The sequence below is a fragment of the Lytechinus pictus genome, chromosome 1 (assembly GCF_037042905.1).
Source record: "Lytechinus pictus isolate F3 Inbred chromosome 1, Lp3.0, whole genome shotgun sequence".
Taxonomy (NCBI): Eukaryota; Metazoa; Echinodermata; class Echinoidea; order Temnopleuroida; family Toxopneustidae; genus Lytechinus; species Lytechinus pictus.
Window position 1 is genome coordinate 21,661,980 of NC_087245.1, and position 121,835 is coordinate 21,783,814.

Sequence of the window (121,835 nt, forward strand, 5' to 3'; positions counted from 1 at the left end):
TGTTCTTAAATTAGACTCTAGATATTACTAAATTTAAAAAATGTATAAATAGTACTCGCCTGGTCTTTTCTTGGGGTATTGAAGCCTTTTTGTCCAGAACTTGCTCAACTTTTGCGGCAAATTAATACTGGTTGTCACGTGACACGGCAATGTCGTTAGGCTGTTTGGCCTGTATTCAAGGCCAAGGCGTTCTATCCGTTATGATTTTATATTGAATGAAGCTAATTCCATTATGGTATAGGCCCCTATCAAGTCAAAATCGATACAGGGATCGAGAGGGGGGGGGGGGGGGTGGAGCAAAAAATTTCCCAGTCACATGGTATGAAAATGATATTTTTTATGATTGTCCACGATCATTAGGGCAAACCCGTGTGTGGCAGTACGGTAGCGTGATGAGTAAAAAAAAAATAAAATAAAAGAAAGAAAGAGGGCCAATGTAGGCATACATGGCGCGTGGGAATAAAGTTGCTTTATATGTTCCAAGCGAGTGAAGCAAGCGAGAAAAAAACTTTTCGTGCAAATCTAAATTTGAGATAGATATCTTAACTTACACTTTTCCTTTTCTTTTCATTAATTCCCTTCATTTCTTTTTTATCTTGGTTGTAGAACTTTCGGGGGCCCCTAGGCCTAACCCTTCCATCGTGTACCCCCAGTGCAATATCAGCAGGTGGGTCTCGATAACTCTGGATATTTAGCAATTAGACCTATTTATAGAAAAACATAACATTAATGTTTTGACCCCTTCCCCCCCAAAAAAGGAAAAACAATTATAAACTAAGTTATATACATCCCCCTTTTCTCATTTCGCTTTTTATTTTCTCTATTCCCTCCTTATTTTTTTTTGGGGGGAGGGACCTTTTCGGGGGGCACCGCCCCTAGCTACGCGCCTACCAGATGAAGAGGCGAGCGAGCAAAACCTTTGTCACTTTTATTACAAATATCAATTTTGCAATAGATTTTGACATAACATTCGGAATTATTCTCGCATGCATTTTTCTTTCCTTTTGCTTTTTTATGGCCTTTTATTTCTCTTCCCTTTCTCTTTCTGTCTTTCTTTCTTTTCCTTCCTTCATTCCTTTTCTCTTATCCCGTTTTTTTTTTTGGTGAAATCCACTGGACCGGGGATCAAGGGCCAGCCTGCATGCCCCCGGCGGTTTACGCCTCTGCCGTGGATGTAAGCTATATATACGCATGATCTTAATCTTCATTATGATTCAAACTATATAGAGGCGCATCCAAGATTTTCCAAATTAAGTAGGGGGGGGGGGCGGGGTGAATTTTCTCAATTAAAATTTGACAACTCCCAAAAAAGCTTCTTACTAAAAAAAAAAAAAACGGTCATTATATTGTCTCGCGTAAAGTTTGACAAGTTTAAAAAAAATGGTCACTCAAAATGAAAGTCATTTTGTCCGCGTAATATTCGGCAAGCCCCCTCCCCACAAAAATAAGAAAAGGGAAAGTCATTTTGTCCACGTGATATTTGGCAACCCCCCCCCAAAAAAAAAAAAAAAAAAAAAAAAAGGTTTTAACTATAGCAATGATCGAAGGTCATTTTGTCTCGCGTAAAATTTGACAATTTTTTTATAAAGTTGTCACTAAAAAGAAGGTCATTTTTTCCACCATTGATTATATTTGGCAAGCCCCCAACCCCCACCCCCATAAAAAAAAGTTTGTCCCTAAAAGTGATGTATAGAAAGTCATATTGTTAATTTGTTCCCAGTAAAATTTTGAATTTGGCAATTAAAAAAAAAGGCAAAAAAGAGAAAAGAATATGAACGAAATATCCCCATTACAAATAATGCTGTACGTGATTCTCATGAGGGGGGGGGGGGCACATAACTAGTATTAATAACATATTTAATTCCAAAATGTTTACTATAAATCTCAAAAGGGGGAACGGGCAGAAATGCTCACCCCAACCCCCCCTCCCCCCCCCCCCCCCCCCGCCACTGATTCCAATCAATAATGACTTTTCTCTGCAATACTGATGCTTTGAAATCAAGATACTGAAGATTGATACGCTTAACATAAATTATGAACGTCTGACAAAAAGATAACCAACCGATCACCTGACCGATCAGCTGACCAGTACGCGTATCACTTCGGAGTTGATCACTCATCACAGCTGTGTGGAACGCTCACCGAAAATCAACAAAAAGGGCCTGAAATGTAAGTTTAACAATAATCGATTTTAATTTCAACTATTTTTACAACTAAATAAAGGTTTGCCGTCCGAATGAAAGGTATATCGGATAACTCTAACTTGTATTAAGGTGTACATTTACCAAAGTCTTGGGTTGGAAATCAGAACAGCATTGTCCAACCCATAATTTGGGTAATGTCGCCTATGAGGTCCATACATGTTAATGTTTGGACCTCATTGGTACTAGGAGTGGTCCTAACCCAGTCCCAGGCAGGGAACTCCCGCCCGCTGCGCGGGCGGGAGCCCAAGGCAAAGGCTTACTAATACTCTGACTAGCCAGGAGGCTTCTAGAGAGTAAAATCATTTACTAACGTAAGGTTACTCTCATACGAAGGCAAAGCCAGGTCTTCTATCTCATTGACCTAGCCTGGAGGCGTCTGGGGAGTAAAAATCATAGTACTATCAGACTATTCGTACGCTTACTCCCCAAACGCCTGGCCTGGCCTGGGTCGGCTATAATAATATATGCCTCACTGTAGAGTGTAGTAGACACTTCAGTCGGGCGGACGATCGCGCGGACACAGCGCTAGACGTAGATTTTTGCATTGCAGTGAATGGCGAGCGCATATCTAACACACACAGTTCGCTCCGCTCGGCACTTTGGCCGAGCGCTGGAGTTGCATTCGGCATTGCTCGAAAAGACAGAGTCAGTTTCTTCCTTTATTCCGCTAATTTTGATTGGTAAAAAATTCCCGCGGTTGCTTCGTATATCTTCGGTAAACATCGGAAATATACAAGACGGAGTATCCATTACCTTCATGCGAGGGAAGGACCTAATATTCAGGTAGGGCCTAGGCCCTATTTATTTTTCTTTGCTTGAAATCACCTTCTTGTAATCATCGGATCCCTTGTACCTGTTTATTTTTCTTTGCTTGAAATCACCTTCTTGTAATCATCGGATCCCTTGTACCTGTTGTATACTCGGTCAGTAATAAAATTGTATATTTGAGAACATTTTGTTAAATTCTAATCAAATTTGGTCCGTAGAGAGCCTGCGGATATGAGCTTCAGTTTTGAGTGTCATGAGGTGTTTGTGAATCTGACTCGGCCGATCGAGCAGGGTTGTTTTGAGCGTATACGAACAGCTGTGAGTGACGCCATCCCCACTGCGTTGGGCCTGAGATTAGTCTTGGTATTCAGACACAGTATGTTTCAGCCGTTGTATATTTTTTAAAATTACGATTTGAGCTCTGTTAATTATGAAAATCAAATTGTTATTTTGAAAATAATTTTGTAGAATTCGTGTGAAATAAGTATTAAGAGCAAAACTGCAAGTAAACTTCAAGAATTTTGTTTGATAAGTGATTTTTTTGTTGGAATGCGTCTGAATGTCTAGAATATGGTATTGTTAATGAAAGTCGTATTTTTGAATGGCACAGAAAGCTCCTTTCATGAATTTAATTTAGAAATAGGTTTACATACATGAGATGTGTTTCATGAATTTGATATCTGATTTATGGACCTTTGTTATGGTGTTAATTATTATTTTGAAGATATTATGAAAAAATAAGAGAAGACAATAATGAGGCAACAGTGATGATGAGACATTAATAATATGAGACAATAAATATTGAGACAATTATAATAATTATTATTACAATAATAATAATTAATATTATTATCTAGCATCATGAATCTGGCTGGATGGTCAAGAGAAAAAAACTTCCAGCAATATTACAATAAACCTCTTGCTGATAATGGAGAAACTGAATTTTCGCAAGCAATTCTACAACAGTAGTAAAGTTAAAATAAGGTACTGTATTACAAGTGGTTTGTACATGTTCCATACTGTACATTGTATATCCTTTTGTATCTGCACAAACATGTCTTTTTGCAGACAGTGCAACTCAAAATGTGTTCGCTGAGCTACAAAATCTCAATTAGTCTCCTCTCGAGACGAACGAAATAAAATTGAAAGCTCAAACGATAACTTACCAGTTTGAAGTTTGAGCTGAATTTTATGAGGGAGTTGAGTGAGGAGATTAATTGCCCTCCTCTCCCTCCCTCTGGAGAGAAATTAATTCTAATAGTCTGTGGTGACTTAAAGCTAATGTTCGTTCGTATCAGCTGGATTATGGAAGCTGATATTTTAAGCAGCGATCACATTTTGATGCTCCGAAGAATGAGTGCGCACGTGCGAGGCGGGATCTCAATTAATCTCCTCACTCAACTCCCTCATAAAATTCAGCTCAAACTTCAAACTGGTAAGTTATCGTTTGAGCTTTCAATTATAATGATAACAATTATAATTATAATGATAATAATTATAATTGTAATAATTATTGAGACAATGTTAATGAGACATCAATTCTAGTATTTATTGACAATAATTATTACAGTAATCATTATTATAATAAGATAATTGTAATGATAACAATTATAATGATGTAATTTGAATTGTAATAATTACTGAGACAATAATATTAATGAGATATCAATAATAATCATTATAATAATAATACTTATTTATAATTAAAATAAATATAATTGTATAAATAATTATAATTAAAGGCCTTATAATTATTGAGACAATAATAACTATTATTACAATAATAATAATTATCATAAAATAATTATAATGATAACAATTATAATGAAAGTAATTGTACTTGTAATAATTACTGAGACAGTAATATTGATAAGTCATCAATAATGATTATTATTATAAAAATTATTATAATTATAATTATAAAAATAATCATAATTATAATTAAAGGCCTTATAATTATTGAGACAATAATAATTATTATTATGAAATAATTATAACAATAATTACTATAATGATAGTAATTATAATTGTAATAATTATTTAGAAAATAATATTAATGAAACAAAAATAATTATCATGATAATAATAATTATAATAATAACTGGGACAATAATGAAACGATGATGAGACAATAATAATATCAACAATTTTATTGAGACCACAATAACAAGACAATAATGAGATAATAGACAATTGAAATCAATCTGTTTTTATTTTTTGATAGAAATCCTAAGATTATTATTTTAATTCTCTTTCTTTGATTACAAATAATATTCATTGAAAACTTATAATTTCTAATGTTCAAGCAAAGAAAATCAATATCAAGTCATGTTTACCCTGTGCACAAACCTACCACAGGGCAATTACCCCCGAAACAGGGTTAGGTTAGGTTAGGTGTAGATTTTTGGATAGGGGTACAGACTACAGTGTAGTTGTCCGGGGGGGGGGGGTAATTGTCCAGGGTGGGGGTGGGGGAGGGGAATTGTCTGGGGGTGGGGGTGGGGGGTTATCGTCCAGGGGTAGTTGCCCTTGAACCAAAGAAATCATATGCCAATATGTCAAATCAATCTGAGTACTTTAAGATTTAAATAAAAAGCTTGTACAATTCCCCATAAGCTATGTATTATAAATGTGCCATGCCCAAAACAAAGAGAATAATAAGATTACGCAATCTTCTTTTGTCCACAAAAAGCACTGTTTTTTCATCACAAAGATGACAATAACTTGACTTCTAGATATCGGAATTTGAAAATTCAAACAGTTTTGTGAATCGTAGATATTGAGCCTCATTGTGAGCCTATCAAATATGCTGGAACAGCCTTTCCTCATTTTCACCTGAAGTGCCTAACTGTAGTGTAGTAGAGGCGAGTAGGCCTATGGTGATTTAGGTCTAGTTTCACCAATTTTTATTAATTTTTGTAAAGCGCCCAAACTAAAGTACATGGGCAAGTTTTATGTTTACCCCCATTTTTTATCAAATTTCCTAATTTTACTTTAATTCATATCAGTCAAATTGAAGAAAATTAAGAGCAAGAGCATTCACTTACCCCGTCTGTTTACGTCGCCATTTTCCATTCTTTTGTATACAAATAATGCATGCAGCCGAGTGCGTTAGTGGAAATGCAGAGCATGCGAGGTTTCTTTAGATAGGTGCCGCACTGTGCACGAGCCGCTGGCGGCGAGTGCCCAGTGTGCACCATCTGAAGAAACCGAGCTTTCTCTGTATTTACTTTTACGCACGACAGAGCAAGTGCATTATTTGTTTTATAAAATAGCAACACAGAAACAAATTCTTAAAAAGTTACAGTACAGTTTTGTTGGACTTCTCCCGGGACTTCTACCGCATTGGTTTGCTTGAGCGTGCAATGTCAATTTTCGTTGCGCACCTTTTGCACTGCCGTGCCGTGCACCAAAAAAGTTGGATGTCATGTGACGCGTATTGGCCAATCGCGATGCTTGAAATAATACACCTATTTTATAATTATCGATACCTAGATACCACACGCGTGGAGAGCTGCAACTTAGATTTAAAAAATACTTGCATTTGCCGATTAATATCACGATTTGTAAAATATTTGTTTTGGTTGATAAATATAAAGTAATTTATATGATATTTATTGATTAAAACAAATATTTTACGATTCCTGATATCTATCGGCAGATGCAAGTAATTTTTTTATCCAAGTTGGCAGCTCTACAGTGTAGAGCTGCCAACTTGGATTAAAAAAATTTACAAATATAAAAATTGGTGAAACTAGACCTAAATCACCATGGGTAATCCTGGCCTCTACAGCGAGGCATATATAGCCGACCCAGGCATTTTGGGAGTAAGCGTACGATAGTACTATGATTTTTACTCCCCAGACGCCTCCAGGCTACATTGACCCACACGAAGGAAGCCAAAACATGAAACTTTCACCCCCGAGATTTTATACTTTCCTTCTAAAAGATCTAGCCCTAAATCATGTACATGGGATAAACTTCATTTCCGACATTTCTACGCTCTCGTTGTTATTTTTGAAGAAGAATTCATCAAAAAAATGAGAAAAATATTGTGAAAAGACAGAAGAGACTTGCCCGATGTTTACGCCGCCATCTTGCTTCCTATTGTTCTTCGCCAACGTTACCCGACGCACGCGTCTGTAAATTTTTATAATGTGACATTTTATGTACAAAAAATGATCCGAAAATCTGTTTTCCGTCGAATGTTAGATCTAACGTTACTGCTAATACATTGGCTATACCTACGGGCCAACAACTCTTCAGTCTATGTATTGGTGAGTAAAGCCAACGCAGTTCAGCGGAACAACCAAAATACAGATACTGAAGCTTTCGGTCTACTCGTTGACAATATACCAAGCGAGCTTTCAACTTCCCTAATTTTTTGTCTAATGAGCTAAAGAGGGCACTCAGTTTATCTTCATATCAAAGGCACTACAAGTACAAGGGAAAGACCAGGCACAAAAACTATTAGGTAGTTGACAAAAAATGAAAATCATCAAATATCAATAAAGTTGGTATCATTTGAAAGCTCATAAAGAGACCTTTTAAATGATACCAAGAACTCTAATTTTCATCAAGAAATTATAAAGTTATTCCAGTTTAAGTCGCACATATTCATCCAAATTTATGGTCATTGACATAAAAAGACCTTTTAAATGATACAAAGAACTCTAATTTTCATCAAGAAATTATGAGGTTATTCCAGTTTAAGTCGCACATATTCATCCAAATTAATGGTCATTGACTTAATGTAAAGTCAATGGAATACAAAACCGATTTTTGTGACCATTTTGAACCCAAGTCTTCAACAGGCTCTAACTTTGTTTTTGAGCACTTTCAACTAATTTAGGTATCAATGGAAAGGTGAGAGATAGCTCAGTTGATGTGTAATCATGTCACTTTGTAATTTTTCTTCTTAATATGTATAAAATAATTTCTTCTAATTAATTTAAATTAATTATGCAAATTACGCAAAATAACATTTACTCGCCTCTTTTTTACCAAATTAAGGTGATCATGAAATATAATTTATATAATTCAGTTGGCATCAAAACAGCACCATGTAGATAATTTCCTAAATGAATTTGTTCAAAGTAATTGTTTTTGTAATTTCTAATGTATTTCTTTGTTTTTCTGATATAAATTACGAGCTCTTATTCAACTTTAGTATTGTATACATGTATGTACAGGGGGTCTTTTTTTACATATGAACATTATCATTTCTTTTGTACTTTGTATGACTAAATGAAAATACGAGTGTGCTATTTTCTGATGTATTTGAATGTTTCACCAATTCTTTATGTATTCTACTGTCTTTTGTTATACATGTTGGGTCATTCCATCTGGATTCACCCCGACCCTCTCAGTTTTTTTTGTAAATTGGTACACATAAAATATGGCCCAAGCACAAAACAAAAAAATTAGTCCAATCGGTCCGTTAGTTCTAGTGCTACAGCCCGCCCTTTTCTCCTTGTTTTGACAAAAATGGGCATGACCTTCAACTTTCAATGGCCATTGCGTCGTAACGTGTTGACCAATTTTCACGAAACTGGTACCATTCAAAAGGAAATTCAGAGAGGAATCCAAAACATGCATTAAATAATGCATTGGAGCTATTTATAGGGTCATGAACTTTGACCTTGAGTTTGACCCCCCCCCCGGATAAATAATTTTTTAACTTGATTTTTGTCTCACCTGCGTAGCAGAGTGAGACTATACATGTAGGCGCCGCTTTTGCGGCGGCGTCAACACCAAATCTTAACCTGAGGTTAAGTTTTTGAAATGACAGCATAACTTAGAAAGTATGGACCTAGTTCATGAAACTTGGCCATAAGGTTAATCAAGTATTACTGAACATCCTGCCTGAGTTTCATTTCACATGACCAAGGTCAAAGGTCATTTAGGGTCAATGAACTTAGACCATGTTGGGGGAATCAACATCAAAATCTTAACCTAAGGTTAAGTTTTTGAAATGTCATCATAACTTAGAAAATATATGGACCTAGTTCATGAAACTTATACATAAGGTTAGTCAAGTATCACTGAACATCCTGCATGAGTTTCACGTCACATGACCAAGGTCAAAGGTCATTTAGTGTCAATGAACTTTGGCCGAATTGGGGGTATCTGTTGAATTACCATCATAACTTTGAATGTTTATGGATCTGATTCATGAAACTTGGACATAATAGTAATCAAGTATTACTGAACATCCTGTGTAAGTTTCAGGTCACATGATCAAGGTCAAAGGTCATTTAGGGTCAATGAACTTTGGCCAAATTGGGGTATTTGTTGAATTACCATCATAACTATGAAAGTATGTTTGTCTAGTTCATAAAACTTGGACATAAGAGTAATCAAGTATCACCGAACATCCTGTGCGCATTTTAGGTCTCATGACCAAAGTCAAAGGTCAATGAACTTTGGCCATAATGGGGGTATCTTACATGGATTATCATGATTGATATATATTTCTTTAATAGCATACACTGAAACTAAACAAAGCAAACACTTTACGACCTTCTAAATATTATGAAAGATGTCTTGCAAAAAATTCCATGTGTTAAACGAATGGGGAAAATGAAATTTCATCAAAATTTATAATTAACTGGATATAAACCAAAGTAAGTAAATTTTAATGGATTATTATGATTGATATATATTTCTATTATAGTATATGATTAAACAAAAACATAAAAAAAAACTTTATGACCTTATAATGATGAAAGATTTAATTAATAACTTAATTAACAATAATTAATGTTATTTATTACAAATCCTAACTTTATTATCAGCCTTTTACCAATATTCAACCACTGATATAATATTATTTATCCCAGTTTACAATATCTTTGCTCCTTATTGAAAAATAACCCTAATTAGAATTACATAGAAATCCTATGGTGTGTTCCGTACGTCACGCATTTGTCCCGTACGTCACAAAGCTTAATTAGCTGATATAATTAAACATGAAATTATTTCAGTAAATTCAATTTAATTGTATTTAATTGTATAGTAATATAAATTAGAACTCTCCAAAGTGTGAAGAAAATTGTTCAACTTTTTCTTAATTAGAATCTCAAAAAACATATGCTAAATTGTGACATACGGGACACTGCCTGTTGGACACCAGATAATTAACATAAACTTAGCACAACAAGTCCCAACAGAAATATTTTCAAATATATAATTTGTATTATCTGCAGATCAAAAAAGATGATGTCCCGTACGTCACTCTAATTAATGAGTTCTTGGAATCGTGACCTTGGCATTCATTAACTTTCCGTTTTCAGAAGAAAAAAAATATAGGGCTAAAAACTTCAGAGTATAAGCTTTAAAATGACATACAATATGTTAGATTTAGGAAAGATTTAATTTTGGCTTCAGAGGGGACAATAGCTTGGACCTGCCCTGAATTACCATCATAACTTTGAAAGTTTATGGATCTGATTCATGAAACTTGGACATAATAGTAATCAAGTATCACTGAACATCCTGTGCAAGTTTCAGGTCACCTGATCAAGGTCAAAGGTCATTTAGGGTCAATGAACTTTGGCCACGTTGGGGGTATTTGTTGAATTACCATCATACATGTATCTCTGTAAGTGTATTGGTCTAGTTCATTAAACGTGGAAATAAGAGTAACAAAGTATCACTGAACATCTTGTGCGAGTTATAGTAATTTTTAAAAATCAGCATTGTTGCTATATTGAATCGCGTTATGCAGGTGAGACCGCCAGAGGCATTCCACTTGTTGTGTACATGTTAATTATCAGTATGATATTGACAAAATATGTTAAAACCAATGATGATATTTTATTTCTTCACCTTTTAAAGCTCTTCCAAATATACCAGTTATCTGATCTGATATTTCTCTCTGTTTAATTTTAGGTCTACGCTCCAGATTTTGACTTGATCTCTACAATACCCCTAACTACCATGTCTACTGCAGCAACTCTGTTAGATCAGCTTAGCTCATCCCCCGCCAAACACAGACAATCAAGAATTTAAGCTCGTCTCAATAGTACAGATCAGAACAAGGTGAGCAAAAGAGATGGAAAAATAGTATTAAAGGGGAAGTTTACCCAGAAAAAGGGTTTATTCTATTAAGAATAACAGAAATTATAAAAACTATTGCTGAAGGTTTGAGGAAAATCCATAGAAGGATTAAAGCATTACTAGAATTTTAATTATTTGATTTGTGACGTCATTTGCGAGCAGATATCCTGCATATCATGTCATTTTCTCAGAAAATTGAAAATGGTTTATATATTTTGTCCCCTTCCACAGGGTTCTTTATTTTCAAAGAGCATGATTACACTGTATTGAACATTTACAATTTTTTCAGACAAACATTAAATAAACATGGTACATGTATATACATAATTCCTAATACATAGACACATATTCAAAGTGACTTATTTATACAATCAATAAATTGTTACAGTCAAAGCAAAATTGGCAAGAAAAATAAGAGATCTGATACATATATCTAAGAAATAAACATTGGTAATAATAAAGTTTGTTAATGTGACAGATTGCCAGCTTGTTCGGAAAAGTTTTTCAAACGATACCATTTCTTTCTGAACTTATTTGCTCTGAAATATTTTTTCCATTTCATAATAACGTTTTAAGGCTGACACAATGGGTGATTTCAAGTTCGGTGTTGGTGTTGGTGTTGAGAGCGTGAAAAGGCTGCTGAACCGAGCCCCAACACCGAGCTGAGTTCAGAGGAGCGATACCGATCACGTTATCGATATCCTATGACGTCACGCCTCTGCGCTGCGCTGCTGAACATCTCAACTTTACGCGAGAAATTCTCGACGACGAAAGTGAAATCGGGAAGAAATTGCAGTAAAATCTTAACGTACAGAATGCACAGGTTAAAATCACTGCAATAATCAGAAAGTATAAATATTATTTTTCATTAAAATGTGTAAAACTCTAATGATTTGCGCTCATCTTAACTGTAATAGATAATTTTACGGGGGTGTTTCATTGTGTTCGCCTCCTGTTCGTGAACTACTGTTCATCAACACCAACACCAAACTTGAAATCACGATATCCCCAGGGATGTTGGTGAATAGGGAAATTGCACGTAGATCGTCAACACCAGCTGTAATGCTCGGTTCAGCAGACAACATTCAACACCAGAGCTCAACACAAACTACCGGAAATACGTCATATTTTCCGAGGTCAATCCCAACACCAGCGTGATTTCAAGTACGGTGTTGTAGCTGGTGTTGGTGTTGTCCCAACACCAACACCAGATTCCAACACCGTACTTGAAATCACCCAATTGTGGTACATGTAAATGAAGGTAACCCTTTTCTCAATTTCGCTAAATATATCTCTTTTTGTCTCGCCCACCAGAGGTGAAGGCGAGACTTAGGGATCCAAATGTCGTCCGTCTGTCGTCCGTCCGTCACAAACCTAATGACACATAAATCCACATTCGTAAGTCGCTTTTCAACCAAACTTGGATGATAGATGGACTTGGGGGACCTGCATGTTATGCTGCAGTCGGAGGTCACATGGTAAGGTCAAAGGTCATTTTCAGGTCAACGTTAAAGTTTACATGCAAGTCTCTCTTATGACACCTAACTCCGCAACCGTAAGTCACTTTTCAACCAAACTTGGATGGTAGATGGACTTGAGGGACCTTCATGTTATGTTGCAGTCGGAGGTTGCATGGTAAGGTCAAAGGTCATTTTCAGGTCAACGTTAAAGTTTACATGCAAGACTCTTACGACACCTAACTCCGCAACCATTAGTCACTTTTCAACCAAACTTGGAGTGTAGGTGGACTTGAAGGACCTGCATGTTATGCTGCAGTCGGAGGTCACATGGTTAGGTCAAAGGTCATTTTCAGGTCAATGTTAAAGTTTACATGCAAGACTCTCTTATGACACCTAACTCCGCAACCGTAAGTCACTTTTCAACAAAACTTGGATGGTAGATTTACTTTGGCGACCTGCATGTTAGGCTGCAGTCGGAGGTCACATGGTATGGTCAAAGATCATTTCAGGTCAACATTAGAATTTACGTGCAAGGCTCTTATGACAAGTGTTATTTTATCCCGGTCATTTCACAAAGTTTCAATACAATTCTGTTGCGTGCCCTCGCAAATCACGATATTTCTGGTTATTTTCATAAGTGGGTGAGACACAAAATCGCTTTTGCCTTGTCTTAAGATCATCATGACACAGTTAAAAGCATTATTTGTACCACAAAATCCAAACAATTTGTTTTCATTGGTTAATATGATCACCTCTTGACTCTTGAGTATTTTGAAATATCCATGATTCTATTCTCGACCATACTACATTAGGATGAGTACAAAGGCAAAATATTTGCGTAATAGTTTCATCATTTTCAATATAAATAGTACATTTCATATTTGCTACTAGATACCAAATTTCAACAGAGAATCATTCATATACAATATTTTGTTTAAAATTTTAATTTGAAAGAGCCTTACATTCTTCAACTTTAAAGTTAAGAAAAGAGCGATATATATTCAAGCAACCTCCGTGTGTTTTCACAACAAGGTGGAAAGCTTCAGGAATGATTGGTTCAATAGATGTAGTAATTATATGTGAATCCGTGGGAAAACCAGACCTAATTGCATCACAAAGACCGTAATACTGTATAAAATTGGTTTTATACCATAAGCACATTGAAGTTCAAAGTATGGAAAGAAGGTACCAACTGTTCTAAGAAGGTCATTAACAAAGTGTATTCCTTGTAAATCCGAAGACCTGAAATAGATTGATTTGTTATTTATTTTTATTTGAGGGTTATTCCAGAGAGGCTGACAGGCTATGTCACCAATTAACAATTCAAGCAAGTAAAACTTCTTCTCAAAATGGATTGTAATTCGTGTGTCTGCACATGCTCTGTAATAATGTGAGCCCATGTACAAGTGAAGGTTGAGTGTTTGGATAAGAAAACATTGAACATATGAAAAGTAAAACTGTTTTGAGAATCATTTAAAAATCATCTTATCCATGAAATCTTCAGAGATTTAGCATGTATGAAAATATCTATCATTTTAACCCTGCCTTTATCTTACAGTTGACACATTTGCCTTCTACTTATTTTATCAGGTTTGTTTCCCCATATAAATGCATAAAATGAACAATTTATGTCTTTCATAGTTTCATTATTGCTTGACTTGGTTTATATTATACCTTCAGTATTATCAATATACAAATCATTTCACAAAATTCACACCCATTCCTAAGAAATAACAAATAAAAATAGTCGATCACAAACCATTAAAAAATTAAAATGTATGGATTTATAATACCATACCATATGGGACAGCTGCTCATACATATGTGATGTCACAAATCTACAATTTAAAATTCTAGTAACTTAATCTTTTATTGATTTTCCTTAACCCTATCTAGGCCGGGGGGGGGGCCTCCGAGGCCCCCCCTCAATGAGTCGAGCAATATTTTCGCCGCGCAAATTTTTTTGACCGCGCTGCTCGCTGACTTTTTACTTTCAAGTCTTGCACAACTTTTGAGACAAATTTTGCGTCACCCGGGTACGCGGTTCCAAATTTACTTCACGTTATGTAAGTGCATGTCAGACCAAAAATTGCTCAAAAACGTGATTTCGTGTACAAAGTCAATGTACATGTAAATTGTGTTTTCAACCAAAAATCATAAATGTATGATTATTTTTAGTTTTGCTGGTCTAAATGTATGTATTTTATGCTGTTTATGATCTTAGAAGAGTCACACTTATTCGGAATCAGCAGGAATCGAGCAGAACCAGCCGGAATGAAGAACTTTCAAAATTCGTGCCACATTCGGGAGGGAATTTGAAATTTTCACTACTTTTGCAAAAATGTCGTTCGAATACTTAGAACGTCCTTCGATCCCGCCTCGAATGATTCTTGCACATTCCGGGTGTGTTGACTGTCGAATGCAGCTCAAATACAGTCGGAACACAGGAAGAATATTAAGAATGCTGTTAGAATGCAGCAAGAATATTTAGAATACACTTCGAATACCGTACGAGTGCGGTTTGATTGCTTCCCGTATATGTACTGCCCGAAGTCTGGTTGGAAGGTACCTCGATTGAATTCAGAACGCTGCCGGAAAGGTCGCCGAGTTCGGTTCAAACTTTCACGAATTCAAATAGAATGCACCTCAAATACTTAAAATGTACTTCGAATGTACTTAGAATGCAACACGAATGTCCCAAACTTATCAAGAATGCCGCCGGAATGGTCCCAGATATGCTATAAAATGCTTCCGAATCTAGCATTTTCATCAGTCTAGCCCATAACCACCACAGAGTATGGACCTCCTGGACCCAATTACTTTGCTCCAGATTGCTGTCCTCCAGCAAGAACTGCTTGAGAGAGATGTGGAGGACGCCAGGAGAAGAAAAAGGAGGAGAAGACCCAGAAGATATGCTGACCGGGTGACTTCTACTGCCAAATGACGTTACAACAGCAGCTGGCCGCGTTTTATGCGATTCGGTTTTCTCTAGAATGCGATCAGAATGCCTCGAATGCTCTTAGAATGTCGTAAGAATATTTAGAATGCAGTCAGAATGCACTTCGAATGTCGTTCGATATTTCTCCACTTCGAATGCACTTCGAAAGTTTTGAACATGAGCAAAACATTCGGGCCGGTCACAAGAATGGACCCGAATGTCTGGAATGCACTCAGAATGCAGTCAGAATTTTTAGAATGCGCTTCGAATATCCAGGAATGTACCAAGAATTTTCATTCCGGCTCATTCCGCCTCTAGTGTGACGGGGGTTTTAAATAGGGGAGACAAATGCCTAATAAAGCGTCTCCACAAGATGTCCAAGCTCGGTCCAACAGCAAATAGCTTGTTGTTGCTGCACATTCACTGACCGATCTTGACCGACACTGACTCTGACTAACTCGTGGTCATCAGGGTCGGATATTTGGGGGGGATATTACGTGCGCACCATGCGTAATGTTCGCAAGTATGCGCAGAGGTGAGCAGGGGGCTATATTATACAAATATACCGGGTTTGAGAAAGTAGAGTAAAAATATTTTTGTCCGAAGTTGGTTCGGCAATTACTATTTTTCCCGAAGAACGCGAGCCCCGAGGGAAAATAGTAACATTGCTGGACCAACCGAGGATGAAATATTTCCACTACACTTTTGAAAGAAACTCCCGGTATATTTGTTTTATATCCCTTCCATAATTAAAGTTTGAACAAAAATATTGGTAATCTAGTCCTAATTGGCCCATCTCCATGATCTGGACAAAATCTAGATCAGCTTAGCTTTAATTTAAGAAAAATTGGCTTATCACTCTATGCTAGCCGGTTCCTGAATAAACTGCGCGCGGCTACCGTCGGCTCCCAAGCATCACTCAGGGTGGTTTGGTGTTGCGCGGCGGCTGTACTAGTGAGATCGACCGGTTGTGAAGGTTGTGAACTAACCCTGTTGAACTAAAATCAAGCAGCCTGAATCATTGGATGATCGAATGATGATACAGATTCATTATAAACAAGCAAGATGTGATTTCACATTGACAGTTTATTTATTGGAGAGTTTGTGATTCTGCGTCTGCGATTTCTGTGAGTCTGCGCTCAGCGGTCCGCTGATAAAGCGTCTGCGGCGTTGCATCACTAGACTTGCCCTGTGGAGGCAATCCATCGTGCACTGTGCCCGTGTGATTGTGCGGTTTTCAGTCGGATGCAAAAACTATTCTACTCTGACATCACAAACTTTTTTGATCTTCGATGAAATTCATTTTTCTGGTGAAATTATGATTAGTCACGTGAAGGGCTCTCGACCAATCAAATAGCAACAAATTTTCAGTAAGGGATATAATAGTACATACTAGTAGTCTGTATCGCCGGTTATATGAGCATTCAGGCGACATTGTTTAATTATTGTTTATGCTACAATAGCATATAACATGCTATCTATTCTCTAAAAATTATGTCCTGATTGGCAAAGAAATTGTCAGGCCACCATTAATATATTAACCTCAGAGGCAGGCTAGTAAAATTATATCATTGATACAAATTCATACTTTATCACATCTAAAATCTATTAAGCAGAATGGAAATGCAATAATTTAACAGTCCATTTGAGCCATTTTGTAATTAATTCATGTATTAATTTTGTTCAATTCAGCCTGATGATGCCCACTCATATGTGGAGCCCCTGCTACCAGGACCAATCTCACCGACACATGGCCCCGATGACTAGACTGCGGCAGCTCTGGACATCAGATCAGGGGCCTGTTTCATAAAGAGTTTCAAGTAACATCGCCATTATGGCAACTACCATGATGACAACACTCAACAGCCAGATATGTTAATGATTTCCATGGAAGTTACAATAATGGCAATGTTAAGATAGTTGTAAGTCTTTAAGAAACGGACCCCGGATCATCAGCTCAGCTCACCTGCAAAGCTCGGACGTGTAGCAACCAGACCGATCGGGACAAGTCAAGGTAAGCAAAAACTTTAAATGTAAAAATATCACATCTGTTGTCTATGCTACATTGGAGCTACATAATATTATACTTGGACACCAATCAATGTAGGAATTGAGTTGAACTCTTGTTTTAACCTATTTAATTAATTATACATGGCTTTGTCCCAGCTCTGTGGCTATGTCTTCTTGTCTTACATATCCAGCTATAAAGGAAAGGCTGCTTGCGATGGAATTATCAACTAATGTTATGTATAAAGGCATAAGGAGCATTACGTGCTTAGACCTAATACGGTTCCACCAAAGCATCTCAAGAAAGAATTCTACAGTGCGTATCAATAAAAAGTTTACACTTTGAAAAAGTCCTGGGCATTGAAAAATATTCATTCATGTACAACATGGAGATATTTTTTTCACATATTTTCTTGGGTTTGGGTCTCATATATCAGATGAACATACAGATTTTGACAGAATAGTACGCTTCAGTGAACACTGTCTATTTTTGTAAAGCTCGCCGAAAGCGGTTTGCGCAGAAAAGGTCATTTTGACGTTGTGCAAAAGGAAAAAAGGCGAAAACAATCGGACCGTGTGGTACATTTCTCATACATTTCCTTTGTATTTTTAGCGAATTGAAATAATGCAGATATTATCTAAATATTTTTAGAACTTTGCCACCCAAATTAACATTTTAATCCTAGACCACAACCTTTACTCCTTTTTTTGTGTGCCAGCTGGATCTCAGGCAACAACTGAATGTAAACAAAAGTTTATTTCAGACATCTCCAGCATTCTTTCACTAAGTTTTTAGACTAGGACCACATTTTGTTAGGGCTGTTATTGATAACATCTTTATCGCTAGTCCTATCGATATCGATTACCTTTCTCTCATTGTCGATAATACCCACTATTTTTATATAGACACACAGTGATTTTCTGCGATTTCACGAAAATGGCTATTTGAAAGTGGCTTTTCAAACGGAAAAAAATGTAAAACATTTTTCCTCAAACTGCACAGAACAGCAACAGAAATTACTCCAAAATCTCAACAAAATACGAATACAAAATACTAGCCACAAAACACGATCTCGCCCCCACTTTGCTATAATTATAGCGAAGTGGGGGTGAGATTGTGACAATCCAAACATCGTGACTGCACTTGACTCTATTCAATCGAATAGAGCGGAAGCTCAATTTGAGCAAAGTACCAACTAACCTAAAAGGCAGCTAGCACACAGCCGTGTGTTGGTGCCTTCTACGTTCGAAGATGTACAGCACGATATCAAAATGGCGGATAGGCAAAAGATGTTGACTGCTCAGAACGATGTCCAAAAAGCCCCAAAATGCCCCAAAATATTGATATAACTTCATCCAACCCTAAAATAAGGCTATAAATGTGAAAGGATGTTTTTATGCTAAATATGTTTGTTAAGTTGTCATTTACATCTGATGAATGCAGATTTAAAAGCGTTCTCAGTAAAGTGGCAGATATAAATTTTGACCAACGCGAGTATGTGACATCGCTATACATGTAATGCATACAAAAGTGCGTATTGATTATGGTCTTTTGTCGATAGTTATCGATATCAGTAAGATATTTTTAGCATGATATTGACAAAGAATTTTCTGAACGATAACAGCCCTACATTTTCAAATTTTCTGTTTCTCCACACTTTTCCCAAGCTTGACAATGATTAAAAACCTAAAATCAATCCTTAGCCATTTTATGTACATCTCCGTGTAAAGCAGATGTCATCACAACGGCCCTGGTGTGTGTGTGTGTGGGGGGGGGGGGGGTGTGCAATGATGCTCTATGAAGTGTTTTGGGCAAGGAAACAAACTTAAAAGGCAAAATATATTTTCAAATCTTCCTAGCTAAAGTTTGTGTTCTTCATGACTAATTTCTACTTTTATTGATATAAACTATTTCCAAGCCCTGCGCAAATCATTTATCACAAACTTTTCTAAAGTATAGTACTCATTCACGCAGAAAGATTTTTTGACAGTTATATCGTCATTTGCTTATAAAAGAGATCTGTACTAATAGTTAAATGTTGAAAAAGCTTCAGGATATTACACATGTTTACTTTTACAGCATTTTTTTAAGTGTAAACTTATACGCACTGTATAGGCTGTAACTGAGTATTGTGATGAACAACACACTTTTGATTATTAGCGTTATCAACTCAAAACCATTTTTGTCCACTCGAAATTAAAATATTCTCGTATTAAGATATAATACATTTTTAGGTGTACTCAAAGTCTAGCAATCATGATGCTAATATCATGGCACTCACTTCATTTAAAGCATAATTTTATCTTATTCACAAGGTGCAAACATTCATGATACATGTATATGCATGAACTGCCACCACTGACAAAAGGAAGCAACTCTGTGGAATGTGTTTCTTTGTAAATGAGAAAAATGTGTCATTAAAAGAGAGCTACACTTGCTCTTTAAATGTACAGATATATATTTCAGAAATTGGGCCATGTACGTGTATATGACTTCAGATCATTGACAATTTTGCAGAACATTCTTGAAATATTCTAATCAAGAAAAAGAAAATTTTGAAGAAAAAAAAAAGAGTTGCTTCCTTTTTGTCAGGAGACGGTATATGTAGTATACAGCTTCTATAATTTAATATGGATCTATGAATATTCATTTACATAATTTTGTGTCTTTTGTCTTCTTGATATTTTTGGCTAAATATTTCAATAATAGTATCTCAAATCTGGTTAGTCGGGGAAGATGGTATTGATTTCTGGATATACTATATTATATACTGTAGTTTTTTATTACCTGCCAATCGAATTTTGAAGGAATCGGCATATGGTCGGGCTGTCCATCACACATCTTGCGGGTCAAACTACTTCCTCAGTTTTTATCCAATTTCCATGAAATTTGTAACACAGTTCGGACTTGGTTAAAAGATGCACAAGACATATTTTTTGCATTTGTGGGAAATCTTGTTGCCATGGTGATTATGCCAAAAATTAGGTAAAAATCTTGCAGTGTGAACTACTTCATCAGTTTTCAACCAATTCTCATGATATTTGGTTCATAAGATGGGCAAGACATTTTTCTCCTCCATGTGTTGGAAACTGCATTTCCATGGTAACAGCATATTACAGCAATGTGTAAACATGTGGATTGAACTATGTCATCAATTTATGACCTATGCCCATGATATTTGGCACGCACATACATGTAGGTCTTGAGCTTAAGATGTGCAAGACACTTTTTTTGCATTTGTCAGAAAATGTGTTGCCATTTAACTATGTAAAAAAAAAATCAGAAATACTTATTGTGGATCACACTACTTCCCCAGTTTTTAGCCAGTGCTCATGAAAGTTGGCAAAAATATTCATCTTGGGGTAAAGACACGCAATTTTTAATTTTCTAAATTTGTTCTAAGTTTGATCTCCCATTGGTGCTACATGCTGGAATAGAAGACGTTTTTGGTTGAGGTAACTTCTAGTTTGCCTTGCTTGTGGGAATTTTTTTATACATGTAGTATGAATGTCATCTTTTGTGTGATTCTTTCTTCAATGTTATCAACTCGTTAACTTCTATATTTCATGCAAAGAATGATAATAATATTCTTGTTACTATCTGTCAGGGATCAGAAGTGGTGGTGTAACAGCGAGGATGTTGCAGAGAATGGCTTCAGGATGTTTGTGAAGAAATATGAGTATCGGACAATGGTAAGTAATTAATTCCACCTATCCTCCATTTGCGGACAGTGAATCATTTCAAGCCCCATTTCATCATCTCTTATTCTCTTACACTGTTTCTTCCAAGTTGCTGGGATGTTGCCAGAAAGAATTTCATTGAAACATTGGAGTAAAAGTAACTGTTAATGTTTATGTTTTTCCTATAAGAATTCACTTTACCCCCCCCCCCCCCCATGGCTTTGTCTTGAACCCTTATATCTACTGGATGTACCTATCATAATGGAATACTAAAAAAAAGTGGACAGAGTGAAAAGAAAATGCCAAAAATAATATTTCTAAACACTAACAAATCCCTGTTTTTATTGTATCTTAATGAAAGTTTGTTGTCCTTTTGACCTTTCCATTACTAATAGGTGATATTCCATGTCCAGTGTTGGCAAAGGTGTTGGTATTGGCGTTGGAATTTGGATTGCTTCCCCTAGCTCCAAAATCTATCTGAGTTTGTAAAAGTGATCCAGATCACATTATTGACATCTCAAAAACTAGTGAGTGACTTTTCAGGACCATCTTCATTTTATGTTTGGTGTTATACTCGTGTAAAAATTGACCTAACACCAACAGGTCAACACTTAACTTGAAATCACCCAATGTCATAACAGGAGGCCAAGGGTATATGATGCTGTACACTTTTTCACTATAACAAGACAAACAATGTGACGAATCACACAACCGGGGCCATTTTCAAAATTTGACCCCAATTGACTCAATTTTGCCTCCTCAAATGGTCAAGATGACCATTAGAATTTTCACACCAAGTTGAAAGTTGTTCCTTATGATGTCCCTGAACACATGATTTTAAGTGAAAAATCAAACTTGGCAAATTTGTCGAAGTAAATGACCAACGCTGCCTGACTATTATCATTTTGATAATTCTTGCTACCCAGCAAACACGAGATCCTACCTGCATTTTGAGTATGATTTCATAATCACTTTGAGATGATTCCATTTTTCAAATTCATCACCGAGTACACAATTTTTATCTTAAATTTATTTTCTATTTATGTTTCTATCTGCAGCAAGCAGGGACTGGGATTTCTTTCCATGAGAGCATAACCGTAACAGGTTCATATGGCAGAAGGGGTTCAACAGGGAGCACTGAATATGGAGCTAGATTAAAAATAAGTCTTTGTTAAGGTGGAGGATAAACTCAACAAACTCTGGTCAGATGTCAAGATAATTCCTAGAAATAAGACACCAGAACCAGTGGTAAGTTGTGCAGCATTAATAATAGTTGTTATTAGGGCATTTTAGCGGTGCATTAAAGGGATGCTCCGGGCTGAAAATATTCATATCTAAATAAATATAGTAAAATTCACAGAGCAAAATGCTGAAAATTTCATCAAAATCGGATAACAAAGTTATTGAATTTTAAAGTTTATCAATATTTTGTGAAAACGGTTATGCACATTGTCATGAATATTCATTAGGTGGGTTAATGATGTCACATCCCCACTTTCCTTTTTCTTATGTCATTACGTGAAATCAAAATTGTTTCTTTTTTCATGAATGTGTAAATGATGTGTCTCCATTATTATGAAATAAGTTGCAGCAAGAAATAACTAATGCACTTAATCAGTTGTCAATCCAATTGTTTTAGTTCTTGGTAGAGAAATTTTGAATAACCCTAATTTCATATAATAAAATACAAAAGAACAAGTGGGGATATGATATCATCAGCCCACCTAATGAATGTTCATGAAGACATGCCTAGAACTGTTTCACCTAGTTTCACCGGAATAATGCAAATCTTTAAAATTCAATAACTTTGTTAGTTGTTCTCTGATTTTGATGAAATTTTCAGCATTTTTCTCTGTGTAATTCACTCTTTTTATTTTGATATGAATATCTTCAGCCTGGAGCATCCCTTTAAAAATGCGCCGAGTGCTTTTGCATGTTCTTGCGAACGTATACTGAGATGCCTGCATTGTCACGAACATTACAAATTTATAAATGTGCATTATTTGTCTTATAAAATTGGCCGACAGTAAAAATTTGTTGTGGAAAGGTTTTTCAAGTTTCTCAAAATTTTTGAGGATTGAATGGATGAGGAGATCACATCTGCTTTCTATTATGACATCATAGGCTCATTGAGTATGCATGCCTAAGTAAGCGAATCACAATCCTTGCCATAGCCCTTTGAAAGAAGGGGTTCCCAGCCCATCAGGGAAAATTATTTTACGTTTTTCCATTCAGGGAAGAATCAGGGAAGTTGATCAAAAATACCTCAAATCAGGGAAAATGCCTCAAAATGAGGCTATTGGCTATACATGTACTGTACATCCTTGAACCCATTTTTGTAGTGTACCGTATTGAATCGCAAGATTTATACCTTATTGTATGGATCCCGGTATAGGATAATTTTGCTGCTCTGTGGAATACACTCTGAAAATGCAGAGGCGAGTCATGGAGACCAAGAAAATTTTGGAATAATGAAATGTACAATTTTCTAGATTACATCATTGGTGACACGCTGGTCGATTAGTAGTTGTGATCGGCAGCGATGTGCATCCAAGATCTTGGAGGGGACCTAAAGATCCCCCTATCTTTCCAGTGTAGAAAATACCTTGGTATCACTAGGATTACTGCAATATGATGTAATGGATAATGAGGGCTGAGGATCACTTGTCAACTGCCACAGTAATACTGCTGACAGTGCCCACCTTCCAGGGGCCAGTAACATAAAGCTTAGCAGTCATCGAAGAACACTTTTATACAATTGATTGCATTGTTGACTATAATGTACAATTAGTCATGAAAATCAAGCGTATGTTTAATTGCCAACCTTTGTGTTACGGGACCAAGAAGGCTGATCTACCCATCATCGGACTGCTGCCTCCTTCCTGTTGGGTTGCTGAAGAATCTCTCTCTTGTTTTTCACTACTAGTACTGTTTCAATGTACATGTAAATAATCATCATTGCACAGGTATTTATGTTTGGGTTTATGACAAGCTGCTAGAAGGATTATTTCTACAAGTTCAGTGCAAGGTCCGTGTACAAGGCTTGAATCGGCAATATTGTATTGGAATATTAAGAACTTTATATGATCATATCTCTTTGCAACATTAGTTCTCTAATTTGTACAATCATGTGTCAGTTACACAAGTTCAATTCTGATGGCAGGATGTCTAAGAAGCATTCTTGCTGTTATTTTTAGTGAATATATCTTGCGTAAGCATTTGATACAGGTGATCACTTGGCATATTGCCATTGATCATTTCACTTTTACTCTTGATGTTATGTCATTTTAGCTTTAGCCATCATAACAAGGGAGAGAATGCAGGCTAGAAGAGGGACGAAGGAATGCTGACCTCTTTGTCATTTTGCCAAACATAAAGGACCTATCAGCTTTTCAACAGAGACTAAGGAGAACATAAGGCTGTTTTACCATCCATTGAACGTAAGTCAAGAGCCTGCATCTTAGACCCTCATCTTAATAAACCAAGCCCTGCCCAAAAGGGGATGAAGTGGAGTACAAAACCACAGTTTGGACCCCTGTCTAAAAGACCTAACCTTGAATCCATACAGCTGTTCTGGGTCTGGGAATGGCAGTCAGTTGCAGCTATCATTCCTCCAATAAGAGTCCAAAATTACATGCACAAATGCAAGTAGTTTACAGGCATGATTGATTGGGTACCTCCATTCGACTAGCCTACAACTTTTATTTATGAGGGTACAAAAACAATTTTATTAGAGCATACTTTGACCAAGTATCAAAGCTTTTAGATCTTTAAAATGGAAATTGACGATTTAGTTTACTGTAAAAAAGAGAATGAAGTCCATAATGACCAGAACCATATTTAGTAAAGACATAACATGAAGACGCGCATATGAAATAAGACTAGTCATTGTGTAATGTAGAGCTCTTTTGACAGACTGCACCCCGATAGTGTCTGAACAGAACGTCTATCACAGCTATGACGGGGTGGAGTTGTGATCCTACCCTCCTTCGACACTTGTCGTAGCAGGCCAAAATTTGGCAAAATCCATACCGACTTCTTCCATTTCCTCACTAGGAGTGTCTAGTAGGAAAGGGTGATTTTTTTTGTCCTTTGTCAGGGTAGGTCAGTTAGAAAAGTGTCTGTTAAGATGGGGTTTTGTTTGATCTGGTGACAATTGGCGCTTTGTGCTATACTGCCATTAGACTTAATTACCATGCATGAATCACAACTCTTTGGGCAACAAATCTATAAAAAATGTGTATATATATTCACCATAAAATTAATTTTAGGTTTTTATTTTTATGTTATGATAAAGTCATGGTCCCATTTGTGGATTTTGGGAGGAAAATATGTCTTTCCTGAAAAGTAACCATTTCAAACTTATTTCCATTTTACTTGAAGCGTAATGTCTGTAACGATTCAGATATATAAATTTTTGTAGCACTTTGCGTTTTGGTCCAATTCTGCTGTTTGATTCAAATGCAATGCTAAAATATGATATCACACAAGATATCCAGTGATATTTTTTACATCTATTATTTATTGCCTTTAACTCAGAAATCATGACACATTTGTAGCACACAGACAAATATTTACAAATTTCTTTGTGTACAGTGAAGAAGGGGAAGGGTTAATTATATGTGGACATAACCAGATAGCATCACTGCTCCCCACTCCCACCATGCGATTACAGAAACCATATCTACTTCCAAACCGATGTGGAAGCAGAAAGAATGGCATGTCTGAACAAAGTTTTCTGACACACATCAAGGCTGCATGTTAAAAAGACTGTAAATATAACAATTACAAAAAAAAGAAAGGAAAAGCATATACTGGTAGTTCGTTTGTTCAAATGCACACTTTTCCATATTCCATGTATGTGGGTCACAGTGTGATTATATTTTTTTATGATATTTAAATTATACATGTATTTTGTTCTTTCAACTGCAGTCATGTCAAACATGGAATCACCAGCTATCTGGTGTCAACCATCTTCCAAGCGAAAATCAGAAAGAGAGAGGGTCTACCAGAGACATGGACATGCCACCAATCTTCAAGTCTTCATCTACCAGGGATGTCTGATGTAACTGGTCTTTGCCTGAAGTACGATCAACATAAGAGCGGATTTGGCACCAACCTCTTCCATATACAACCTCCATCTTTTGTTACTAATTTTCCTCATATTTCATGATGGAGAAAGTTAACAGGGATTGCTCTTGACACCAGTCATTATCTACACTCTATGTCTGGTGTTAGCCTTAGCCCTATTTTAACTGGGCCTGTTCAGATCAATTTTTTACTGGTATACAATGTAGATGATGTTATGTGTTCGGCTATGTGGAATATTACTCCAATGACTGTCTAGAATATGCTCAAGCCTTAATGGGGGGGGGGGGGGGTTACACCTGACTTTATTATGACTTTTGTGTAGCTCCACGGAGCAGGTCCAAGCTATTGTTTCTTTGCTGATAGTTGTAGTAGTTGAAATAATTAACAACTTTATCTTGGTGAAGTTTGTATTTGTGAAAATTGTGCTGACTTTTCTGCAAAAGTGGATCCAAAGGTTTTCCAGAGTTTTTCCCTTATGAGTTTTATCTCTGGTTTTTTACCCTGGATCTACTTGTCGTAGAACTAGTCAGGGGGGGGGGGGGTTAAGGGGATGGGGTGGGGTGTTTTAGGGTAAATAATTCAAAAATGCAAATGGACTTGCAACGACATCTCCCAACTATTAAGTCTTGCTCATCTTTTAAGAATGAATTTTGTATGCCTGGATATGTGGGTCCAAATTTTTTTTTTACATTTTGTATTAAGGCATGCAAGATGCAAAATTGGTCAAAAGCATGATTTTTGTATGTACAAATGTACAACTCCATTGCAAATCCTGTTTCTTGCCAAAATTTATCAATGTAAATCAATTTTATGCGGAAAAAAACCTCAAAACAAGTCGAAAAACAAAGGTCAAGGTCACAGAGATACACAAATGTACATATATACATATACATATATACCGTATACATATATCAAATATCTCATTCTCGAGATAATTGAAAAACTGTATTTGAGATGGACTGCGAATTCAGATGATAATTTACCTTTATTGGCAAGGCAGTTATCTTACTAGATTTTGGGGTCTGGAGGTCTAAGTTCATAGAGGTCACGTTATACCTTAAAGTATCTTTTTCTCGCGATAAACCTTTTTAAGGATTCAACTTTAAACTTTACTCGAGTACATGTATGGAAGTGACAATGATCTGAATAGATATTAGGGTCATGAGGTTCAAAGGTCACATGGTTCATTATAAACAGTAATATCTTGTTTTTGCAATAACTATAATTGTTGGGGTCTTGGGAACAAAGTACAGATATCATTTTATACATTGTTCTTGCTGTCCAGCGAACTGTTTGAGAGAAAGTTGCCAATCAAAGACTCATGTATGTATCTATGATAGGATGATCTTTATCAGATTTTAGGGTCATAAGGTCAGGGGTCAAAGGTTACAGATGTTCTTAATTCAAGATATTAAAAGTTATACATATTCTACATCTGGCAATAGCAGAGACATAAATTTTGACTGTCTGCAGTCGAGAATCCCTTCTGTTTCTGTCAAATTTTGCATAGTCCCACTAATATACATTAACAATGTATGGTTCCAGTCATGTGTTCCAGTTCAGGGTTTTTCCCCCTTATTTCAGATCATTTTAAATTAATGCAAACCAAGTCTGGGAAGTGGTTTACAAATATTTAAAACTGACTACAAGTCATGCTTACTCAAGTGATCATTAATACGCAAATGATAATTTGCACTGCAGTCTCATTAATACATGTATGTAATACAGCATATCCTCTGATTCTGATCCAATCAATATGATGATCTGTTATTTTCCACATACAAGTGAAAATTCAAGAGCAATTGTTGTTCACATTTAAATCTTTGTGATACACCTCTTTGATTTGTCTCTTACGTCACATGTTCTAGGGACAGTGATATTCTGTTTACCGGTTATTCAAAACCCTAAATCTGTTGTGGTTCTTTTTTTCATGGTAAATTTCATTGAATTAACTTTTGAAAAATGGAATTAATGTATTTGCTGTGTACATTTCTAAAACAAAATGGAATTTCCATTTTAGATCAAGTATTAAACAGAGTTACAGGTTTCCAGAAACAGAAAATGCAATTTTTCAAAAACCAAAAATCACTGTCCCTAATGTCATGTCAGATAGCTTGGACCTGCCCTCACATATGTAATGTACGATTGTTTATACTATATACTTGCTTTGTATTCGCAATCTCATTTTTCTCTCTTGAAAATAAAATGTAAGACCGGCAGCGAAGGAGATTCGTTCAAGTGGGAGGACCAGAGCAGTTGACCTCATTGATTGATGGTGGTAGGCCCTGAACCTCACAAACATGGTTTCCGGTCTGGTTTGAGCTGTGATCTTCCTGCCAAAATTACACAATATGTGACATCACTACCAAGAGTTAAGTTTTTCAGTGTACAGAGAGGGGCACTAGACACCATTGTGCATGGTATACAACCTCTGTAAGGTAAGTGCTTTATTTCTGATTTCTATGATATTTTGTGTAGCCTAGAGTATGTGGGACAATGCAATCGGTTTTCCAGCAATTAGTACTGAGGGCACTAATAGGTTTGGGAAAATTAGGCATCAATTTTACCCATTTGGGGCTTTTTATCCACTTTTTGCCACTATTGCATTTTTTAAATTCATAACATTTTGTTAAATCTTTGGAATGATATCCTTTTCATGAAAATCTATCAAAACTTTCACATTTCCAAAGGAAATTTTGAAAATTTGTAGGGATTTCAAAAAACTCTTCTACAATACAATACTTGCATTATCTGTTGATCCATTGATAGTCGTCTTTCTTTATATACCTTTCTGTACTATCTGCTATAGCTGCTGCTCTAAATTCATCTTTGTTTCACACTGTTGCAACATTTTATCTGCCATGACTGATATGATAATGTGCTATTAAGACAAAAAAAATAATTTAACAGGAAATTTGAATATATTTACAGACTTTGATCTCATTTAAAATAATTAATTGCAGAGCCATGATAGAGCAGTGAGAATATTTTGCAATAAATATATTCCCTATTTCTGTACATATTAGTTTTTTTGACAGACTAAAAAGTGTTTGGTCCTCTTCCCTTTTCACCATGAACCTAAATGTTTGGGAAAATGCCGAGTGTGTATCCATCATGTAAACACATAATGCGAGAGATTTAGCCAGACCTGTGTTGGATGACAATGATATTGTGATGAAGGTGGCTTCTCAATATCGGTTAGTCTGCCAAAAACGAAAGAAAAAACGCCTTTTATCCTCAACTCTGGATAAAAAGTTTAACCCATATTTATGAGGATTGTGTGCTTCAATGTTTTATTCCACAATGTGTAAAGACAAAAATATTCCTTCAAATGCTGCAATACAAGTTAGCATGGAATCTAGTTGTAGAAGTGCAATGTCAAAGTTGATTTCCATCTTTTCAGCTAGTGCTATTTGCTTGTCCACTGTGGTGTCTCTAGTTGACTCCTATTGATGTTTTGTATTGGACCTTTTGCATGTTTGTTAAATTGTTTGACGGAGCAGTTTAGCCTAGATGGTTTTGGGGCTTGGTGGCAGTGATCAAGGTCGATCAAGAACCGGTTTGCACTCCAAAGGAGAGAAGAGATGAACTGTTGATGTATGTTTGAAGAGAGTGCTGCTTACTTCTGGAGTAATGTTTCAATTGCATGTGACATTTTTGCATTTGTTGTTTGAAAATCTGGCAATGTTGTGATAATCCTCAAGTAATCTCTGACGAAGAGGGATGGTGTTCTTTTCAACCTAGATGTTGGTATCCAGTGGTCTTCACTACATCATGCAAGTTGTTAGACATTATAAATGGTGATATCTTATGATGGTGCCTTACAGGTGGTCGGATTGATAATAATCATAGTATCATTTGGTAGACATTACAGCACTCTGATCTGCATGTCTCTTGCTATCTAAGCTTATTACCATCTGGAATTCATCCACGTTTCAGTCTGTGGGTGGGGCAGTGATCCCCCAAGATTGTCAACCTTCTCAATTCTCCATTTTCCATTCTTTCCATGTTTATTCAGTCAATGCATTGCCTGGTAATTTTTCCTCTGTACATTTAAGGCTATTTCCTGTGTCAATGAGAATTGCATTTAGGGTTGCTGTATTTGGGAAGGCATTTGATGGGGCTTGGCCTATCTGATTTGGTTGATCAGGTTGTCTTTCAAATTCACATTTATCTCTCTCCTGTGTTTTGAAAACTTTATTTGGTCCAAAGCAGGGTTCCTATTTGGACATACCTGAAAAATTGGTTCAAGTCAGGCTTTACCTACTGTGGTCATAGAGGATTGTGGCATGGCCTACGGGAAGGAGCCAGGGTAGGATGACCTTTCGAGACACGAGAATTCTGACTATGGTGATCAATGCAAGATGCTCCTAATTCATTGAAGAGCCTCATCAGCATCCACACTCGGTGCCATCGCTCTCAAGGGGTCAGAGTTAATGATTCTTCAAGACTTTACCATGGTATGGTATTCAGTTAAAGAGTTTTGTTGTACCTTGAAGAGCCTCAGCAGGATTTTCACATGGATCTGTTATTGTGGCAGGGACGAAGGGGCACTTCTAGCCAATACGTATGTTTGAAGATAAGGGGTGTATAGATTAGAGGACTTCTTCTAGAGATTGTTTCAACGGTTTCCAACATCCAGTCTGGAATGACTTTAGGAGTTTCTATTTGTTGCCGTCTGTGAAATTTGACATTGCACTACACTTCTAGGGAACATGCATTGTATTGTGGTAATTGGTGGCGCATTGTGGGATATTAAGTGCACTGCACTTCCTCTGGACGAGCCTATCTTGAGGGTTCGACCTGTTAGATCTAGATTCGCATATATCTTGTCATTCTGAATGCAATAGCTTTTTCTCTCAAAATTGTGTGGAAAGAAGTGATGGATGCATACGCAAAACAAAAAATTTGGTTCCTTTATGATGGTGAATAAAATGAACCCCCCCTCAAAAAAAAAAAAAAAAAAAACATATTTCTTTGTATTAACCAAAAATGCAGTGTTCATTGAAGTTCGCTGAAACACAAATGTACATGTACAAAAAAGGGTGCATTTATTTGCAAATATTTCCCATCTGCTCAGGCAACTGCTCATTTAAAAAGAACCCCCCCCCCCACCCCCAAAAAAGGAAGAAAAACAACAACAAAAAAGGAGAAAGAAAAAATGATGTGAAAAATACAACGATAATTAAATGATCCATTATATTATTTATTAAAATGAAAAATATGTCAATTGTAATACTGTATTATTAGATTATTTAGGACATTTTAATATCAGTCATGCTTTTAAATGTTGAAATGGTGTGAAATGAATGAAGATTGGCAGATTTGGGGAGCATTTCATATGGGGATTTGTCGGTGATTATCACTGACTTATTTGCTATTGACCAATCAGATGCAGTGATTTAAAATAGCTCATAACATCTGTTGGTGAAAATCACTGACAAATCTTCATGAAATGCCCCCCCCCCCCCCCTCGAGATGGATAGTACAGGGAGGTACAAGGATCGAGACCACAATAGTGGATTAACTGGTAAATCTGTAGAAGGGAGAGGGGAAAGGGGAGATAAAAGGAAATAAGAGGGTTTTGTTGTAGGGTGAACAAAGAGAAAACAAAGGAGATAAATAGACTGGAGGGGAGGGGGCTGGAAAATCAATGCATTGTCTCGCATACACTTGGCTGCACAAAGCATCATTGAACTTGAAAATAAAGCACCTGCATTACAGAAGCAGTACGTCATGCATGGCAGTGCCAAGTGCCCCGCCCTGTATACTTGAAAAAAAGGACGATTGGTAGTGATGTCATGTATTGTGATTTTGTCTCGGAGACCTCAGCTCAGATCAGACTGGCGGCCATTTTGTGAGGGTTAGGGGTTTGCCACATCATATCAAGGTCATTTAATGCTCTGGTAACCTCTTTACTTGAATGAATCTTCTTGGCTGCCGGTCATTTTTTTTTAATCAATTTTTTTTTTATAACTATGTATTTTCAGACAAATAAATTCCTTATAAAATGAAAATGCTTTTCCAGTTATTCTTTATTTTTGCACCCATATATCGTGACCTGCCCTCCCCTTTTTTAAAATCCTTTATCTCTCCCCCCCCCCCCTTTATTTTACTGTAAGGTGACACTTCCTCCTGTGACATTTGCTCCTCCTGTACCAATTTGAATTTGTATGGTTCAGGTCGTGATGAATATTAATGTACTCAGTTTTTTTTTGGTAGGAGGAGCAACTATCACAGGAGCAAATCTGCCGTCCAATGACAAAAGGAAGTACGCAATTTTTGTATTCTCTATACTCAAGGTGACAATGAATTTGAGTCGCATAGCCCCCAATTTCTGAAATAGACCTTCCAATATATATTTTATATATATTTCTGTATAAAACATATTTTGCTTATTTTACTTAGAAACTTGCTCCATAGAGTTGCTTCCTTTTTTGCCATGGGACGGCAGAAATGTCACCTTTTTTATGCATGCCTGGGGCCCCCATTGCATGAAAGCTACTATCATGATAACTATGCCATCCAATGGTAGCTACCATGGTAACAATGCTTATCAGCCAATCAGAATCAAGGATTTTATGGAAGTTACCATTGGATGGCAAAGTTACTGTTATAGTAAACTTTTATGCAACGGGGCCCAAATGCAACATTGTTCCTGAAACCTCCAGGTTTAAAGGTTTCTTGTGGGTACTCAGCAATGTAATTGAATTAACCAACATTTAGAACGCCATCATCGTTTAATTTTTTCATTAAAAAAATTACATTTTTAAGTTTGAGAAGCAAGGCCAAGAAATTTTTTTTTATATTCAGATATCCTCTCGGAAGTGGCAAGTTTTCAGATGATCGAACTGCAAAAACTTTTATAGAGTACTTTCAAGAACAATGTCATACTTTGGCCTGCAGCAGGTCATGTTTAATTGCCTCCCCTTTGAGATTTGCACATTATCCACAAAAGTCACTTATAAATTTACACCAAGTTGGTGATATTTATTGTAGCCTTTGCAGATGATGTACAACCCTCACTTATCCATCCATCCATCCCCCTCCCCTCCCATTTTTTTCCCTTAAATGTTGCAAAATGCATTGATATTGGTGGTAAAAATTTCCTCCTTTCTGGAGAATGTTATTTTTAGCATCACTATTGCGTCATTGTTTTTTTTTAGATGAGCTTTTCCAATATCTAGCCAAAGGAATGTAAGCACGAATCTTATTTTTTTCCATAATCAAGAGAAATATCAAGAGTGTTGTTTAGTTATAGTGGATAAGTCAATAGCAATGCATTTTGCAACACAATGGCCCGTATTCTGAAGTCAGGTTCAACTTAGACCACCGGCTAACTCTACTAAAATTACGGGAAGCCAAGAAATAAAAAATTGAATTTATATGTTACATTTATTATGTGTAGTAGTTTGTTTCGTTTTGCTTTCATAATGAAGAAAATACTTATCATAATTCCCAGACAATTGTGAACAATTTGGATGTCATATGAGTTAATAAACTGAATGTTTACCATTAGGGATTTATGCTCCAATTGGCTCTCCATATTTAAACCACAACTTTAAACCAGGGTTTAATTTAAACCCAACTTCAGAATACGGGCCAATAGGTGCAATTTCATTTGAAAGAGGGGATGTTTTCTGTTGTTAAATATTTTCAAGAGTGAACTTCATAAAACGAAAATAATTTTGTTGAACATTTTTCGATTTTGGTTAGATATTAAAAATTTGAACAACATCTTCGAAAAATGTCATCTATACATTGTCTCACGTTTGACTCAGGTGCTTGAATGATAATTTACAATGCGTTAAGACGCAATACATTAAAGCGCATCATGGCATAGACAAAGCAAGAATAAAATTACTTCAAATTGGCAGTGATAAATGTTATGCATTTACAACAATTGGATAAAGTTAGGTTTTTAAATTGTTCGTAAATAAGCGATTTTGGAATTGAGAAAACCTATTACTGGTATTTTTTACCAATCTTTTGTCAAAGGTATTATACATGTAGGTTCAATAATGTAAACATGCACTTGATGAAGTTCACTCTATTTTCAAGGGTTGTGTGTACAGAGTGTCACAAAAAAAGGAAACCCATTTTAGTGATAGATAGATATATATGGAATTCATTACATATGTATTGACATCAATATATTTATTTTTACATCTATGTGTTACCTAGCAAAGGAGACTAGAAGTAGGATTTTATTCTACTTCGTAGCATTTTTAAGCAAATAATGATTCTGAATATGGTTATTCCTTTTGAAATTTTATTTTTCAAACTTTAATTATTTTTTGAATATTTTTCAAAATTAAAAAAAAATTAGGCATGAAATTTGATAAAAATAAAGAAAATTATTTTTTTCTCAATAGGGGTTGGCAGCTCTGGGCCTAGTGATATAAGATGTGAAAAAATTAATTTCATGATGTCACTGAAAGGTCATTGTTTACAAATGTTGAAAAAATTACCCCCAATAAACTGAGAATCTCGGTTTCCCCTTCTGTGGGACGCTCTGTACACAGGTATAATACAGGGGCTTTCAAAATTGGTTGTGCAACTGTTGCGAGCATTGCTATTTTGTGTAACATATATTGTAACGAATGATCGCACAACCAAATGTGAAAGTACCTTCGGAAAAGAGAAAAGAAGAGAAGTGGAGAGAAGAGGGGTGAGAGAGAGAGAGGGGGAGGGAGAGAGATAGAGAGGTTGGAAGGGGGGGGGGTTTGGGGGACAAGTTTCTTATGAAACAGAGTACAAGAATAAATACAAGTAGCCAAAATAAGGTGTATCAAAATGATTTACTGTCAAGGTGGGTGTTTCATAAAGCTCTTCATAAAGTTACGAATGACTTTATTCATGGTCAGAACATAATCTTCAGGTAGGCTAAGTCAGCACAATGGCACAAGAAAGGTTCACCAGTTGGACGTATAGTCAGTCGTGACTAATGAACAGCTTTATAAAACACCCACCAGGCAAAATACAGAATTATAGAATCTACCCTAATCTCATTAGCAGAGAAACTAATATATTTCAGATTTTCTTATTGCATTTCCGAAATAAGCCTACCACAATGGTGAAAATTTATCATAATCGGACGTAAAAATAAGTTATGGAAATTCTGGTCAGAATGCAAATGAGGCAACTGATGACGCCACCAACGCAAGATTTCTTTGTATGTTATCATATGGATTCTGAAAATATGAAATTCATATTTTGTTATGATGCGAAATAAGATTTGTTTTCTTCTTGTACGAGATTTCCATTGTTGCAATCTATTTTGATTCAACAAAGATGTTTTTTGTCAAATCTGCGAAAAAATGAAATAACTTTCACGTACATAAAATATTAAAAATATACATTATGATTATTTTGTGATAACAAGCGATAATTCACCATTTCATAGCTTCCTTATTTTACATCCGATTTTGAAAAAAAAAATTGATTTCGATTAATTTGAATGTGTCTCTATTTATTCAAACCCACTCTTTGTATAGTTGGACTTACCCTTCAAAATACTATATCAACTGTCAAACGAGAAATTAGGCAACTGGATTTTCAGTACTGTTTTGTTAATTCATTAATTAAAAAAAAGTTCAAAATGCATTGATTTTCACTTCATATCTAAAACATAACCCATTAAAAAGGTTCTGTTATATTGTTTGTTTTATAACAGATTTTTCCTTTTTATGATTTTTTCATCCAAGAGGGGGAAAGGGTATGAGCCACATGTTTCAATGTGCTATACATCAGCATTTAATTTGTGAACCACTATTGTCAAAATGCCTATGATGGTAAATGAAAACCTCCAAAAAGTAAAAACCGTAAAGACCAACCCAAACCTTACGATTGGTCTTCGACCCGATTTCGGAATAAAAGGTAGAAAAATTTGAAGCGAATATCAAGACATGGAACATCTTAATGTTTAAATGTTCTAAATTGTTCATTTCACTTTCATTCAAATCTGTAACTATGCTATCATCCTTAGAGTAAAAGCAAAATGAATATCTAGTCGTAATGACGAGATAACAATCACACGATTGGCTACCAATTGAAACCAAAACTTCAAATAATTATAAACGCTTGCAATCATCCAAGACTGATGTATTGGTATGTATTGAACCTCGAATAAAAAGATATTTTCCATTCCATTATCAGAATATAAGCAATGGATATGTTCCAAAATCGGAACGTGAACCAGTTGTAAGGTAGAGGCCTTAAAACGCTATAGTTCCCACTGTCAAGATTTACGCCACGATTCAAACCTAAGTTTGAGTAATCGTATAGTGATCGTATCATATCGTACCAGATCAGTCGTGGTAATCGTACTGATCTTAGAAAATCTTTGAATGGTTCAAAAAAATTGCGATCAGTTCGATAAGCCAATCGTGGCTTTTGTACATTATCACACGACAGTCTGAACGAGGTATTATACATCACTGGTAAAAAAAAGAACGGTTCATCTTGGCATGGACCCTTTCAAAAGACATAAAATATTACAATAACAAACAAAATTTATGAAGTGCTTAATAAGATGTTTCTAAGTGCTGCATACAGTACCAATTCACTACACCTGGGTGGAGAGTGCCCAAAAATATAAAAGGGGAAAGTGGGTTGTCATCCCCTCCCAAAAGAGAAAAAATGAGGAAGCTTACACTTTTTTTGCTTAAATTGTTATTAATATTCTCCAAACAATGCAAAATATCCTTTAATTTCACTATTGAAAATGCGTAATTAGTGTCACGATAAGATTGGACGCTCTGTTCCCCAATTGTTTATATAGCCTGTTTCTACTAAAATCCCCGACAAAAGGCCTTTAAATAAAATCTATAGCATATTTTGATTTGTTATATCAAAATATATAGACAATTTTTTGTTATCTCGTTTCAAAATGTGAAAAAAATAATGGAGAAGAGCATAATGGTGTCACATTTGTGGAAGAAAGATGAACTGATTTGGTTGATCAATTTTGTTCATTTGAATCCACTGATATCCACACTATAGTGGGGAGATCGGTAATAGGCCTACATAAAGTGTTTTTACAATCAAAATTATGTGTATGCACATTTGAGTTACAATTATGAATAAGTTTGCCAGGACCGGTCCATCTCAGACAGGACCCTAAACACGTACGTAGTGTTGATGCAAAAAGTACATACTGTATAAGGAATTTTAGTCTTTGTATATCATCGCAAATTGGTCCGTAAACCAGGCTGTAAATATGTTGCTTTCCTAGCGAAATATATACTTTTTTCATTATTTTAGCGTTTTTTACACCGTTACTGACCGTTATGAGTGTAATGTGCCTTATCTTGCACAAGAGATCCCTTTTACGTGTTTTTTTTTGGTCACGCATGGTATCCACTCGTCAATGGAAGTGCCCACCCCCCCCCCCCCTTTACGGGGGGGGGGACTTAAAACTACCGAATTTGGAGAGGAAATCATGGACAGAATACCTCATTTTGGGGTAAGTCACACAAATAATAAAAATGATATGGGCGCTCAGTTTTAAACAATCGCATCTCAATAATAAATATTGATTGGTAAAACAATACGCAATGCCCTAAATGATGGCGAAGAACAAAGATGCGATATGGGTGGGCTCTTAAAATGGGGGGGGGGGTGAAATGACAGAGTGATTATGTTTACCCTAAAATGCCAGATGGTCAATTTTGTGAAGTAAACATCTATTCGAGTATTCTCTTGCAGGTGCCTATAACTTGCCATCGTAGATTTAAGATTACACATATTTCTTTTTATGATGCAGCCAGAGAACCCTGATTTTAAAAGCTTTCAACATTCTTTGGAACATTCTTGTCACGTAGCGTAAATATTATCAGACTGGCAGGCCGGCATAAAGCCATTAAAGGAAACCAAAACCCAAATAGAGAAGCAATCTTATTGGAAAGAGTAAATGATCGGAGATAAGAGGAACACTTAAAAAAAAGTTTATCAAAATCGGTTATGAAATAAGCAAGTTATTGGAGTTTGAAAACTCTTATTGTATTTTCTATATGGGATCCTCAAATTGGTAAACATGCTTCAAAATGGCCGATTTTGTGGACAACTCTAAATTTGTTTTGTACACAAATTTTCAGATTTTCCTCATTATCTTTCAAATTGCATCTTGCCTCCTTCTGAGCAAAACAAATGTCATTGGAAAATATAATTCACTCCACATATGTCAAGGTCAGGAGGAGATAATTTGAAATATGTAAAATAAAGGGGAAAATCTGAAAATGTGTGTACAAAACAAATGGAGAGTTGTCATTTTGAAGCACGTTTGCCAATTTGAGGATCCCATAGAAAGTACAAGACCTTTCAAACGTCCATGACTTGCTTACTTCATAACCGATTTTGATGATTTTTTTTGTATTGTTCCTCTCATTTTACTCTTTCCAATAAGATTGCTTCTCTTCTTGTGTTTAAATTTCCTTTAATAACTGGATCCTTGATCATCCCTCACCATGATGAGACTGCATATCGGGACATAATTTTTATCCTGGTATCGGCAAGATTCGTCGACCGCGAAGTTCACCGTTTGACACCATCTTCCTTCTCCTGGTAAAGCTGCAGGTACACATCGACGTCTGGCCTCATGTCACCACAAGATGGATACCTCAATATGGATACCACCACCTCACCCGCCATCAATGATCTCCTGAGTGTCATCTCCTGATCGTCATCTCCAGTTCCATTCCTCGATGACCACGCCGCATTGACGGTAATGTGCGTACTCGAGCGTATACCTATATCCCACTTCCAATTATGGATCAGGATACATCTTTTATAGTCTACACCAGGTTATTCTGCGCTGCTGAGAAACAAGAGGAAAAAAAATGAGTGAAACAGTCAAATAGTAATACATTTATACAAACAATAGACGATGGGCGAGGCTGGGGTGGGGTTAGGCGGGGTTTACCCCCCCCCCCCGCCCAACAGAGTCATAGGAGTTCCACCCTAATATAGCAAAACAAAAGAAAAAGATTAAACAGCTAAAAAATAATAAAATATAATAAATTACTGGAAAGAAAGACCCAACCCCGATCCTTTCATTCTTTTATATAGCAGCCTGAAATCAGTACCTGGTATGTTAATCACTGTATCTCCCCTCTAATCCTTATTCCTATCATTATTGGTTGAAAGTAAAAACTGTGCATGCCGTGGCCATAGTAGTTTTCGATTGGTGAAATATGTATCCTATTCATGAGTCATTAAACGCACTCCGAAACAGATTCCTTTTCTCGTCAGTATATAAAAGATATCAGCTCGCGCTTCGCATTATTAGCATTTTTATCTTTTCCCGATAACAAAAAACTGCTTTTAATATAAAATTTTAATTTAAAGTGTAAGTGTCACATGTAACATATTTGCGGATGATGTTGTCATTGTCATATACAATATTAGTCCAAACATAACAATAAATATTGATATGCAATATAACTTAGATAAAATAAAAAAGTGGTATGACACCAATCATCTTACAATTAATGTTGATAAGACAAAAGTCATGATGCTTAAAAATAGGTCCACCGATAAACTTCACTTATTTATTGATGATAAGCCAGTAGAACAAGTTAAAACTATAAGATATCTTGGGGTCGAAATAGACGAAAATCTGAAATGGAATTCACACATTGCTATGTTGTCTAAAAGTTTAGCTTATAAGATTTTTTCACTTGGTAAATTACGACATATCCTAAATGAAAACCTATTGAATATATTATATAAATCCAATATACAACCCCGTTTTGACTATGCAATATCGGTCTGGGAAGTAAAATTGGTTCTAATGCACTCTCAAAACTTTACAGACTTCAGAAGCGAGCTGCCCGATACGTTACTGGTAATTTCGATATTATAGTGGGGAACATATTGTTAAGGATATTAAATGGACATCTATTGAACAAAGAAGGGACTATATTTTAGCAAACTTGATTTATAAATGTATTCATGGAAAGGCCATATCTCGTTTATGTAATAATATTAAAATGGTTTGTGAAAGACATGATGTTAGAACACGTAATTATAATACACTAAATGTTGTTCCCCCTTAATCTAATATTGAATGCTTCAAGAAATCTTTTATGTTCTCCGCCGCACGGGTCTGGAACAATTTGCCAAATTCACTTAAGAATGCAGTTTCAGTAAATTCTTTCAAATTATCCTTTAAAATGTATTTCCTATGATACCATGTCAATTTTCGACTCAGTATGGCTGTCATACACAATCACTATGAGCATATGCATTCATCTCTATCTTCACCACTCCTTACTTTTCATGTTACTACCGATATTCCTATACTTTTAGGTTCTTTCCAGATAGTATTTGTAATCCAATGATTTTTTTCCATAATAACCCTTATTTATATTTCATTTATTGAAATATACAATTCCCTTGTTCCTCTTTAACATTGTTGTCACGTTGCTATTATTTGTAATAATCTTAACCCTCTAATATTTTATAGTTATAGACATACATTTATAACTGATTGCCATTGTTTCACTCGATTTTCTATAATGCTATGATTATTTCATTGTTCAGTGTTTTTATCAGCGAAAAATTATACAATTATTAGTTTTATAATTAGTAACTGTTCCCTTTTGATAACTTAAATTATTTTAGTTTGATTCATAGTATCATTTAAGTAACAATATTTGTTTATTTATGTTACTAAGTATTGTTTATTTATGTTACTAAGTATTGTTATCTTTGAATTAGATTTTGACTTTATTTTCATGTATGATATGTTGTTCTTTATGTTTCCATTAGGTCATTGATGAAAAACAGTTTTATGCTGATCTTAAGTACCTGAATAAAATATGTTCTAATAAATAAATAAATGATAAATTTTCATGTCCAAAAGTATGAGCTTGCGATTCGCACTCGCAACATCTCGTAAATATGACTTTTTAACAGTAATTAACGCCATGATTGACATGCCGTAAAGCGAGTTTCACAACTTCAGATTTGCATTATTTTGTCCAAACTGATTGTTTATTTATGTTACTAAGTATTGTTATCTTTGAATTAGATTTCTTGACATGCAGAAAAGCGAGTTTCACAACTTCAGATTTGCATTATTTTGTCCAAACCGATTGCTCGCTACGCTCGCTAGCAAAAATAAAGTCTAAATATAGATGTTATCAATCAAAAATCACTTTAAAAAGCTGTGCTCAACTTGATTACAACAAAACACACAACTATTTCACGCAGATGATAATCTCATTGTGAAAATACCCGTTTGTACCATAATGCCCATTTTGACATATAAGTGCCCTTTTTGGCTTTGCCCCCCAAACGGAAATACGTTATGCCGCCCCTGCTATAATTCACCACTTTCATAACACATTATGTTACCAATGAACAAAACAAGTAGGCATGCTTTCTTCTAAAAAAAAATAGTTTCTCTGAATTGATACGATGCTGATCTCAAAATGTATACTTTTAAGACCATTTTGGAGGTAATTTTAAATTTTAAATAGTAAGATGGGCCAACGCATCGTGTTCATGATTACAATTAGTGGTTAGAATGTCCCGTTCTTAAAAATTTAGCTCGCGCTTTGCAATCGCATCATTCAGTGGCATCCATCCTCTTTAACGTTCCTAAATGATTAACATGATTAAATGTTTAACATGTCCATTACATACAAAATTACAGCTAACGCTTCACGCTCGCATTAATGAGTTTGTTTGGTAAGTTTACACTTTTTGCTTTATGCATTTTAGAATTGATATGATTAATAATCTTGTAGAAATAAGTACCTTGCCTTTCAATTTAATTCTTCTGAAATATTTTTACCTATATATAACTTTCTACCTCCACACTAAAATTCATTGTCACCTTTGAAAAAAGAGATGTCAAATGGCTCAACTTGCCCCATCTGTGGGGTAAGTTGAGCCACAAAAAACCGTACAAAATTTATGGGGAATGACCAGCATGTCATTTTTATTCAAAACCTTTTCACTTGCTAATTCTCTATACGTTGGAAATACTAACATCCTCTAAAACGAGTCATGTACATTTTTTCCTTTCTGGCTACATATCAATGGCTTTTTAATGTTTTTTCAATATATATATATAATATACATTACCATAAGAATTACGATGGCTCAACTAGCCCCATGTTGGCTGGCTCAACTTACCCCAGTCCGAACTTAAAGCGACAATTTCGCATCCACACATTCCTGCATCCATCATGCAAAAGACTATATAACAAGAATGAAGATCCATACCTGGACTAAAAATATTGTTCTTATCTCTTTATTATATTTAAAGACGTGTGTGTAAAAAGCACTAATCTATTTCACACCCTTTTTTTACCTTTTTTTTGCTGAAATTTGTATTTTTCCCTCTAAAAAAGTACTATTTGTTTCAAAGTTGAAAAAATATGGTAGGGTTAGGGGTTAAGCAATGGGTCATCAATACATGACACCACCACAATGTCTGACTCATTCATTATCGGCATGGGGCTTGTTGCTCAACTTGCCCCTATGCTCAACTTACCCCCGCCTTCCCCTACACTTTTAATCGATCTAGGCAAACGCCAATATGGCGTACTGCCTTAAACTTCAAGTACTAACTCAAATTCCTTCAATTTTAATACCTAACATTAAGATAATATAACTTACCTGATTGGCTACCACCAAACTATGTTTTCCCGAGATCAGCTTCCTGAAGTTTCTATATCCTTTTCCCTGTCTCACACGCAGTAATATCAGGAAAATAAAATCTGTCGGATGTCTTTTCTTGGAAAGCACATATTTCCCTTAGCATTGACGCCGATGATGTTGTTGTTGCTTGCTGTACATTCTACCCTATCTACGAAATACATTTGTCTCTCGCCTGCCACGCTCAGCTGTTCAAAATCCGGTTCAAATCTCCCGCCATTGTGTGCTCATGTTCTCCCCCAGTGCACGACAATGGCCCTATTATGGATGGTCATCGTGCGTCGTTTTGTTCATGTTCCTAGTGATTATATAATCTCGGTCAATGTCCTTTCAATAAAATTCAACGCCTCTTCTTACTTTTAATTGTTCATGTCATAAAAGACAAAATAAACTAACACAAGAAATAGTAAATAAAATTTATAAAAAAGTCACTGAAATTTCGGAAAGCGATGTGCAGAATTTTTGTGGAGTTCATTAGATTCAACTTGAAAAAAGGCTGATATAATAGGGCAAAATTTGTGCACGATATGAGCGCGAATCAGTAATAATTTATTCCGTAATACTAAAATGATTTGTTTTATCTAACAGTACTTTGTTTACCATAATTAGTTTTCTTCGGGTAAAATAGATCTGATAAATGAAAACAAATACTAAGGTACTTTAGGATATATTTCTAGTTTATATTTCACATTCTCTATATTCTTCCTCCTTCTTTATTTCATGCCACAATATAGACCCGACCTCTGTTCTTTTTTGTTATTTTCATATAATAATACGTCATTTAGGTTTTAAAATTCGTTGATCTTTGTAACAAACTTTTTAATAAGTTTTGTTATACCGCGTGAGGTAAAAACAAATCTTGACACCTCACAAATCCCCAATTTGAGGGAAAAAATACGTCATGAACACATAATTATTATATATGGCCTGAAAGAGTGTATTCTCCTTAATAATTTGGTACCATTTTTATATTGTATGTGTTAACGCTTGGATGATCAGGTATTCTTTGCTGTGATGTAAATTTTAATTGATTTGCGCCAAAGTAAGGTATAACTACAATTAATGAATCCAGATGTCATAATCCTACAATGGTTGCATTAAAATCTATTTCAAATACCTTTTCAATAATTTACATTATAATTGCTTATGATCACTTTTTAGTATCAATTGTCAAGTTAATTTCATTGAAAATAGATTTACAAATATGAAGAGCTCAGTTGCAAAAGGTCCATTTCTCATCAAATTTGATTTAAAAAAAAATAAATGTATAGATATTTAGTAGCTCTATAAGATGATACCAAAGAAATGTTGAAAATTCCCATTAAAAAGTAAACAAAAATGACAAAGAAAAATCTCTTTTTTCAAAATGGGTTAGGTCCACAAAGTTTCTTTTTGGAATAGAATATTTATAAAAAAAATATGAAGACAGGTAGATTTTTTTGTACCCAATTTATGTTCACATGGTATGAGGGTATCATGAAAATTTAATTTTGCATAAGAATATTGGAATATGGACGAATAAAAAAAAAATGTTTTCCTGTGGATCTAACCCCTTTTGAAACCAAACTCTTCTGAAGAGCTCATTTTTCAAAAGGGTTTAGGTCAATTTTTTCATAAATTTTATTGTTTTCTGTCTCTAAACCTATAGATTTTTAGTCGCTCTGATGATACCAAAGAAAATTTGAAATTTACATTAAAACGTTAATAAAAGTGGCAAAGAAAAATCACTCTTTATTCAAATGAGATTGGCATTTCATTTTGTTTGCAAAAGGGGTTAGGTCCACAATGACAGTTTTGGAGAAAAAAGGAAAAAAAAATGAAGACAGGTAGATATCTTTTATACCCAATTTTATGTTCACATGATAGGGTAGTACACAACCGCGTAGCCAGGATTTCATTTTGGAGAGGGCGGTAAATGCACGCGAAGCGTGCCAACGCTTACAGAGCGCGCGAAGCGCGCTCCCTAGGGGGTGGGTGCAGGGAGGAGGAGTTTCCCCCTAGCTCCCGCGCGAAGCTTTTGGTGTTTCATAAATCAAAATGAAAAGGAGTCGTCTCTCTTGTCTCTAGTATCTATATCAGCTCCAATTCAGTTGACTATATTGTGATTTTGAACCTGGTTTTCAAAAAAGATTGTGAACGCACAAAAAAGGAATACAATGGAGGAAATTAAAATGATAATAACCCCGCGCGAAGTGCGGAAGCTAAAGCGTTTTATCAATTTTTTGCCATGAAAAGGGTCCCGAGAAAAGGATATTCTCAAACATATATTGAATACTTCCCTTGGAAAGATCAGATTTGAATACAAACAATTTAGCGACAGTGCATATCTTTAACTCGCAAAACAGAGGAGAAGAAGTGTATATAAGCCAGGAGGAAGACATTCCTCCCCGCGCAGAGCAACGAAACTCTGAAATTTCAAAGGGCGGATGTTTCATCAAAATAATGCAGATATCTCCAATACCCCATCGGCTCTAATTCAATTAATTTTCTAAGATTATTGAACTTCATTAAAAGGAAAATAGTGCGCAAAAAGTTGAAACTTCTGTGATTTATTGAAATTATATAAAAAGGATGCCTAATTTCTTTGACTTATCCTGAAGCGCTTCATTTTGAATTATAAAGAAACTTAAGAGTCATTCAAAATTCAAACTGAGGGCGAAAAACAGGACAGGAGATGAATGTACAGGGAAATGACATGAAGTTGAATAGAATTTGATAAAAAAATATTGTACTTTTTTATTTAATACCCTTATACGATACGAATTTTATACCTTCCTCTTTTTGGATTAGGAACCTGTTTGCCCCAAAAATTATGGTTGTTTAGTAATGAGCTGAAAAGCGGGAGAAGTTGACTTTATGGAGGTGACGGCAGAAATTGATATAAAGATTTTACCCACCCGGACCCGACCCGACCAGAAGTTGCGCGATCAATTAAAAAAAAAGATAACTTCATATACTTCGGCCTAACCTTACTCTAATTCCATGCCCTAATGTATACATTTGAACTTTAACTGGCAATAAACACATATAGCTGAGGTAGAAAAACAGGGTTAGAGAAAGGGTGGGGGAAACAATGGAGATCTTCAATATTTTCATTTAACCGCGCGCAGCGCGGAAGCAAAATTCATAATCATAAATTTAGAGCAAGAGTGAAGGAGTTTCTCTTTTGAGAAAAAAAAAGAATAAAAAGAAAAAAACCCCACAAAGCTACCTTTCTTCCCTTTACTCCCTTCCCTTTTCCTTTTCTCCTCTCTTTTTTCCCTTCTTTTTTTTCTTTTTGGGGACGTTTTTTTTTTTTTGGGGGGGGGGCGACCGCCCCCACCGCCCCCCCCCCCTGGCTACGCGCCTGGTAGTACATCCTGACAATTTAGTTTCTCATATAAGAATATAAGAATATCTAGAAATCTATAGCCTAGCCCTAGGCCTATACTACTTTAAAAAACATTTAAAAGCCCATGGAAGCCATCTTTTTAACACTATTCACATCTAAAACCTTTTCTCTCTGTTCGGTGAAAGATGAAATAACCGACAATCCATTCAACTCGGTTACGTCTCGTTGAATGGATCATTTCATCTTTCACCTCATGAAGTATTCTGTCCACTAATTGCACTCATAAACATTAATTATTTGTTTACTGTATATATATGCAAAGAACCTTTCATAGTATTGTACCAGGAGAAATTTTGTATTATGAAGACCTGATGCATGTGCAGATATGTTGGAATCCTAAAACAAACAAAAAGGTTAAAGGCAAAAATTATAAGAGTAAAGTAGCAAGTTTTTCATACATTAATGGTATATTCATCAGTTTGCAACTGGATCATGACAAATGAATTATTAGAAAGAACTACTCATGCAAATACTACTTTTAATAATGATGGCATCATTATGAAGGTCAGACCATCACTGTTTCGTTTTTTCCTATATTATACATCATATGTCCTTAAATTTTCACATATAGTCAACAATGATTCACTGGCCAATAGACCTTTGAAAAATCTTATTGTTAGATGATACTTGAGTATAATTCACATTATTCAATCTTCACCAAGGCTTTAAACACATTTCGAAATAAAAGTAATAGCAACAACGATAAGCCCACTCGTATAGCAACTGTATCTAATCACATTATGAAGCTTAGACATCATTCCCCCTCACATATGAGCCAGAAAAGTAAATGTGTGTTCATATCTTGTACTAAAGATGTTTTAAGAACATTTTTTATGATTATCTTTAGAAGAAAATAAAGTTGTCTTACCTTGTAAGCTTGTAAATTATCTGTTGCTTTTGGTAATCCCATATATTTTTCAGTATAAACAGAATCTGTAAGAGAAAGATATAATACAAGAATATAATGTATACAAACTCCAAATAAGTTGAAAAACAAGAAAAAAAATCAAAATGTTTATCTATGGGCCAGGGCCCACAAAAGAAAATTTCATTACTGTTGCCAACAGGCATTTGAGCTCGCACAGGAATTAAACCACTGATAAAATATTGCACAAATTCCATTACACTAACGAAGAAATATTGAATTACTTGTTCATTTAAAATTGACATCATATTTATGATGTAAGATTATAATTTTTAAATGTGGAAGAACATATATGAAAGCACTTAGCTTAAACATTATGATTTATGGATGAACTTATGATTTGTTAATGTCTATTGTAATATTAATTCATCACACGTACCTTACCATAAAATCTCCAATCAGTGACAGGGGCTACAGCCATTGTACAGTTAAATTTACCATATGTAGCAGCTAACGTTGAAGCAAAACCTTCATATGACTAAATATGAATGGTAAAGGAAGCCAAATAGGTATCATTAATATTCAAATGAAATTACAGACTAATTTTTACCACACATATCATAAAAATGCTTTGATGCGTAATTATTTATCAATTATTATGTCTACTCTAAATGTTGTTAGCAGTGTTCTGTCCTCTTCTGTGGACATGGAAATAAATCTCTTCCAGTTTATTACTGAATGTGAGCAACCTTATAAAGTTATGTCAGATTGAAAAAAATCAAGCTTATCAATTTTATGTCCAAAATACTTGTTCCTAAAAAACAACTCTTAAACAATTCTTAAACTAAAATGGACGTTTATACTCACCCATCCCCAAATAGCTGTTTTGTTCCAGTCCAAGTAACGATACGTATCCAATAAATAGTTGGATGAAATTGAAAAAAAATAAAACCAAATTTGAAATGGGGAAAGAACATACTTTCATAATAGCTTGTATGAACAATAGAACATGTATTCAAATAAAATTAATGATTCACTTTTATAGCATAATTATGCAAATAAACACTCCTAATTGATTTTACAATTCTGAGGCATTGTAGATTTTACACACAATCAAATATAATAGATCTCAAAAGTATGGTTAGATTTTATATTGTAACAAATAAAGATGTTGATACTTATGCCTTCAATTAGTACACAAAGGGGAAGCACAATAATTCAGTCAGCACAATAATAATCTTGTAATCCAATGAGCGATGTTCAAAATTTATCTGGCTACAGTTTCACAAAAACTTGTGATTGATTCAATCATTCCCAACGATAACATAGCAAGAAACATCATCATCTAGAATATGAAATCCTTTCAAGTGTCCATGAAATGCTTGAAATATGAGATCAATGTTATCATCATAAATTTATTTATATAATAATTTGATCTTCAATTTCAACTGTGCCCAATCTTTTGTATATATAGATCTCATAAAGTAGCTTCTGACCATTTATATGCCGATCCACGCCCATCGATACGAGCAATAATCACATGGTGATTACTACTCAAATATGAATACCAGCCCTGGTGATATTTGGCATCCACCTGCAGAAAAACAAAAGGATGAAATAATTGTTTCTATCAAACTTAGGATAAAGTTTATGGATAGAAGATACAAGATTTTTATATATTTGTTTCCTAAGGTTCAACTAAACTTACATACATACACATAGAAAATTAGTCTTGTAATCCGTTTTAATGGAGAGAAAGCATACAATGTTTTGCTATTTCCCATTGATAAGCAGAACCTTATAGACTAGGTAAACTTTTCTTAAAGTTTATTATCACTAAGACAAAAATTTCTTCATAAAAATAGCTTATCTAATTCTTAGTTTGATAAATAGCGGTCAGGTAGATCAAACTTAAGAAAGCATTACACAGAATCCAATCTTCTGAAATTTGAAATAATGTTAAGGAAATTATATTTTAAAAGAGAAATAATCACTTAAAATATACCCCTTATGCACATTAGTTTCTGATCAGTCTCTTACTCATCTCATTTTCCACATGAAAATGAGTGAATTAACTCATCAGTCAGTTTATCATTTCCCACTGCTGCAACCAAAATAGTATGGATACCAAATTACTGCCCACCCCTAAAGTATAAACATCTCAACTCTGCCACAATATAAAAATCTCACTGCTGCCACTACAAAAATTTGTATTATCCCACTACTGCCACCACTAACAATTGATACTCAATTCTAAACACATCTACCACTGCTGCATGACACCACCATATATAGTACATATATCCCATCTCTGCCACTACAACAGTTTGTAATATATGCCGCTGCTGCCACCATGATATCTCATTCACACTACATCTACAACTATTGACACCACCAGAGTAAATATATCCCACTGCTGCCACCCCTAAACAATCATCCCATTCCAACCATCTACTACTGCTGCCTGACATCACCATTGTGCAGATATCCAATCTCTGCTACCACGTCAGTTTGTAATCCCACTGCTGCCACTCCTAAACCATTGATATCCCATTCCCACTACATCTACCCAAGCTGCTAACACCACAGTACAGAAATCCCGTCTCTGCTGCAACAACAACAGCTTGTAATATCGACTGCTGTACCCCAATACAGTTGATACGCATACCCCATTCCCATCACATCTATCACTGTTGACACCACCACAATCCTATCTTTGCCACCAAAACAGTTACTTTGTAATATCCCACTGATAACAATTGTCCACTTTCATCACCACACTATATATCTAACACACCAGTAAAGTTATAAATATCCCACTGCTGAAACACACCACTACAGCTCAAGAGAGTAGCAGATAAGATGACATTCTTACCTGTTGTGTGCCAGGTCCTGCATAGACGTCAACCAGTAACGGATGCCTACGCTGATCATCCATTGACCGCGGAATAAGAAGCTCGATTTGGATGTCAAAATTACCATCTGAAGACTTGACAGTGTGGAACGTCTTCATCACAAAATCCTATATATGAAGAAAAAAAAATCAATATTCTGAGTAAGTTCTTGTAGAAATTTTAAGTGAAGTGTGAAAATTTACATGAAAAAATAATTATTTCATACCACAGGAAAATTAGATATGTATGGTTTCTTTTATAGAAGTCACTGTTCATTATTGGATTCTGCAAGATACAAGCATCAGTATACCATATACATTCTCAAAAATATCTTTTACAGCTTTGTTGACCTTCTTCATTAATAGAATTCTGAGGTATAATGTAATAGTAATGTTCAGAATGAAACATAATCCATTAAAAGTAAAATGTTCAGGAGACTGAAAGTTAACAGTTGATATGTGACTATTGGAACAATTTTACTATATACAATGTCATAGTACACATGAATAAAACATCGAGTCTATTCCATGGATCATTTCACTGAAGTTGGAAATTTTTATTAAACCTGTACGTTCTATGCTAATTTTCCATTCGCTACCATTTTGAATGAACTCTTACAGGATTTCAAACTTCACTCAAATTGAATCTAACATGTCAAAGACTAACCTTATCAGCCAGAGCCGCCTTGACGCCAGCATTATCTACCAAAACTGTGAAGTTTGCCGAATCAATGGAATTAAGGAATGTCTGAGGTACATCAGGACCATGGCACTGTAGGATGTACCGGGTTGCCTTGTCGTTGAAGTCTGCACTGACGTAGGAGCAACCTTCAATTAATTACATCACATGTCAGGCAGTTTCTCTCCTTGGTCACAATGTTCAAACTGAATGGAAGATAAGAAATTATCCATCAAGAATATGATAAAAACTCTATCAAAATTGTTAAAAGAAGTTTATATTGATATTGTATTATCAATATTCTGAAAATATTTTGCACATTTTTATGGGCTTTACATAGTCATATTCTGTGCCCCATTCAATTAATTTAATTTTTTAACCCTCTATCACCTCTGCTTTTATCATATATTGTTTGTTTGGTTGATACTTTATTCATAAGTTTTAACTATATATGTCTCCTCATCTGTATATGTTTTGTTTTCAGAAATTAAATATGAATATAGTGCTTATTATTAATAGCACTGTTAAGAAATTGTCAAAATATACTGTAGCATATATGATAAAATCAAACAACGTTAAAAAGCAGTTCCATCATGAATAACATAATACACGTACGTCTATTGCAGTATTCAAAGTCTCTCACCTCAGTGTACAATGTTCTGTTAATGGATCCATCCTCGGTACTCAAGTAAAAGGGAAGGTTCCTCTCTGCATTGTAGCCAACAATCTGTGTTACTTCCCAGATTCCCTGGGTCAAGAAAGTGACCTGACCCCGCTGACCACTCTGCAAAAATAAAGATAAATTAAAAATATTTTAGCATTTCGGATCATTTTGGCATTTTAATATAGTATTGCATTATACTACAGTGCGTCCCAAAAAAAACTATACACTTTTGAAATGGCTGCCATATAGAAAATATAGCACTTTGGGGGAAATAACTTATAGATATGGAAAGCCAATAAAGTCAACTTTCAAGTGACACCAAAAATTTGGAAAACTATTCATGATTGAGCGAGCACTGCCCACTGAAACAAAGGGTATGAAAATTAGGGTGGGCCGGAATTAGCCTTCCAATTTCTTTCAGGTTTTTTGTTTGGTACTTGCAAAGTTGAGGGTTATTTGGTGAATTAAAGATCAGTTGTGATCAGTTTGTTGTTTGTGAAAATTTAATGCGTTATTTATTACATTGCATTTAAATGCATGAGTGATCGTGAATTGCAATTTTTAGTGCAGCATTTTGTCTTTATTATGGGGATCTCAACAATGTGTTTATGAAAGTCAGGAGAAGAGGGGGTAATATGACTTAGGTAGGTGAAGTGCGTTGATGGGATAAAGGTCAACAGAACATTTAGCAACCCCTCCCTCCATCTCAACCCCCCGCTTCTCTCCTCCTCAGACACTGAGCTCGGCTAGGCTGGGCTGGAATTAGCCTTACAGTTTTTTGAGTGGTTAGTCCTTTGGAACTTGCTAAGGTAAATTAATGAGTGAGTTAAGTTTTGGTTTCTTAGGCAAATTTCATGAGTTACTAAATTGAAATGTAATGCATGAGTGAACAGGAATTGAAATTTTAGTGTAGCATATTCATCTTGTGGACCTCAGAAGTGTGTTCGTGAGAGTCAGAGTAAGGTGATGGTACCTGTTACAAGCAAGAGGGCGAGATATGCTAAGACTTGGTTAAAAGGGCATTCCTCTTCTTTTTGTCCTTTTACAAATTAAAAGTCCTATGTACCCTCCCCTCTCCACTTCCATTTCCCAGCCCCGGCCCCCCTCTCTGTCTCACTTCCTGGATTGTAGCCTTTTCAAAACTTAGCTGCCAAGTGACCGGTGGCTGATGGTCACTTTTTTATTGAATTATTACCAAGAAATTTAATGATTATGATGATTGATTTATTGAAAAAAAAAACTGAATGTTTGATTGATCACATTGCACATTGAATGAGTTGATTTACTGATACATTGTTGATGAAATGATTGATAGGAAAAAGTTGATGCCCCAATTGAGAATTAATCATTAAATCAACATTCCGCTCTGGACTTCACGCGTACATGACAATAGCCATCAGTCTCTCAACAGGAGGGGATGGCGGGAAAGAGGGAGGGGGCGGGGGCTGAATGTTCTGTTGACCGTTATTCTATCAACCTACTTCTCCCACTTAAGTCCTATCTCACCCCCTATTCTCCCGACTCCCATGAACACATTGCTGAGATCCACATGATAAAGTTGAAATGCTGCCCAAAAAGAGATCCAAATGATAAAGTTGAAATGCTGCCCAAAAAGTGTAATTTGCGTTCACTCATGCATTAAAGTTCAATTTGATAATTTATAAAATTTGCATAAGCAACCAAAACTGGTCACGGTTGATCATTAATTTATCACAACGCCCTTAACTTTGCAAGTTCGAAAGGATATGCCTCTTTAAAACTGACATAAATTGGAAGGCTAATTCCAGCCCACCCTAATTTTCATACCCTTTGTTTCAGTGGACAGTGCTCGCTCAAGCACGAACAGTTTTCCAACTTGTTGGTGTCATTTTAAAGTTGACTTTATTGGCTTTCCATATATGTAAGTCTTTCCCCCCAAAATGCTATATTTTTAATTTGGCAGCCATTTCAAAAGTGTATAGTTTTTTTAGGGACGCACTGTATAGCTTGGTTATTTTTTTATGCAACAAACGAATTTAAGAATAAACAGAAAAGCTTTTGTTCACGTAAAAAAATAAAAACTATGCAAAATATACATATTTTATTGAATTTTATATATGGTCATCTTGACCCAAGGAATACCACATTAAGGACTCAACTTTATATTCAAATTTGTAAGTTTAAGGAAAATAAAAAGAAAATTTAAAAAAGATAAAGGGAATGTTTCACAAAGACTATTTTGGGGAATTTTCACCTGCAGATGTTAAACGCTACTGGAAATCCTTCCATCTCATTTGCTGAGGCCAAATTAGTCAATGACAATCATTGATAACACATTTCAAAATGTAAACTGACCTCAGCAGTAACTTGAGCTATATGATAGAAGCTTCCTCTTGGTCTTTCTCTCTCAGGTAGAATAGTGAAGTATTAAATACCATCTTCTGCAAAAATAATATCCCCTCTCTGCAAACAAGAATAGAATATCAAATATCGACATCATGCAATGTGGTTATATACACAATTATATCCCATACTGAGAATTTGTTGCTATTTGATTGATCGAGAGCCCTTCTTGTGACTAATCATAATTTCACCAGAAAAATGAAATTCATCGGAGATCAAAATATTTTAGTTCATCGATATTATTGATGATTGATAGTGAAGTGATGATTAGGGTCGATATAACTCTGGAACTCTGATCACACACCCTCTTGTGTTTCTGGCGCATCCAATGATAATAGAAAAATGTAACCCGGGTACCAATAGTTAACAAATGTGTTTATTTTTTGCTTTAAAATAAATCCTTTTATCACTATTTTTTTTCCTTACAGGATTGAGGCAGATCAGATGCAGAGATGTCCGGGAATGTCAATAACTGACTAGTGGACAGATGACAAAATTATGTTGTTTGACTTCTGTTACGATTATAACAAGTTAGGCCAATTCCCGTGTAACAGTCTATTACCACCTCAAATTTAGGGGGGACCTGTCCCCCCGTCCCCGCTTCCGCAGCCTATGCCGCAGTTCTAAGTACATGTAGTTTCTGCAGCTCCAATGCTGCATTATGAGGAGTTTATTATGCCTATATCAGCTATACCAGTCGGGCACCTTCTATGATTGAGCCATTTTGCTCCATTATTTTTACACCGAACACAAATAACTTTCATGAGTGAGATCGCTTTATTAATTTTTTCAAGTATAGGGGTTCAATGTAAATGATAGCTACATTGTTTCTCCTTGAATTTTTCACGGCCACTGAGAATGTAGAAATTTAATGACGACATTATGGAGTCATTGTGACCCATTAAGAGTTCATAATGAATCATTAATGTTTATATCATAAATGCTACTATAATTAAATAACATAAATCCTTCTTGAGATTCAAAGTTTCTTTTTATCTTGATATCTTATATAGCTTACCATAAGGATTACGATAAACGAATGAACATGTTTGATATGTTTAATGTTATTTAACTATTTAATATCTTTTGTATAAATTTGAATGCGATTTCCTATACAATTGAATTTGAATTTTGAATTTTTCACGGCCACTGAGAATGTAGAAATTTAATGACGACATTATGGAGTCATTGTGGCCCATTGAGAGTTCATAATGAATCATTAATTTTTATATCATAAATGTTACTATAATTAAATAACACAAATCCTTCTTGAGATTCAAAGTTTCTTTTTATCTTGATATCTTGTATAGCTTACCATAAGGATTACGATAAACGAATGAATATGTTTGATATGTTTAATGTTATTTAACTATTTAATATCTTTTGTATAAATTTGAATGCGATTTCCTATACAATTGAATTTGAATTTTGAATTTTTCACGGCCACTGAGAATGTAGAAATTTAATGACGACGTTATGGAGTCATTGTGGCCCATTGAGAGTTCATAATGAATCATAAATTTTTATATCATAAATGTTACTATAATTAAATAACACAAATCCTTCTTGAGATTCAAAGTTTCTTTTTATCTTGATATCTTATATAGCTTACCATAAGGATTACGATAAACGAATGAACATGTTTGATATGTTTAATGTTATTTAACTATTTAATATCTTTTGTATAAATTTGAATGCGATTTCCTATACCATTGAATTTGAATTTTGAATTTTTCACGGCCACTGAGAATGTAGAAATTTAATGACGACATTATGGAGTCATTTTGGCCCATTGAGAGTTCATAATGAATCATAAATTTTTATATCATAAATGTTACTATAATTAAATAACACAAATCCTTCTTGAGATTCAAAGTTTCTTTTTATCTTGATATCTTATATAGCTTACCATAAGGATTACGATAAACGAATGAACATGTTTGATATGTTTAATGTTATTTAACTATTTAATATCTTTTGTATAAATTTGAATGCGATTTCCTATACAATTGAATTTGAATTTTGAATTTTTCACGGCCACTGAGAATGTAGAAATTTAATGACGACATTATGGAGTCATTTTGGCCCATTGAGAGTTCATAATGAATCATAAATTTTTATATCATAAATGTTACTATAATTAAATAACACAAATCCTTCTTGAGATTCAAAGTTTCTTTTTATCTTGATATCTTATATAGCTTACCATAAGGATTACGATAAACGAATGAACATGTTTGATATGTTTAATGTTATTTAACTTTTTAATATCTTTTATATAAATTTGAATGCGATTTCCTATACAATTGAATTTGAATTTTGAATTTTTCACGGCCACTGAGAATGTAGAAATTTAATGACGACATTATGGAGTCATTGTGACCCATTAAGAGTTCATGATGAATCATTAATGTTTATATCATAAATGCTACTATAATTAAATAACACAAATCCTTCTTGAGATTCAAAGTTTTTTTTATCTTGATATCTTATATAGCTTACCATAAGGATTACGATAAACGAATGAACATGTTTGATATGTTTAATGTTATTTAACTATTTAATATCTTTTATATAAATTTGAATGCGATTTCCTATACAATCGAATTTGAATTTTGAATTTTTCACGGCCACTGAGAATGTAGAAATTTAATGACGACATTATGGAGTCATTGTGGCCCATTGAGAGTACATAATGAATCATTAATTTTTATATCATAAATGCTACTATAATTAAATAACATAAATCCTTCTTGAGATTCAAAGTTTCTTTTTATCTTGATATCTTGTATAGCTTACCATAATGATTACGATAAACGAATGAATATGTTTGATATGTTTAATGTTATTTAACTATTTAATATCTTTTGTATAAATTTGAATGCGATTTTCTATACAATTGAATTTGAATTTTGAATTTTCACGGCCACTGAGAATGTAGAAATTTAATGACGACATTATGGAGTCATTGTGGCCCATTGAGAGTTCATAATGAATCATTAATTTTTATATCATAAATGTTACTATAATTAAATAACACAAATCCTTCTTGAGATTCAAAGTTTCTTTTTATCTTGATATCTTGTATAGCTTACCATAAGGATTACGATAAACGAATGAATATGTTTGATATGTTTAATGTTATTTAACTATTTAATATCTTTTATATACATTTGAATGCGATTTCCTATACAATCGAATTTGAATTTTGAATTTTTCACGGCAACTGAGAATGTAGAAATTTAATGACGACATTATGGAGTCATTGTGGCCCATTGATAGTTCATAATGAATCATTAATTTTTATATCATAAATGTTACTATAATTAAATAACACAAATCCTTCTTGAGATTCAAAGTTTCTTTTTATCTTGATATCTTATATAGCTTACCATAAGGATTACGATAAACGAATGAACATGTTTGATATGTTTAATGGTATTTAACTATTTAATATCTTTTATATAAATTTGAATGCGATTTCCTATACAATCGAATTTGAATTTTGAATTTTCACGGCCACTGAGAATGTAGAAATTTAATGACGACATTATAGAGTTCATAATGAATCATTAATTTTTATATCATAAATGTTACTATAATTAAATAACACAAATCCTTCTTGAGATTCAAAGTTTCTTTTTATCTTGATATCTTATATAGCTTACCATAAGGATTACGATAAACGAATGAACATGTTTGATATGTTTAATGGTATTTAACTATTTAATATCTTTTATATAAATTTGAATGCGATTTCCTATACAATCGAATTTGAATTTTGAATTTTCACGGCCACTGAGAATGTAGAAATTTAATGACGACATTATAGAGTTCATAATGAATCATTAATTTTTATATCATAAATGTTACTATAATTAAATAACACAAATCCTTCTTGAGATTCAAAGTTTCTTTTTATCTTGATATCTTGTATAGCTTACCATAAGGATTACGATAAACGAATGAATATGTTTGATATGTTTAACGTTATTTAACTATTTAATATCTTTTGTATAAATTTGAATGCGATTTCCTATACAATTGAATTTGAATTTTGAATTTTTCACGGCCACTGAGAATGTAGAAATTTAATGACGACATTATGGAGTCATTTTGGCCCATTGAGAGTTCATAATGAATCATTAATTTTTATATCATAAATGTTACTATAATTAAATAACACAAATCCTTCTTGAGATTCAAAGTTTCTTTTTATCTTGATATCTTATATAGCTTACCATAAGGATTACGATAAACGAATGAACAAGTTTGATATGTTTAATGTTATTTAACTATTTAATATCTTTTATATAAATTTGAATGCGATTTCCTATACAATCGAATTAGAATTTTGAATTTTTCACGGCCACTGAGAATGTAGAAATTTAATGACGACATTATGGAGTCATTGTGGCCCATTGATAGTTCATAATGAATCATTAATTTTTATATCATAAATGTTACTATAATTAAATAACACAAATCCTTCTTGAGATTCAAAGTTTCTTGTTATCTTGATATCTTATATAGCTTACCATAAGGATTACGATAAACGAATGAACATGTTTGATATGTTTAATGGTATTTAACTATTTAATATCTTTTATATAAATTTGAATGCGATTTCCTATACAATCGAATTTGAATTTTGAATTTTTCACGGCCACTGAGAATGTAGAAATTTAATGACGACATTATGGAGTCATTGTGGCCCATTGATAGTTCATAATGAATCATTAATTTTTATATCATAAATGTTACTATAATTAAATAACACAAATCCTTCTTGAGATTCAAAGTTTCTTTTTATCTTGATATCTTATATAGCTTACCATAAGGATTACGATAAATGAATGAACATGTTTGATATGTTTAATGTTATTTAACTATTAAATATCTTTTATATAAATAAAATGCGATTTCCTATACATTTTTTTATTGCAATTGTACTTTTGCAGGCGTGAATGATAATGATTCTAACCACTGGCGTACCTACGGGGGGCAGTCTGCCCCCCCCCCCTGACGAGCCACCATCCATGCAAAGGAGGACGTATCCCTGCCCCCCCTGACGAGCTTGAAAGACATTTTTTGCCCCCCCCCCTCTGACGAGCTTGAAGGCCTTTTTTTTGCTTGTCAAATTTTTTGCGGACGGTTTTGCCCCCCCCCTGTGGAAAATCCTAGGTACGCCACTGATTCTAACCGATTTATAAATGAATAATGTAAAAATCATACTAGCCAGAACTGTACAGTATTAATATATATAGTAATATATTCTGTATTAACAGGTTAAAGAGGAGTTCGCCCTGATAAAAAGTTTATTATTAAAATAGTAATAAAATATTGGTGAAGGTTTGGGAAAATCCATCTAAGATTAGAAAAATTATAATGTTATTAGAATTCTAATGTTTTCATACATGACGTCATATACGCGCAGCTTTTCAATATATCTTGTGGTTAAAAAAACGATAAAATATTTTATTCTTTTTTTACAATGAGTCGGCTGCTCGTATGTGATGTCACAAACCATAAACTTTAAATTCTAATATCTTTTGAAATATTTGGTCTATTTTCTACAAACCTTCACGGATATTTTTTCTGGTATATTCACAGCAAATTTTTCTTGAGTGCGAATTCCCCAATAAGTCATATTGAAAGACGAGTATATATCGTGATGACAAAATTATTGTTTTTAAAATAAAGAAAATGTAAAAAGAGTCTATGATGCTGGCATAAATGTTGAAAAGTTAGTAGTACTGATGATAATGACAATATAGCATAACAGTCACGTACAGAATTAGTAAGTTTCGATGTTGAAAATAATTGATTTCAGAGAGTGAAGACGATGAGGAATAAGCAGTTTTGATAAATGAATGGAGGCTGACTCAGAGATATAGAATGATGAGGTGTCTATTGTCATGTGTGAAGGTATTTTTAAATAAATCAATTTTCAAAATTTTAAGATGACAAGAGACATCGTTATGTAATTGTGGAACTAGAAGTAGACATTGAGAGACTTTCAGGAAGATTATAATCTTCAGGATGAAATAATGGAAGTACAGGTTTATGAAAGGGGTATATTACCCCTTTCATAAACCTATCCTCCAATTAGCCGCCTAAGAGTAATGCGGATAATTCAATAAAAATTGCGTTCACAAACTCCGAAAATAAGCCGCATTATTTTTACGAGCGCCGGCGTCCTGAAAAAGGCGGATAATCGTCATGACAACTGCACACGCCCCCTCCGATGCGGTTGTGTTGCAAAAGGGTGACCTTGTGACCGCACCATGGCAATTATCCGCATTATTTGGAAATGCGTTCATAAATTCAAAATCTTGTCCCGATGCTGCTATTATGCGGATAATAGCAGCATCAAAATAATGCGGATAACTCTGGTCCTCCTCCAATTTTACGACCAAATTATGCTGCTATTATACCCCTTTCATAAACCTATCCTCCAATTAGCCGCCTAAGAGTAATGCGGATAATTCAATAAATATTGCGTTCACAAACTCCGAAAATTATCCGCATTATCTTTACGAGCGCCCGGCCTGAAAAAGGCGGATAATCGTCATGACAACTGCACACGCCCCCTCCGATGCGGTTGTGTTGGAAAAGGGTGACCTTGTGACCGCACCATGGCAATTATCCGCATTATTTGGAAATGCGTTCATAAAGTCAAAATCTTGTCCCGATGCTGCTATTATGCGGATAATTGCAGCATCAAACATGCGGATAACTCTGGTCCTCCTCCAATTTTACGACCAAATTATGCTGCTATTAGCCGCATAATTGGGTTTATGAAAGGGATAGAGAGAAAAAAAATAATCGTTAAAGGACAAGTCCACCCCAACAAAAAGCTGATTTGAATAGAAAGAGAAAAATAAAACAAGCATAACACTGCAAATTTCATCAAAATTGGATTAAAGTTTCGCTTAATTTCACAAAACAGTTAATGCTCATCCTGTTCGGTATGCAAATGAGGGAACCGATGACATCACCCAATCACTATTTCTTTTGTATTTTATTATATGAAATATTTTTATTTTCTCGTAACTGTCATGTGAAACAAAGTTTCATTCCTCCCTGAACACATGGAATTCCATTATTTTAACATTTTGTGCTTCACACAAAAGGGTCCTAATTGTCAAATTCGTAAAAATTGAAATATTGTATAATTCAAACAATAAAAAACAGAAGAAATAGTGAGTGACATCATCGACTCTCTCATTTGCATATCACTGAGTTGAGCATAGAACTGTTTTGTGAAAAATAAGCGGAACTTTAAAATGTCATAACTTTATTATTTTACATCTGATTTTGCTGAAGTTTTCAGCGTTTTTCATGTTTGATTTTTCTCTATTTATTTAAATCAACTTTTTTCTGGGGTGGACTTGACATTTAAGAGTACAGTGATATGTCTGCGGAAAATAGTGAAGCACAATTAAAGAGAAGAGTGACCAAAAATAATTTTTTAAAAATAACGTTGATTTACGGGAGAGATAGGAGGGAAAGAGAGATGGTAGAGTGAGCAAGAAAGAAAGAGAGAGAGAGACAGATGGGAGATGGATAGAAGACAGTCATACACTGTTTGAAAAAACAGAAGATTTTACAGAAGAACAATTAAAAAACAGATTTTACAGAAAGAAATTACCATATTATTCTGTCAATTTTGATAACAGGAAAGATTTCTACATTTTTTTTTTTACAATTTTACAGAACAGGTCTGTTATAAAAAAGGGGAGAAAAGTTTTATCACAATAAATTTGTGAGGCTACATAAACCAAATACCAATTCCCTGTCATTTTACACAAATGCATGTAAGATTACACAGTGCAGTAAGATTACACAGCATAGGCGGATCCAGGGGGGCCGAGGGGCCCGGGCCTCCCCCCCCCTAACATAAGAGGACGAAGACGATTGAATGAAATAAGATGAGGGGAAAACTTTGAAAATAATCTTTAAAAAATCTTTCATGTCCCTATATAACAATGTATGGATACTGGGAGATCAGAGAATATCGAAATATTTTACAACCAACCACCCTATATTATTTTCGTCATTCGTCGATCCCCTTCCGAATTTCGCAATGATTCTTTGTTTGCATTGTTTGTGGTTTTGACTGCTCGCTATAATGATATTAGATAAATCACAATACCCTATGAAAAGGAACAACTAGTCGCATCGTTATTAGCTTCTGACCCAAAATGTTATCCGAGACGCCTCGGTTAACTGTCACACCCATATGAGACAAGGGCTTCTTCATCAACAGATGGTTTTAATGATATATGATTAGAAAGGTGGGCATGGAAGAATCGATGGATACTTCAAGGTTGGGCACGTCAGAAGCTCATCTCGAACAGTTCGCCAAGGCCAAGAGACAGCAACGATTAATCTATGATGATACCGGTCATCTCATTACGAGAATAAAAGCCGAGCTGGAAGAATTGAAACCCGAACATGACGTAGGTGAGCATTGTACATTCGCTGCTCGACCATCCTGGTAACAGTCAGTCGAATTATCAAAATTATGATTGCTTTGCTCAGTACACAAATCGTTGCCCTTTTTCATTATAAACAATTACCTATAAGTTTTATTCTGCCATTATACATTATACTTATTACTTGTTCCTGATTTGAAGACAAGGCCCAGATTATATTTTTTTATGAATACATTTTATAGAACCACAAAAATAAACCTTTCCAGAACATAATTCAAGAAAAGCAAGTGAGGTCTTAAGATGTCTTTGTGAATCCTATATATCACAGGGTCCGGTGGAACCAGGGGAGGGGGGGGGTCACATACCCCCCACTTTTTTCAATAAACGTGCATGGTCAGCCCCAAACAATTTTCGCTCAGCCCCCTCCACTTTCAAGCAATATACATTATAAAAGGAAATATACCAAAATATCTTTATCAATAGGCCTACACACATTCCTTTATTTATCATCGATATTTCATTTTTAATGTATTGAAATTTCATTTAATAGCGATTTTTGTTCCGAACCCTGCCATTGAATATTCGATTTATCATGAGGCCTTTATCGTTCAATCACTTTTTTTTTCAAATTATCGATATTGCTTTAAGTTGTTTAAGTATCTTTACATCATTGTATTTGAATATGCTTTATATTTTCATCACATTTTTATATCATTGTATTTGAATATTCAGTGTTATATGAACACTTCCTATGTTATCAATGCCTTTACTAATGAAGATTCTTGGGCGAAGAGTCCCGACAATGATGTGGTACAGGCCTTATATTATTGATCAAAGTCCCGTATCGAAATGAAATAAGAACAAACAAAAAATGTTCTCCCTTGAGGAAAACCTGTAGATGATTTACATGGCTTTAAAAATGAGTTAGGAGGCGGGCATGTTATATTGCCTACGTCAGTTTTTTGGGGGGATTCCCCGTGGGCTGATTGATTGCGAAATGCGCAGTGAATAGAGACCATATACCACTACCATGGAGCTATCAACAAATATCAACAAATTAGCTCAATGCCACGTAGTCATGGTAGTGGCATATTATACAGTGCGTATAAATAAAAAGTTAACACTTTGAAAAAGTCATAGGAATGGAATAATAGACAATATGGGGATAAATTTTTCACATATATTCTTGGATCCATTTTTTTAAAGCTCGCAGAAATAGGTATGCGCAGAATAAATGCTCATTTCCACGCTGTGTCAAGGAAAAAAGGCGCAAATAAACTGACCGTGTGGGACATTTTTCATACATTTCTTTTGCATTTTTAGCGAATTTGAATAAAATCAGATACATTTAAATATTTTTGTAACAACTTTGCCACCCAAAACATCTTAACCCCTGGTAAGCAGAATCTGTTTCCATTTTGTGCCAGCTGGACACAACTGAATGTAAACAAAAGTTTATTTCTAACATCTGTATTCTTTCACTTAGTTTTTATCACCTAAAGTGGGACTATATTTCATGTTTCATGCAATACTTGTTTCTCCACACTTTTCCCAAGCTCGACAATAATTAACAAAATTGAAATCAAGCTTGAACCATTTTTAATCACAGCTCCGTGTAAAGCAAATATCATCACGATGGCCTCGGCGTGTGTGTGTGTGGGGGGGGGGGGGGGGCGTAATGGCGCTCTATGAAGTGTTTTGAGCTAGAAAACAAGCTAAATAGGTAAAATATATCTTCAAATCATAGACCCTACTTTAAATCAATAATCCTAGCTAATGTCCATGTGCTCTTCCTGATTAACGTCTACTTTTATTCACATAACTATTTCTAAATTCTGCGCAAATCATTTTTCATGAATTTTTCAAAAGCAAGTGGTGCTCATTCAAGCGGAACGATTTTTTGACAGTTATATCGTCATTTGCTTAAAGAGATCTGTACCAATGTTTAAATGTGGAAAAAGTTTCAGGATATTATACAAATACGCACTGTAGTTCAGTGATCTAGACAAATCACATGCAAAACCCTGGCGAATCTAATAACTGTTCTGTACATTCATTTCATTCAGTGGAACTGATGAAAGAACATAATCATGCTGGCCCAGTGACGTAGAGGTGGGGCCGTGGGGGAGCTTGGGGCACTCCCCCCCCCCCCCCATTTTACACAATCAAGGATAAAAAGGGAAATAGGAATTCAAAGAAAAGAACAATTAGAAGGTTGAAATTTTTTTTGAATATTATTTAAAAATCTATTGCAAATTGTATATTTGTAATCAAATTGTAGAAAATTTTGCTTGCATGCTTCGCTCGCCCGCAAAATTTTGATACCTGATACGCCATATCTAGCCCCCTCAAAATTTCATTACGCCACTATGCTGGCCTGTATTAATTCCTTGTGATGGTGAGCATTTACACTCGCCCCTGTCATTATTATTATTTTTTAATCTATTCATTGCTGTTAGTTCCCTCTCAGTCCAATTGTAGCCCCTCATTTGGCGTAATAGGAAGGATTTTTTTTTTGTATTTTTATTTGTTTGTATACTGCAGCGTGATTCATGGCGTCTTTTGATTATGGTTGCTCAGTCAACAGAGATTTTGATTCAGTTTTTGAGATGTATATTATTTAAGCGCTGTGCAGCTATCGTGACTGCAAATATCTCTACATAAATCATTATCGCGTGCATATTGGCCACTCATCGCATGTCCTTTTTCTTACAACCTTAGGATTTCACATTCCCATGATGGGTTTCATTCAGTTAATATAATGGGTACAGGCAGGAGGTAATTCATCAAAAAGCTGTGCGCAACTTAGCCCGGAATGATATAGGAGCGCCTTGAGCACCCATCAAGGTGGATATGTACGCTATACAAATCCTATATAATATCATTATTACTATTATAATATCACCATTATTGTGAACATGGTTTGTATTGGTCAGCCATTAATGAATTCGAAATGAAATTCATCACAACACATTCGAATACAGTTTAGTACATCTTGTTTGACATAATTACATCATCGGGAATTCCCCCAACCCGGTGCATATATTGCGTGTCAGTGGTGTGGGGATCCCCGTCTTTCCCGAACACATATACCCATCGTGCATATCAGTAGGCTATTAACCATCACAGGTGCCTACGTGGAAGGGCATAAATATCAATAACTGCAAATACGTAGGAGTTCTACGTCATAAAAAGGGATTCCCCAAGTGCAGTTCCACTAAAAGTGTTATCTTAAGAAGCAATGCATGTCAAACAAGTTGTATTACACTGCATTCGCGTGTGTTGTGATGAATTTCATATCGATATACTGTAATTAATGGCTAACCAATACAAACCATGATGACAATAATGGTGATATTATATCAACTGCATGAAACCAATCACATGAAATCATGAAGTTGTAAAAAAAGGGCATTGATAAGTGTTCCATAATAAGAGAAGACGTAGCTGGTTTTACCAATGGGGTTCGTGATTTTACACTCCTTTCATCACATGCTATTTTTTTTATACAACTGCAACAATAACAACAGTACATCAACATCAAAAATTCATCAAATTATGTACATCATTTATTTCAATTCCATTCGGAAATGTTATAACAAGCTAAAAACATGTTTAAGAATGAATAAAACACTTTTTTATTCTCACATTCTTGAAACCAAGTGTACAGACCAGCGCTAATCCATTTACCACAATGGCCTGTATTCTGAAGCAATGTTTAAAATTAAACTCTGGTGTAAAATCTTGGTTTACCTCCTGGATAGCGAATTCTGACAAATAACTTTAAAATCACAGGTTCAGTTTATCAGTTGATATATCGCTTACATCATTCACAACTGTCATGACCGTATGGGATTGATGATTGAAACAGTTTTCTTCGCCCAACCACAGGGAATATTTGAAATTTTTAGCTTGCCATAATTTTAGCACAGAGTTAAACCATGGCCTGAGACTTGACTCCAACATACGGGCCAAATGCGATTACTTGGGGAAAGAACTTTCCTCTTGCCACATTGGCAGCGACCCCATGGAGCGGGTGGGGTAAAGAGTCGTGCACAAACTATGATGTTTTGGGGAAGTCATCCACACATTTTCTGGAGACAGAAATAACCGTATAATAATTTTTAAAAGATTAATGGATGCTACAGTATCTGCAGTACCATGATCATGATGGAAATGTGGGCATTTATCTCCCAAATCTTCAAAGCGAGAACCTTTGCCCCGCCCATAGAAAATTTGAAGAGTGACATATCATTTTTTTGGAAAGGTCATCGTAGCATTGGAAGTTTATGGATCTACCGTAGTTCATGAAACTTGGACATAGGGGTAACCAAGTAATACTGATCGTCTTGTATGTAGGGCCAGCTCACACGATTAAGGTCAAAGGTCATCTAGGGTCAATGACCTTTGATTATGTGGGGTATCAATCTGAAAGTATATGAACTTATTTCCAGTGGCGTAATTAGTCAAACAATTTAAGGAGGCTAGATATGGTGTATTGGGCAAAATCTGATTAAAAATTGCAAACGAGCGAAGTGAGCGAGCAAACAAAAATACATTTCATTACAAATATCAAAGTTTGTGATAGACTTTGACATAATATTCAGGAAATGATATCATTTTTCACACTTCTCCCTTTTTTTCATTACTTGTCTCTTTTTTTTCTTGGTCGTGAAAAAGTGGGGGAGGGGGGCAAGACCTCCATCTGTACTCAACTGACCATTTCAACAGAATGACAACCAAGGATCGCTTATCATTCTGCAAGAGTTTCAGTTCATATGATCAAAGTCAAAGGTCATTCAGGGTCAATGAACTAAGTATTTTGTTATCATATGAATGTGTTTTTGTAAATATCTATCAATTTTAGTTATTTTCCAAGTCAGCACTGTTGCAATATTGAACTGCGAAATGCAGGTGGCACCGCCAGAGGCGTCCCCTTGTTATTTCTATTTTTCACAAAAAAAATTTCCTGCCATCACTGCAGTACCGACAATCCGATCAATTATTCATACAAAAAGATATGTTTTAGCATAATGATTGGGGTATTTTTGTACATCGTGATTTCTGGATGCGAAGAACTTTTTATGAAAATAATTTGTTTTTGCAGCACTGGCCATGAACAATTACCAGCCCTTGGTCACTGTTACTCAAATAGCCTAATTTTAATATTAAAGAACAACACACCCCCCCCAAAAAAAAAAGTGGGTTTAAATAAATATATAGAGAAAAATAAAAAAATGCAGAACGGTGAAAATTTCATCAGAATCGGATGTAAAGTAAGAAAGTTTAAAAAAAAAATAATGTTTCGCTTCGCATGGGTGATATGCAAATGATTTAGTCGATGGTGTCATACACTCACAATTTATTTTGTATCTTATCATACGAAATATAGAACATTTCAATTTTGCACAATAAAGAACCATCTTCATCGATGCAACAATGGTAATCTCTCTTATTTAACCCTTTGCAATCAAATCAAATCAAACCCTTGTACACATTATGAGAGGAGTACAGTATTAAGATATTTTATATTCCGTTTAAAAAGTATGCAAAAGATTTAGTTAGTGGGCGGGTGACATCCTCAGATCCCTCATTTGATTATCGATCAGGATTTGCATATAACTGTTTTGAGAAAATTAAATGTATCATAACTGTTTTATCTTACATCTCATATTGATTTTCAGCATTATGCTCGATTGCTTAGTCTCTATTCAGTCAAGTCAACTTTTTGTTGGGGTGGACTTGCTATCGTTTATCAATCACAATATCTGCAGGTACCAGATATGAATATATTCGTAGTTACTGCAAATCAAATGGAAAGGTCGTTGAATGATTGTAAATTATGGTTTAAAAAGAATAAAAGCAGCGGACCTAAAAACCAATCATTTGAGGTATTCATGTTTCACGTTTTCAAATCAAACTTATTTAAAGATAGTTAACTGATTACTGTCAAACCCATTCCAATAATAGTCAATGAATTTCATTGTGATATAGTTGTTAAAACGTGCATAAATTCACTTTGCAGGCATATGATATATCCACGAATTAAACATGGCTGTTCTAGATTTGGTAAATGGGTATTGATCAATGACTTTATTATTTCCATTTCTTATGAAGACATAGACCCATCATCGTTGTTAGAGAAGATGAAACTTCTTGAGGGGAGAATCGAGAGCCTCACGAGTGACTTGCTTAGAAAAAAAATGAAAGTAGCGTTCTTTGGAGGGTGAGTACAGTGTAATTCTTTTAAAAGGATGGTCCGGGCTGAAAGTATTTATAGCTTAATAAATAGAGTACAATTCACTGAGCAAAATGCCAAAAATTTCATCAAAATCGGATAAAAAATAACAAAGTTATTGAATTTTAAAGTTTAGCAATATTTGGTGAAAACAGTCGTCATGAATATTCATTAGGTGGGCTGATGATATCAAATCCCCACTTTTTCTTTTGTATTTTATTATATGAAATTAGGTTTGTTCAAAATTTTCCCTCCAAGAACTAGAAAAATTGGATTGACAACTGATTTAGTGCATTAGATATTTATTGCTGCAACTTATTTCATTATAAGGGAAACATATTATTCACACAAGTATGAAATGATGAAAACATTATGATTTTATGTTATAACATAAGAAAACGGAAGTGAAGATCTAACATCATAAGCCCACCTAATGAATATTCATGACGAATGTTTTCACAAAATATTGCTAAACTTTAAACTTCAATAACTTTATTATTCGTTATCCGATTTTGGTGAAATGTTCGGCATTTTGCTCAGTGAATTCTACTCTACATGCTCTATGTATTAAGATATAAATATTTCCAGCCCGGATCATCCCTTTAAATTACTGCCATTAACGTGATTAATGATTAAAGTTAAGTACAATGTAACAGATTGAATAAAATCCGACAAATTTCGTCACCCCCATGATAGAGTAGTGCTTTGTTTAAATACCATTCCCTGATCAAATATTGTTTTATACTTTGTCTTCTTAAGTTATTTTTGTTATCCAAACAGAACCAGTAGCGGGAAGACAACTACCCTGAATGCTATGATTGGCCGAGAACTTCTCCCATCGGGAATGGGCGATACGACAAGCTGCTTCATTCAGATCGAAAAGATGGGCATTGTTTCTGAGAGTAAAGACGCCTCATGTCCTGAAGAACAAAATCATTTCGTCAGCAACTGCAGCACAAACTCAATGGACAATGAAAATGACGACATCCCACGAACGCCTTCCTATTTTGTTGTTAGAGAAGTCGAGAGTAGGGAGAAAGAGGCGTCTCTCCATTCGTTCCTAGAAGACAAACAGCCTCTCGATTCAGAGGTTTGTTAAAAGCCAAAATCGACCAAAGAATAATCTGAAAGTAATAACAGAGAACCCAGGCAGTAAAAATCCATAATCAAACTTGAACGGAAAATGCGTTAATGCCCTGTGTTCAATGATGAGTCGCTGGTGTTATAACCGCAAATTTTACTTTTCATTTAATATTTTTTATTGTTCAGCACTTGGCATGAAATGACAATTCCTTTCCCATTTTCCCATTTGAGGATATATAAATGGTACAAATCTTTACTTTATGTGTAAGATAATTAATGATTCCGTATATTCATTGTGAACTATAGGCCTTGGAAGATCTGTGTGACGCCAAGTCGATTCGCTCTTTGGATGCGACCTACCTCATAGAAATACACTTGTCAGATGACGAAGTGACAAACGACCATCTTCTGAATTATGACCTTCAGATCATGGATTGGTATGGTTCATTCTCTTTCATAAAACAAAATTCAAGGGGTTTAGAACTGGAACTCAAAAGTGTGTAACAAGAAATTTTCGTCATTGTATAGATAATGTTATGATTTCTTCATATTTATTATTTATTCACTGAAAGCAATGGTCATTAATTGGTCATTGATGATTATTTCATTTCTGTATAATATTGTTTATATATATACTTTCGACAGAACTCTCATGTTAAGCAGATCGATATGGATTGAATTACACCTTCCAAATAAGTATAAATAGATATTCTACTGGTATTTCATTCATTCCACCCTGATGGCCATCAATAATGATTTGAAAGAAATAGTCTTAAATTCGATATTTCATGGTTATTTTTCCAAACGTATAAAAAATGCGTTTATTTCATATTTAGACTAAAATTCGTTTTACCCGGTTCTATTTTACATGCATATACGCGTAAATCTAGCCCAGGTATCACGAAATGTCGAGAGCTCGGTGACAGGGTGAAAACCTTCTGTGCAGACTCAGATGTCCATGTCTTTATTGTGAATCCCAAGACTGTCATGTCACCGGAAGTATGTTTACAATCATAAGTCTTTATTCTTCATTTTTTTAAAGAAAATGAATTATTTGTTGTAATATAAAGGAATAGCACACGTATAAGGATTTCTGAAAGCAAAGACTTTCAAAAAGTACGTTTACGATTTTAAACAACAACGGGAGGAAAATTTCTAATTTGTTGATTCATTTGGACTGTTATTTTGTGTATATTTCAACTTTGAAAATGGAAAAGATATGAGAAGAATGTGCAAGTTTTGTTTTCACTTGTTCTAGTAACCAATCAAGAGATACAAAATTTCAAATCATAATGTGCATTATTGACAGTTGTCATACCGGGATGAAAAATTTTCAGTTGTCTTTTTTTCACAGGAACGGGATCATTTTGTTGAAGTAGGCAAGCGTCTTCCTAAGCCTGACATCATTGTAGGTTACACTCAGTGGGACTTAGCAGCGAGAGAAAGACGCCCTGAAGAGGTAAACAGAGTTTCGTATAATCAAAAGAATCTTATAAAAATAATGCGGAGGGGGGGGGGGGGGCATGGCCCTTGGAAGAATTTTCGGGGGGGGGGGTGCTGCGTGTATTATTCTCCATAGGCAGCACCCCCAGGTATTCTGAAAGATGTGTAAAAATGGAAAAAAAATGTAACCAAAATTACCTACATTTTGTAATGAAACTCTCTTTTTTTTTGCTCTTCAAATTTACATCAGCACCCCAGTAAGAAAATCGTTCCCAGGGCCCCGGGGGGGGGGGGTGCAATAAGTATAGATTCATTAGCTTTATTGTAGATTCATTATCTTTTTGATAAATTCATTGATCCATTTAATTTTGGTTAATATTACTTCTTCTTTTTTTTTTTTTTGGGGGGGGGGGGGACGTTATTTTAAAAAAATGGAACGAATTCGAGAGGGCCACCGATTGAGAATGTAAATATCGATAGGTCTATGTACTTTCGAAATTGTGATGATGTCCCCCAAAGTAAAAGTAGGAACGGGGATAATTTCATTAGTCATCCGTTAAGTTTTGTTTATGCAGGTAAAAGCTCGACACGTCGACTCAGTGTTTGAGATGCTGAAAAAACTCGATGTCGTAAGTACGAGAGAAGAAGCACAGGAAAGATGCTTCTTTTATTCTGGTAGAGAAGCTTTGGATTTGGCTATTGGCGAGAAAGGTTAGTGGGTGAAAATATTCGGGTCAATTGTCAGTTATGTTACCCAAAAAACCCAAAGTCCTTACAAAATCTGATGACAAATTCGGGGTTTCTGTATTAACTGTCTTTCATCTATTTACCCATTGGCATCATGCACATGGCTGTAATAGGGGGAAGGAGGCAGTGGGATGGGGCAGTTTCCGTCCACGTTATACTAAAAAAAAAGCTTCATGTGAATCGATTTTCCTTTACAAAAAGAGTTAAGAAATAATATTTAAAAAGTTAAGTGAATATTCAGAATCCTTCCCTTGCAACACTAAAATGAAAACACGCCTTTTGATCAACTTTTTCGCTTTGCTCCATCACATGCGAACGCTTTAAGTAAAATTTACCCCTCCCTGGAATATTTTATTCTGATTGTTGATGACTTTAGTTAAAATGATGAAGTGTTGATAGGTTCGAAAGGCCTCGTGCAGTTGTACCTTGTAGCATGATAATAATCCAAAATGAGGACATCCCCTCTATTGAAAACAGCAACGCTTTATACCTGATTGCATGATAATGAAATTATTAACTAGGAACTAATTACAACTGACTGTTTGCATGGTTTATAAGTATGATAAAATTATCTGATAAAACATAATTATTTCTTTGTGCCCTCCATTCTTTTTTATTTGGGGGATACACTCGATTTTTTAAAGTCAGTTTCCTTGTTACTTCGTTTTCAAATTGTCTCTCTATTCCTCCAGGGTATTTTGTCAAAGATTGGGAAAAGCGAAGAGAAGATTTTAGGAGGTTCATTTCGAAAATAGAGGTATGTTGCCCCGTTGCATAAAAGTTACACCTGTAACTTCAGCATTCAATGGCAGCAATGCTTAATATGCTTTTCACATTGCATTTCCTTAACCCCATACTATCCTTAACCCCGGACTATCCTTAACCCCATACTATCTTTTTTGGATTCACATTGTCTTTCTTAACCCCATACTATCTGCTTCAGTTAACCGGGGTTAACGCCTTAACCCCAGACTATCCCACAGCTCATGAATATTGATGATTTTACCATACAGAGTGCGATTAACGTGCAATTTCGACTTCTGTGATTGGCTATTGCTTAGCCCCACTTTTCCTTAGCCCAGTTTCGTTTCACACTGCATGTCTTAGCACCGCAATTGTGGTGCTAGCACCACAAAAGTATGCTTTTCACACTGTATTTTTTCCCTTAACCCCGGGAAATTAATGGGGCTAAGGGGGGCCTTAGCCCCACCAATTTCCCGGGGTTAAGCTTAGCCCACTTCGTTTTCACACTACGTTTTAGCAAAGTGGGCTAGCACGGTAAATAGTACGGTACTATCTGGCCCTGCAAAAAAGCCGGGTTAGCCGGCTTATTGTGGTGCTAGCACCACAATTGCGGTGGTAAGAGATGCAGTGTGAAATGAAACTGGGCTAAGGAAAGGTGAGGCTAAGCAATAGCCAATCACAGAAGTCGAAATTGCACGTTAATCGCACTCTGTATAGTAGAATAATCAATATTCATGAGCTGTGTGATAGCCCGGGGTTAAGGCATAAACCCCGGCTAATCAAATAGTAAAAAAACCATGGGGTTAAGAAAGACAGTGTGAATCGAAAAAAAAAAGATAGTATGGGGTTAAGGATAGTCCGGGGTTAAGGATAGTATGGGGTTAAGGAAATGCAATGTGAAAACCCTGCTTTTTTGCAGGGCCAGAAAGTACCGTACTATTTACCGTGCTAGCCCACTTTGCTAAAACGTATAATGTGAAACCGAAGTGGGCTAAGCTTAACCCCGGGAAATTGGTGGGGCTTAGGCCCCCCTTAGCCCCATTAATTTCCCGGGGTGCAGTGTGAAAAGCATATCATTGGTTTTATTATATGCTTTTCACACTGTACTTTTTTCCCTTAACCCCGGGAAATTAATGGGGCTAAGGGGGGCCTTAGCCCCACCAACTTCGTTTTCACACTATGTTTTAGCAAAGTGGTCTATCACGGTAAATAGTACGGTACTATCTAGCCCTGCAAAAAAGCAGGGTTAGCCGGCTTATTGTGGTGCTAGCACCACAATTGCGGTGCTAAGAGATGCAGTGTGAAACGAAACATGGCTAAGGAAAAGTGGGGCTAAGCATTAGCAAATCACAGAAGTCGAAATTGCACGTTAATCGCACTCTGTATGGTAAAATCATCAATTTTCATGAGCTGTGTGATAGCCCGGGGTTAAGGCGTTATTAAACCCCGGCTAAGCAAATAATTTGGGGTTAAGAAAGACAGTGTGAATCGAAAAAAAAGATAGTCCGGGGTTAAGGATAGTATGGGGTTAAGGAATTACAGTGTGAAAAGCATGTGAGTCAGTCAATGGAAGTTACCACTGGATGGCAAAGTTACCACTTGTATGCAATGACGATCAAAAGAACAGTAAATATTGTGTGTTCTTCTGTCAAATTGATGAAAAATATATGAATAGATATAAGTAAAGATATGACTGGAGTTAATACCTAAATAGTTTTAATAGATATACATTGCAAATGTTCTTATATAGACTGGATGCCTGGATGGGATGCAAGTCATTGCCTATCAAGGAAGCTATTTGGTATGATGCAATAAATTATTTGATAACACACTGATAATAATGTTCAAACAATCAAAATTCAATCATCGTTTATTATCACATGTATTTGTTTAACTAATATAACCGATTGATACGAATCAATCCAATTTCGGTATTATCCGTAGCAAAATTACATGCTAATTTGACTTCGATCAAATAATGATAATATTGACTATAAACATTTGCAATAATGAAAAGGCCGCATTATTCTAGTTATGCTGAGTGTTAGAAAATAATTCTGTATATTTTTTCATTTATATTTTGTTTCAAGTTAAACCTTTTCTCAAAGCACATCATTTTTTAATTTAAAGGAGAGAGCCACCTCTTCTGGTATGACTACCAAATTGAAAGTCAATCGAGACACATGCCAAGAGGTCTTACTGCAGTGCTTCAAAAGCCTTGAAGAAGTTATTGCAGAGGTCCAGAAACAGATGTAAGATATATTTATTTTTAAAGATAGATTTAAATTCGTATAGTCTTATTAACTATTGTGTTTGTGTATTTGGGGGAAATCTCTTTTTTTATGTTCTTTTGTGAATATTTCACACTCAAAAAGAGTTTTGAGTATGTTGATATATATGTGTAGAGTATACACTTAGTACACATTATTTTCTTTAAGAAAGTACAAGATAATGTGACATGGAGTTTCAAAGTAACGCACGATGATATAATACTAGGCCAATACATGCGTATTTAAAAAGAAAATAAATAGTAAATTATAAAAAATGATATTTTGTTAGTGTTTCCCAAAAATATAATAGTGTTAAGTATAAAAGTTGTCAATGTATTTATTTGTAAAGAGATTATATATTATTTGCTATATTATGTATCTTATTTTCTTTATGCCAAAAATTTAAGTAAATAAAAAGCCACTAAATACAGACAAATTAAAAACAAAATGAAGACAGATGGTGGTAGTAGAGGCAGATCTAGGGGATCGTTAGTAGAAAAATAGGAAGATGGGATCAGCTCCAACACCCAAGGCGCCTTGTTCCCTGTTGACGAGAGTTCGTTGTAGCTCATCTATTGTAGGTCCATGGTCAAACCAATTGGTCGAACCCGATTAGCAAAAAGCTAGATCAGCAACTGACATGACTGGGTAGGGGATATACTTGTAAGGGAGGAGGATGGAATGAATTTGGGGGTCTAGGTAAGGAGGAGGAGGGGAGGATCATAGTCCATCAGGGATAGATGGATGCATCATATATGATTTACAACTTAAGGAGTAATCAGATGTTTAAGGTTTTGTACTTGATCTTTCCAGGTCAGATGGCAAAGAAAACATGGACAATATGACGAAGAGTCTGGAATTATTTCAGATAAAACGAGCCGAGTTTGTAAAGGAAAGCGAGGAAAAGAAAAGGAAAGCTTTGAATGTGATCTCTGAATCGGTACGATTCTTCAGCTAAATATGATTCAAGTTTCCTTTACTTTGAGATGTACATGATATTGGGTAAAATGCTCCATGAGGGTAATTTTGTGTCTAACCAACATTGGACATTTCTTTTGGGTATTATTATTCATCCAGTGTGATGAAAATTTTGCCCATTCTAAAGTAATTGATGCTTGTTTTTTTCAACCTTACTGGACAATATGCTTCCCGCATTGGGTAAAATACTGCCCCACATTGATTGGACACATAATTACCCTCGTGCTGGTTAAAATTTTACCCAATATTTTTTATAGTGTATTGGGGTAAATACAAGACGATAATTAAAAATATTTTAGATTTACAAAGCAGCTTGTCAATTCTGTTTTCTGATCAACCACATCAGATAGTAATTAACATAAAGGAATCCCTAAAAAATTGATTACACATTTATATTCTTATTGCGTGTTTTTTTTTTTTTTTTTTTTTTTTTTTTGGGGGGGGGGTATGACAAGCTTAAAATGAAAAGGAAAACAAAAGTTATAGAAATGAGGACCGTCGGTGTCAGAGAAGCATTGGGAGAGTTTTTTACAATATTCATGGGCGCAATGTGCCCAAATTTTTCATTGCCTAGATATGGTGGATGAAGCAAAATTACCAAAAACATATCAGCGAAGCGAGGGAGCACAAAATATGACCTTTTGAATAATTAAGAAACATATATAATACTTCACTCTTTCCCTTTCCTTTCCTTCTTGCTTTCTTGGACGTGAAACTTTTGGGGTCTACGGCCCGAAAGCCCCCCCCCCTTCTTATACGAATTAAGTTTGATTCTTATAACATTTTGTGATCGTAGGTATTGCACTGTATGAATGAAGTGAGTAAGAAAATGACCCAGACCTTGAAAAGGAGCTCCGTGATCAACAGATTTGAGGAAGATCAGGTTCATAGATACGCCGAGGTGAGTACAATCTGTATATATATAGCTTTGTAAAAAAAAACGGTTGAACTAATAATAGCCAAAAATGTTAATAAGGACAGTAACTTCAAAAGGTCAACTTTAAAGATGGTAGATATAATGTACTTAGAAAATGTATCCTCGTCGTTTGTGCAATATGAGGAAGAACTACACCATGGAAATGTAAAATAGACAACAGTTGCCAAAAATAATATATATAGTAGTAGTAACATGAGCACTATGGTACAAGATGAAAAGATCTAGAGAGTGAAAGAGCGTTTTTCATTGATTGGAATTGTAGTCGAAGAAAAAAATAATAAAACGTTGTTTATCCCTTTTTTAAAAGGGGCAGATAACTATGATAACAATGACATTTTTCATACATAAAAAGGGACATTCTTAGTACTTGAAAAATGTTTGTCATGGGAGAGACAGAGAGGGAGTGATCGGGAGCTCTGATTTTTTCACGTAAAATTCTGTCTTTTTCTTTTAAAATAGAACGCCCTCATGGATTGGTATCGCAAGATGTTGGCTGAGTTTCAGCGCGCTACGGAAAAGGTCTGTGATGACTACTCCTTTGGTATCCTTGGTGAGTGAATAGTTTGGGAGCCATTTCTGTCCTCTGATGTTGTAGGCCTATCGATTTTATTGGCGATATAAAACTAAAAGTTTTTTCCATAAATAGAATTTGATATATTTGTTTCGCGATTTTTTTTTTTCTAGTTTTATATGGCCAATAAAATCGATAAGCCTACAACACCAGAGGACAGCAAATTACCAAAATCTAATTATCCATGATTGAATTCCTTACATAATGTATATGAAACAGTGTAATATGTCTGTGAGTAGAATGGGTTAATGATCTCCGTTATATTTAAACCTCTTTCAAAACACACACCAACAATTTCAAGCACGTCACGTGTATTGTGGTCTGAAACATATTGGGAAGTATGTACCCTACTAAAGTGAAATTTGCTTTTAAGTTTAGTAACATGACGAAGACAAGACATTTCTTTCTAAAAGTAATATTTCCGGCAGGAAAGTATAGTGGATAATGCACTTGCTAATACTTATGACTCTTTAAGGCATTTTAGACAAAGAGAGGGGCCAATTTAAAGATATAAACGGTAAATACTAGTATTACACAACTATATCTCTACACAGAATCGTATGAAAACCACATGAAAGACTTCCCTCATCAAGCACCGAGGGCATTTCAAATCCGTATGAAACAGATTGAAGAAGAAGCCGAGGTTCCAGAGGCTGCGATCCAGAGGGTCCTTACAGGAATCACCGAGAGAGCTGTATGGTCATCGTTTGCTTCAAGACGCAGACGGATCAGCGCAGGTATTTTTTTTACTTTTTTTTAAATAATGCATATAGCATTTCCATTTTATTTGAAAGCAGGATAAAAGAGCATTGTACATTAAATGCTTGCTCACGGGCATAGATGACGCGGCCGGGGATCGAACCCCGGACTTTCTATGTATAGCCAGGCGCCTTAGACCACTCGGCCAAGGCACCTCCACACATAATTATCAATCGTCTTTGCGACGCTAACGATACTGGAAATCATGATCGGAAGTTGTTTTTAGCCATAAAACAATTTAGTTCACGAAAATATTGTTGCTCGACTGTAGCCTAAAGAGTTGCACTTTCACTTTAAATCGAGAATAAAAAAATAGGCCTAAACGCAAAACCGGTAATTTTCCATAATGTGTCTTATTGTGGTCTTATGATAATGCAAGCAAAGATTTTAATCCTCAATAATGAAAGGGGAGTTACATAAATTCTTCCATAATGCTACTGTCTGTCATAATGCGGCTGTCTGTTTCTCGAGCTTCAAACTGATGCCATGTTCGGCTCGTCTATGAAAGGAATTAAACAAACACCATCGTCAATGTCATTATGTTGATTACCGATCACACTTTTTATTGAAATTGCATTATTTCAATTTGATCAAAATATTCCCCATTCTGATTATTCATTTGTATATCCAACCACATTAAGACAAAACTATTCCACGCCCCGCCCCCGCATGAAAAATACTTCCGCTTTAATACCATTATTGTGATAACTTTGATATATTTATCATTATCTAAAGATAAATTCATTGGTGGATGATGATCATATTAGCACGCTTAGCTTTTAAAGGTCGAGTCCACCCCAGAAAAAAATGTTGAATTGAATCAATTTTAGAGAAAAATCAAACAAGCATGAACCTGAAAATTTCATCAAAATCGGATGTAAAATAACAAAGTTATGACATTTCAAAATTTCGCTTATTTTTCACAAAACAATCATATCCACCATTCAGTGACATGCTAATGAGAGAGTCGATGATACCAATCACTCACTATTTCTTTCGTTTTTTCATTATTTGAATTATACATTATTTCAATTTTTACTGATTTGACATTAGGGACCAACTGTGCTGAACCATAAAATGTTATAACAACGGTATACCCCATGTTCAGGGAGGAATGAAACTTGGTTTCACAGGATAATGAGAAGAAAATTAGAATATTATTTTCATAATTCATGTAATAAAATACAAAAGAAATAGTGAGTTGGTGATGCCATCAGTCCCCTCATTTGCATTGCATACAGACTGTTTTGTGAAATTATAAGCAAACATTAAAAATGTCATAACTTTCTTATTTTACATCCAAATTTGATGACAATTTTAGTGTTATGCTGTTGGATTTTTCTGTTTTTATTGAAATCAATTTTTATTGGGTGGACTTGCCCTTTAAGTGCTTTCTTAATTCTCAATTTTTATCACAGTCGAAACCGATGAAGAACGTAATATTTTACTGCGCAGAATCGCGGCGGCAGCAGGAGTGTTTTTCACTCAGGTTCGACAGTGGATCAGAGCCTCTATTGAAAGTCAATTGGAGAATCTTACGTCATCACAACAAAATTCTCTCATTTGTCTCGAAGACGTGAAGAACCGATGCTACGAGGCTGTGGAAGCGTGAGTTTTGTGGCTTTTTTTGTTCTAACCCTTAAGATTAAGAAGTGGGTTCAAGCAAGGAGATATCACTCTAATCTCCTTGGTTCAAGTGTATTCGATACTATGTTTTAAAAGGGCGTGTTAGCGAAATTGGGAGCTTGATAAATACGCACTTTCTCTTTCTCAATTTTCACTCTTTCTTTCAAGAGTCTTGAGTTTAAATAGTTTCAATAAACTTTCTACAGTGCGTCCCACAAAAAACGAAACGGAGATTTATCGATGATTTATCATAACTTAATCACAAATACAATAGACAAATGACCTACCATTGTTAAGCTTAAAATTAGCTTATTTCTCATTCACGCATGAGTGAGCAAAAACAATTTGAAAAGGGGATACCAACAAGTCACTTGGCGGGCTGTATCTGGGTTTCAAAAAGAAAACCACATTTTTAAAAAGTTCAATATCTGCTCTTTAATTTGATACATCAATTAAAGAAAATGGTCAAGAAAAAAGAAAGTTCTGGTTATTTGAAACAAGGCTTGATTTTCAATAATTTCATGAAATGAAGAGCGTTCAAACTCACTCAACACTCCGTTTTGTTGACGATCAGCCATGTTACCGTGCGATAGCTTCTGTGGGAAACCGGTGAAAACACGTTTATTTAATGAAATTATGGAAATACAAGCATTGTTTCGAGGGATCATAACTTTTTTACCTCTTGACCATTTTCTGTGGTTAAGGTATCAAATAAAAGAGCAGATATTGAACTTTTTAGTCATGTGACTTTCTTTTTGAAATTCAGATACCCCCCGCCAAATGAGTTTTTGGCGTCCTTTCTTCGAATTGTTTTTGCTCGCTCATGCGTGAATGACGATGAAAGAGGAGATTCTAAGCTTTACGTTGGTGGGTCATTTGTCTATTGTATTTATGATTAAGTTATGATAAATCATCGCTAAATCTCGGTTTCGTTTTTTGTGGGACGCATTGTATAACGCATACACGCACGCACACATGCGCAAAAAAAAAAATGGGAAGGCTTCAAAAGTGTTATTTGATAGCTTGTGCAATTGCTTGACATACAAAACAAACAACTGACTCTTTCAAAACACCGAAGACATTTTTGTTTAATTCTTGGCGCGATAAAAGTCAAATTTATCATTATTATCATTATTATTATTATTATCATTATTAAACTAATATGAATATGCCATGTGTTAAGTGATGATGTCGAGACGTTTCTCGAATCCACATAACAATGTCCGCACAGGAATAGCTACAAAACCGACTCCAAAACGATGGTTAAATTATTGGTCAGTTTGGAGTCCGGGACCGGAACATAATAAATGGAGATGGAGCAAGAGCAAACACAATCCCCGATTGCCTATAGGTCTTATTAGGAAAGATGCCCTTGTTATGATAATCACTTTTCGCTCCATCTTGGACTGGTAATGTGAGCAGAAGATAGTTCTTACCTTTTCGGGGGCATGCAAAAAAAGTGTGCAACATTTCCTGAAATATGATTAAAATCTATACTCGACTGTGCATGTACATGCACTAATCTGGCATATGAAATAATGAACAACAATATTCCCACAACCGTATTTTCAATTTTTCTTTGTCGGTAACAATCGGGAAAGTGTCAAAATCTTTTTTCACTAAGACCAAATTCTTACATTTTGATGGCAAACGCATCAAATTCTCATCATTGCTGTCATTGATTTTTTCCCTTAGATTTTGCAACAGTGCCGATGTGTATTACACTGAGTGTTGTACACGTGATGTGGAGCAAGGGTTGAAAGTCCAGCTCGCAACGCAAGAAAGGAAAAATGAACAGATGAAACTTCTTTCAAAACACATGACGAATCTCAAGTAAGAATTGATGCAATGCGTCTCAAATGGGTACTCCGGGCTGAAAATAACTATATCTAAATAAAGAGAGTGAAATTCACCGAGAAAAATGCTTCAAATTTCATCAGAATCTGAGAAGTAACGATGTTATTGAATTTCAAAGTTTAGTTTTTTTTTTTTTTGGGGGGGGGGGGTGTAAAATGTGCACGTCGTCATGCACATTCATTACGAGGACTAAGCAGTGAATTTGAGTTTATGAATGGCGCGGGCTAAAATAGCCCCTCCCTCGCGCCATTTTGGTGCTGCTTTTATCAGCACCAGACCAGCCCCATCGTAAAAGTAGCGCGGATCTGCTACAGTTACTTCCGCTTGTGGTGCGGACTATTTTAGTGCGGGCCTGGTGCGGACCAAAGAAAAATGAGTTACTGAAAACGGTATTATACGATTACGGTATACAATATTTTGGTGGTTGGATGGAGGCCAAGTTCTTGTGAAGCCAGGAACACTCTTTTCACAAAACGAAAAAAATGTAGCTTTAAATTTAGACATGAACATTCCAACCTGCACACTCTTGATAATCATTGTTCCGAATAGTAGTATGATTGTCTGAATTAAAATTCCAGGCTATTACAAGCCTCCCTGTATGAATCAAGTAGTAGTGACGTCATAGCATTTTCGCAATCAGCTGGTATTTGAAGCCGATTTGGACTTCCCCAACCACGACTTGCAATAAAGCAAAAAATTATTTTACTATTCATATTTCAAACTTGAAAGATGGTATTTGTACTTTTTTGAACTTTTATATTCCATGCAAAACTTATGCAATTTGTTTAAAGATTTGGTCGTCGTCGGACTACTCATGTAGTGAGCTGAATAGGCCTTTCGTACTTTCGAAGACGATGTTGTCTTTCTTCATTGCTTTTAATCCACATTCAACGTTTAATTCTTCTGTTATTATTATGTCAGTGTTGAATCTTTCCTTTGATTCACGGGCGTAAATCCGGGGGGGGGGGGGTTATATGTACAATCATCCCACCCCCCTACTTTTCAAGACAGAAACTAACTAAACTAAATCATCAAATGATTAATACTACTGTTGATGCGTGGATTCATCTTTAAATGCGATCAAGGTGCCCAATCTGCCCAATTTCGAGTTTTAAAAAGCAAAATTTCTCGCGCGGTCGCTCTGCTCCCGCCCTCAATCAAATCTTACAAGATTTTGGCCCTGACAAAATCCCTACGTTTAGCTTCTTGCCAATGTTATATCCCCTGCATCATTAGAATATACATACGTCCACTTATGAATTGTATGATACAAAATACTTTTAAATATGGTTATGTATTTGATCACAAAACAATCAAAACATCCTTTAAATACACGGGCGTGAATGGGGTGGGGGGGGGGGGTCATATCATTGCATCTCCGTAGAAGCGGGAGACAATTTGTACAATAAATTTATGCATACTCTGTACTTCAAGTTAAGTGTACGATGAGTGACTGACCGATGACTGATCAAATCAATATGCCGTTAATGAAACACAGGCAAGTTAGGAATAACAATGCACGCACTTTACAATTCTATCGTTTATAGGAGACTTTAAATCTCAATGATCCCCTAACAATCTAATAGATATTTCAAATATGAATTTTGTTCAAAATTTTGAATATTTTGCATATCATCTCCCAATATAATCTTAAACATTATTCAAAATCTTTCTTTTCTGCAATATTTTTCTTTTAATTTGCATGCTTATGCTATTTCCAACTTTTTGGAAGTTGTGGCCTTTGATGCCTATTATGATATAGCATCTGGTTATCCCCGATTCATGATTCCTTCTTTTCATTCTCATCTCACCATGGACCAGTGAGCAAATGAATTTTCATTGAACAAAATGTGGAGTATTTAATACTTCTTTGCTCTTTATATTTCTTTCTTCGTTTCTTCTAAAGTTAAATTTATTGATAATTTACCTTTATCAACCTCTTTAATTATATGCACATCATTTTAAACGATTGAAGCAACTTTTTCAAGTCTCGTCCACTACGCTAACTCGCTGCACCTTTCCCACATTATTACACACCCCTTGGAAGACGATTTTTGTCATCATTCTGACTTCCGACTACTAAATGATTACTCGGTCGCTTCGCTCGCTCACATATTAATATTAACTGTTATTCATTACTCTATATCACAAGTCCATAACAATAAAGCCATTGAAAAAAAATGATAGGCCTTTTAATGAAAGATGATCAATTCAATTCATACATATTTACAGTATGTAGGTAAACATTGGTCGTGTTGTGATTATTACCCACCACTTCAAAGAGGTTTTTACACCATTTTGTCTCCCAACTACTGAAAATTTGCTCGCTCGCATACTGACTTCAAGTGCAATTCATTACTTTATAGCCATCAAGAAAATCGTTATAGGCCTTTAACTGAAAGATGGTAGTATTATGTACCTGCATGGTTATAAACCCCCGTATGCATAGCCCCTTGGTGTGTGTGTGTGACGGGGGGGGGGGTCCCTAAAATTTTGAATTTTCAGGTCAATATATTGCTATCACCCCCCCCCCCGCTAGAATTTAAGCCAGTGTTGTGATTGCATGAGATTTTTTGTCAAGCCACTGAAAATTCCAGTTTCGTCGGCCATGTTTGGGAAAATTACAGCACAAAGTGCCTGGCTAAAGGTTACTTATAGGCTACTTAATCCTTAACCTAGGCGTAGATATCTGTATGGTAGGCTCCTTAAAACCCAAGAAAACAACAACAACAACATTAACTGGGCTTTGTGGCATGCATCTGTAACAGCTATGTGGGGAAGTTACAAATTGATGCAGAGGTTCGAGCCCTGGTCACGTCTATCGAATGGTGGCGTTAAAGGTCGGTCCCATACATGCACCGTACGCAGAAATTTTTCGCTGGGGGGCAGCATACGTAAACTTTTCTTGTAAAAACTTGAAAGCGACCGAGCTCGACATTGTGGCGCTTTTGTCTTTTTAAATTATTTTTGAATTATTTCTTGCATACTTTTTGTGAATTTTGTGAGAATTTTCAGTAAAAGAAATGTAAATTTTCAAAATTTCGCTGCGCACGGCCATGACTCCCATATCTGTTTGACACACATCTAAAAATATCACATACACACACCCACCCAAACAATCACACCCTCAACCACATTGAAAGATTGAAGTGGATCAAATACTTATACATACTTCAAAGAAACTTCGAATTGTAAAGCTCAACACAGCTTTGTTATAACGACAAGAGGAAGAAAAACTTTCTAAATTATACGAAACGGATACTCGAAACTACTTTTTCTCTTACTTAGAATACATCAGTTGAATATAATTAGATATTGACGAGGTAAATATAATAATGTATCATATTCTGTGGGAGTCTTTTGTTTTACTACAGGCAAATTTGAAGAAAGTGATATGTCATAATCGTCATTCTCACCTATTAAAAAGAATATTCTAAAAAATGAAAAAATGATACAGAATTACAAACCGACAATGATGTAATGCGCCAACCATTTAGATGTTGGTACAACATGGCGTATATAGGCTATACGGGAAAATGTTAGCCCTTTAAAATATAATTTTGCGATAGATTTTGATATGATATTTAGCATTGATATCATCAGTGGCCTACTGTGAGTCACATCATGGGAGGGGGGAACAAGCAAAAAGTATGTGTCAACACCAACTGAGCGCGCGAAGAGCGCTCAATATCTAGGTATACTTAATATTCTAAAGAGACACTTTAAGGACTGTTGGTAAGAATTCTTGCAATGGGTATATACTGCGTCTTGCTAATCAAATAATGCGAGCGCGAAGAGAAAATCAAAAATTTTGATATTCAGACCTAGGAACGGTAAGTTTTGTAATCATGCTTCGTACGTGTATCACTAAGCTGACACTGAGCTGAAAATTTTGTATATATTTACCATCAAATGGGACACTTTGAGGACACTCTTTAGCAATTTATGAATACCATACGTTATCTCATCAAGGTCGACCAATTCGAGCGCGAAGCGAGCGTCGATTTTTTTATTAGAGAAAACAGGAAATTTCAAGAACATTTGGTAATAATAAAACACAAAAGGGATTACGTATCTAATTAATCTGATATAGTGAGCGCGAGCTGACATTTTTTTATTTACAGGCTTGAAAATAGACATTTTAAGGACTTTTTGTAGGAATTCCTAAGAGCATACGTATTTTAATAATAAAATAATGCGAGAGCACGAAGTGCGAGCTAAAATTGTATATGTAGATCAGAAATAAAATGGACATTTGAGGACTGTTTTAGGAATTCATGATGAGCATACATATTTCACCGATGCAATACTGCGAACGCGAAGCGCGGATTGAACATGTTTTCGATACGAGAGCGGTGTTGGCTCAGTCGGTAACGCGTCTGCCCGTCGAACCAAAGATCGTGGGTTCGAGTCCACCCCGGGCGGATGACTGAAGCCAGTGCGTTGTGTGTAAACGTCTCTCCCATGTTTCATAGATGCAGGCTATGTTACAATGGAAAACACTCCGTCCCTCGGATAGGACGTTAAATGGAGGCCCCGTGTAGAGGAGAGTCACCACCTTTGCACGTTAAGAACCCACTGCACTATTCGTATAAGAGTAGGGGGAAACCCCGGTGTAGTGGTCCACCTGCATTCCCCCCAATCAGTTACATCGGGAGGAGAGACCTGCGGGTCATAGTGATTCAGTTCGCTTTTCGCCTCCCAGGCACAGGTGACGCCAAACAAATAATGATAATAATAAATAATAATAATAATGATACATGTTCAGATTTTAAGTAATCATAAAATAAGATGCGTATGTCACTACATGAAATAATAAACGCTCAAAGCGAGAGGGAAAAAATATTGTCAACATTTCTCTCTTTTTCTTTTCCCGCTATGTCTCTCTTTTCCCCTCTTTCTCTTCTTTCTCCTCGTTTTTTAAGCAGCTGGTGGGGGGAGGGGGGGGGGTGCCCCCTACCGAAGTTACGCCTTCCTGTTTTTTCTTTGTTCTTTTTTTTCTTCTCTTTTTCTTGGTCGTGGAATCTTAAGGGCCTGAGCTCCCAAAGCCAACTCCCATTTGTACTCTTGGGATAACAGGTAGAAAATAGTACATATTTTCGAAGACAATTTCGTCTTTGAAATACATTACTTTTAAATCCAATTTATACCTTTTATGAATAATATGGTTTCTTAAACTTTACAATTTACATCTTGGTACAAGGAATTTTTTTTAAAAACATCATTATGAGTATCAATCATCAGCATGATCAGTGAGTTTCCTTTTGCTAGTAATACTTCAGTCACAGTCAGTGTTCACTTTCACCACTGTTTCTTTTTGGGGGGTCATTTCTATTTCTACTTTCAGGGAAGAGGCAGGTCATATCCGTGGCAGATACAACATGGACGACAAAGAACCAATCGACAGTGATGGTATTCGAGAAGACTCCAGATGAGGAATGAGTTAATAACCGACTGAAGTAGGATGGAAAATAGGAGAAAGTAGTCGGAAGGAAGAATGAATAGGCCTCATTAATACTTAAGTCAATATGGAAACTTATATAATTCATCAAAGTGATAAATATAAATGGAAAGAGGGGCGACAACATGATCACAGCACGGCAATTAGAACGGTATTCATATGCATATCCCATTATTGTTACAAACACACAAACACAACTTCCACATTCGAATGTGTATATTCCCTTATTCTGTGTAAATATTAGCATTTCTTCCTAAAGGAAATATTGACATATCACAATGATATTGCCATTCTATTGACGTGCTTCCCTTTTTAAAAGCATCATAATTATCATTTTAATATATAATGACATCCTTACTTTAGATGTTTTTGAGAGTGTATACTTTTCATATCGGGTTTCTCATTTTAAATAACTATAAATTATCAATCTTTGTAATATGAAATGTATAATTGTCAACCATTTTTATCTTTACATAATCCGACATTGTAAAATATACAATACGGTTGTAATGAAAGATTGAATTGTATTGAAATTGAAAAAGTTGTATATTGTCAATGACCAAGGGTCAGACGTATATAAAATACATATTGTTGTAATGTTCCCCCATGGGTTACACTTCGTAATTCCGAAGGTTCGTAATTCTGAAACACGTAAATTGCCTATACCTCGATGTTCGTTAATCCGAAAACGCAAAAGGGTTCGTTAATCCGAACATTTGTGGCGTTATTCCGAAGGTTCGTTATTCCGAAGGTTCGATAATCCGAAAACGAAATTAGGTTCGATGTTCCGAAGTTTCGTTAATCCGAAAACGAAATAAGGTTCGTTGTTCCGAAGGTTCGTTGATCCGAAAACAAAATAAGGTTCGTTGTTCCGAAGGTTCGTTAGTCCGAAAACGAAATAAGGTTCGTTAATCACTTCGTTTTCGGACTAACGAACCTTCGGAATTACGAACCTCATTTCGTTTTCGGATTAACGAACCTTCGGAATTACGAACCTCACTTCGTTTTCGGACTAACGAACCTTCGGAATATCCGAACCTTCGGAATAACGAAGCTTCGGAATTACGAATGTATGCGCCCCATGTACCTGCGTACTATGGAGAATCGATTATCATTGTGTCTTATAATAATACTTATCTTAATCAGTCTTTGATCTTTTGATAAGACAACGGCTAGATGTAATAGTCTTTATTTCCTCATCTTTGTTTCTGAATCCAACCTCTCCATATGAAATTATTAATCTTTGCCATTAACTTAAATCATATAAAGCAACATGCCCAGATGATGTATTAACTTCTGTTTTGAAAAAATGTATACACTTTTTTGTTGAATCTTTGTGTTGTATTATAATTAATCTCTTGTATCAGGAGTATATCCCAAAAACTTAAAATTGCCAAAGTTATTCCTTCATATAAAAAAGGTCCAGTTGATTGTAAAGAAAATTATAGGCCCATTGCACTTTTATCTACTTATTCAAAATTACTCGAAAGAATTATGTATAAAAGAATTTATAAATTCTTATCAAAAAATAATCTGCTAGTTTCAGAGCAATTTGGCTTCTGGAAAAAAACATTCTACTTCTTTAAGCATATTACATATTACAGATTATATATCACGTAAATTTGATGAAGGTAAATTTTGCTGTGGGGTTTTATAGATCTTTCCAAAGCATTTGACACCATCGACCATCACATACTGCTTGAAAATTTGTATTATTATGGTATAAGAGGTGTATCTCTTAAATGGTTTAGTAGTTATTTATTTGAAAGGAAACAGTATGTGATGGTCGATGGTGTAGCATCCAATTTCTCATATATAAATACTGCTGTTCCACAAGGATCTGTGTTTTGGCAACTGTTATTTTTGTTATATATAAATGACATTTATATACATACTTTAAATATTATCAAATTTTCATTATTTGCTGACGATACTGCTGTCATTTCATCTCACAAAGATATAAATATTCTGATTTGTAATATTAATGTTGAATTTTTAATAGAGAAACTAAGTGAATGGTATATTTATAACAAACTCTTTTTCAATGCTGATAAAACACATTACATAATATTTCATTCCAAACAGAAAAAAGTTTCTTGTCAAGTTTACCCTGTGAATATTAAAAATGATATTCTTAAGAAATCTGATATTGTAGAATTTTTAGGCATCAAACTTCATGAATCACTATATTGGTCTCACCACATTTCTCATGTTTGTTCTAAAATCTCAAGGGGGGGGGGGGGTTGGTATTATCACACACTTTAGAAACACACTGTGAAAACATATTTTATTAACTATATACAACAGCATTATATTACCACATATCAATTATTGTAATATGATATGGGGCAACTCTTACAAGACACACCTATACAAAATTCATATTCTTCAAAAACGTGCTGTCCGTATAATTACTCATTCTAACTACATGACACCAAGTACTCCTCTGTTTTGTGACCTGAAATGTTTGCCAGTTTTTTATCTTGTTACAGTAAACCATTTAATATTTATGTTCATTTTTCATAAAAAAGATCTCCCATTAATACTCAATTAAAACAATTTCTTTTTATCATTCCTATGAGACCAGAAACAAATCAAAATTTCTTATTACTTTTGCACGTACCTCATTAAACCAACATGCAATAAGATTTCAGGGTGTTCATGATTGGAATTTGTTACCTTATGTTGTGAAAAATTCTTCAACTTTAACGAGATTCAAATGTTTATGTAAACAATTATTGTTTAAAGGTATGATGTGCACTGAGTAGAGGGCATTCTTTCTCCCTCTCGATCTCTATCCTCCCTCTTTCTTTCTCCCTATCTCTCCTTTTCTTTTTCTCTCCCGCTATCACTTCCTTTCTTTCTTACTCTTTGACTTTGTTAACTTCTCAATGTTCTGCATATGGGTGTGTGTTGGTATGTTGTGTGTATGAGGCATGTTTTCTTTAAATCTGTTTTACACTTTAAAAATGCATGGACCTATTAATAGGTCCATGGAAAATGTAAGATCTGTTTTGTTTTGTAAATTATTGTACAGGGCCCCATCCTCGCAAGCTATGCTTTTCTTGGGGTCTTTCCGATTTCTATTTATGAATTTTGCATGTATTTATTTTGATTGAGTTTTTAATGGAAAATAAATGAACTGAACTGAACTCCTCAGATTTTGGCCAGTCTTGATATGTTTGCACACTAACTTCTATTCACACTTTGCCTTTACTCTGTCATTTATTTCATGCAAATGCGTTATGTTAAGTTTGAAGACTGCGGACTCGTTGATTATTGTGTATATAATGATAATTATGTCTTCCTGTGATCTTGGGTTACGATGTTAATATTCTGTAGGTATATAACATGTAAATTATTATTACTGCTTACCTGATAGAATTTCAAATTGGATAGTCGACAAAAGGTTACATCCCGTCCTATCGATTTAGGACGTCATGAGAGATGCTTGTATATTTCATTTGATCTGTTAAGATGAAAACAGTAGGGAAAAAACAAACCAATAGGCGTATCAGTGTCATTGTCCAGTGATTACAAGCACACACGAATGATTAAAGTTTGGTTTAAAAGGCATGTGATTGAAATATGCATGACCTGTTAAAAAATGCTGTCTTTCTTGTCATTTTGTTGTAGTTCTCGTACAATTACTTTTCATGATAAAGCGCCTGATCTAAACTACGTGGGGGAAGTTACATATCAATGCAGAGGTTCAAGCCCTGGGGTGGTATTCTGAAAACGTTTTTCTTATCTTTTGTTCTTATCTTTTTCTTATCTTGCTTTCCATCCTATGCTGAGCGCGTAAATTTATCACTCGCTCATATAATACAAAAGTGCGCTAAAAATAAAAGAAATCTTTTTAATTTCTTCTTTTTCTTTTCCTTTGTTTGATATATTCTTCATCTTTCCTTTTTATTTTCCCTTTTCGTTTTTTTTTCTGTGTTTCATTTATTCTTCATCTTTCTTTTTTTATTTTCCCTTTTCGTTTTTTCCCCTTTCTTTTTTTTCTTTACTTGCGCTGAAGGCGATGGTAATACGCTGAGAGTACGACGATGCCACTTTCTTGCGACGATTCGAGGCAGATGTGATGCGCTGCTTCTGCGATCAAAGCGATCGTACAACGAGGCTCATACGCTAATTAGGACCTCGGTACGGTGGTGCTACGAATGAAGCGATTATGTTACGTTCATGATGGGCTCTTGAAACGATTTCAAGCAATCGGCATACTAATCGCGGCACATGACACATTTTTCAGTCGATTGCCAACCTCCAACCAACATGGATGTCCAGAATTTGGTTGGACTTATACATCTTGGCATTCTAAAAGAACATCAGTTAAAAGTTGAATGCGAGGACAAAAGAAGGAGGAGGCCAAAAAGATACAGGGTCCGATCCTGGCTGTCACCTAAGTCATAATATACAATATTTTTACAATTTCATTCAAAAGAATTTTTAATTTTTGATGTCGATGAGCCTAATAGTTAATATGAGGGATGCATCCAGAATTTCATAAAAGAGCATAAAAATCTTTGATATTCTGTTTATTTTTTTCCACAAAGTTTGTCACTCAAAAATATTTGGTAAATTCCTTTCAAATTTGCTGACAAGAAGTAGTCTACTGATGTGAGAGCACTCATAAAAAGGGAGGGGGAGGGGGGCTGTGGAGCCGTGATATGTGCAAACGCCGGGATATGTGCAAACAACGGTATATGTGCAAAATTTCGCCGGGATTTGTGCAAACAACGGAATTTGTGCAAACGCCACGCCGGAAAATGTGCAAATCTGTCAAAATGTATCAACGGCATCTGTTCAAACGTGACGACGGGATATGTGCAAATGAACAATTTTCACGGGAAAAGTGCAAACCTCCGGGATATGTGCAAATTACTGTTTTTATCCATATTAAGGATATTTCTCATGAAATGTTTCATAACATTACTGTTAAAATGAGAAACATGCCTGCATAAGGGAGAAGCTACAGCTAGTGTCATCGGCAATGAAACGCTTTTCAGAGAGGCAGTGGGGGGGGGGGGGCACCAGGCTTAGTGGACATTTGCTCTGGCGACAATTGCTCCGATGTAAATTCTAAACATTAAGCGAAACATAAAAGCTAACCTCCAAAACTAAATACACCCTAATCGTAATCATGACAATATTCTGAACCAAGAACTCTATCACAATCCTAACACTAATCCTATGCCTTCTGAGATATTAATTGTCGCAATTTTCGCAGGAGTATATGTCGTGTCACCTTAAAGGAACATTTAGTACTGTTTCGAACACTGCATGGGGCAATTATTAAAGGGGATGGGAGAGGCAAGCATGATTTCCACTGATACTCACATTGAACTTGATCTGTTGATTTCATTTCCAGATTTCATCAGAAGTTGTCGAATTTCTTTAAAATTTAATTATAAACCCAAAATGTCTTGATTACTATGCCATTTGATATTAGTTTTTTATGAATCTATGAACATTCAAACAAGACATTGTTTCCTATCTCTTTTAACACACCCAAAGTGACGCCAGCTTGTGTAATATCAGCCACATGTGTAAAAACACTGTACCCACTAACGTATATAAAAAATATTTCCCACACAATCATGTCATACTAGCGCACTTTACCAACAAGAGGCATTAATTTCGAACTATATACCCACAAATGCGATGCACTTTACTCTCTAAATGAAATATTTTTAGGTTGCAATTCATACACCTCGATTTTACAACGAATGTTCCATACGATATGAATGCAGGGGCTGCGATCCGGGGGGGGGGGGGGCAGGGGGTTCACAGTGCCCCCACTTTTTGAAGCACTAAACAGTTTTCCCTTTTAACCCAATAACGTTGCCCCTTTCATCTTAGAAGGACCTGTTTTATGTGTTAAAGTGTGCCCCTTTACCTTTTTTATAAATATAAGTGCACATTCTCGTATCAGATAAGTTTCCATTCCTTAAAACCGCTCTTTTCATGCCCTGTCATTGTCCGTTTTCCTTATTTCGCGTTCTTATCCCTTCTAAAAGTGCATATTTAAATAATAAAAATCCTTTTAAATTGTTCCTCTCGCCCCTTTAACCCTATCTTGGCCAGGGGGGCTCGGAGGCCCCCCTCCCCCCTCAACGAGTCGCGCGATATTTTCGTCGCGCAAAATTTTTTGACCGCGCTGCTCGCTGACTTTTTACTTTCAAGTCTTCCGCACCTTTTGAGACCAATTTTGCGTCACCCGGGTACGCGGTTCCGAAGTTACGCAATGTTACGTAAGTGCATCTCAGACCAAAAATTGCTCAAAAACGTGATTTCGTGTACAAAGTCAATGTAAATTGTGTTTTGAACCAAAAATCATAAATGTATGATTATTTTTAGTTTTGCACGCCTAAATGTATGTATTTTATGCTGTTTATGATCTTAGAAGAGTCCCCAACGAATTTCATTGAAAAAAAACAATGAAAAACAAAAGGTCCAAAAAACAAAGAAATACATACATAGGAAATTGATCTGATATCACGATTTTTTCATGTACACTTGCTAAGAACATCACAAAGGGTTTCTATGCCAAAAATTAGAACATTTGGAGCTTTATTTACGGAGTTAGAGGAAAAAGTATGATTTTGCATACTAATTACGCATAAATTAGCATAATTACGTAATAACGATTTGCATGAAATAAATTACTATACAATTTTGTAGATTATATCCCAGACAACATGCGTGCCAATTTTCGGTGCGATCGCGCGGTCGACGGCCGAGATCTCAAGGGGGGGGGGGGGGGGCCTGGGAGGCCCCCCTCCCCCGGCCATATGAATTCCAAAAATACCCCGACCTAGATAGGGTTAAGTTGCCCCTTTTCAGAGTGAAATTCTTCTTCTGTAGTGTGTATATTTTCACCTTTGATCAAGTGCCCCATATGATTATTCTGATAAATGTCCCTTCTCTTCTGGTTTGTTCAAATGTCCAATTTGCTAATATAAGGTATATGTATTTGCAATTAGCGTCCTTTCTTTTATGCAGGGGCATCTGAGCAGAGGGAGAGGGGGGGGGCACTTGCCCCCTTAAGAAATGGACCTCGTTCCATGGACTCAAAAAGTTTTCAATACCAAGAAAAAGAAAAGAAGAAAAGGAAAGAAAAGTGGTGAAATATGATAGTGTTCTCTATGTCAAAATCTATCACAAATGTTTGTTTTTTTCATTAAAAGTTTCAAAATTTTGCTCGCTCGCTCGCTCGCAGCTTTAAAGAAATTTTGCCCCACACGCCATGTTTGCCCCACTCAATCATTTTGCTCATTACCCTACTAGGGTACATTATGCTATTTTGTTTTTAAAAAAGTTTTTTGTTTCAAGTGCCCTTTTCTAAAAGAGGAAGTGCCCTTTTTCGCTGTGCCCTCCCCTCCCCTATCAATTTTGCTCTGCCGACTCATGCTGGTAGTCTCCTTTTCCAGACCCAATGCGACCTTACCCTACAAGATGAAGGTTATTAGTCTACTTTTTAATACTCAGTCTTGGCCATATATTCTTCCAAACAACAGGATTAACGCTATACCTGGACTAGCTAAGCGTAGTCTTTACTCAAAACCCGGTAGTTAAAAAGAGAAATAAACTTAACAATTTAAACCTCACCATCTTCTAAACCATTGCCATGTCATCAAGCATATGGATATAGAGTTATTATTTTCTCCAGACCCAGTCATTTGAAAAAAAAAATCAAGAATCTTCGAAACGTCAATCCCGTCATCTTCAATACTAAGAACCTGTAATGTAGCACATGGGTATACAGCGTAATCATACAGTGGGTGTACAGTGTAGTTTTTTAAATAAATGGATATGGAGTAAAGGCTATGCTATAGGTACCCGTGCTTTGTTATACTTATAGACTATTAGTTTGGAAGATGATGGGGTCTTACTATTTAAGTTTTTTTTTAATCACCAGGTTTGGAGTAAAGACTACACTCTATATCCATTTTTTTCCCACAGATATGAGACGGTGGGGTCGTCAAATTGAAGATCTCCTAATTTTTTTAATAACAGCGTCTGGGGTAAAGACTGCGCTCTTATATCCATGCTTTCTTACGGGGTCTTATTTTTAAAGATTATAACATAATTTTTTTTAAACGGGTCTGGAGTAAAGACTACGATATGTACCCTTGCTTTATAACGGAGTCTTAGTCTTGGGTCTTAATTCTGAAGGTTTTTTAATCAAAGGTCTGGAGAAAAGACAACGCTTTATATCCATCTTTTTCACAGGAATGAGACTGTGGGGTCTTGAAAATTTGTTTAAATAAACGGGTCTGGAGAATTGAGAATACGTTATATACACGTTATAACAGAGTCTTAGTAGTGGAAGGGGCTTAAATAGTTTTGAATTTGTTTAATCACCCGGTCTGGAGCAAAAACTACACTTTAAACCCAGTAACCACCGATAGCTCAGTTGGTAGAGCGGAGGACTGTAGATGATTGATGATTAACCTTATGTCGCTGGTTCGAATCCGGCTCGGTGGATGTGGTTTTTTTGGCGCAAATATTCACTACTGAATGACACGAGCCGTATAAGCTAAAACAACAACTTATTCGATAGGAATGAGACGGTGAGCTATTAAATTAGATTTTTTTTTTATTGATACAACAAGGTCTAGGGTAAAGACTACATTCTATATTCATTTCTACAAGGTATTAATTTGGTAAACGGTGAGGTGTTGCAGTTTTTTTTTTAATTATTTTTGAATGGCTATGCTCCTTATGTATGCTTTAGTACAGGATCTTAGTTCAGAAGGATCTTCAAATGATTAAATGACCGGGTCTGGAGCATTAAAAGACTACACTCTACATCCATGTTATTCCAAACGATAGTGGGTCTTCAATTTAAGGTTGGTGCCCCCCCCCCCCCCCCCCGCCGCCTCTCTGAAAAGCGTTTCATTGCCGATGTCATTGTAGCTTCTCCCTTATGCAGGCATGTTTCTCATTTTTAACAGTAATTTTATGACTGAAACATTTCATGAGAAATAGCCTTTCTATGGATAAATGCAGTGATTTGCACATATCCCGGAGGTTTGCACTTTTCCCGTGAAAATTGTTCATTTGCACATATCCCGTCGTCACGTTTGCACAGATGCCGTTGATAAATTTTGACATATTTGCACATTTCCCGGCGTGGCGTTTGCACAAATTCCGTTGTTTGTACAAATCCCGGCGAAATTTTGCACATATACCGTTGTTTGCACATATCCCGGCGTTTGCACATATCACGGCTCCACAGGGGCACAATGCCAGAATCTCCCTAAAGATTGCCTTTCCCAATCAATACATTAGTGATCGAATCATTAACAAAATTTGATGTTGTCTACTGTCACTGTGGTTAGAATTCAATTTATTTTCAAAACATAATCAATTTATTTATTTCTGCAGAGGTAACCCATTTCGTCATCAAGACATGTGAGCGTCTTTTTTCTCTTTCCAGCTGGCTCAGCAGTAAGATTTTCATCCTCCTCCTGTACCCCCTCCTCTTCCTCCTCTACCTCCCCCTCCTCTACCACCATCATAACCCCTTGATCTTCTTCTTCGACCGCCGGCCTAAGAGGGGTAGCTTGGGCAGCTTTCCCTTTTTCTGGGAGGTATGTTTGAAAACGCCGTGGTATCGCCTCGTAATCTGTTGCAAATATGATAACCCGCCACCATCGGCACGGCGTTTTATAGCAACGCGGATGGTTGTTGCGCAATCGCTGCCCAGTCATCAGCGGCGCAGCAAAAGCGCAACGCAAACGCCTATAGCGGGCTGAGAACGTGTGCCACATGCCACCCAAAGAAGGAAGCGTCGTGGTGGAAGATGTGTGAAGCGTGTCGAGCGCAAGGCAGTCGCCTTGTAAACGGAAGCAGCGTAGCAGAATTGTCTTGGGAACGGGCCTGAAAACCACGGGCGATCGGTGCCGCTTTTAATGCGCTTATACTACGCTTTATGCGTTGGGGCTCCGTTACAGCTACGAATATGTCGTTTGTAATACGCTCATGACTAGATTGTGATGCGCTTTAGCACCTCCGCGATCTCGCTACGTAAGTTTTGTTGTGGCGACCATAAAGATGGTGGCGATCCTTGCCGCTTCAGAAAAGATCAAGGTTAGACGGAGAAGATTGAAAAGATCAAGGCACGATCAAGCTACGTTATACCACGCTTTGTCGATTTTTGACGATCGCAGTGGAATCGCCATCTAGTGAGATGGGGATTCCACGAACCATTATTAAATGTCGTGGGTTCGAGTCCACCGTAGACGAATGGCTGAAGCCTGCGTTGTGTGTGAAACATATCCATCGTTCCATAGAAGCACGGCTATATTACAGTGGAAAACATTTTGTCCCTCGGATATGACATCAGGCCCCGTGTAGAGGAGAGTCACCACCTTTTGCACGTTAAGAACGCACTGCACTCAGAGTACGGGGAAAATCCCGGTGTAGTGGTCCACCTGCACTCCCCCAATCAGTTATATCGGTAGGAGAGACAGTGATTCAGTTCGCCTTCCGCCTCCCTGGGACTATAATGATAACTCCAAACAAATAATGATAATAAGAGTATATCGCTGAACAGGGGCGGTGGAACGTAATTTCGATTGGGGGGGGGGGGAAGCAAAAAAGGGCACTTATATTTCAAATGGGCATATTGGATATTTTCACCATGAGATTATCATCTGCATGAAATAGTTGTGTGTTTTTCAGTAATGAAGTTGAGCACAGCTTTTTTTAAAAGTGATTTCTGATTGATAGGATTACATATTCAGGCTTTACTTTTACCTGCTTGCGATCATGATCGGTTTGAACAAATTTTCAAATCTAAAGTTGTGAAATTCACTGTTTGGTCAGTTATGGCGCTAATTACTACACTCTAAAAAATGTTGGGCAACATACGGTCCACACAACAATTGGTTAAAACTTTATCCAATTCTGGGTAGTTTTCAACCAATACTGTGTAGTTTTCACCCAAAGCACATATTATTGGTGTAAAACTACCCAGAATTGGATAAAGTTTTAACCAATTGTTGTGTGGACCGTATGTTGCCCAACATTTTTTAGAGTGTATAAAACTGGCATCCTTGTGAGATGTTATGAGCGCGAAACGCGAGCTCAAACGTTCGGAGATTTCGTGTGATCGACTTGAAAATTAAACATTCCGAGCAATGTCTGTTATTTTGAAAAAAAAACGTGTATCTAACTAAAGATTTGACGCGAGCGCGAAGCGCGAGCTGAAATTTATAATATACTAACAAGAAAAGGAACCTGATAAGGACTGCATTTAGTGACTGATGAATAGGATACACATCTCATTAATCAAATCGTGCGAGCGCGAAGCATGAACTGAAATATTGCGATATTCCTACCTGAAAACTGGACATTCTAAGCATTCGTGTGACCAAGAACAGAATAAGTACCTTACTAAACAATAGTTGATGCGAAGCGCGAGCCCAAAATTTTGTGATTTGCTAATCTAAAATGTATTAAGTTTTACTTTAAACAAGGGTATTTCATTTTGAATAAGGGCACATTTCATTTTGAACAAGGGCATTTTTTTCCTACGGGGAATTTTGGGGGCACTTTGCCCCCCGGTACCACCGCCCCTATCACTGAACAGATGTATCTACTATCTTACAAAGCAAATAATGTAAGTGAGTGTAAGCTGAAATTTAGGTTGATAGTGATCGGGAAAATTCATGAACAGAATAGGGCCTACGTATTCCATTAAACGGCCAAATGCAAGCGCTGCATGATATTATACTATATTATGATATTATAGTGCACGGGGATTACCGGGTGTGTTTGCCATAATTAATGTGTCTGGGATGGTGATTGGGAAGTGTTGGACTATCATCAAATGCACAATTCACACGAATTCCAAAATAAGATTTTTTTCACTAAAAAAGTACTTTCCAGTCAACGTGGGGGAGGGGGGAAGTAAAATGCCCAGTTTTCCAAGCCCCTCGCCTGTTGAAGCCCACGCATATTCAAATTAATGTACATTAATGTAATAGTTTCGATGATAGATGTACTGTTGGGCCTATAACTGATGTAAAATATATGTATATTGTTGTAGGTTCATTTGCAAATTTCAGAGTAACGTTGTCATTATTTTATCTTACTATGTCGTACGATTTTTTAAATGAAAAGAAGATAGCGAGTGAAAATTTTGACTTCTTAAAAAAAAAAAAAAAATGAAATTATTTGATAATTTTTTACTATTTTCCTAAGTTTTTAATTTTCATTTATCCCTTTATGCCCCCATGAAACTTTGCTTCTCCAGGCCGCCATCTATAAGCCCGTGAGTGAGCGGATGGTGTATACCTTTTTATAAGGATGTGACTGTATATGATAATGGGTGCCCTTGCATGTATGTGTATATAAACAAGTGGAATGCCTCTGGCCGTCTCACCTGCATCACGCGATTCAATATAGCAGCAGTGCTGATTTTGAAAACTACTATAACTCGCACAAGATGTTCAGTGATACTTGGTTACTCTTATTTCCACGTTTTATGAACTAGACCAATACACTTATAGAGATATGATGGCAATTCAACAAATACCCCCAACGTGGCCAAAGTTCTTTGACCTTAACATGACCTTTGACCTTGATCATGTGACCTGAAACTTGCACAGGATGTTCAGTGATACTTGATTACTATTATGTCCAAGTTTTATGAACTAGACCAACACACTTTCAAATTTATGGCTGTAATTCAACAAATACCCCAATTTGGCCAAAGTTCATTGACCCTAAATGACCTTTGACCTTGATCATGTGACCTGAAACTTGCACAGGATGTTCAGTAATACTTGATTACTATTATGTCCAAGTTTCATGAATCAGATCCATAAACTTTCAAAGTTATGATGGTAATTCAACAGATACCCCCAATTCGGCCAAAGTTCATTGACCCTAAATGACCTTTGACCTTGGTCATGTGATGTGAAACTCATGCAGGATGTTCAGTGATACTTGATTAACCTTATGTATAAGTTTCATGAACTAGGTCCATATATTTTCTAAGTTATGATGACATTTCAAAAACTTAACCTTAGGTTAAGATTTTGATGTTGATTCCCCCAACATGGTCTAAGTTCATTGACCCTAAATGACCTTTGACCTTGGTCATGTGACATGAAACTCAGGCAGGATGTTCAGTAATACTTGATTAACCTTATGGCCAAGTTTCATGAACTAGGTCCATATACTTTCTAAGTTATGCTGTCATTTCAAAAACTTAACCTCAGGTTAAGATTTGGTGTTGACGCCGCCGCCGCCGTCGCCGTCGCCGTCGCCGCCGCCGTCGCCGTCGGAAAAGCGGCGCCTATAGTCTCACTCTGCTATGCAGGTGAGACAAAAAACTATAGAAAACTCAGTTGTGTCTTGTAGCCCATGTCAGCACCCCCACTGAAAAAAATCTTTCCCAGGGCCCTGGTCTCTAGATCTTAATAGACTCCGATCTATACTGTGTCAGCATGGAACGTATTAAACGTCAGGCACAACACAAATTATCGTCAATGCGCAGAACATGCACGTAAAGTGTCTGTGTAAACGCGTGTTGCAATCGGGGAGTAAATTCTAAATTAAGTCCACGCGCATGCGTACTCTTATTGCGAAGGCGCAAGTCATGAATATACGACGCCCCCCCCCCCCATGTTCCTCTTATATGCGGCTAAATTACTTCCAAAAATAAAAATCATTCTCAATGAAATGTATGGATTTAGGAATTTCATCTCATGTTCTAACTTCCACAATAAAAATTCATTGGTCTCGCTTCAGTGGTTTTGAATACACAACCTATTATGTAACAATGGTGCTTTTCAGCCCATTCCAAGTTTGCATGCGTGCAGCAATGCTGTGTGTTCTGCACTTTCTCGCATATCAACCCCTTTTGACCATTCTGATTCTGACCAAGGAATTCCTTGATCTAACCAGGGAAATCTCAATGATCTAACCAGGCTCATCAAATCACAACCTTGAGCACATGTTTATAAGGGCAAACAGTATTCGACAGTTCATTTCATGTTTGATAACGGGAGATGCACAGTGATTGACAGTGGCGTAACTAAGGGGGGGGGCATGGGGGGCACGTGCCCCCCCCCCCATCGGCTGACCCCAAAAAACGGGGAAAAGAAGAAAAAGAGGGAGAGAGGAAGAGAAACGTAGTGGGAAAGTAGAAATTATTGTTTACTATAATGTTATATTCTATTATTAGTATGTTATATTACGTTATATTACATAAGAAACATTTTTTCATAACTTTATGAAACAAAATTTGCTCAGGGCCTATGTCTTCATTGTTCATGGTGCTCGCACTGTCTGTTTAACGAGATATATAATAATGTTGTACTAAAACCTCCTGTTTTCAAGTCAATATACACCAAATATATTTCCTCGCATTTCGATATATTATTGTTTTATGTTAAATAGTATGCTTCTTTTTCATGGCTACTTAAAGTGATTGCCCCATTTTAAGGTCTTAATATAAAATATTTCCTGTCCGTGCTTACGTTCGCATTAGTAGATTGGTGAGGTATGTCTGCTCTCCATGAATTCCTAGAATCAGTCGTTATAAAATGTCCCCTTTTTTATCTGAATATCAAAAATTTTCAGCTCGCGCTTCGCGCTCACATCATTTGGTTAGTGAAATACTATGGTATCTGTGAATTCTTACAAACAAGCCTTAAATTGCCCCTCTTCAACTCTGAATTTCTTACATTTTCAGCTTGCGCTTTGCGCTCGCAATATTTAATTAGTGAGATGCATATGTTAATAATCATGATTACAATGACTACAAGTGCTTCATGTGTTTAGATGCAATTTTAACAAAATCAGCAAGCGCTTGGAACTCGCATTAGATGACTATGGTGAGATATGGATTCCTAAAATATAGTCCTTAAAATCTCCGTTTGGGCTCAGTATATACAAAAAATTCAGCTCGCGCTTCGCACTCGCATTGTTTAGCGAGACAGGTACGCATCATGATTACAAAAATTTGATTATAATGTCCCTTTTTATAGGTCTGATAAAAAATTTAAGCTCGCGCTTCGCGCTCGCATTATTTGATCACTGAGATACATATCCGTTTCATGGCACTGTCCTTAAAATTTCTCTATCAGGTCAGTATACCTGGCAGCTGAGCGCGCTTCGCGCGCTCACTAAGTGACTCAAAATTTTTGCTGGTGCCCCCCCCCCCAATGCCGTGACCCACGGTACGCCACTGATGATTGACATAACGGGTCATGTCTGTTCCATGGCTAATTCCAACAATACTGGGTTTTTTCTTTTTATTACTTTTTTTTTGGTTAATAAGCTTCTGAGAGAGGTCAAGTTAATTCATGTAACTTTTTAAAGACACAATTCTCTGGTAAAGTTCCTTCTCGCAAAGTGTGATTAACTTGTGGATTCCTCTTTATTTTTCAGCGGATTTTACACATCCATCATTCACATTTTCTTTCAAGTTGGTGCACTGATTATCAACTATTAAACTTAATTTGTTATGTTTCTTGTCCTTCTTAACATGCCCCAGTTTATGATTTGATGAGCCTGGGTATGATTGGGGAAATGTCCCTGCTCAGATCCTGGATGTATAATTGGGGGTTAACATGCCAAAGACAATTTAGAAATACATCGATGCTGCAAACTTGGAATGGGCTAAAATGAACCACTGTAACGTAACAGAGTGTGTATTTAAAACCGCTGAAGCGAGACAAATTAAATTTTCATAAAAGTTAGATCATGAAATGAGGTTTCAACTCATGAACATTTATTTGAGAATACTACTACAGTTTAGAATCAAGTCAGCCTTACGTCAGAGGGACATTTTTGGGACGCGCTGTACATAACATTTAGACTTAGGGTCCGTTACTGAAGTGGGACAAATAATTTCGCTTCCCGCTGGCCCCGCATACATTCGTAATTCCGAAGGTTCGGTTATTCCGAAGGTTCGTATTTCCAAAGGTTCGTAATTCCGAAGGATCGTTAATACGAAAACGAAATAAGGTTCGTAATTCCGAAGGTTCGTTAGTCCGAAATCGAATTGAGGTTCGTAATTCCGAAGATTCGTTAATCCGAAAACAAAATAAGGTTCGTTACGAAATTACGAACGTTCGGAATATCGAACCTTATTTTGTTTTCGGATTAAAAGCACCTTCGGAACAACGAACCTTATTTCTTTTTCGGATTAACGAACTTTCGGAACAACGAATCTTATTTTGTTTTCGGATTATCGAACCTTCGGAATAACGAACCGTCGGAATAACGCCACAAATGTTCGGATTAACGAACCCTTTTTCGTTTTCGGATTAACGAACATCGAGGTATAGGCAATTTACGTGGTTCGGAATTACGAACCTTCGGAAATACGAAGTGTAACCGCTGGCCCACACCTAATGGAATGTTGACAATACATTATGACATGTATTGTAATTATTACTTTGGCTGGGGAAAAACCAAGGCGGGGAAAACCAAGGCGGGGAAAACCATAGAGATATGGGGAAATCCATGGGACGGGGAAAACCCAACGCACGCGCAATTCCATTGTTAGACGATTCCATGCTAGAAAAAAATCAGCCATTTTCACAACACTTTCAAACGAGGAACTTCAATTTGTTTGGTTGTAATATTAAAGTACTACTGAGTAGTCATATAAGAAAATAAAAACCAACATAAATATGTTTTCTATTGATGAATTATTCAATGCAATTCGGTTTATTAGATATAAATTGGAATACAATGCTGTAGTCCGAAGACTAATTGTGCAGTTTTTACAGTGAATATTATTTATCATTTATATTATTTAAGGCTTTTTTTGTAGGAATTCATTAAAACCATACGTATTTTCACCAACCAAATGATGCGAGCATGACGCGCCAGCTAATCTTTTTTATATTCAGACCAAAAGAAAGGGATTGGGTTAGTGTTAAGGCAAGTGTGAAAAAATATATTTGGTGTATATTGACTTGAAAACGGAATATTTTAGTGTCATTTATCCCAAAATCATGAATCAACGTTCCAAAGGCGCTCGATCGTACAAAACACCCCCCCCCCACACACACACATAGGTATATTATATATATATATATATATATATATATATATATATATACATATGTATATATGACTCATGAGATACAGACATGTATCTCACCAACAAATTAATGCGAGCGCGAAGCGCGAGCTGAAATTTTTAGTATACCCACCTTAAAACAGGAAAAGCGTACCTGTTTAGGACTGTTTGTATAGTAACTCATGAGGAGGATACATATCTCACTACACAGATAATGCGAGTGCCGAGAGCAAGCTGAAATTTATTTATATTCTGACCTGAAAGCTTGATATTCTAAGCATTTTTGGTACCAATGATTAAGATTGGTATCTAAAAGAACAAATCTCTCTCTAAAAGCTCGCATCTCTAAAGAGATGCGAGCGCGAAGCGCGAGCTGAAAATTTTTGATATTTCGATCTGAAAAAATGACAGATTAATGGACGTTGTTTTTGAAGAACAAGATATATATCCAACAAAAGATTATTACAAATCGAAGCGGGAGTTATTTTGAGGGTTAGAACTGAAAACGGGACATTCTATCCACCTATTAAATCATGGAAAGTATGGGTTTTTGCTACAGAAATGATGCGAGCGCGAAGCGCGAGCTGAAAATTTTTGTATTCCAATCTGAAAAGCGGACATTTTGAGCATGATTTGAAATAGAGAACGAGTTGTGTGTCTCAATATCGCTTGTTGAACATTACAATCTTATTTTATTTTTGCACATCCGGAATTATTGGGGGGGGGGGGGCAAAACGATATGTTTGCCCCCCCCCCAATATTTTCATCGGTGGGGCGATCGCCCCCTGTCCCCCCCCCCCCCCCAGGATCGACGCCTCTGGCTAGCATTACTCACTGGTGGAACTTCCCCGCTTTGCGTGGCTCGTTATTGTGTTTGCATCGTTTGAATTAAAACAAGCATGTATGGCAGTTGATAATTTTCCGCAGTGAACGAAGGGGAGTGAAATATCCGCGCTACTGAAGATAGGTAAGTTCATATTACGTTTATATATAGATTGTCCTTTATGAATATTATCGTCATCTGAGGGGGACTGGCACATTTCGCCTACAATTCTACCTCTGGAGGCCTTCTTCAAGTCAGGGGACGTATTTTCGTTTGGGGAGGGGGGAGGGGGCAAAGCCAAAATGAGGCACCCATATGCCACAAAGGGAATTTTGGTGCAAACGGATATTTTTACCATGAGATTATCATCTGTTTTGTAATAATAAGGTTAAGCAAAAACATATAAAGTGATTTCTGATTGATAAGTTGTAAAACTCGCCTTTTCGTCAATTATGGACCTTTTTGCTGTTAAAAGGGCATCCTTATTGCGAGATGTTGCGAGCGCGAATCACGAGCTCAAACTTTTGGAAATTTCATGTAAAAAGACATGAAAAGAAAACATTCCGAGCAGTTTGTAATCATGAAAAAGGGATGTGAATCTAACTCAAGAATTAACGCCAGCGGAAAGCGTGAGCTATTTTTTTTTTATATACTGACCAGAAAATGAACCTTTTATAGACTGCATTTAGTGACTCATGAACAGGATACGGGTTACATATCTTACCAATCGAATACTGCGAGCGTGAGCTGATCATCTAATCAGAAAACTGGACATTCTAGGCATTTTATTTAACCAGGAACATAATGACTATCCTAATAATCATTAATTGGTGCGAGCGCAAAACACGATCCAAAATTGCGTGATATTCCAACCTGAAAACTGGACGTTCTAAAGCATTTTTGTATGAACACTAAGGATGAATATTTTCCTTAACAATTATTGAAGCGATCGAGCGCCAGCCAGAAAATTGTGATTTTTTCGCACCTGAAAACTGGACATTCTAAGCACTGTTTTTATCCAGAAACTTATTATTTATTTATTAAAATATCTTTATACAGGATAACAAACTGTTTTTTTCAGCATGGTTCTGTTTACATAAAATAACAATATATACATAAAAGATAAACGCGTAACTTAATTTCTATACAAATAATGAATGAATTCAATAACATTAAAATCAGAATTATCACTAATACAAAAAAATTGTTTAAAGACGACATATTCAATTTTTGAGGAATCGATTAAATGAGAATAGCTATCCCATGGACAAGACAATAACGGTAATATATGAATTTAAGTGTATGATATCATTGACGCAGTAAATAATTTAACAAAATTTATGAAAAAAGTATCAGAAATTTGTTTGCTTAGAGTACGAATTATATTATATGAATATCATTAGTTATAACCCATATCATTAACACATTCTAGAAGAGAAATAGAAGCGAAAATCTTGTCTGGTAATTATGTCGGTCACATACCATTTCATTGTGATTACAAAGTTGGGGAGGGGCTAATCCATGTATACATTTAAACATTTGTGTGGCAAGAAACTATTCTGTTCTTTCATCAATATCAGTCGAAGATTTTTTTTAAAGGTTTTTTACAAGTGATTTGAGATAAATATTTTGATGAAAGTTTCCAGTTATGTAACGTGCGGCCCTTTTTGTAATCTATACATTTGGCTTAAATTGTTTTTATCCAAGTCCTTTGGAAGCGCATAGAGACATTATTCATAATTGTGATATGCGCTATACAAGAACTGTTTATTATTATTATTATTTATCAGTGGTATTTCTCCAACAGGAAAAATTAGTATTGTTATCAATAAACAATAATTGATGCGAGCGCGAAACATGAACTAAAAATGTGTAATATTCCAACCTGATACTAAACATTCTACGCATTTTTGTAACCATGAACAGGACGAAAACCTTCACAATAATTGATGCGAGCGCGAAGCGCGAGCCTATATTCTTTTGATTTTCTAACCTAAAATGTATTATATTTTACTTCAAAAAGGGTATTTCATTTGAAAAAGGGCATTTTCCATTTTAAAAAGGGCCATTTTTCCCTACGGGGTATGGGGCCCCCCCTCGGTTCCGCCGCCCCTGCTTCAAGTCGAGTGGAGAGTGTGGATCCGCCGGGGGGGGGGGGGTAGGAGATTGAAGAGGCGGGAGCAAAACATGTGATTTTTGTTATAGGTGTAGGTTTTCCCGTCCAATTTCATATAGGAGTCACTTAAATTTATTAATGCGCATTTAAATTCACGCGTTATCGTTTTCTCGGAGATATCGGTCATTCAAATTTTAAAATCAGACAATGGGACTCATTTAAAGACATTAGAATTTATTTATACTCATTTCAATAAATTGATGGTGAAGACTATCTCAAATTTGATAATTTCAGTATTTGTCACGTGCTTTGGTTTTCATTTAAAGAGGTTCGTCAATGGTAACAAGTTTGCGAATGTACTTTTAAATTCAAAATGTTGGGCAATGAAATTCAGGAATTGCGCATTATAATCAACAATGACTGATGGTATTGCTTGAGCAACCACTTTTATTTTTGAAATTTTAACTTAAGTGTAATTCGTTTGTTTTGAATGGCACCTGTATTCAATATGTAAATGTATAAACATATAATAAATTATAGTTGTATGCATTGCGGCTAAATTAGAAATATGTTTAGCCCAAATTTGAATTTCTACAATTTCCTTAATTTTCACCATAATTTTTTTGCATCTTTTTAGGTTTTTACTTTTCGTCTAGGCCAATAACATATTTTCCCTTTTCAACCTATGTTAGCATTGTCATTAATGCCTACTTTCTTCTTTATTTTTGTTCTTTTCAACGTTTTTACAAGTCCTAAGGGCGGATCAATGATTTCCTAAGGAAGGGGGACATTTTGTAAGGAAAATTTTGACAACCTAAAAAAAAATTTCACTACAAAATCGCGGTCCTATTATTCAAAGAAAAAATTGACAAGCAAAAGAAAAAAGATCCCCATGCATGACACATTCCAGTAAATAAAAAAAATTGTGCCTGTCAAAAGTGGATCCGCCTCTGACATGTCCCTTTCATCCATATTTTCAACTTTCATGGGTGATCCTCTGTAAGTCAAGCATGGCGGATTTGGAAGGGGTGGCTCCATAGCATCAACCTAGTCTACAAATGCAGACCCACATCTGCAGTGTGTGTACCTCAGCTGATTCAACGAGTCTGCATAGCAGACTATGTCTTACTGAGGCTGCAGAAGTGGGTCTACAACTTCTTTGAGCAATGTACACGAAACGTGTACACAAGGCGGAGCTTGCTGAAACCCTCCGTTGCCAGTAGATACCATGATTGACAGCAGATTTGTGAAGTAGGGGCAAGAGAGGGATTAGGATCCAGCTGTTCTGACCATTTCTTATCTTGTGGAATGTATACAAATAGGGCCTTTCTCTTTCACTTTCTGGGCTTGATATAGGTCCATGACTATACATACATGGGTAGATACATATGTGTTATACTTTGAACTATCAAGGAGTTAGAGGTGATATCTCTTTGGAAATATCTTCTATTACAGAAAGCATGCAGAGAGGAACGTGTATACAGAATATGAATGTGTAGAAGATCACCCCCGTCATGTAATTGGGCCTAATAAGTAACATACAATAAACATTGCCTTTTCTTTCTTTCTTTTCCTTTCTTTCCTCTTTTTCGTTTTCCTTTTTTCCCCTTTCATTCTTCTTGATTTTTTCTTTTCCTCTTTCTTTCTTCTCTTCTGATTTCTTTCTTTTTTCTATCTTATTCTTTTCCTCTGACCCCCTTCCTTTCTTTCTTTTTCTTTCTTTCTTTCTTTCTTTCATTCATTCTTTCCTTCCTTTCTCTTTCCATTTTTTCTCTTTCTCTCTCTCTCTTTTTCTCTTTCATTCTTTCCTTTCCTCCTTTCTTATTTTTTTCTTTTTTCTTTCACTTGCTCTCTCATTCTTCTTCCCTTCCTTAAATGTCCTGTTTTTAAATGTATCTTTATCATTTCTACATTATAATGGAACCGATTGATTAATGTACATAACCGTTTTCTAAAGTACAAAATAAATTACATAAGCGATGACTTGTTCTCCTCTCTTACCCTCTATATTTCTTCCCCTTCCTTTCCTTCTTTTTTCTTTTTTATTTCATTTCTTTCCCTTTCCCTTTGTCTCTTTCTCTTCTTTTCCTTCCTTCTCACATCTTAATAGATTAAGTTTTGTTTGCCCTGCCATTAGCATTTAGTTTCACATTTTCTTTATAATTTTATTCTTTCGACTTAAATGTTTTCTGTCTTCATTAAGCCTATATATATTGTGAATGTGTTGATGTTTTGTTTTATGGCTAATATCAAATAAAGTTAAATTGTATACATATTTCTTGAGGTGAGATTCAGACATCGCCATTGCACATGAAATACAGAGGCCGCGGAAGCGGGGGGGGGGCACCCACTTCCAAAGCCGTGTACATAATCGTAAAAATGACCATATATATGATTGTAATTTTTTGCGTCATCAGCCCCCACTTTGAAAACCATTCCACGGACCCTGAAATATACACTGTACATCACATCAAAATCATAGAAACCTGTCGGATATTCCATTCTGAAAAGCAGACAATTTAGATATTTGGAATTGTTGGAAGTGTTATTATTTTATTCCGGTATATATAATAAGGATTATAAGAGTGTGAAACTTGTTGATATTGTGGCCTGAAAACTGGACATTTTAAGCGCATTGTATTATGAATATATAGGATGCACGGATAATATTTTTAACAATTCATGCAAACGCAAATCGCGAGCCGACTCTTAGTTTTTATGAAATCCCATAAAAAGGGGATTTTAAGTAGTGTGTATTATAATTATACAGGTATACTGGACCTACCAATAAAAAATGCTAGCTCTTATGCCTACTTTTTCACAATCAGACACCTCAGAAGGGATAATGGAGATATGAAAGAATAAAGAATGGTATGCAAGTGGCTTGTAATGGAAAAATGGCGCCTGCGCGGTCATGCATGAGTGATTTTGGAAAATAAAATAGGAGGTGCACAACAATGGGCCATGGACAACATGCGTACCAAATTTTGGAGAATTTAGATAGGGGACGGACCCTGGGCAGGGCTCACAAGAACCACGTGTTAAACGAATGGGATCTTGTGGAAGAAGAGGAAGCCGACGGAATCAGAGAAATGGAATGATGAGCTTGGAGTCCATGATATTTGATATGAGGACACAACTGAGGGGGGGGGGGGGTATTGCGCATGCATGGGAGTAAACGTCTGCCAAGGCAGAAGCTCTACATCATCAACTTCGTCTTCACGGACATTTCAACTCGTTACTCGTTATCCATCACATTTCAACATAAATTTCGTCATCACCAGCATTGTGATTCTAAGGAATCTTTGCCAGCCAATTTAGATATATAAACCCCTCAAAAAAAGTTTGGAAATCTGTGTTTGGCCAGTAATTTCTCCCGTCTCCCAATTTTACACAATGCATATTTTACATTATTCAAAGGATCATTTAATTCTCTTTAAAATGATACCATGCTTGTTATGATCATGCCACTAGGAAAAGAGCAGGATTCAAAAGAGTTGGATGAGGTCTGAATTGAAAAGCTGCAAAACGAGCAGAAATAGTCATGATGGGTCAATACAGAACATGATTCTTTTGTCTGTGTCAATAGAGATGAAAATCCACTCAAATCGAGCCCCTCCTTCTGTAGTGGTGGGACTGTGAGATAACATGGGTTGAAATACCCATGCATGTGCATGTTTGTTTGTTATGTTTTTGATTGTGCAGAGGTGTGTTTGATTCCATGTTAATGTTGATGTTAAAGGAGAATGAAACCCTTGAAACCAGCTGAATCCATATCAAAGAGAAAAATCAAAGGAACACATTGTTGAAAGTTTGAGGAAGATTAAATGAATAATAAGAAAGTTATGAGCATTTGAATATTGAGATCACTAGTGCCATGTAGATCCTCCCATCGGCAATGCGACCAAGATCTGTGATATCACACACGTACAACTCCCTCATTACTTTAGTACTTATTTCACTTATATTCTCACTTTTATAGAGTCTATCACAAGGTGAGGTGTTCTCTTTATGAGATGACAGGTACAGATGTTTCACAACATTATATCATTGATGAATCGTTTGTCATATGATTAGAATGAGCAAAAAGAAATATTTTGGGGTATATTTTCAGTGTCCAAATGGGAGAGTTGTACGTGTGTGACATCACAGATCTTGGTCGCATTGCCAATGGGAGGATCTCCATAGCATTAGTGATCTCGACATTCAAATGCTCATAACTCTTTTATTGCTAGTCCTATTTTACTCAAACTTTTGTTGATCTTATTTTTTGATTTTTCTGCTTTCACAAAAGCTAACTTGCTCCAAGAGTTTCATTCTCCTTTAAGCTGTATGAAAACAATTAAAAGAAACCGCTGAGAAACTCACTCATCACCACGGAAAAAAAGAACAGTGACTTTCAATATTGTGTCATTTTGCAACTTTTGAATTTTGACCTTGCGCCCCCTTTCAAGGCACTGCACCTCCATGTGAACGATTATCATAATATCATGTAGGGTATTATTTTTAAGAAAATTAAATGATCTATTCATTGATATTAACTACACATTGATATCTACTTAAACCGATGAGGAATTATCGATCAAATAAAAAAAAAAACACTTAGAAACTCACTCATCACTACGGAAAAAAGAATAGTGACTTTCAATATTGTGTCATTTACAACTTGCCCCACATTTCAAGGCACTGTACCTCCATGTGAACCATAATCATATCATGTAGGGTATCATTTTAAAGAGAATTAAATGTTCTATTAATTACACATTGGTATTTACTAAAACCAAGGAGGGATTATCGATCAAAGTCAGATTTCCAAACTTTTTTTGAGGAGTTTATATTATTTGAATTAATCAGAACTGACTCTTCAAGATATGTAAAGGGGCTTTCTCACCGAAGGTTGCGTAGAGTTACGTAGAGTTGCGTAAAGACTACGCAACACCACGCCGCCATTTGTTTTGCATACGCTAGTCTACGCAAGTGGGTACGCGGGAGGAACGCAGAAAATTAAACATGTTTATTTTTTTTGGCGTACTGTTGGCGTAGAGCCAGAGAACGCAGGACATACGCAAGCCTACGCAACACTACGCCAAAATACCCCGGTTTCTCAAAACGCCTTTTTTGGAATGGCGTAGTGTTGCGTATAGACCGACGTAGATTTGCGTAGACTTGCGTAGACCTGGTGTACAGTTGCGTATAGTTGCTAAATATTGGCGTACTCATGCTGGATCCTACTGTTTCTCATCAGGTTTTTGCTGATTGTGCAGTCAGTCACGATAAAAGCTCTGCCAAAACCAAATCAGCACTGCACTTAATTTGAATGCTTGATTGTTCTGTCCATATTGATGCAAGATGCCAAAAAATAAGACCAAGAGGGGCAAGAAATCTCCTGTTCTTTCTGTTTCAAGTGACCAAGGTGGAGATTCACCTGCACCACAATCTGAACATAGTGATGCAGCTAGCGACGAAACTCCAAAACAACAAAATAAAAAGAGACAGGCAAAACAATCAAGGTACTTTGTAGATCAAAAACAGAACATTGAAATCAAAAATACTTAGTGGGCTTTTTCTGATTATTCATTCTAAATTTCTCATTCTAAAATTGACGTCGGCTCTCTGATTTCTGATTTGCTTTTTGTTCATCAATATTAAAGAACAACATGTACGTCAAAAAATGTTTTGTTTAAAGCGCCAAATTTCATAATTATCTTGATAGAATTCAAAGTAAACCACCGTTCTAGCATATATACTGGCAAGCATATGGGTGTCGATCTGTATTCATGGTTGAGGCTGCTTTGTTCTCTTGTGAGGGATCTTTTTTTTAATAGCTTTTATTTCAATATTTTTTTTTAGTTTGGGCGGAGGTTAGTGGCGTAATGAGACTAAATTTTTCGGGGCAAGACACGAAAAAAAGGGCAAAATAATTTCAAATTAAGTAAGTGATCGAGGGAAGCGAGCGAGCCAAAAATAGCTTTTTAATGTTATGACGGATTTTGTCATGATGTTTAAAACATATATCATAATCAGTTGCAAAAATTTGGTTTATCTATTTAAAATGATATTTTTGGCTCGGTCGCTTCACTCGCTTACAGCATTTTGAAATTAATTTAGCCCTTTATGTCATGTCTTGCCCCGAAAACTTTAGAATGGCCTCAACAGACAACTCATTATATTTTTATCCTACTTCACAGCAGTACAGTGTTCCGGACAGCAGCAAAGAGTTTTTTTCATGTATTTATTAAAAGTCAATGCAGTCAGTGGCGTAACTACGGGGGGCACGTGCCCCCCCCCCCCAATCGGCTGGCAAAAAAAGAAAAAAAGGGGGAAGGAAAAAAAGAGGGAGAAAGGAAGAGAAACGTAGCGGGAAAGAAGAAATTATTGTTCATTATAATTTCAATTATAATTATGTTATGTTATATTACATAGAAACAATTTTCATAACTTTATGAAACATAATTTGCTCAGGACTTATATCATTGTTCCCGGTGCTCGCATTGTCTGTTTAACGAGATATACAATCCTGATGTACTAAAAACACTCGTTTTCAAGTAAATATACACCAAATATATTTCCTCGCACTTCGAGTTATTGTTTTATGTAGTGACATATGCTTCTTTTTCATGACTACTTCAGGTCTGAATTTCCTAAATTTTCAGCTTGCGCTCGCAAGATTTGATTAGTGAGATGCGTATGATAATCATGATTACAATGGCTACAAAAAGTGCTTAATGTGTTAAGATGTAAGTCTAACAAAATCAGCAAGCGCTTGGCACTCGCATTAGATGACTATGGTGAGATATGTATATTCTTAATGGATTCCTAAAATATAATACTTAAAATGTCCGTTTGGGGTCAAAATACGAAAATTTCAGCTCGCGCTTCGCGCTCGCAATGTTTGTTTAGCGAGACAGTTACGTTTCATGATTAAAAAAATTGCTTATATGTCCCTTTTTAGGTCTGTATATCAAACATTTTCAGTTCGCGCTCTCATTATTTGATCAGTGTCATATGTATCCGTTTAATGGCAATGTCCTTAAAATGTCTCTATTAGGTCAGTATAACTAGCAACTGAGCACGCTAAGTGTCTAAAAAACTTGCTGGTGCCCCCTAATGCCGTGACCCACGGTACACCACTGAGTTAATGCATAACATATAATACACAATATATGAATAAATCTCCAATATTAAGAAATAAAACAGATCAAAGAAAATTAAAATATATACACGTAATTGAAATCATTTGAAAAAAAGAAAGAAAAATGGATATAACAATAATAAAAAGGCAGAGTAAACGACATAAAATAGACAACAGCATATTTAAAATAAATAAATCTATGAACCAAGAATCTCGAGAATGAATTACTTCAAAATCTTAAAAGCTTGTTGGGCTCCTGGGACAGGAGAAAAAGCAAAGAGCAGCAAAGAGTTGCTTGAGAAGTTTATAAAGCAGGGAATGATATAGGCCGACTGTATTTTGTTTCCGCAAAGATGCCATACGCAACCGTACGCAACGCTACGTAGACAAGTTACGCAACTCTACGCAACCCTACGCAACTCTACGCGACACTATGCTCCCCTACGCAGGGACTACTCCGATGAGTACGCAGCGAATTTTCGCGTACTCCCTACGCAACTCTACGTAACTATACGCAACTCTACGCAACCTTCGGTGTGAAAGCCCCTTAAGATAATTTGTTACTTTTTTCTTATCCTTTGTTACCTATTCCGTGTAAATAAATTATAAAAAAGGAACAATAATTTTTAACTAAATTTTCTCTGTTATCTGTTCGGTATTTGATCAATATCGTAACAATATATGTGCATATTTAGACTAATTATACCCGTGTTTTCACTGTTATGTTTATGGAGCGGGAAAGGGCACTGGAGCCCCTCATCTCCCCAAAAGTGAATGAATAAAATCCACGAATAAGAAATACAAAATAAAAAAGGAGGAAGAGAACGAAAATGAGAGGGAAAGGGGTGATCCATCATATAGATATACATGTACATGTATTTTTCACAAAATTAGATTTTCATTTTAAAAATGAGAAGCATTTAGTTTGCTCGCAATCTTTCTAAGAAATGTTGCTCGATACAACCTTTATTACGCACTGGTGCTTCAATTCCCCGCGCGACGGGGTAGGTCAGTCGTTGGCGCATTGTACATGTTGCATGTTTTGAAAGCAAGCATCGTATGTTAGTTGATAATTTTCCTGCAGTGAGGAAGGAGGTGTGAAACATCGCTACTAAAGATAAGTTCACATTACGTTTATAGATCGTCCTTTAATGTATGCTATCGTCATATGACGTAGGCTAGCCACAATTCGCCTGCAATTCGAGCCCTCGGTGTGGGATAGGGGCTTACATCGAAAAGACAGTCCTACCTCAGGTCTGGTGGAGAGCATGGTTAACTGGGAGCCGGGGGACGACACCACCTACGGAAGCTAATTTTTCTCCCAAGAAATTTTAGTTTGACATGCCAAAAAAGGGGGTTTCTATTAAAAATATATGTAGGTATTTTTTGTTACATTTCTTCAATTTGTCACAACTACCAGAATAAAAGGGGGTGCTCAGGTGATGCCTATGGAGAATAATACACGCAGCACCCTCAGGAAAAAGCACCCCCAGAACCCCCCACTTCTCAGGGCCATGTTAATTCAGTCGTAATCGATTACCTCAAACTGATTTTGTGTGACAAACCATTCAGTATTACATTATTGAATAATTACTTAAAACACAATAACAATTAAATGTGAATTATTCAGTTTCAATATATCGATCTTATACGGATGGAACACAGGCGCGTAGCCAGGGGGGGGGGGGCGGTGGGGGCGGTCGCCCCCCCCCCCCAAAAAAAAAAAAAACGTCCCCAAAAAGAAAAAAAAGAAGGGAAAAAAGAGAGGAGAAAAGGAAAAGGGAAGGGAGGAAAGGGAAGAAAGGTAGCTTTTTTTTTTTTTTTTTTTATTCTTTATTTATTTTTTCTCAAAAGAGAAACTCCTTCACTCTTGCGCGGTTAAATGACAATATTGAAGTTCTCCATTGTTTCCCCCACCCTTTCTCTAACCCTGTTTTTCCACCACAGCTATATGTGTTTCTTGCCAGTTAAAGTTCAAATGTACACATTAGGGCATGGAATTTGAGTAAAATTAGGCCGAACTATATGAAGTTATCTTTTTTTTTAAATTGATCGCGCAACTTCTGGTCGGGTCGGCTTCGGGCGGGTAAAATCTTTAGATCGATTTCTGCCGTCACCTCCATAAAGTCAACTTTTCCCGCTTTTCAGCTCATTACTAAACAACCATAATTTTGGGGCAAACAGATTCCTAATCTAAAAAGAGGAAGGTATAAAATTTGTGTCGTATTAAATAAAAAGTACAATATTTTTATTGAATTCTATTAAACTTCATGTCATTTCCCTGCACATTCATCTCCTGTCCTGTTTTGCGCCCTCAGTTTGAAATTTTGAATGACCCTTGAGTTTCTTTATAGTTCAAAATGAAACGCTTCAGGATAAGTCAAAGAAATTAGGCATCCTTTTTTATATAATTTCAATAAATCACAGAAGTTTCAACTTTTTGCGCACTATTTTCCTTGTAATGAAGTTCAATAATCTTATAAAATCAATTGAATTAGAGCCGATGGGGAATTAGAGATATCTGCATTTGATGAAACGTCCGCCCTTTGAAATTTCAGAGTTTCATTGCTCTGCGCAGGGAGGAATATCTTCCTCCCGGCATATACACTTCTCCTCTGTTTTGCGAGTTAAAGATATGCACTGTCGCTAGATTGTTTGTAATCAAATCTGATCTTTCCAAGGGAAGTATTCAATGTATCTTTGAGAATACCCTTTTCTCGGGACCCTTTTCATGGCAAAAAAATTGATAACACGCTTTAGCTTTAGCGGGTTTATTATTCTAATTTCCTTTTTTGCATGTTTTGTGCGTTCATAATCACTTTTGAAAACAAGGTTCATGAAAACAAGGTTCAAAATCACAATATAGTCAACTGAATTGGAGCTGATATAGGTACTAGAGACAAGAGAGACGGCTCCTTTTCATTTTAATTTATGAAACACCAAAAGCTTCGCGCTTCGCGAGGGAGGGGGAAACTCCACCTCCCTGCACCCACCCCCTAGGGAGCGCGCTTCGCGCGCTCTGTAAGTGTTGGCACGCTTCGCGTGCATTTACCGCCCCCTCCAAAATGAAATCCTGGCTACGCGGTTGATGGAACACGAGCAGGTTTTTATATGGTAAAATTACCTTTTTTTAACATTTGTTTTTAAAAACTGTTTCCAAAATGTTAAATTCAAACATTTTTAAAGATTTTTCCCGTAGCACAACTATGCGTTGTGGTGTGCGCCCGTAATCCAAGCTGTGGGGAAGTTACAAATTGATGCAGAGGTTCGAGCCTTGGTCACGTCTTTCGGATGGTGACGTTAAAGGTCGGTCCCAGACGTAAATAATCATATCTGATTGATACACGTCTGACAAAACTCAAATGTACACACATACACCGTGATGTTAGGTGCCTATGTGAGTAAAATAATTTTTATGTGTGTGTGTTTTAATATTCAATGTGTGTTTTAATATTCAACTTCTCGGATTTCTTAAGACTTTTTGTGTCCTATATCGAGAGAGTTTATTGTACATGAAAATGCTTCAGTTTTCAAGTAGTGTCATCGCCATCTTGAGTGACAAGTTACCAAATACATTGGAAAAGTTTGTTTTCATAAAAAAAATCTATTTTTTTAATTGAGAGGAGAGAGAGTAGAAGTTGCAGGCCTATAGCTCTAATTTATTTATTTCAGTAAAAGCCTGTACATGAAGGCGTCATTTTGTTGGAGGGACAGTGGACGTTTTTTAATAACTTCCTAAAAAAAAACTGTTTTAATTTATAACACTGAAAATTGAGAAAATCCAAAACGTTTTTAGTTCTAGTGGTTATTTACAAACCCTATCCACTGTGACAGTCATTATCCAACCGACGCCTCTAGGCGCTCACTCTCTTCTCTTCGATACAATTAATGTATTTGTGACTTTTTTGTGTTAATATTGATAAGTACTTTCAGCTGATTTAAGCAGGTAGGATTGTCATAGTCATATTACACACAATGGAATATGACTGAAAAAAAATATCCCAGCAAAGCGATTCAAAGCTTTCTTTACGGCCGGTCTAACTCACTTTTTTTCAATCAGAAATTAATTCTTACTCCACGTCATGACATGCATGAGCCTAAATCCGATCATTTTAAAAGCATTATAGCTTTTCATATTAACTAGAAAAAAAAAATTAGGAATGTTCCACATAATCAAAATATGATGGAATTAGGAATAACCCATACGCTGACTGGACGATGTCATCATAATGTTGTTAGATATTTACCGTACAACTGCAACATTCACATAGATTAACTACAATTTTCCCCCAAATGAATAAATAAGAGAAAGAAAGATAGGGAATGAAGAGAAAACACATTAAACGGAAGAGGGAAGGATGAATAAATTAGTGAGAGGGGGAGAGGAAGAGGGGGGGGGGGCGAACAACGGAAGAACGTAATTTAAAGCCAAGTTCAAGAGGTAATAGGAGTTTAATGCCGCAATACATGTCCATTTGCTTATTATGCTGTCGTACGCTTGTCGACTTGATTGTGTATGAATAGGACCTTTCCTTCTCATTTTGTGGATTTCGTTTTTCTAAGAAGTATTTATTCGTCATTCCTATAAATAACTGACCTTATGCTGTTAATAATCATTGATCGAACTGATCAAATGCAAATTTGCTAGAATGAGAATGATTGATACTGCTAACTCCAATGACGCATGCCTCCTCTTATACATTTTTTTGGGGAAAAACAAGATTTAGGAAACTTCAGTACGTGTTATGAAAAATATGACTAATTATTAGATCTACATTTTACATTATATCCTACATAGATTGAATCCTGTATAGTGATTGGTTCAAATTGCATCATGTGACCGAATATATTTCAACTATGATATTGCGTGACGTCAGACCTCGATATATTTTTGGATATATCGAGGTCTGACGTCATCATTTCGCAAAACTGGATATCTAGCTAAACTCTCGGGCGCACCGGCCAGCGCGCTCTCTCTCCTGGGCAAGTCCAGCGATGCGTCGGCGCAGGCACTAATCTGCGTTCCGCTGAGCGCGGTGGCTCGGAGAAAAGTAGGTAATTCAAGTCAAGTAACCGGACTTTGCAAGCTCAACGCATAGATTTTGGTTGTAAATTATCAAATGTAGGATATAAAACAAATATACCAGGCGTTTCATTCGAAAGCATAGTGGGAATTATTAATCCTCGGTTGGACTGGCAAAACTACTATATTTCCCTCGGGGCTTCGCCCCTCGGGAAAAATAGTAATTGCCAGACCAACCTCGGATAAATAATTTCACTATACTTTCTCAGAGCCTGATATATTTGTTTATTGTATTGTATTTATAAGTGCTCCCTAATGCTAAGATTTTTAATATTGAAAGTTAAAAATTGTCTTACTTGATTGGTATGGTTTTTTTTTGCTGCAGTATACATGCTACTGAAATCTCATTTTTTCCGGCTTTTCATCACAGACACCCCGATACTTTATTTCAAATCGAAAATCCACAGCCGAAGCTAGTAAATTTATTTTAGATACGCCCCCTCGCATAAAACATAACCGACGTCGCTTTTTGGAAGGCAAACTCTTGATTTCTTCAGAAAGATTAACTAAAAATGCGTGGGCGATTATAAATCAAATAGAAAAAAAAAACATCGGTATATAGATTGGGGTGAGGGTTGGGGCACATCAACCATAAAGTTCCACGAGTGGACCAATTAAGACTCAAGGAAGAAAGTAGGCAGAAGAAAAAAGGAAAGTAAAATGGATAAAGATATGATATAATTTTTCTAAATTTTATAATCAAATCTATCTCTAAATAGAAAATCTTGAAGAGGTCATGAATTTTTGCTCGCTCTTTTTGTGTGTGTGCGTGTGTGAGTGTGAGTGTGTGTGTGGGGGGTGTTTTGTGTGTATGTTTTGTTTGGCTCATGATACCACTGGTAACGGGGAATTCATCGTTTAAATTATTGTGCGAGTGAATCCATATCTCTGATAGAAATTTTGGGAATATTTTTTTTTCAATTCTATGTAAACTGTTTTATTCTCTCAGTAAAACCTTACATAAAAACGAATGATACAAAGTTAAAATACCCGTGTTACATATCGATGTTCAAGTATAGATAGAATTGCATTATGATTCGGAGTCGTATACCGAGGGGTAGGAGGAAAAACAATCCTTATACTTTGGCCGACCCATTTTGGCATTGTAATACGAATTGTAATATATATATACCTGACTGTGCGGTTTTTATATCATATGCTATTTTTTTTTTTTTTCATAAGTGAGTGCAGCTTCCATGGAAATTTTTGCAATGCTTTAAAAATAAATTGCCTCATCTATATTGGAAATAATTTGATCACTTATCAGCTACATAAATTACATATAACTCTACTATATTTTTGTAACATTGTTTGTCATAAAAATATTTAATTTCCTTAGTGTTTTCTTTTAATTCTCTTTCCTTGACACTAATAAAGAATTGCAATATGACTTTCATTCCTCACATTTCTCAGAAAAGAAATATATCACCACTGTCTATTCTGTCCCTTTATCTAAAAAATGAATATCTTGTTTTCTTCTTTTGCTTCCTGATTTTGTTTACCATTTTACTTAATTTTTATTTCCGTCTTCAATGAAAATCAACCACCAGCAAAAAAAATAGTCAAGGTAATTTCCTTTCACTACATTTCCAATTGAGACGAAATGTTTTAAGTATTAGCATATTTACGGGAGAAGGGTTCCACATCGTCATCAGCGGCATTTGAGTGGCTAAAAAAACCGAAAAGAACGAAACACAAAACAGTTATATGCACATCTCGGTTGGTATGCAAATGAGGGAACTGATGACATCACTAACTCACTATTTCTTTTGTATTTCATTATATTAAATACGAAATATTCTAATTTTCTCCCCATTGTCCTGTGAAACAAAGTTTTATTTCTCCCTGAACATGTAATTACCATTGTTTAACATTTTATGGTTCATTCAAGTTTGTCCTTATTGTCAAATCTGTAAAAATTGAAATATTGTATAATTCAAACAATAAAAAACAAAAGAAATAGCGAGTGAGCGACATCATCGACTCTCTCATTTGCATGTAACTGACTCGTTCGTGTAACTATTTTATGAAAAATAAGCGAAACTTTAAAATGTCATAACTTTTTTTTTTTTACATCCGATTTTGATGAAATCTTCAGCATTATACTTGTCTGATTTTTCTCTATTGATTCAAATCAACATTTTTCTGAGGTGGACTTGACCTTTAAAGTCATTGGTGATTCTGAAATCCATTTGCGTCACTACCAATACCGTAATGAGAAAATTTTGAGGGGGCCAGACATTGGGTATCGTATGGGGCGACATGTCTAAAAAGCTGTGAGGGAAAAAAAATTGTGACAAATTTTGATATAATGTTTAGAAAATAATACAATTTTCACCCCCTTCCTTTTATGAGGATTAAAGAATGTAATGGCAAATGTGGTGGGTATAACATGATCACATGATTTAAATGTTAGTATGTAGAGCAATATTGTACGTTTGGATAGGAATTTGTTAAAAAGGGTACAAGTGATCAGGGTTACAGGCCTGCAGAATGTTCTTAGAATGTCCAGTTTTCAAGTCGGTATACACGGTATATCGAATAATTTCAGTTCGCGCTTTGCGCACGCACCATTTATCGATACTTTCGGAATTATTATCTATTTCATTTCATTTATTTAGTTTCCACTTGTGGGCTGGGTGGCCCTCTTCAGCTACAGTACATGATGTTTTTTTCTGATGGGTGTATCGAAGCTTGTCAGTGTAATAA

The 121,835-nt window shown here is 35.8% G+C and overlaps 2 protein-coding genes, 2 long non-coding RNA genes and 1 other non-coding gene across 6 annotated transcripts; 3 read left to right on the forward strand and 2 right to left on the reverse strand.

Annotated features, from left to right (window-relative positions):
• Positions 1-10,865: 10,865 nt before the first annotated feature.
• Positions 10,866-31,328, forward strand: LOC129259269 (uncharacterized). Of its 2 annotated transcripts, XR_010293299.1 has the most exons (7): positions 10,866-11,015; positions 17,124-17,445; positions 21,047-21,131; positions 21,515-21,646; positions 22,178-22,367; positions 24,411-24,559; positions 26,052-31,327. It is a non-coding gene; the product is annotated as an uncharacterized LOC129259269 (long non-coding RNA). The 2 variants fall into 2 exon arrangements; XR_010293300.1 differs by lacking the exon at positions 21,515-21,646 and having other exon boundaries at positions 26,052-31,328.
• A 14,915-nt stretch (positions 31,329-46,243) lies between these two features.
• Positions 46,244-48,057, reverse strand: LOC129267341 (dipeptidyl peptidase 4-like). Its single transcript, XM_064105267.1, has 4 exons — positions 48,005-48,057; positions 47,582-47,675; positions 47,141-47,205; positions 46,244-46,608 (listed from the first exon to the last, which is right to left on the reverse strand). Exons 2-4 carry the CDS (start codon positions 47,616-47,618, stop codon positions 46,483-46,485), a joined length of 228 nt encoding a protein of 75 aa, XP_063961337.1. The 5' UTR covers positions 47,619-47,675; positions 48,005-48,057; the 3' UTR covers positions 46,244-46,482.
• A 582-nt stretch (positions 48,058-48,639) lies between these two features.
• On the reverse strand, positions 48,640-53,812 carry LOC135155630 (uncharacterized). The gene is made up of 5 exons (XR_010294773.1): positions 53,708-53,812; positions 51,353-51,493; positions 50,698-50,915; positions 50,013-50,159; positions 48,640-48,731 (listed from the first exon to the last, which is right to left on the reverse strand). It is a non-coding gene; the product is annotated as an uncharacterized LOC135155630 (long non-coding RNA).
• Positions 53,813-61,906: 8,094 nt separating this feature from the next.
• On the forward strand, positions 61,907-86,979 carry LOC129264436 (mitofusin-2-like). The gene is made up of 16 exons (XM_064098035.1): positions 61,907-62,224; positions 68,314-68,422; positions 69,215-69,524; positions 69,824-69,954; positions 70,408-70,516; positions 70,872-70,976; positions 71,536-71,671; positions 72,400-72,464; positions 74,582-74,703; positions 75,535-75,661; positions 76,496-76,600; positions 77,096-77,186; positions 77,762-77,944; positions 79,385-79,574; positions 81,288-81,425; positions 86,797-86,979. Exons 1-16 carry the CDS (start codon positions 62,044-62,046, stop codon positions 86,882-86,884), a joined length of 2,190 nt encoding a protein of 729 aa, XP_063954105.1. The 5' UTR covers positions 61,907-62,043; the 3' UTR covers positions 86,885-86,979.
• An 8,338-nt stretch (positions 86,980-95,317) lies between these two features.
• Positions 95,318-95,403, forward strand: TRNAY-GUA (transfer RNA tyrosine (anticodon GUA)). The gene is given in 2 exon segments: positions 95,318-95,354; positions 95,368-95,403. It is a non-coding gene; the product is annotated as a tRNA-Tyr (tRNA).
• Positions 95,404-121,835: the final 26,432 nt, after the last annotated feature.

Bases quoted from the DNA above. Each gene is read 5' to 3' on its own strand.
- LOC129267341 (XM_064105267.1), bottom strand. From the start codon at position 47,618: ATGGCTGTAGCCCCTGTCACTGATTGGAGATTTTATG. The intron at 47,206-47,581 runs GTAAGGTACGTG...TTTCTCTTACAG, and splicing joins CACTGATTGGAGATTTTATG to ATTCTGTTTATACTGAAAAA. The intron at 46,609-47,140 runs GTAAGACAACTT...TGTTTGTTTTAG, and splicing joins ATAATTTACAAGCTTACAAG to GATTCCAACATATCTGCACA.
- LOC129264436 (XM_064098035.1), top strand. From the start codon at position 62,044: ATGATTAGAAAGGTGGGCATGGAAGAATCGATGGATACTTCAAGGTTG. The intron at 69,955-70,407 runs GTATGGTTCATT...GCGTAAATCTAG, and splicing joins GACCTTCAGATCATGGATTG to CCCAGGTATCACGAAATGTC. The intron at 77,187-77,761 runs GTGAGTGAATAG...ATCTCTACACAG, and splicing joins CTACTCCTTTGGTATCCTTG to AATCGTATGAAAACCACATG.